Source organism: Solanum stenotomum, chromosome 12, assembly GCF_019186545.1.
Source record: "Solanum stenotomum isolate F172 chromosome 12, ASM1918654v1, whole genome shotgun sequence".
NCBI lineage: Eukaryota > Viridiplantae > Streptophyta > Magnoliopsida > Solanales > Solanaceae > Solanum > Solanum stenotomum.
This window is the reverse complement of record NC_064293.1, coordinates 7,670,382-7,808,334: the sequence shown is the minus strand read 5'-3', so window position 1 is coordinate 7,808,334 and position 137,953 is coordinate 7,670,382. Positions and strand designations below refer to the sequence as shown.

Here is a 137,953-nt window from a genome sequence, read left to right as displayed (position 1 = left end):
TTAGCATGATTTAGTACTTTTAAATTATGATCATCTTCATTATGACTTGTTAATTTGTAATATTTGTTTTACGTGATTTCATTATTATTATTTTTTTGTTGGATATTTTAATGTCATTACTCATATCATATTTTGTATTATTTTCTTAAGAAACACCTTAGATAGTTATATTTTGGTAGGACTAAAGAAATATTGAAGTACAAGTAAATTATGTGTTTGTATGAATACTTTACCGGAAAAACTCGAAAAAACCCGAGGTTGAAAAACTCGAGTTTTATTGGTTTGGATTGGTTTATAAATTTAAAAATCCAACACAAATGGTTTGATTTGATATTTAAAAAACTCGAACCAACCCGATTATATACACCCCTCCTGTCTAGCAAGCAATATCTTCCTAATGACCCAAGTTGCTCATTCATGTCCATTTTATCAGCTTGGCAAATGGGTCTCATTCATGTCCATTTGTCAATCAAACAATGCATCACACGAGTATGATTGACGTGCCTCACACATAATAATTTTTTTTTTCCAAATATCGTGCTTAAAAATGTTATAACAAGTGCAATATTTTATTTTCATTGTGAATGTCACAATATTTTGTTTTCTTCAAATAAAATACAATAACTTTTGAGTTTCATCATAAATTTGATAGATTTAAGGAAAAATAATAGTCTTAATCCTTGATTTTTGGTTTATTTCAATTTTAAACCAATTAAATAAATTGTGCTCTTTTGGCAATTCAACCTAATTGAAGCTAACACTGTTAATTTTTGTTCTTATTTTTTCCATTTTCTAATTGCATCCACATGGGAAAGTATTGTCGACGGAGCTAGCATAATATATGTGGATTCAAATTAACTCAATAATATTATTGTATATTACCTTAAAAATTGTGTAGAAACTCATCATAAACTTTAAATTTAAAATTTGCTTATAAATTTGTTAGGCAAGATCTCTTTGTTGATAGTCCACCCATGTCCCATTCTCATATGCGACTTTGGTTCCTTCTCCTACTCTCAATTTATGATATTTTATGAAAATTCATGTCAAAGTTTGAAGCATTAAGAGAGTTGGGAGAATTTTTCCTCGTTTTTGGTGGGTAGGGGATTCAATACAAAAGGATGTGACTCTAACACAATTAGTTTCTGTTTTAATTTAGGGGAAAAAATAACACAAGTCCCCTTCAAAGACATAATATTGATAATGCTCTTAAAATTGAAATACATTTTGATAATGGATTGCAAAATCTTGGTGGTATTTTCTATTCAATGAATGGAGAGTCCGCTTTAAATCGTACGCCTTGCACCCATCTCTGAATATGTGCTTCAACAGAAATCACACAAGGATGATTAGAACCTTTGGCAAAATGTTCTATGTAACCAACAAATAAAGTACAGTACATAATCTAGGAATTGATAATGTAGTCATTTAGATGTTTCCAAAATGGGGACTATCGGGTAAACACTTGTTAGTATTCTAACCTTCCTTCTCTTTTCAGGACCTATCCGAAAGAGAATTCAGTATAACTTAATTGCAAATATTTGAACTGGTTGTTTGTTGTTCAAACATTCTTGTTTAAAGTGCTTGATCTAATAACACAAGAATCAAAAGTGATATAAGCCAATAATGTAAGAACTAACTATTATTTTCCTTGGATTTTTATCTTTATTGTATTTGAGTTCAAGGGCTCTAAATCTTTATTTTGATCTTTCAAACTTATAAAGAAATATTGTTTGTTGTTTGTAGAGAAATCAAAGTATCTAATCTTCGAGCTCTCTCGCTTCTTATTGTGAATTCTGACGTCTTTTCTGAATTGTGATATATATGTTTATAGTTTTGGAAGATAGAATTTATGATGAGAAAATATCTTTTACCTATTTCTAATTGATTGGAATGCGTCATTTATACAATAACATGTCTTTGTTGGCCCTTTGGTTTGATTTGACAAGCCTTATAATTTGGATGGTGGCATGATTCTATTGATTCATTTATGTGATTTGATCAAGCTACGTCATTTAACAGATGACACATATTTGAGTAGTTTAGAATAACATAACTGTAAACACAAATTAGTGTAAAAAAAGAAAAGAAAAAGTCAAGTAGTGATGGATCCATATAGTAATATCATGTAGCTTTACGAGAATCCAATAACTTTTGTCTAAATCTTTTTCTCTCACCGGATCCATATAGTAATGTAATGTGGCTTTACAAGAATTCAATAACGTAATAAAATTAAATACATGTGTGATGAACAACAAAAAGTCAAAGAAAAAAAGTGCGAGCAAATGAATAGTAAACTTATTTGATTGACGCGATAGATGACATCAAAATCATTACATATAGTTTAAACCTACGAAATAAGTCATTACATCATGGGTAATGCTCCTGCAACATTCATGGATCTCATGAATAGAGTCTCTAAGCAGTATATGAATATGTTTGTTATCAGATTCATTGATGACATTTTGCTCTAGAAACAAGGAAGATCATGTCGTTCATCTCAGAATAATCCTCCAGACTCTCAAAGATTGTGAGTTATTTGTCAATTTTTCAAAGAATGAGTTTTGGCTAGAATTTGTGGCATTCTTAGGCCATATTGTATCTGGTAAAGGTATCCGAGTTGATTCGCAAAAAATAGAGGCAATGAAGAATTGGCCGAGGCCCACATCTCTAACTGACATGAGAAGGTTTTTAGGTTTAGCTGGTTACTATAGAAGGTTTATAGAAGGGTTTTCATTCATTTCATCCCCATTGACTAAGCTGACCCAAAATAAGGCCAAGTTTCAATAGTTTGAGGCTTGTGAGAAAAGCTTTTAGGAATTGAAACTCAATTGACTACTGTTCAGTATTGACCCTACTAGAGGGTACATAAGGTTTTGTTGTATACTGCGATGCGTCTAGAGTTGGACTTGGTTGTGTGCTGATGCAGAATGGTAAGGTTATAGCTTATGCTTCTAGACAACTTAAAATACAGAAGCGAAATTATCTGTCTCACCATCTCGAGTTGGCAGAAGTGGTATTTTCTCTAAAGATATGACATAATTATCTCTATGTCATGCATGCTGATGTGTTCATCGACCATAAGAGTATCAATATGTTTTCAGTCAGAATGAGTTGAATCTTAGACAGAGAAGATGACTCAAACTACTTAAGAACTATGATATGAGTATCCTCTATCACCCTCTTAAGGCTAATGTTGTTGTTGATGCTCTTAGCAGATTATCCACGGGCAGTGCCACTCATGCTGATAGAAGGATTGAAAGAGTTGGCTAAGAAAGTGCTTAGACTTGCATAACTGGGAGTTGACCTTTAGACTCATATGAAGGTGGTGTTCTTGCGCTAAATGGGGAAGAATCATACCTAGTGGTGAACGTAAAGGAAAATCAAGACAAGGTCCCCATTCTACTTCAGTTAAAGGAAAATGTTCATAAGGAGAAAGTGTTGATTTTTGAACATGGGGGAGATGGTGTGTTGAGGTACCAAGGTAGGTTATGTGTTCCAGATATTGACAGTCTCCAAGATAGAATCATGGAAGAAGCCTACAAAGCTAGATATTTGATTCATCCAGGTTCTACCAAAATGTACCATGACTTGACAGAAGTCTATTGATGAAATGACATTAAGATAAATATTACAGACTTTGTTGCTAAGTGTTCGAATTGCCAACAAGACAAAGTTAAGTACCAGAGGCCATGTGACATGGCTCAGAATATAGCTCTTCCAGAGTGGAAATGAGAGATGATTAATATGGACTTTATTACTAACTTACCGTGATTTCGTTGACGACACAATTTAATTTGGGTGATTGTAGATTAGATGACCAAATCAACATATTTCTTACCAGTAATGATAGCTGATTCAGTAGAGGACTTCACCATACTTTACAATTTGTGAGATAGTTCGACTCCATGAAGTCTATTGTCCATTATTTCATATAGGGGTGCTTAGTTCACCGCCCAATTTTATAAGTCGTTTCTAGGTTCAAAGGTAAATCTTAGCACCGCTTTTCACCCTCAGACAGATGGTTCGGTAGAGCGTATGATACAAACTTTAGAGGACATGTTGAGGGGTGTGTAATTGACTTGAGGGAAATTAGGATGATCACTTGTCTCTCATAGAGTTTGTATACAATAAAAAAAATTTACTCTATCATTTAGATGACTACTTATGAGGCTTGGGCGAAGGTGTAGATCTGCAATTGGTTGGTTTGAAGTTGGTGAAGCTAAGTTGATAGGGCCATACTTGGTCCATCAGGCAATGGAGAACGTGAAGACTATTCAAGAGAGGTTGAAAACAACATAGAGTCATCAAAAGTCCTATACTGATATTAGGTGGCGAGATTCAGAGTTCGAAATAAATGATTGGGTTACTTGAAGGTTTCACCCATGAAATGTGTCATGATGTTAGGAAACAAAGGGAAGATCAGTCACCCTTATATTGGTCCCTACTAGATTTTAAAAAGGGTTGGTAATGTAGCTTATGAGTTGGATCTACCACTATAATTAGCGATTCTTCATCCAGTATTTTATATCTCCACTTTTAAGAAATGCTTGGGCGATCCATCACTTATTGTGCCCATAGAGATTATTAGTGTTAAAGAGAGTTTGTCCTACAAAGAGATCTGAGTTCATATTCTTGACGATCAGGTTCGCAGGTTGATGACCAAAGAAGTTGCATCAGTCAAAGTTTTGTGGAGAAATAAGTTTTTTGAAGAGGCTACATGGGAGGCCGAAAAAGATAAGAAATCAAGATACACTCATCTATTCGTCCCTCCAAACATTGATGTTGAAGGTAAGGATTTTTTCCCTATTTCAGATTCAATTTCTATTCATATGTTGAATGCTTCAATTTCCGTATCCATTGATGTATTGTACTCTATGCAGAGTATTCGAGCCAGTTTGCATTTTCTATCTTAGTCATCATTCGAGGATGAATGATCCCAAGAGGGGATATTGTAACACATCATAACTCTACATTTAGAATTCTAATTGTTCGTCATAAGTATATGAGCTTGAACTGGGTGATGTCCTACTTTCTCACATGCTTTAAGGTCCTTTAACAACTGTAACAAAGGTATTAGAAGTAATTTAGGGTCATAAGGGACCTTGATCTTGGGAATATTTATATGCCTAAGAGCCCAATAACACCCATGCTTTAGCCAAGTTTGAGGACAAATTCTTGTGTTAGTGATAGTGTTTGAGTCATGCTATTGCATTATGAGTAACCAATGTGATTAGTACTTGCAGGTTGGGTAATGATAACACTCAAATCACCCTCCAAAACTAATTAAAAGTGTGAGTGGTCATAGTCAGTAAAACCCCAATGAAGAGTCGGGGTTGAATCCCACAGGAAATGGTATATCGTAGAGAATTCCTTATTAAGAAATTTGGACTTTAATTTAGCTCATTTGTAATAGTAAGAACAATTGGGTTAATGATACCACCAACTTAATATAAAGATTTGGTTATCAATTATCACAAATAAACTTAAAATTAAAGAAATCAGGAGTTAACAAGCAATCTAGGGGTGCAAGGATTTGAAATCGATATCACATAGATGTAATTGTGCTGCTTTATAGTGATGAACAATTATAAATAGACTAAGTCATCTTCATTGATGCTAATAATCTTTCGATCTCAAAGTATCTATGCATAGAATATCCTTTTGGTCTTATCTAAATGTCAATCCTAAACAACCCAATACCTTACCCCGACCCATAACCTCTCTTTTAAGCAAGTTACAAACATCAAACCTAAATTGCTAGTATTGAACTAGTTACCCACTCTAATCATTCTCTTTCGAGCATCAACCGGAGATCGAAAGTAGGAATTAAGTTTGCAACATTATCCTTGAGTTAACCCCATGGCAATTAGACCAAATTCATGTATGAACAATCACAAAACAACGCATAACACAATACCCACTATATTGAATCAACACCCAACCCCATTTGAGCACCCCTAGATCTTAGGGTTTTAGCCACCCATCCCAAAAAGTAAAAAAATTATACCGTCCATGAAAGCAGCCATGGGTAACATGAAATCAAGCAATTGAGAATAAACCCACTTTGGATTCAACTTCAATTTTTCAAATTCAAACTCCAAATTGTAAAACCCCAAAAGCTAGAAAAGTGTTCTTCAAAGGTAAAATGTTCTTAGACTCTCTAAAACTCTCAAAAGATAACTTTTTTGAACTATATTTCAAACACCCTAAAAATGATATCAACTAGGCTATTTATACTTTCCCAAAATTCGGCCCAAAATTCACTTTACGACTAACTCAGTAACATTAGTCGGGCTCGCCAAACCTGCTCGGCAGATCGCCCTTCCCTCATCAGCTTGCCTTATGATGCTCTAGGCTTCAGGTGTTTGAACCTCAGTTGGAAAACTCAATTGAGTCAGCCTTTCATGTTCAGTGAATCACCAAGTACCGCCTTGGTTCGCCTTTCAAGCATTAAATCTTTGCTTTGCACACTGTTACTTAGGGTGATGTGCATCGGGATCACCGTTCCCATTCGGCACATCGCCGTCTCTACTAGAGTCCGCTAACCTTCTTTGATAGACACAAGTTCTATGAATTGTCAATTTGGGTGAGGTTGTGCTCAGTTTGAGATCTACCTTTCGTGTTAGGCGATCAACAATGTTTACTTTGCACTTCTTTTTGTATTTTTGGCAATCCTTCAAACATTAGTCCTTTCCTTGTCCATTTGCCTGCATAGTTGCAAATCATCAACATTCTATCAGAGTAGGACAAAATTAGGCATTGGGGATACTAACTATTGAGCTAAATGGACCTTAAATTAGTGTAAATCTACAACTCATCAACACCCCAACTTAAACTTTTGTTTTTTCTCAAGTAAATCAAGAACAAAAAAAGCTCAATAAGGGTGTCTACAATAATACTCAATGAGATCTAACGTGAAAGCACCAAAACAAGACTACTCTCAATAACATGTTACCCTCAATCATGATAAAAAAGCTTTGAATGATGATTAGCTTGTCTCAAAAGAAGCAAGCTCACTTTAACTTCTTGCCTAATGCAAGAAGATGTTTCAACAAATGCATTTAAGTGTCCTCACATCAAGAACGATTTCATGCTCTCACAAAGTAAATCAACAAAGGTATAAGGAATCAATGCAACTCTCACTCTCTCAAAAGAGAAATACATGCAAGTTTTGTCCCATAGGTTTGTCCAATCTAGTTCATGCAAGATCTCAAGGGTCTTTTAGGCTTTTAATGGGGCTGAGGATAAGGTATGATCAATTTGGATTGGTAACTTATACCTTTTCAAAGCATTGTTGCAATTATCATCATCTCTTCTCAAATTCTTTTTCTTCCTTTTCATTTGAGAACTCAAACCTTGACTTGTCACTCAATTTATTTGGGATCCCCTTTTATTTCATTCACTTCTCTTTTTCATTTTCATTTTACCAAAGCATTTTCATCCCAATGATTTTTTATTTTATTTTTATAAGGAGGGTTCCTTCTTTTTGGTAACACTTTTCAAAGTTAGGTCTTATTTCATCTTTCTTTTCCCTTCATTTGGCTTTCATTCTTCCTTATTTTCCACACACCCAACTTAGCCTAAGTTGGCTATTCAAAAAGGATTTTTGGTGAGAAGGTATGGATAATTTGGTTCAAGAGGCTTTCTTTTGGTTGCCAATTAATTAGTTAGGCTCAAGTGGTGCCAAAATGGATTCACACCCTCACAAGGTAGTCACAAAGGATTTATGACAATTTCCTTCTCTCTTTCAATTGTTTCCCAAGATCATGTCTTACATTTACCAATATTCGCACAATTGGACTAACAAGGAAAATTCTAGGACTCCACATGCATGCATTCAAGTAAGACCTCACCACACATGGAACTTCAAAATACACTCATTTAGCACATCCCAAATATATCAAAGGGGTACATGCGATGATCATTGCAAGGCTCACATCAAAACACAACTAGTTAAGAAAGATTCAAATAGATCACTTAAATGTGCAACCACATCGAATTTATTCTCGCAACACCAACACTACGCATCATGCTCATCATGAGTACTATTCAAGAAATCGATATTGAACACAATCGATCCTCAAATTGTTATCAATGAAAACTTCAAGCATTTCACAATTTTAAACTCATGAAGGGTTTCAACATCAAGAGAAAATGAAACAAAACTAAAGAAATAAGATTTAACCCAAAAGATCACTCTAATATCAACAAAAAGTACTTCTACAATTGTTCAAAACTCAAAGTAACAAGAATACAATCAAAAGGGGAATATTGGCGCGAAGGCCCTTACCCCACCAAATTAAAAATGCAATATCCTTAGTGAAAGAAAAAACGAAAGTACGGGGAGGGTGAGATAGAGGGTCCCCCTATAGGATATTCTTGTGGAGCACTCTTATTTGGAGTCTCAAGTGGTGACGCCTCAAGAAGGGCATTAATGTCCGATAATAAAATCACTAAAGGTGGTGGGGAAGGCTCAACCGGGGCATCAATGCCCATCTCAGCAGTAGGAGGTAAGGTGGGGTCTGGAGTGACTCATCTAGAACTAACTTCAGAAGTCTCTTGAAGAGATATATTAAGGGCTTTTTGTAAAATGACCTCCTCAATCTCCTGTAGCTCAGTCACTGTCTCCATCATCCCCTGCTCATCAGCATGAAGGTCCTCTTCATACGTTTCCTCAGTCAGATCATCCTCAACCCTCTCACTCTTATCAACATCAATAGACTCATCATGCATAACAATCTCAGGCTGCTTACAAGAAGGAGGCTCAATACTCGACATCTTGGCATAGAACCATGTGCATCTAGAAGGGAAACCTCACTCCAAAGCATGGAGATTTCCATCGACTGTAACTAGACCACCTCCGCCCTCAGAGTAGCAATCTCATCTTACATGGCTTCTAGTGTGCCATAGCTATCCCCGGTCTTCTCCCAACCCTCTAACCTAGTTGTATGATCATTCAATCTCATGCTGTGACTCTCAATGGTCCCCTTACACTTAAACACCTGATCTATCGAAGGAGCCAAGACCTTCTTAATGGACTGGTCAATAATTTAGGGCATGTCCGTCTCAACCCGAGCAGCTCAAACATCTACTGACCGGGAAAGGCTGCCATCTGGTAAATCATGGACTGCATAAAGGGGGAAGGGGGACGGGAAATAAGAGAGGGTAGGGGCCTCACATCAAACACAACAGTAGTAATGAGAGGCACATATACATAAATAGAAGGGCCGACAGGGAATGAAGGTGTAGAAATACCTACCTACTCCACAGAAGGAGAAAGTGTGCTAGCCTCTACTACCAAAGTAGTGGGGTCAACAACGAGCACAAAATCAGGTGGTTGTGGCTTCATTCGAGCCTCCTTATCCCGTAAACACTCCACCATAATCTGTCTGATTTCGCTGGATGATGCAGGTGTGACCCTCACATTTGTAGATACCCGGAAAGGGACTTCTGCCCTCTCGTAGAGCTGCATGATCAGTACTGGAAATGGGAGCGATGTCTAATCCTACCTTGCCCTCATTAATATATCGTCGGCAATAATAACACCTACATGTATGTGCTTCATATCAATGATGGTACCTACTAAGACCGCCTTGTCATGGCGAATGATGAACTCGTACTGTGACATCATCAAGTTGTTACTGGTGAATCCAAACCAATATCTTGCTACCACGTTCAAGTCATTCTTCTCGATCTGGGCACTATCAGCCATCTAGGAAGGAGAAGAGTAAGAAATCAATGGAGCTATCCAACCCTTCAAAAAGTCTAAGTCATGGTGCATACAAAGTGAATACAAGTCTGACTCAAACGCTGGCATCCGCAGTGCAGTATTAATAACTCCGGCGTCACACCATACCTTCTTGCTTCTTAGCTCTACTTCTTCAAGTTGTTTCTAGACTGTTCCCTTTTGCTTTTTGGAGAGGGCTTGAGCATATGCTACATAGATATCCCTCACTTAAGAAGGGATGCAGGGGTTCCTAGGCTTGGTGAATCCTTTGAACTTATGGAACTGTATGGTATCCTAAATAGTTGGGTAGTCACTCACTACTCCATTATGGAGAGTTGTCTCTCCTCAAGTATCGTTCTTTCTCTAACAACTTTGAGTTTTTCCAAGGTTCTTAGAGTGATAACCAAAAGGACTCTAGAAGCTGATGCCTGTGTAGATGAAGGTTGCACCAACTTTGATCTTATCTCCGTCCTTTTTCACACTACCCCTTGTCTAGGTTGTACCCTTTTTGGGTAGATGATTGGGGAGGGGTAGTATGTTGACGATGGGGAGCTTCGAAGGCTTATTTATAGATAATTCCTGAAGACTCATTTCCATGATCATACATTTAACCCTATAAAACAGTGATTTGATAACTAGTTGATGTCCATTAAAGAATATAGTATGCATGAATTCAAAGTAGGCTACGACCCTTAAATTTCTTAAGTCATTGTTTTAACTCTAACTTGAAATTGAATCATATTAGCTAATTTAGTTTATTTTGAATAATTGATAATTTAGAATCATTCATCAACCTTTCTGGGAACACTTTCTTTAAATTATAATTATTAGGAAAGTTAAATATCATCTAATCTTAAGTCTCCATGGGTTGACAACCGGCTCTTTAAAATAGCTATTTTATTACTTGCACGACCATGTACACTTGCGTGTGTATTTGGATGTAACAGGTTTTTGGCGCCGCTGCAATGGAATTAGGAATTAAGAATTATTTGATTTATCTAGTTTCTATGTTTAATGTTCAAGTTTTGATGACTTGATCTTAGTTATTGGCTATTGCAAGATTGCTTTTGGACGGCAAGCTGGAAGGTGAAATGGAGTTTGTAGAGCCACTCGTTGAACCGGAAAGATTTGTTCACTACTACAGAAGGCAAGTACTACTAACTTACCCTGTCCCTCTAGTTGTGGGGGGGGGGGGGTGAACTAGCATCACCTGTAGTTGGAGGTGAACCAGTTGTTCCTGTAGCAATGACAAAGATGTCAGTCCATGACATGACAATCCCACGCACAACTAATGTCACTTCGAGTATTCAGAAACTACCTACTGGTGGTAGGTTTGAATTGAAGCAGAACATGGTGTAACTATTACATACTAATGGACAGTTTACTAGCTTACCTCATGAGGACCCACAAGTAAACATTCAGAAATTCCTCAAAATCAGTGGCATGTACACTCCAAATAGAGTATCCCCTGATTATGTGAGACTCACCTTATTTCCTTTCTTTCTATTAGGGGAAGCAAGAAGATGGTTTAAATTGGAGCCAGCGAACTCTATTACTTCATGGGATGATCTTGCCTGAAATTTTTTAATACAATTTTTTCCATTTAGGAAAATAGACAAGCTTAGGAGAGAGATACTGAGTTTTAAGCAGAAAGGAGGAGAGAATCTATACCAGGAATGATATAGATTCAAATTATTGTTGTTAACTTGTCCACACCATCATCAAGTAAATGAAGTTTTGGTCCACACCTTCATTGGGGGTTTGGAACCAAACACAAAAAATTTGCTTGATTTAGTTGCAGGAGGACAAACTTTAGAGAAGGCTTATGCTGAATTGTTCACTATACTGAATAGAATCTCACAGGAAATCCTGAGTGGAATGGAGGAGGCGCGATTTATGTGGTGTAGAAGGCTACTGGAATGTTAAAAGTAGATGCAATTACAACTTTAACTTCACAAATTGTTGTGATGCATAACATGATGAACATCGATTTTTGAAATCTGGCCCCTTCCCGCGTAACCATCCTAATTTTTTTGAGTGGAAATTAAAATCAGGCACAGGGCCAAAATCAATATCAACCACAAGGTAATGGGCAAAATTATCAATAGCAGAGTCAAAGAGATAATCAAAATGGCCAACAAAGAAACATGAGAACTAAGGAGATGTTGAAGAAAATCATGGTTGAGCAGGCTAGAGCAAATGCGAACATGGATAAGGTAGCTACAGATTTGAGAAATAATTGATTGGCAACACAAAATCTAGAGAAACAGTTTGAGCAATTTGCTAGTGCGCTCAAACACCCTAAGGGGGTTTGCCAGGTAATATTGATCCTATTCGGAGTCAGGTAAATGCGGTGGGTACTCCAAAGAAGAGAAACAATGAAACCTCAATAGGGGGAAAAGAAGAATAGTGAGAGTGGACAGGGTAGACATGAAGAAATAGTGTTAAAGACAATGAAACTACCTCCACCATTTCCTCAAAAGTTCAAAAAGTAGAGTAAGGATGAATGCTTTGGTAGGTTTCTTTCTCTTCTCAAACAATTTCACATTAATCTGCCTCTTGTTGATATTTTGTAGAGAAGAGGGCTCCGTAGTAGAGTCGTGTCGCGAAGTAGTCCAAGAAATTTTATTTTGTTGGGAATTAATTCTCAAAGCAAGCCAAAGGACTGCGTAATGTGTTTAGGTTTAGGTCCTTTTTTATTTTGACAGGAATTACTTTTCTCGTAAAAAATTAAAGGACTGCGTATGGAAGTCGAGTCGTGCAGATGGACCAGGTATTTTCTTTTGCTAGGAGTTACTTTTTTAGCGTGAAATAGAAGACTCCGTAAGGGATCCGCGTTGCACCATGAGGGTAAGATTTTCAATTTTCATTAAATAGACGGGTTTTACCCGTCTACCTTTCAAAATTACTCGACCCACTCTGTCTTTTAACCCCTCCCCCCCAAATCACCCAAAACCCTCGTTCTTCTTTAATCCCTCACTCGATTCACCCTTTTCATTCTACCATAACATTTTTCCAACACTAAATCTGTAATGTGTAGGTGCTTTACCTACCAATTCTTGAGAAGACCTACTTCCTTCAGCATCCCAGGTATGTTTTAAATTCTTCTTCCCTCTAAATTTTATCTATTTGGACGAATTGGATGAGATCCACTATGTGGGTTATTGTTGGTTTGAATTTATGCGTGCAATGAGTAGTGTTTGGTCGTTATATACTCGTGGGATTGAGATTTCGCATCATTTACTATGTCGCATGCTTAAATGCAATTATTTCTTAACCATGATGTGGGAGTGTTAGGGTGTTGTTGAGCACGTTGTCTGTATTTTGAGAATGGTCATTGAAAGTGGTTAGACGTGTGTATGCGCCCACACATAACATTTTATGTGTAGAGAATTGAGTGGGTATGCCTCGCTACTCAAATTCTTTAGTAGAAACAATGTGTGGGCATGATTGTGGGTATAAAAAATATTACCATGTGTTATGTGTCTCTTGTCAAAAATAACGCTAGGGAAGTCTGAGTACCATCATGTTTAGCGTGGGTAGTACACATGAGTAAGTGTGGTGTGGTTGATGAGTCCGAGATTTGAACTCATTTTTGGGCTTTGTTTATATAGATTTAATGTCCTCAAATGCTTAATTTATGCCAATAATTGATGTTAAATCCTTGATTTCCAAGAATATGAATTGAGGAACAAAGCAAAGACACTAACATGAAAAAAAGAACAAAACAGGCTGAAGAAATGAAGATGGACAAGCCTAAGGATCGCCAAGAGAACTCAGCGTGTCACCGAGTAGCTCATCAGACCGCCTAAAGTTCCAGTGTGCTAAGCTCTGAAGGAAATAACCAAGTTGACGGATCGCCCCATGATTCTGCGAAGCCAAGATAGATTGCCCAAAGTTACAGACCTTGAGGATGCTGAATGCTAAGGCAAAAGGACGATGGAAGAGACCAAAGGGCAGCTCGCCGAGTGGTTCGTCGAGCCCGACTTACTTCGCCAAATGGGCTTTCGTAGCTTATTTTTGGTGACTATAAATACATTTCTGAACATTTAGTTTAGTATCATCAGACATTATCAATAATCTTTTGACATTATTCTTAATCTTTCGACAATTTTTCTCTAGAGTTTTCTTTAGCTTTGAAGGATTGAAGAAATTCACTTTTGAGAAATTGAAAGTGGGTCTTTGAGATTCATCAAATTGGAGCATTCTAAGAACGAAACCACAATACCTAGTTGATGGATAATCAATTTGGTAATTGTTTTTACCTTTTTATAATGTCTAGCTAAAACCCCAATTCTAAGGGTGTGATAATGTGATTATGGGCTAATTTAGTTTATGGGTATTGCTAATTGTTAGTTTTAATGCTATTTAAAAGTGAGTTTAATTATTAATTGTGGTTTAATTTAATAATTGTAGTTGCAAATGCAGTTCTACTTTGGTATTCTTGACTTGCTTGAGAGAGAGGTTTTAGAACTAAGGTTTTTGATTGATGGTTTGTGGGTATTGGGTTGATCTGGGTTTAGCTTGAGATTCTAAACCCAATCCCACACATTTATCTCAAAAGAGTGAATGGATTAAGGTGTGGGCTGCTCTTAATTTTCATGCTTGTTGATGTTCGAGAGAAATCACCTGATTGGGGGGTAATTGTTTGAGAGAAAATTACCTCCCTTATAGTCCAGCCTTCTCACTAATATCTATCTATTTACTAATAGTTGCAATTACCCATATGTCTATATTTGTCTATAATCGATCACATCTCAAGAACCCATCTCATTATTGTTATTTTCTAGTGTTTGTGACTGTTGTAATTGATAACTAAATCCAAAACCCCCCATCTGACATTCGTGTCACCCCTTTTACTTGGTTATGTTTTTAATCGATAATTTCTATTCCTATGGCTGATTAGACCACATTGAATCTGAAACATGTACCGCTCCCTGTGGGATTTCACCCCAACTCATTTAGTTAGGTTTTATACTGATTTACGTTCGTTGAACACCTAGAATTGGATGAGGTGTGCTTGAAACGTTAAGTCAAAATGGCGCCGCTGCCGGGGAGTGGTGTTGTTTGAAATTCTTTTGGTGAAATTGAATTGTATTCTTATTATTCATAGTTGAATCTACTTACTTTTAGTTTTGGGTTTGTGTTACTTGTGTTAAAACAAAGGAAATGGGCGTAAATGGTAGAAATGCTATCTAAATGAGCCACCCTCCTTCGAAGATAATGATTATTAGGGTTAACATCATAGATTTCAAGCACTTGAAGGGTGAGACAATCCATGAAACGTGACTATGGTTTAAGAAACTATTGTTGTTGTGCCCAACTCATGGAATCCCAGATAATATGTTGTTGGAATGTTTCTATAGGGGTCTTGATTCTGTTAATAGAGGATCGAATGATCAATTTTCTCTGAGTGGTATAGTGTGGCAATCATATGCAACAACATCCCTACTCTTCGGTTGCATGACTAAGATCAACAAGGATCCAGCTAGGGACCAGAACTTGGCCAAAATAATGTCCCAGCTAAATATATCGAGGAATTTGAAGTGTTGCACAAAAACAAAGTAGACTTCCTAGCAACTCAAAGAGGAAGTCAATGTGCAAACCACTCAAGTCCAGGTGGTAACCACTAATGGAATATAGAGGGGAAATAACATAGGTACGTTCCCCACATGAGCGCCAAAAGCCTAGGAATAATGAGGGTGGTCAAATAGAAGATATACTCTTACGTATTCTCAACAAAGTCGAAGGATACGACAGAGTGTTGAAAGAGATAAAAAAGAATGTCTCAACCCTCAATTGGATGGTGATCTCTCATTCCATCTCGATTATGCAACTGGAGACCCAATTGGGTTAGATTTCATCCCATATCAATCCAAAACACAAAGAGGGTTGCCTAGTGACACTATGGCAAACCCCAATAATGAAGCTTTAATGGGTACTTGCGTCGTGCCACGACATTAACTAAGGCTCTTCTTGGGAGGCAACCCAAGTTTTTAATGCTTTGTGTTTGTTTTTGAATAATGGGTGTTGATTGTGCAGGAGGAAAAGTGGATTGTGTTTGAAAAATGCAGGTTGGCGAGCCAAGAGTCCAGTCGGCGACTTGCCAAAGAGGTCATCGATCCCGACTTGGACCGCCGTTGGACTCATAAAAATCACAAGTGGAGTCTGTAAAACTCAGTGTGCCCATGGATGAGTCGGCGACTCATCGAACAAGTCGGTGAGCCTGACTTTGTCCATCGTTTAGACTCCCAAATCAACTGAATGTCCTGTAAAACTCGGCGAGGTAAGTTACCACTCGGCGCATCGTTGAGTGGTTCAATGAGGACGACTAATACCGCCGAATGGGTCGTGAACTGAAAGGTCTTAAAAGGCCAAAGGTTTAAAATTTCAAAATCTTTCATATGCTCTCATTTCTAACCCCGTACACTAACACCTGTACTTCATATTTCCCGTATTTTTGTTCATGTGCTTGTTTTTGCTCTTGATCTCATTCTCGGAGTTGTATTTCATCGCCGCGTAGTGTTTCAAACTCTAATTTTGGCATAAAGGTTGGTTTTCCGAACCCCAAACTCTTGAATAGCGATTAAATTCGAATGCACTTGTTTGAATCTTGTTGTTGTGTTCTGGGTCTGTACCGAAATTGTAGTGTTGTGCTAGTTTGCCTATCGTAGTTTCGTAATTGTGCTTAATTGCCTAAATTGTTGATTTCCCAAGTTTTGTTCTTTAAAATTGATCATAATTTGTTGGGTCTATTGGGTGAAGTCTAAGTAACCCCAATTGTGCTAAATGACGTACTTTGCCTAATTATGGAGTGTTTTACGTTATTCTTAATGGCAAAAGTCATCAAATGAACAATTTTTGCCAAATCGAGGGAAGTTTGAGTACCCCGATGCATGGGTCTAGTGGGTCTGAGTGTAATTGAATAAGTGTATTGTTTGATTTTGTTTTCGGGGGTTGCGGGTTTAAATTTGGGAAACGGGGTTGAAATTTGGCATGCTGGGCAATTCAGCGAGCTAGGTCGAGCTCGCCAAACCGTTGGCGATTCGCTAACATCCCCCTTGATCGCCCTTAATTTTGTGTTTTGACTGAGTTGGAGTTTGTAACTTTCAGCGGGAAGCTTGAGTTCGCCGAGTTTACTTGACGACTTACCGAAAGTTTCCCTTGATCACCTTTTCTGTGCCCCTAACCCCTAAATCACACTGTAACTTTCGGCGGCTAGTCTAACCTCGCCAAGTGGTATCGGCGAATGGCCGAAGGGCCTTGCACTTCGCCGACCAACTATTTTTTGGGAAAGTTTCAAGCTAGTTCTTTTGGCGAACCCGATTTGGCTCGCCAAAGAGACTCGGCAACTCGTCGATTGGTTCGACGAGTTTTTCTGCAACCTATATTTTGTATTTTTCTAAAATTGTTTCTAATTTTTTTCGATTGTTTAGAAGATATGGCTAGGACCAACTTGGACGAGAGTGCTACACCGCCCTGCAAACGAGCACGGGGCATCGTCCATAATGAGGGAGTTGCTGCTCCTTCCAAAAAGGGAAAACAAGCACCTCCAAAAGGAGGCAAGGGAAAGGGCAAAACTCTCGTATCTGATAGACCGTATCACAACTCCGGCAGTAATGGGGACTCTTTCCATTCTCAGGCCTCATTCTCTGAGCCTGAGGATGACCAGCCACTACAAACCCGATGAACTGAGATCCGATCCCGGGCTCGTCAAAATCTGTCTAGGATCCCAAAGTCTACCCCTCATGCTGATGACAAAGTGCCAGCTCTGGCACAGACGGTGGTTCCAGCTACACCAATTCACGATCCTCCTCCCTGGCTACTCAATAGGCTAAAGGCCGACGGACTGAGGACCTTTCTCGAGGAAAAGAGATTCTCCACGGATGGTGTAGTGGATAGGTACTCTAATGTGTAGGACACTCTTTNCCCCCTCCCAAATCACCCAAAACCCTCGTTCTTCTTTAATCCCTCACCCGATTCACCTTTTTCATTCTACCATAACATTTTTCCAACACTAAATCTGTAATGTATAGGTGCTTTACCTACCAATTCTTGAGAAGACCTACTTCCTTCAGCATCCCAGGTATGTTTTGAATTTTTCTTCCCTCTAAATTTTATCTATTTGGACGAATTGGATGAGATCCACTATGTGGGTTACTGTTGGTTTGAATTTATGCGTTCAATGAGTAGTGTTTGGTCGTTATATACTCGTGGGATTGAGATTTCGTATCATTTACTATGTCGCATGCTTAACTGCAATTATTTCTTAACCATGATGTGGGTAGTGTTAGGGTGTTGTTGAGCCCGTTGTCTGTATTTTGAGAGTGGTCATTGCAAGTGGTTAGACGTGTGTATGCGCCCACACATAACATTTTATGTATAGAGAATTGAGTGGGTATGCCTCGCTACTCAAATTCTTCAGTAGAAACAATGTGTGGGCATGATTGTGGGTATAAAAAATATTACCATGTTTTATGTGTCTCTTGTCAAAAATAACGCTAGGGAAGTCTGAGTGCAATCATGTTTAGCGTGGGTAGTACACACGAGTAAGTGTGGCGTGGTTGATGAGTTCAAGATTTGAACTCATTTTTGGGCTTTGTTTATATAGATTTAGTGTCCTCAAATGCTTAATTTGTGCCAATAATTGATGTTAAATCCTTGATTTCCAGGAATATGAATTGAGGAATAAAGCAAAGACACTAACAGGAAAAAAGGAACAAAACAGGCTGAAGAAATGAAGATGGACGAGCCTAAGGATCGCCAAGAGCACTTAGCGTGTCACCGAGTGGCTCATCAGACCGCCTAAATTTCCAGTGTGCTAAGCTCTGAAGGAAATAACCAAGTCGGCGGATCGCCGAGTGATTCTGCGAAGCCAAGATAGATCGCCCAAAGTTACAGACCTTGAGGATGCTGAATGCCAAGGCGAAAGGACGATGGAAGAGACCAAAGGGCAGCTCGCCGAGTGGTTCGTCGAGCCCGACTTACTTCGCCAAATGGGCTTTTGTAGCTTATTTTCGGTGACTATAAATACGTTTTGGAACATTTAGTTTAGTATCATCAGACATTATCAATAATCTTTTGACATTATTCTTAATCTTTAGACAGTTTTTCTCTAGAGTTTTCTTTAACTTTGAAGGATTGAAGAAATTCACTTTTGAGAAATTGAAAGTGGGTCTTTGAGATTCATCAAATTGGAGCATTCTAAGGACGAAATCACTCTTACCCAGTTGATGGATAATCAATTTGGTAATTGTTTTTACCTTTTTATAATGTCTAGCTAAAACCCAATTCTTGGGGTATGATCATGTGATTATGGCCTAATTTAGTTTATGGGTACTGCTAATTGTTAGTTTTAATGCTATTTAAAAGTGAGTTTAATCATTAATTGTGGTTTAATTTAAGAATTGTAGTTGCAAATGCAGTTCTACTTTTGTGTTCTTGACTTGCTTGAGAGAGAGGTTTTAGAACTAAGGTTTTTGATTGATAGTTTGTGGATATTGGGTTGATCTGGGTTTAGCTTGAGAGAGTAAATCCTAAACCCAATCCCACACATTTATCTCAAAAGAGTGACTGGATTAAGGTGTGGGCTCCTATTAATTTTCATGCTTGTTGATGTTCAAAAGAAATCACCTGATTCGGGGGTAATTGTTTGAGAGAAAATTACCTCCCTTATAGTCCAGCCTTCTCACTAATATCTAGCTATTTACTAATAGTTGCAATTACCCATATGTCTATATTTGTCTATAATCGATCACATCCCAAGAACCCATCTCATTATTGTTTTTTCTAGTGTTTGTGACTGTTGTAATTGATAACTAAAGCCAAAACCCCCCATCTGACATTCGTGTCACCCCTTTTACTTGGTTATGTTTTTAATCGATAATTTCTATTCCTATGGCTGATTAGACCACATTCATACTTCCTAATTGAATTTGAAACATGTACCGCTCCCTGTGGGATTTCACCCCAACTCATTTAGTTAGGTTTTATACTGATTTACGTTCGTTGAACACCTAGAATTGGATGAGGTGTGCTTGAAACGTTAAGTCAAAATGGTGCCGCTGCCGGGGAGTGGTGTTGTTTGAAATTCTTTTGGTGAAATTGAATTGTATTCTTATTATTCATAGTTGAATCTACTTACTTTTAGTTTTGGGTTTGTGTTACTTGTGTTAGAACAAATGAAATAGGAGCAAATGGTAGAAATGCTATCCAAATGAGCCACCCTCCTTCGAAAATAATGATTCTTAGGGTTAACATCCTAGATTTCAAGCACTTGGAGGGTGAGCCAATCCATGAAACGTGACTAATGTTTAAGAAACTATTGTTGTTGTGCCCAACTCATGGAATCCCTGATAATATGTTGTTGGAATGTTTCTATAGGGGTCTTGATTCTGTTAATAGAGGATTGGATGATCAATTTTCTCCGAGTGGTATAGTGTGGCAATCATATGCAACAACATCCCTACTAATCTGTTGCATGACCAAGATCAACAAGGATCCAGCTAGGGACCAGAACATGGCCAAAATAATGTCCCAGCTAGATATCTTGGCCAAATATATCGAGGAATTTGAAGTGTTGCACTAAAACGAAGTAGACTTCCTAGCAACTCAAATAGGAAGTCAATGTGCAAACCACTCAAGTCCAGGTGGTAACCAATGATGGAATATAGAGGGGAAAGAACATAGGTACTTTCCCCACATGAGCGCCAAAAGCCTAAGAATAATGAGGGTGGTCAAATAGAAGATATACTCTTACGTATTCTCAACAAAGTCGAAGGATACGACAGAGTGTTGAAAGAGATAAAAAAGAATGTCTCAACCCTTAATCGGATGGTGATCTCTCATTCCATCTCGATTATGCAACTAGAGATCCAATTGGGTTAGATTTCATCCCATATCAATCCAAAACACAAAGAGGGGTTGCCTAGTGACACTATGGCAAACCCCAATACTTAAGCTTTAATGGGTACTTGTGTCGTGCCACGACGTTAACTAAGACGCTTCTTAGGAGGCAACCCAAGTTTTTAATGCTTTGTGTTTGTTTTTGAATAATGGGTGTTGATTGTGCAGGAGGAAAAATGGATTGTGTTTGAAAAATGTAGGTTAGCGAGCCAAAAGTCCAGTCGGTGACTTGCCGAAGAGGTCGGCAATCCCGACTTGGACCGTCGTTGGACTTATAAAAATCACAGGTGAGAGTCTGTAAAACTCAGTGTGCCCATGGATGAGTCGGCGACTTATCAAACAGGTCGGCAAGCCTGACTTTGTCGATCGTTTGGACTCCCAAATCAACTGAAGGTCCTGTAAAACTCGATGAGGTAAGTTACCACTCGGCGCATCGCTGAGTGGTTCAGTGAGGACGACTAATACCGCCGAATAGGTCGTGAACTGAAAGGTCTTAAAAGGCCAAAGGTTTAAAATTTTCAAAATCTTTCATATTCTCTCATTTCTAACCCCGTACACTCACACCCGCACTTCATATTTCCCGTATTTTTGTTCATGTACTTGTTTTTGCTCTTGATCTCATTCTCGGAGTTGTATTTCATTGCCGCCTAGTGTTTCAAACTCTAATTTTGGCATAAAGGTTGGTTTTCCGAACCCCAAACTCTTGAATAACGATTGAATTTGAATGCACTTGTTTGAATCTTGTTGTTGTGTTCTGGGCCTGTACTGAAATTGTAGTGTTGTGCTAGTTTGCCTATCGTAGTTTTGTAATTGTGCTTAATTGCCTAAATTGTTGATTTCCCAAGTTTCGTGCTTTAAAATTGATCATAATTTGTTGGGTTGTGGTAAATGTTTGTTAGGTCTAATTGGGTAAAGTCTAAGTAACCCCAATTGTGCTAAATGACGTACTTTGCCTAATTATGGAGCGTTTTACATCATTCTTAATGACAAAAGTCATCAAATGAACAATTTTTGCTAAATCGGGGGAAGTTTGAGTACCCCGGTGCATGAGTCTAGTGGGCCTGAGCGTAATTGAATAAGTGTGTTGTTTGATTTTGTTTTCGAGGGCTGCGGGTTTGAATTTGGGAAACGGGGTTGAAATTTGGCATGTTGGGCAATTCAGCGAGCTGGGTCGAGCTCGCCGAACCGTTCGGCGGTTCACTAACATCCTCCTTGATCGCCCTTAATTTTGTGTTTTGACTGAGTTGGAGTCTGTAACTTTCAGCGGGAAGTTTGAGTTTACCGAGTTTACTCGACGACTTACAAAAAGTTTCCATTGATCGCCCTTTCTGTGCCCCTAACCCCTAAAACACACTATAACTTTTGGCGGGCTAGTCTGACCTCGCCAAGTGGTATCGGCGAATGGCCGAAGGGCCCTGCACTTCGCTGACCAACTATTTTCTAGGAAAGTTTCAAGCCAGTTCTTTCGACAAACCCGATCTGGTTCGCCAAAGAGACTCGGCGACTCGTCGATTGGTTCGACGAGTTTTTCTGCAACCTATATTTTGTATTTTTTTATTTCTAACTTTTTTTGATTGTTTAGAAGATATGGATAGGACCAACTTGGACAAGAGTGCTACATCGCCCTACAAACGAGCACGGGGCATCATCAATAATGAGGGAGTTGCTGCTCCTTCCAAAAAGGGAAAACAAACACCTCCAAAAGAAGGCAAGGGAAAGGGCAAAACTCCCGTATCTGATAGACCGTATCACAACTCTGGCAGTGATGGAAACTCTTTCTATTCTCAGGCCTTATTCTCTGAGCCTGAGGATGACCAGCCACTACAAACCTGATGAACTGAGATCTGATCCCGAGCTCGTCAAAATCTGTCTAGGATCCCAAAGTCTACCCCTCCTGCTGAAGACAAAGTGCCAGCTCCGGCACAGACGGTGGTTCCAACAACACCAGTTCACGATCCTCCTCCCTGGCTACTCAATAGGCTAAAGGCCGAGGGACTGAGGACCACTCTTGAGGAAAAGAGATTGTCCACGGATGGTGTAGTGGATAGGTACTCTAATGTGTGGGACACTCTTCGATTCCACAGGTTTGAGCAGTTTACCAGTCCCTATGGCCCCTATATTCCTACATGGGTCCGGGAGTTTTACACGGTATACGATAACCTGGTACCAAAGGGAAAGAAGAAGGCCAGTGCCTTTAGACCGGTAGAGTCCGTCATGGTCCGGGGGAAAGTAGTGAGATGCAGCGGCGATTATATCAATGTTGTGTTTGACAGAGGGTCAGGTTTTGACTACCCGAGTTTGGCTACCACTGTGACATCCCTGGATGACCTAAAGGGCTAGCTTGATCCTCTCATTTCTGACACCACCCCGAGGTGGATTAAGGCAGGAGCTCTTATTGAGAAGAAGGATTCAAACATCACTACCCGGTATTGGTTCGGGTTCATTAGCCGCTCCATCATGCCTTCACAAAATGAGTTCATCCTCCGCCACCCAAAGACGGCTTGTCTCGGATCAATCATAGTCCGGAAGAGCATCGACTTGGGGCTAATCATAGAGCATGAGATGGCCATGAGGGCCAAGCAGCGCCAAACATCCCTGCCATTCCCCGTACTTATTACAGAGCTGTGTCGGCGGGTTGGAGTTCCTCGTGATGAGAAGACGGACATTGAGGTCACACCTATATCCTTCACAGACATTCGGTGTATAAAGGCCGAGTACACATGGGATGAGGTAGATAAGAGGAGAGCGGCTCCGGTGGATACATTCCCGAAGGTTGATGTTGAGTCCATACCTTCAGAGGCATTTTTGCCTACTCCGGCCTTCGAGCCTTCAGGTACATCTGCTACCACTCCTTCCCAGGCCCCTAGTCCTTCTGCAGCTTCCCATCCTACTAGGATTACTCAGGCCATGCTCCTTAAAATGGGGCACTTAGCCTATTCTGCCGATGTACGGGCTTCTTGGCTAGAGGCCGAGGTTCCTTGGATGATTGAGCGAGCCATCTTAGCTACTTTGACACCCTTCTAGACATCTATTTATGTTCTCATAACGAGAGTAAAGAATTGTGAGATTCGATAAGGGGTTACTTTTGAGGTGACGACTTTAAAAGCCGAGGTTTCAGATTTGAGGAAGAATGTGGACTATCTGAAGTCCACAGACTTCATTTCTCTCTTTGAGTCAGCTGAGGCTCAGGATGTCCCGGCTAGTTCTGAGATGCCTCCGACTACCACCGGAGATGTTCCTATGGATGATGTGACAAATGATGAGTCAGAGGCAGAGACAGGTGAGAAGAAACTTGATGCTCATGAGGCGACCATCTATGACGACCTGCCTGATTTAGAGGAGACGATTGTATAGTTAGTCATTCAGACATCGCTGACAGACACGTCCATGGCAGGCTTTAGTAGAGCTAGTGTTGCTGTTACACCGGGAACAAATGTCCAAGATCAGAGTGTGACCCCGGGCATTGATGCCTCGACAGATGGAGCGATTGTGTAGACATGATTCTTCTTTGCCTCCCTCTCTGTCGTTTTTATTGACTTTTGATTATTTTTGTTGCATTTGAGGACAATTGCTTTTCTTTTGTGGGTGGGGTGAGGTATTTCCATACCTACCTCTTGTGACTACATTTTGTATATATATATTGGGTTTTGTGTTTTAATTGTGTTTTGATTCTATCTTGTGGATGTTTGAGCTTGTAGCTCCTTCTTTTTGAATGAAAATGGTTTCTAACCAATTCTGAAAATTTTGCCACCTCTTGTGTGTTTGATTGTGGCTGTTCTTGTGCAAATTTGAGTATAGGTTATGATCAATACCGATGACTTGAATAGTGCTCTTAATCAAACAAAAATAAATGTACGACTACGATAAGGACAAATTAAGTTGCATAGATAATGTGTGAACTTTTTGCATTTCGTTGTGACTAGCCGATTATCGAATGAGTCTCTTGTGATGAGCATTGCACACTAGCGAAAGTGTGGAGTCTCATTTGATATTGGTGCCAATGCCTTGTGTGATGAGGGTACTTTGAACCTTGTGTGATGACACCTAAAATTTGCCCCGTTGGTCCGGTTGACTAAGTGATGCAAGCACTTGAAATGATCTTAGGTAACACTTTTGATGAGTGAAACAATTTGACAATATACCCTTTTGTGGCCAACCTTGTGAGGTGTGTGAACCTTCCTTGAGCCTCCTTTGAACCTTATCCTTTTCTTGGAAGATACTTGAGCAATTATGACCCCTCTTTATCCATTCACCCATAACTCTCATAAAGTGTGATTTGTTTGAATAGCTAACTTAGGCCAAAAGCCTAAGTTGGGGGTGTGGTGAAAAGAGAAGGTAAATCAAGAAGTGTGAAAAATCCCATTTGATCCATGGTTTTAAAAAAGATGGAACCCCTCCATATTAAAAAAAAAAAGAAAGAAAGAAAGCAAAAGAAAAAAGAATGAAAAAGTTGTGAAATAAGTGATGAAAATTACAAAAAGAAATGGGGTATTCGGTAGTCCATACGAAAGTGAATAATGGGGTGAATTTTGAGCATGATAAAAATGTTGAAGTAAAGGAAGAAAGCGATGTTCAAACCATATTTCATGAGGGTAGCAACCACTGAGCCTAAATGACCATACCTTTACACTCAGCCCCGTTACAAGCCTTGGAAAGACCTTTTTTATCTTGAGTGAGGTGAAACGAGTGTTGATTGGAAAATAAGGGCAAACCTATGGGTGAAGTCATACATGTGTTCAACTTTGTGAGTGTGAGAGTCGTATGTGATTCCAGAACTATAAATTGGTGAAGAATTATGTGTAAATATGGAATCATCTTTGTTGTGAGGGCATTTGAGTACCTTTGTTGAGCTTGAACTTGCATTTGAAGCAAGTATTGTGAACTTGAGCATCTTTGATAATAGTAAGTCACAACTTGAAACTTTGAGTGCATAATTGATCCTTGCATGAGTAAGTTGAGTCTTGTTGTGTGCATTCATGATTGAGTCTTATGTAGCACTGTTTGAGACATCCTTTTTTATCTGCTGAACTTGATTTTTACTTGAGGACAAACAAAAGTTTAAGTTGGGGGTGTTGATGAGTCTGAGATTTGGACTCATTTAGGGCTTTGTTTATATAGATTTAATGTCCTCAAATGGTTAATTTGTGCCAATAATTAATGTTAAATCCTTGATTTTCAGGAATATGGATTGAGGAACAAAGCAAGGAAACTAACATGCAAAAAGGAACAAAACAAGCTGAAGAAATGAAGATGTGCAAGCTTGAGGATCGCCAAGAGCACTCGACGTGTCATCGAGTGGCTCATCAAATTGCCTAAAGTTCCAGTGTGCCAAGCTCTGAAGGAAAGAACCAAGTTGGCGACAAAAATGAGCAGTCGACGGATCGCTGAGTGATTTTGCGAAGCCAAGATAGATCGCCCAAAGTTACAAACTTTGAGGATTTGAGTGTCAAGGCGAATGGGCAGTTAGCCGAGTGGTTCGGTGAGTCCGACCTACTTCGCCAAATGGGCTTTCGTAGCTTATTTTCGGTGACTATAAATATGTTTTTGAACATTTAGTTTAGTATCATCAGACATTATCAATAATCTTTTGATATTATTCTTAATCTTTAGATAGTTTTTCTCTAGAGTTTTCTTTAGCTTTGGAGGATTGAAAAACATCAGTTTTGAGAATTGGAAGTTGGGTCTTTGAGATTCATCAAATTGGAGCATTGTAAGGACGAAATCACTCTTACCCAGTTGATGGATAATCAATTTGGTAATTGTTTTTACTTTTTTATATTGTCTAGCTAAAACCCCAATTCTTGGGGTGTGATCATGTGATTATGGGCTGATATAGTTTATGGGTATTGCTAATTGTTAGTTTTAATGCTATTTAAAAGTGAGTTTAATCATTAATTGTGGTTTAATTTAAGAATTGTAGTTGCAAATGCAGTTTTACTTTTGTGTTCTTGACTTGCTCGAGAGAGAGGTTTTAGAACTAAGGTTTTTGATTGATGTTCTGTGGGTATTGGGTTGATCTAGGTTTAGCTTGAGAGAGTAAATTCTAAACCCAATCCCACACATTCATCTCAAAAGAGTGAATGGATTTAGGTGTAGGCTGCTCTCAATTTGCATGCTTGTTGATGTTCGAGATAAATCACTTGATTCGAGGTAATTGTTCGAGAGAAAATTACCACCCTTATAGTCCAACCTACTCACTAATATCTATCTATTTACTAATAGTTGCAATTACCCTTATGTCTATATTTGTCTATAATCGATCACATCCCAAGAACCTGTCTCATTATTGTTAATTCCTAGTGTTTGTGACGGTTGTAGTTGATAACTAAAGTCAAAACCCCCCATCTGACATTCGTGTCACCCTTTTACTTGGTTATGTTTTTAATCGATAATTTCTATTACTATGGCTGATTAGACCATATTCATACTTCCTAATTGAATCTGAAACACGTACCGCTCCTTGTGGGATTCGACCACAACTCATTTAGTTGGGTTTTATACTGATTTAAGATCATTGAACACCTAGAATTGGATGAGGTGTGCTTGAAACGTTAAATCAATGGTCCTCTCACCGACCATACCTCTTGATTTTCATATGTATTTTTGTGGGTTGAGCTGGGATTGTGTGCTGTTGTTTTTGTAGGTTAACATGTCGAGAACCCAACTCCCAAGTAAAAAGGTATCTTTGAGCCACTGAAAGAAAGTTTAGAGTAGGGGGAATGTCCTTCCCACACTAGTACTCCCTCGTGGGCAAACACATCGTTTTGGCTTGAAGGCAATAGTCAAAGAGGGGAAAACATGGTGGAAGAAGCACACGAAAGGTAGATACTTCTCAGATGTATGCATTGAGCATGACAATATAGTCAGGGACTTTTCTCGAATCATGTAGAGGATTTAAGAATTCTACAGGGAGTTTATTTTTGCTGAGCCATCAGAGTGCAACTTGCACGTGGTCCATTAGTTTTATTTAAATTGGGTGAGTAAGTCATGATCTCATTTTGTGAAGTTGAAAGGGGTTTTGTTACTCTCATACCAGCGGTCTTGGACGACATTTTGGGAACGACTGACACTGATCCTTTGGTGTTGACTGGCCTGAACATCCGCCCACCTTACTAGGCCATTTGACACACTCTATGTGGGCCCAAGTATATAGTGCGCTAGACAAAACACAATTCAAAGAGGTTTCATCAGTCACATCCGTATGCTCATATGACTATAGAATCTTGAGTGTGGTTGAAGATTGTGATGAACTGCTTGATCCTGAGGTTGTATTAAATAGACATCACTTATGAAAGAGTGTGTTAAGGTTATGTCCTTATGACAAGCACCAAGTAGACATTGGTGCGGTGCTCCAATCTACTATGAGGAAGGCTCGTGTGCATCGAGGTCGTAGGTATGCTTTAGGGAGGGGTCTTATAACCCATTTGTGTCGAACTGCAGGTGTTCCTGAGGAGTTTGTCACGACCTAAAGTAGACCCTAGGCGTAGCATGACGTATACAACACCGAGAGGCCCTACACATGCCACTTAGCATACATCAACAAGATAATAGAAGTAAGAAGTTCAAGAGATAGAATTTCATACAAAAGAGTATTACTGAAGCGGAAGTCTAAACATAAGTGTCAAAGTCATCTATTACACCAAGGAAGTGATTGGGACTTAATCACATACAAATTTTGAAATGGAAATGACATAAAAACAATAAAAGAGTCTCGGTCCTTGAAGTATGAGGACTCACCAATCTTCAATGCCTATGAGGGATCACTAGCCACAATTATGGGGAATATTACCGCCTGACCCTACATTAATGAAACAATGTAGGCACAAGTATGCATTAGTACATAGAATGTACCAAGTATGATAGCAATGCATAAGAGTTATGAAATAATGCTAAAAGGACTTTATATGACATGCAATGACCAATCTAAATCATAAAGTACCATGTTAGAAAACAGAAGTCATAATCATGGTCAATGAACGCTAATTATATTATAAAAATACTTATAAGATACTTTAGAAAGTAACCTTTGTTCATAATTGTGGGAAGTTTGCTTTTAACCGACATAGACCATGTGACCTATAACACGTAATCCGTTGTCTATCCCACACTGAAAAAAGATGTCCTTACCTACCAAGGTAAGTACCATAAACTTGAGCTAAAGTGGATCAACTAGCTAATGTCTATCTAAGACAAACCTATGGGGTCACGTTGTTATGGGACATTGGTAATCATCGCTTATCCACTCGATGCTAAGCATAAATCCCATGAAATAGTCATTAATCATATTCATTTTATTATTCATATAAGGGTACAATTAAGTAGTCAATCCAAGCTAGAATATAGCTCCCTGATCTTGATTCACTTAGGTGAGAAAACCTTTCAACTTAATGAATCCTTTTTGTGATAAACCCTTTCACAATCATGTTTTGAGTAGTATGTGAGAAATTCTTTCACAACAACAACAACAATACCATCAATGCTTTAATCTAAAAGCAACCTTAAATCATCCATATAATTTCATAAAGAAACATGCATATCTTAATGAATTCATATTTCATAGTTCATAAGTTTCATCATATGATCATAGTCTAGAAATCATGGATTATGCATGGGTTCATGTGAATTCAACTTAAAAACATGTAATTACTTCAATTCATGCATAAAAAAGATAGAAAATAATCAATTAGATCATAATTGAAAAGAACCCATGAAGATTGAATAAAACCCTAACTACAATTGGAGAATCTCACTTGTAAAAATTGGAGAATTTAGGAACCCTATGTAGAAAAGGACTCCATAGGTGAATACTATCATACATTGATGTTAAAAACCTATAAGAATTTGAGGATTGGATACTTGTAGTTGAACCCTAGTTCTTCTTCTTCTTTCTTGATCTTGAGAAAATTTGGGAGGATGACTTAGGTTAGTTTTAGGGAAATTGAAGAATGAGTTGAAAAATGGTTAATTTGGGGATTAAAATCGTTATAGGGTTTAGGTAGAAGGTAAAACGACATAGTATTGGGTTAAATAATTAGGAAAAGACCCAAAAGCTCCTATAAAATAACTTTGAACCCGTCTATGGTCCGTAGAAGGCCGTAAGTCCTTTTACGGACCATACTGGTTAACCGTAGATAGGTTACTGGGACTTCAAATGTTAATCAACTTTGACGGAACCCTATGTATGACTCTTAGGTCTTTATACAAACCGTACATGCTAACCGTATAAACCAACTTTAAGCTTTTTAAATTCATTAAATTTTGGGATCACCTACGAGACCTATCTACGACTCGTACATGAAATGACAAGTTGTCCTGGTGAACCGTAAAAAGGATACTTGAACTTGTTTTGAAAAAAAATATTTTCCCACTTCCAACGATTGCCATCTACGACCTGTTGACATAGATACCAGCCCAAAAACTATATTTTTCTCTTCTTTCTGAATCCGAGGTATTACAGAGAGCACCAGTCTTTGCTGTCCCCGTGGATGCTACAAAGACTAAAGAGCCCAACACTGATTAGGGTCTTACCCTCACTACCGCGGAGAGGTACCAATGCGATGAGATGATCATGGCACACATGTATGGCCGGAAATGCTACAAAATAATAATGGATAAAAAGCCTCGACTCAGGAGTAGCTTATAGAGGAGGAAAACAAGTATCCATTGAATGCGCATGCATAAGCGGTACTTGGTATCGGACCCGAGTTCTTTGAGCCTATGGATGATGATGTGCTCATAGATGAATATAGACTTTGTACTAGCTCCAATATGGACTCTGACTCCGATACAAAGGATGTGGACCCACTTCAGACAGTGGAGGAGGCAAATGGTGTTGATTTCATGGAGGAATGATCAAAGATTTATTCACCTTACCTTTGTATTGGTAAGTCCAATGTTTTGTACCACTGAGGGCAGTGCTTGTTTTTAAGTGTGGGTTAGGGTGTATGTCCATCTCTGATGCATATAGTAGCTGATGAATTGTAATTGTTTGTTTTATTTGTTTTCGGTTTAGGTTCCTTGGAGTTTGTTTTCGGATCTTTGACAAAGGATAGTCCCTTTGAACCGTACAAAATACAAAAAGATTTTCTTCTTAAGATTGAGTCAATCGTCACACTTGAGTCGCATTGCCCTATAATAGATGGATGATGACCGTCTTAAAGGTAATTTTTGTCATTGAGTCTGTAAATATGGTGTTTGTGCTAAAGTTGAAAATTTGGGAGGAAATTTTTGTATGAAAGCATGTGGGTGAATATGTATGGATGCCTTTGAACTCTTGTGTTTGACTTGAAACTGCAACTTAAGCTTAATTTGAACTTTTGCTTTATTGTTGGGCTTTATGAGAAAGCTTACCTGAATTGAACTTCTGCCATGTGTGGTGAGACATTGTGTATTCCATGTTTTGCATCTTAGTCTAGAACTTGCCATGCATGTTATTGAAGTAAAATCAAAAGTATTGCTTAGTTTAAGAGATGATAATAGGCCTCCTTTGATTTTTTTCAGAATTTTAGCCTTATCAAATATAATATAACTAGTAGCCCCTTTGAGCCTATAGCCTTTTGTTGGTAGCCTCAATTTTACATGAACTATTTTATTGAATCACTAGTTGTTTGCACTATGCTTTCCTAAGCATTGTATAATAGACTCATTGGAATTGATAGAATTGAAAGTCAATAGATGGTTTAGTGATAAAAAGGTGACCACTGATAGCTGCAAGGTGATGAAAAAGCCTTCATTGAAAGAATGAGCCTTTATATATGAAACAAAAAAATAAAGCAAGCGTAATAAAGATTCTTGGGGTATTCTTGAAATGATGTGAGTTACTTGTGACATGATTGTTAAGGAGAAAGCTGAAAATAAAGAGAAAGAAATAAAGAGGCGAGGAAGTCTAAAACGTACATAATGTTTAGGGAAGTGTGAGTCACTATTATATAGTTTTCCTATCCGTCCCCTAGCTTACATTACAACCCGTGAAAGTCATAATTGATTATTTTCAAGGCATGCTTAATTAGTGGAGATATACACAATGGGCAAGCCAATGGTTCTAGGTGCATACATGTGAACTATTCTTTGTGAATGTGAGAGTTTCTCTTTGATACAAAGTCCATACTTTATACCAGATCTTGTAAGTTGAGTGTTTGCACTAATTCTTCTTGTGAGGGAACTTGTTTGATGAAGGATAAGTGACATATGATGGCTTGCATGAAGTAATGTTTGAGTTGCTAAAAGTTGTTGAGTCAATACTAGAAGTCATGTGGTGTCTATATTGGGGCCAAGGCCAAATGTGTATGCAGACATGCTTATTGTGGATTGATAAAAAGATTCCTGAATGTAAAAAAGTTGAAGCAAAAAAATGCCATCTATAGTGAATCTAGATCTAGGGGGTAGGCATGTGAATCTTTCAAGGACGAACAAAGCTCTGAGTGTGGGGTGGTGATCTTGGGCATATTCATATGCCTAGGAGCCAAATAACACCAATGCTTTAGCCAAGTTTCAGGACAAATTCTTGTGTTGGTGATAGTTTTTAAGTCATGCTATTACATTATGAGTAATCAATGTGAATAGTACTTATAGGTTGGGTAACAAGAGAAAAAGGGCACAAAAGTGGCAGTATGGTCCAAGCACAAAAGCATAAATGATAAAGTGTTAAAGGATAAAAGGAACTTCAAAGGGAGAAAACTATGTTTTTTATCCTCTCCACGTTGCGGAGAGGGAATTAAATATTTTTCACATTGATGATGTTGAGGCAAAAGATTGTGTATCCTCTCTGCATCACGGAGATGAGGAGTTCAAGAAAAGAAGAATTCACGAAACATTGGCGTGTCGTGGACCTGAGTCTAATTTTCTGCCAACTTTTCCCAAATTATATATAGACTCAGATTTATTATTTTAATTATTCTTTCTCTGGCTTTTGGAGAAAGATGACTTGGAGAACTATTTTTTCTATTTTAGGGTTGATTCCAACTGTTTACATCTATCAATTTCTCTTATGTTTATTGAATACTTGAAGATTGAGAATCACATTATGAGTAGCTAAATTCCCTTGTTCTGGGAATGTATCTACATGATGATTGTATATTATTGAATTTTATAGATTGAAATCAGTTAAGACATGATTTACTCTTTGGTTCTAAATTTAGTATTTCCTGACGGACAACCATTGAAATAAACTTATTATTGGAATTGAACTCAGGAGAGAAATATGAGGATAAAACGTATGACAAAAGGAGCATGATCTTCTCTAAAATTAGAGTTGATTTGTATCTAGTATAGGAATATACCTAAAGACCTTTCTTGGTTGATACACATTATGAAAACATATTGCTCGGTAATCAGTTTAGTTTATCCCCACTCATGATGTAGATAGACTGCCAATTACAGTAGGCAATTAGAGGTCGGGAGACCATGATCATACATTTAACCCTATAAATTGATGATTTAATAACTAGTTGACGTCCATTAAAGAATATGATATACATGAATTCAAAGTAGGCCGCATCCCTGAAATTTCCTAAGTAATTGTTGCAACTCCAACTTGAAATTGAATTATATTAGATAATTTAGTTTATTTTGAATAATCAATAATTTAGAGTCATTCATCAACCTATTCATCAACCTTTATGGGAACACTTGCTTTAAATTATAGTTATTGGAAAAATCAAATATAATCTAATCTTAAGTCTCTGTTGGTATCACGACCCAGAGGTACACCCTAGATGTAACATGGCGTACTCGACCCCAAAGGGGTCCCTAAAAGCCACCTAGCATATCATAACATAAGATAATAGAAAAATGCGAAAATTTAAAACATTTCTCCATACAATCGAAGTCTTTCATAAAAACAAGCGGAAGGCTATAACTCCTTGTCTCAAACCATCTAATGCAACTTTGAATAACTGTTGCGACATAGCCCATACAATAGTCTAACACATAAAAATAAAGACATAAAGGAAAGGTGATCAATCCTCGATGCTATGAGGACCCACCAATTCTTCAACTTTTTGCACTTATAGAGACCTATCCTCAAGAATGGAACTCAAAATCGCCGAACCCTACATTTGATGAGAATATAGGCAAGAGTATGCGTTAGTACAAAATGTACTAAATATGATGGCTAGTATAATACCATAAGAGCATAACACAAGGATTAGTCAACATATATAAGTCATATGCCATAATCATAAGAGTTACTTCATGAAACATAAACAATAAGCATAAGAGAGAATAACATAGTCATAAGCATAGTCTCCAACATAGGCATCATATAAGCATTAGTTAACCCTTAGTCCTTCATATCATAATAGGAACATCTCATAAGTAGCTTCAAGTCATACTTTTGCAATGCATGGATAAGACCCATAATCTCACCCATACTAAGTAAAGCTTATTGAGTAACCATAGTTCATAATTCATATTCTTATTGTAGGAATTTGTCTTAACCGACATAGACCATGTGAGCTTAACATGGAATTCGGTGTCTACCCCACACCGAAAAACGATTGCTCTACTTGCCTAAGGTAGAACCATACTCTTAGCTTAGGCTGATCTGTTAACTAAGTAACCTATGAGGGCACGTAGTTTATGGGATAAGGAGATTGCTACTAGAAACTCGACCTCTACTATCATGAGGGCTTTCATCCCACGAGATTGCTCCTAGGAACCCGACCTCTACTAACGTGAGAGATCCCATCTCAAGAGACTGCTACTAGAAACCCGGCCTCCACTAACGTGAGGGCTTCCATCTCATATCAATATCAACTCGGTGCTAAGCATAATTCCCATTGAGTTCATAGTAAGTCTTGACTTAAGTTCATATTTATGGAAGAATGTCTTGACACTCAATCCAACTTAACTCATACTAAAGCCCATAGATTCAATAGGGGAGACTAGTCTTCCAACCTTAGAATCACTACATGTGACAAACCTTTCACATCATATCATATTCATGCATAAGTGTGTATATGAGAATAACCTTTCAACAACATAACAACTAGATCATGAGAATATTCACTTTACTCTCAAAGTGTTTCTAAATCATGTACTAAACTTCATAAAACATGCATAATATCATATCTTTCCCTTTTAAGGTCAAAGCTCATATCAAATCCACACATCTAGAATGACTACATTAGACATGGATATAATCATAATTCAAGTAATTTTATTACTACAAACATAATCTCATACTTCACCTCCTTGAGGTTCAAAGCTCACTTTCAATCATCACCCTAGGGTTCAAGCACTAGACATGGATATCGTCCTAACTCATGTGATTCTATTACTTTATGCATTCAAACAGTCATGAGCTAGATTAGGTAGGTAAAGTCTTTGCACAACAATTTTATCTAATAGTCTACCATTATCATGCAAGGTTTACTCTTAAATCCTTAAAATACATAATTCATCACATTGGCTTTACTCTCAAAACCCTACTGATCAACATTCATGACTACAAGTCTTACACTCAAAGCTTTTACTTTTTAAAATCATCATTCATACCTAGAATTCAAGGCATTCGAATCACATACTTCATTTTAAAGCAATTCTAGTCATAAATCATCATAAAGGTTCAACTTCAAGCTTTACTAGTCATGATCCATCATATATACTATAATCTAATTCAATTCATGTCTACTTGCTTTTATTCTTGAACAGTTACTATAGACATCATCAATTCTTGAAGATCATCTCTAAGTCTTCAATTTCCCTTTTTAAGGCACAAACCCACATTACTTCAATTTCATCAATTAAACTAGGGTTAGCCATGGAAAACATATAATATCATCATAATAGCATGATTCAATACTAAATTAATCACCAACAAGTACTATCCACTCAATTGGAATCATACTCAGCTCAACCCACAATATTGGAAGGAACCCTAATTTGAATTGGAGATTTCATCTTCACAATTGGGGGAAATCTAAGGGGATCCATAGATGAAAAAATCCATGGATGAATAAGCTATCATACCTTGATTATAAAGCCCTCAAAATGCTTGCAATAATGGAGGAATTTACCCTAACTGGCTTCTCCTGTTGTTGTTGTTCTTTTTCTTCTTCTTCTTCTTTCTAGAGAGAGAATTTCTTGGAGGGAATTGGGTTCTTTTGGGTAAATTGAAGTAATGATTTGGAATCCCTTAATTAATGGTGTAATACATTTATACAAATGGTCTAATTACTAATAAAATCACACCACTTTATAACTATTTAATTCTAGAAACTTCCCTAATCCTCCAATTAAACCGCCTAAGGACAAGGCTGCCTCACCCATGAGACCCCGAACCACGGGCCATTGGTGGACCCACGGACCGTGTTGGTCCTCCGTGGGTGGAGTGCTGCAGCTCCACTTTTAGGGTCTTGACCCATGACCCCATCCACGAGGTGTGGATCTCCCTACGGGGTGTGGGTCCCCTTCGTGGGTGGGCTGTCTTTTTGGCAGATTTTAGGTGGTTTCTAGGGTCCTCCTCAAGGACCCTTGGTTGGTCCTTGGGGAGTCGTACCTTGAAGTTTAACCCCTAAACCTTTCACTCTAAATACGGGAGGTCATTTCTACAGCTCTAACCCTTACGTAAAGCTCTAGAACTCTTATGTACGGCTCTAGTCTAACTTACTAGTTTTTCGGGTGTTACAATATCTCCCCCTTGGGATCATTCGTCCTCAAATGACGATCTAAACACTTCTTAAAGGAAACAACTTAACACTAGCAGCGCATCATGAATGCAACTCATCTAAATGCACATAAACAAGAGAGGAAAACTTCAACTCCAAACTCAAGCATACTCAATGCAACACAAGGGAGTATGAACTACATCTAACAACCCAAAATGCATGAAATTCCTTATCTACTCATATTCAAGGAGGATCTACCATCTCCTAGCTAAAACATGCTCAACATACACTCATGGAGCCTATATGCAATTTAATCTCAAAAATCATTTATTCAAGGTGGAACCTTTCAACTCCAAACTAAGGCATGCTCATATATTCATCTCATGAAGTCAAATAGGCAACTCATACTCAATGCACTACAACATGAGGAAATAATCATGCAAACTCATTTTTTTCTTTTAAAACACAAGTGTTCATGAACATGCACATCATAAGGAAATCATGGAAACATCTATAACACATGAGTTCACATAAAAGACAAATCAAAAGGAGCTTATCATCTCAAGATCTTAATGCTAAAGGAGGAATAAAAGGAAAAATGATGAGGATATCGAGACTTCTCATTGGCCCTAGGCCTCCCGAGTAGCACCCTCACCTAAAACCCTAACTAAAAGACCACTCCTTAGCACTTGCATGGAAGCAACTTCCTTACTCTTCAATTTCTTAACTTGCCGGTCCAAGATCCTTACCAGCATTTCTAAATTAGAGGAATTCTCCTTATCTCCCAACTCTTCTTAAGGAATTTATGAACGTCGGATCTCCAACACCCTTTTATATCCTAAAGACATGGAAAATCGGACGCATCGGTGCCGCTCAGTAAGCAACTCTAGTTCACAAGCACTCTTACCAACTCCACTCAAGATCTCATATGAGCCTGCAAAATTGGGACTAAACTCCCTAAACTCAATACATCTATCAAGGTGAGAATTTCAAGCCAACCCAAACCATGAACATCAAGAACACTCAACGTCCTTGATATCTAAGCACATCATCTCCCCCTTGGGAGTAAGCCTATACAGACTTTTCTAAGCCCCTTACTTTCAATTCTAAGGTCGGAACAAGTTATCAGTAAACTTTCACATCCTTTACGCAAGATGATTCTAAACCATGGTGAACTACACTACTACTCTTTTTAGAGGAGCCTACTCACTCAACACATCTAGGAATTACTTACACACCCTATTCATCACATCTTTCACCCTACTCAAAACTCAAAATAGCCAAGTAGGGTTCTACCATCAATATCATAAAATAACAATGAAGCCCATCCATACCAAAGACAACTTCAAAGTCTAACTTATCAAGTCAAAAAAGACAAGCAATATCGGAATCTAATAAAGCATAAAACAGATACCAGAACCATTAGGAGGAACTTGCTTACCCTCTACTCTCATAGGCTTTGCCTTTGGACAATCCCTCATTTTGTGACCACTCTCATCACGATTAGAGACACCCCTTTGCCGGCCAAACATCTACCCTCATGTCTCTTTCAATTCTACTAAGGTTGGATCAAGCCAATTCTAAACCATTACAACCCATATCATCACCTTTTGTGGGATCTACTAATCAATCGTATCTAGGTATTATCTAAACACCCTACTCAAAATGACCATACTTTAGATCAATCTAAAAGATAACTAACTCTTTGAAGTTGGTCAACACTTAAACATATCTTCCTCACCTTAGCTAGGTGGTACATGTAACCCTCAAGTCAAGTTTAAGACAAAACATAATCCAAACATATGTCGTAGACTTTCCCCTCTTCCACTCTCGGATAGGCTCATTTGGGAACTAATAATTTGACTATACGGGTTCTATAATCACATAGGAGCATGACAATAATACTACCAATCCATCTTAAGGATGACATTTAATCCTAGCATATCAAGTTCTATCTAGTCACAAAGACATAATTGGAATCACAACCAACCTTTTCTCCCTCGCTCCGTATAGCATGAGCCCTTCGAGTAGTCACATCCCAAAGACCATCGGATAAGGAATAGGAGAGAAATCGAATAGAGTTAAACTCTATGACACGACTTAGAGAATGAAGAAGTGGGATTTCCTAAGCATCCAATAGCCTCTTATTCATAAATATGGCGCACTTCACATTTATGAACAAAACTCTACTAGACATGGTTTGAGACATCCTAGAACCCTTCTAAACCTTGTGCTCTAATTACCAAGTTTATCACGACCCAGGGGTACACCCTAGATGTAATATGGCGTACTCGACCCCGAAAGGGTCTCATACAAGCCACTTAGCATATCATAACATAAGATAATAGAAAAGTGCAGAAATTTAAAACATTTTTCCATACAATCGAAGTCTTTCATAAAAACAAGTAGAAGTCTATAACTCTTTGTCACAAACCATCTAATACAACTTTGAATAACTCTTGGGACATAGCCCATACAATAGTCTAACACATAAAAATAAAGACATAAAGGGAAGGTGAACAATCCTCGATGCTATGAGGACTCACCAAGTCTTCAACTCCTTGCACTTCTAGAGACCTATCCTCAAGAATGGCACTAAAAATCACCGAACCTTACATTTGATAAGAATGTAGGAAAGAGTATGCATTAGTACAATATGTACTAAATATGATGGCTAGTATAATACCATAAGAGCATAACACAAGGGTTAGTTAACATAAGTCATATGTTATAATCATAAGAGATACTTTATGAAATAAACAATAATCATAAGAGAGAATAACATAGTCATAAGCATAGTCTCCGACATAGGCATCATATAAGCATTAGTTAACCCTTAGTCCTTCATATCATAATAGGAACATCTCATAAGTAGATTCAAGTCATACGTTTGCAATGCATGGATAAGACCCCATAATCTCACCCATACTAAGTAAAGCTTCTTGAGTAACCATAGTTCATAATTCATATTCTTATTGTGGGAAATAGCCTAAACCGACATAGACCATGTGAGCTTAAAATGTAATTCGGTGTCTACCCCACACCAAAAAGGGGTTGTTCTACTTGCCTAAGGTAGAACCATACTCTTAGCTTAGGTTGATCCATTAGCTAAGTAACCTACGAGGGCACATAGTTTATGGGATAATGGGATTGCTACTAGAAACCCGCCCTCTAGTATCGTGAGGGATTCCATACCATGAGATTGCTCTTAGGAACCCGACATCTACTAACGTGAGGGATCCCATCTCAAGAGACTACTACTAGAAACCCGGCCTCCACTAATGTGAGGGCTTCCATCTCATATCAATATCAACTCAGTGCTAAGCATAATTCCCATTGAGTTCATATTAAGTCTTGACTTAAGTTCATATTTATAGAAGAATGTCTTGATACTCAATCCGACATAACTCATACTAAAGCTCATAAATTCAATAGAGGAGACTAGTCTTCCAACCTTAGAATCACTACATGTGACAAACCTTTCACATCATATCATATTCATGCATAAGTGTGTATATGAGAATAACTTTTCAACAACACAACAACTAGATCATGGGCATATTCACTTTATTCTCAAAGTGTTTCTAAAGCATGTACTAGACTTCATAAAACATGCATAATATCATATATTTCCCTTTTAAGGTCAAAGCTCATATCAAATCCACACATCTAGAATGACTACATTAGACATGGATATAATCATAATTCAAGTAGTTCAACTACTACAAGCATAATCTCATACTTCACCTCCTTGAGGTTCAAAGCCCACTTTCAATCATCACCCTAGGGTTCAAGCACTAGACATAGATATCGTACTAACTCATGTGATTCTATCACTTTATGCATACAAACATTCATGAGGTATATTAGGTAGGTAAAGTCTTTCCACAACAATTCTATCTAATAGTCTACCATTATCATGCAAGGTTCACTCTTAATGCCTTAACATACATAATTCATCACATTAGCTTTACTCTTAAAACCCTAGTGATCAACATTCATGACTACAAGCCTTACACTCAAAGCTTTTACTTCTTACAATCATCAGTCATACCTAGACTTCAAGGCATTCTAATCATATACTTTGTTTTTAAGCAATTCTAGTCATAAATCATCATAAGGGTTCAACTTCAAGCTTTACTAGTCATGATCCATCATATATACAATAATCTAATTCAATTCATGTCTACTTGCTTTTATTCTTGAACAACTACTATAGACATCATCAATTTTAGAAGATCATCTCTAAGTCTTCAATTTCCCTTTTTAAGGCACAAACCCACATTACTTCTATTTCATCAATTATACTAGGGTTAGCCATGGAAAACATATAATATCATCATAGCAGCATGATTCAATACTAAATCAATTATAAACAAGTACTATCCACTCAATTGGAATCATACTCAACTTAACCCACAATATTGGAAGGAACCCTAACTTGAATTGGGGATTTCATCTTCACAATTGGTGGAAATCTAAGGGGATCCATGGATGGAAGAATCTATGGATGAATAAGCTATCATACATTGATTATAAAGCCCTTAAAATGCTTGCAATAATGGAGGAATTTGTGCTAACTTGCTTATCTTCTTCTTCTTCTTCTTTTTCTTAGAGAGAGAATTTCTTGGAGGGAATTGGGTTCTTTTGGGTGAATTGAAATAATGATTTGGAATCCCTTAATTAATGGTCTAATAGCTTTATATAGGTGGTCTAATTACTAATAAAATGACACCACTTTATAACTAATTAATTCTAGAAACTTCCCTAACCCTCCAACTTAAATTGCCTAAGGACAAGATTGCCTTACCCACGAGACCCCGATCCACAGGCCGTTGGTAGACCCATGGGCCGTGCTGGTCCTCTGTGGGTGGAGTCCTGCAGTTCAACTTTTGGGGTCTTGACCCACTATCCCATCCATAAGGCGTGGATCCTCCTACTGGGCATGGGTCCCAAATCGTACGTGGGCTGTGTTTTTGGTAGATTTTAGGTGGTTTCTAGGGTCCTCCTTAAGGACCCTTGGTTGGTCCTTGGGGAGTCGTACCTTGACGTTTAACCCCTAATCCCTTCACTCCAAATACGGGAGGTCATTTCTACAACTCTAACCCTCACGTAAAACTCTAGAACCCTTACGTAAGGCTCTAGTCTAACTTAATAGTTTTTCGGGTGTTACAATTGGTACGACGTACGGTTCTTAAAAAGAGCTACTTTATTACTTGCATGATCACGTACTTGCATNATCATAATTCAAGTAATTTTATTACTACAAGCATAATCTCATACTTCACCTCCTTGAGGTTCAAAGCTCACTTTCAATCATCACCCTAGGGTTCAAGCACTAGACATGGATATCGTCCTAACTCATGTGATTCTATCACTTTATGCATTCAAACATTCATGAGGTAGATTAGGTAGGTAAAGTCTTTCCACAACAATTCTATCTAATAGTCTACCATTATCCTGCAAGGTTCACTCTTAAATACTTAAAATACATAATTCATCACATTGGCTTTACTCTCAAAACCCTAGTGATCAACATTCATGACTACAAGTCTTACACTCAAAGCTTTTACTTCTTAAAATCATCATTCATACCTAGAATTCAAGGCATTTCACATACTTTATTTTTAAGCAATTCTAGTCATAAATCATCATAAAGGTTCAACTTCAAGCTTTACTAGTCATGATCAATCATATATACTATAATCTAATTCAATTCATGTCTACTTGCTTTTATTCTTGAACAAGTACTATAGACATCATCAATTTTAGAAGATCATCTCTAAGTCTTCAATTTCCCCTTTTAAGGCACAAACCCACATTACTTCAATTTCATCAATTAAACTAGGATTAGCCATGGAAAACATATAATATCATCATAATAGCATGATTCAATTCTAAATTAATCATCAACAAGTACTATCTACTCAAGTGGAATCATACTCAGCTCAACCCACAATATTGGAATGAACCCTAATTTGAATTGGAGATTTCATCTTCACAGTTGGAGGAAATCTAAGGGGATCCATGGATGGAAGAATCCATGGATGAATAAGCTATCATACCTTCATTATAAATCCCTCAAAATGCTTGCAATAATGGAGGAATTTACCCTAACTTGCTTCTCTTGTTGTTGTTGTTGTTCTTCTTCTTCTTCTTTCTAGAGAGAGAAGGTGAACAATCCTCGATGCTACTCAAGTGGAATCATACTCAGCTCAACCCACAATATTGGAAGGAACCCTAACTTGAATTAGGGATTTCATCTTCACAATTGGTAGAAATCTAAGGGGATCCATGGATGGAAGAGTCCATGGATGAATAAGTTATCATACCTTGATTATAAAGCGCTCAAAATGCTTGCAATAATGGAGGAATTTGCCTTAACTTACTTCTCTTCTTCTTAGAGAGAGAATTTCTTGGAGGGAATTGGGTTCTTTTGGGTGAATTGAAATAATGATTTGGAATCCCTTAATTAATGGTCTAATAGCTTTATATAAGTGGTCTAATTACTAATAAAACGACACCACTTTATAACTAATTAATTCTAGAAACTTCCCTAACCCTCTAACTTAAACTGCCTAAGGACAAGATTGCCTTACCCACGAGACCCCGACCACAGGCCGTTGGTGGACCCATGGGCCGTGCTGGTCCTTCGTGGGTGGAGTCCTGCAGTTCCACTTTTGGGGTCTTGACCCACTACCCCATTCACAAGGCGTGGATCCTCCTACTAGGCGTGGGTCCCCAATCGTGGGTGGGCTGTGTTTTTGGTAGATTTTAGATGGTTTCTAGGGTCCTCCTCAAGGACCCTTGGTTGGTCCTTGGGGAGTCGTACCTTGACGTTTAACCCCTAATCCCTTCACTCCAAATACGGGAGGTCATTTCTACAACTCTAACCCTCACGTAAAACTCTAGAACCCTTACGTAAGGCTCTAGTCTAACTTAATAGTTTTTCGGGTGTTACAATTGGTACGACGTACGGTTCTTAAAAAGAGCTACTTTATTACTTGCATGATCACGTACTTGCATGTGCATTTGGACGTAACAGACCTCTAACACTAAGCTAAGTTCAAAACCATTCTCCCGATTAAGTTGTTTGCATTAGTTCAAGTAAGGGTTAACTTCAAACAACTATATCTTTCAACAGATTAGTAACTATATGACCTATAACCTATCAAGTTAAAGCTTTACAACTATCTTTCCAATGTCAATGACCTCTTAACAATCTGAATCTTGAGCAAAGAGTTATTACATTTTACGTCAAATTAGTTGTGCGCTTTGCGTGGCCCACAACATGGGCGCTCTGCATAGCCCGTAGCATGGGCGCACTGCACCAAGCTAAATGTCTTGCAGCCTCATTATTTTTGAATTGGTAGTATGCTTTACATGGGCGCACCACACCAAGACAATTTTCCAGCAACCTCAATATTTTCAAAAATTGGTCATGTGCTCCACACGACCCATAGCATGTGCGTACTATGCCAAGCTAATTTTTGAGGGTTTAAATTTTTAAGATGCTCTAGTTATTAATTTAAGTCGGTGGGTCATAATAAAATTCATCTTGAATGAACTAAGGTTTATTTTCTCTCAAATTTTCTCCTCTCCTTCATCTACAACACCAAGCGAAAACAATAATTCATCCTAAAGTTCAAGAATGGACTTTAGAGGTTCCTCTTCAAAGTTAGAGTTTAAATTAGAGTGATTCAAGGTATATAAGGCTACTCATAGTGATGGACTAAGTTCATCATCACACCCTTCATCTAAAATTCAATCAGTAAGAATCAAATCTAGTGTTTCTACCCAAGTTTTCATGAATTTTAAATTGATCTCTATTTAGTTAAGAATTATTGAAAGCTTTTGCAATTACTTTCGTGTATTGACTATTGAATTGAAGTAAGTTCAAGTATTTTAAGTTTCCATTTGAGAAGAGTTTTAAGAAGCACTATGTGTATAAAATATATTATTTTCACAATAAAAATATGACTTTTTTAAGAAAGCATAATCAGTTTGAGGAAGCAGTTTCAGCCAGTTAAAAGTAAGGATCAGTATTCCTTAAAGAAGTACTTTTGAGTATTAACTCAACAAAAATATTATTATGAGCATTAATGCACACATTTTGGGAGTAGTACTGAACACCAATTTAGGTATGAGTTAAAATAACTCAAACCCCATAAACTACTCGCTAACATAATAGGATCATGCCATTGGTTCAAATGACGCCTCACCCAGCCTTGATAAGGGCTTAGAGATGGATCCATAAGTTCATTTTTTTTGTCCAATATTCTGGCAAGGTATATGATGACCTTGGAAATATGGCTAGACATTGTATCATCACGAGGCTCATAATGATAGTTGTTAGTTAGAGAAACTCCCCAAGAAAAATAAAATATTATTTTAGAAATTGATACGCATTACTTTACTCAGACACAAAGCTTTACTTATCTTACTACTTTGCATATTTTACTTTCAATCAAGTTATTTTCAGTATTCTTTCAACTCTTATAATATTTCATTCAGATTTATTGCAAATCATATATTTCATGTACTGATGTCTTTCAACATTGTATCATTTTATAATGCAGATTCAGGTGATCAGGATCATCAATATGCGCTCCATTGAGATCATTACCTCGTCAACCTTTGGTGAGACCTACTTTCTTTTGGGGGACTCAATTCATTATATTGATTGGTAGCAGTAGTCAGTTAGTTCTTTTGAGATAGTTGTGGGTTTTGTTCCGGCACCTACTTTCAGTGTAGTAGAGACTTCATGGAAAAAGGTAGAAAGTCAGTTCAGTATTTCCTTCAAGATGTGTTGAAAATTTTCATTATCTATATTTAGTATTTTCAGACAGAGCATGAAATTTTTCTAAGAGTTTTTTTTTGAATGCTCATCATTGAAGTTCCACATGTATGTGTTTAGTCTTCTGCTAAGTAGTCAGTTAGACCTAGGGTTCACTTGGGATCATCAATGATTTTTGAGTGCCAACCACGCATAGAGTATAGACCTAGAGTGTGACAATAACTCATTGAGGGTCTAGAAGAAGGAGGAGTGAAGCAGCCTACACCGGTAGCAGCTAGAACTCATTCCTCATTCCCATCGAGGTAAAAGAAAAAGAAAGAACATATGGCATTTTCAAAATTCTTTGATCTATTAAATAGAATAAACATTAGCATACATCTTAGTGATATGTTATAGGGCATTCCCCAATATGCAAGGTATCTAAAAAATATAGTGTCCAACAATAGAAGGCAAACAAAGTATACGATACTAGTTATGATAGAACAATGCTCATCTTGGATCCAAAAATAGATTGCCAAAAAAGCCATAGGACCTAGAAAGTTTCCCTATTGAAATTTCCATTAGAAAACAGGTAATAGCCAAAACACTTTGTACTGTGGGAGATAATATAATCTGATTCTCTCATCACTGTTTAAGAAGATAGGGTTGAAAAGTGCCAAACCAACTAGCTACTATTATGTTACAATACGAGTCATGATTTCACTACTCATTTAACCTATTTTCGATTTGAAAGTGATGTCCTTAATGAAAATTAGTATAATTTCTAATGAATTTTTCTTGTATTTCAGATTTCAATGTCACATATGCATGTAAGCATAAAAAAGAATGAAAAGAGGGTAAAAAAGGAAAGAAACTATCAAAGTCAAAAAGCTCCATCACCTAAGGAGTTTGGCGCATTGCCAAACTACCGGAGGTTTGCCAAAATTAATAGTTACACCCACTCCTATTCATCAAGATTGGTGATATCAATGTCCACTTGGCGCATCACGAATTGTTTGGCGAAGAAACAATCCATTGCCTAATTTTAATGTCGTCTGAAAGAAAAGGCAAAAGCACGCAAAACGACAAAGTGAAAGATGAGTTTCGCGCATCATCAGATTCTTTCGCTAGCCCGATCTAGATTGACAAAGTGGCATTGATGAAAGTTTTGTAAATATTTTACCTCGTATATAAATAAAATTTTGTAACGAGAAATAGATACTTTTAAGATTTTAGAACTTTCTCCAAAGGTTTTGGGAATTAAGGAGAACTTATGGAAGAAATGCTTAATCTTGGAGGAGAATTCTTATGTTTTTTACATTTGGAGTGTGAAGTCCTTCCTAGACAACTGAATTCAGGCTATTATAACTGAATAACTTGGTAATATTACTTTTTCTTTAGTTATGTCAAGCTAATACCTCATTTTTTGGGGTGAGCACAATATGAATGATTAATTTGGGATTGGATATTAATTAATTATTTCTTCAATATTAATTTGAATTGGGTTAAGCTACTTTCTTAATGATTTCATCTATGATTAGAGGTTGAAAACTCTAATTACTATAGATTTCTTATGTTGCTCGCAAGAGATTATAAGAGTGAGAAGATTTAGTTGACGTTACACAATTTTACTCATGTAATAATAGATCAAGAAATAGTTTGTTTAAATCAAACTAATAGATTGTTGTGTATTGATTAAACATTGGGTTTGAGAAAGTTCATGTGATATTTTTAATCTAGCTTACCTAATATTTTTCAACTAAATTATGCAAAATTAATTATCCAATTACTTGATTATAATCCATGCTAGCACATCCCTAGGAACCTTAAATACTTGCATAAAATACCAATTTTGTTAAGTTGCATTCAATCGAATAAAATAAGCATTAAATTTTTATAATACAATGTTCACATTTAAAACCCTCCATTTACTTTTATGCAATTTTATCAATGTGCGAATCACTAGAGATTTGAACACAATATAGAGTGAATTGTATTTGTCCATTCTTTGTGGGATCAATCTCAACTTCTAGATTGATTAAATATTGCATACAATCACCTACATATTATTTTGTGAAGAATAGTTGTGTTATATAAATGACATCGTTTCTGGGGAATGGTGAATGGAATTCTCGTATTAAAGTATTATAATTCACTCATCATTTGCCATTGTTTATCTTTACTTTGTTTGCTATTTGTATGTCTGATATAGGTGAAAACATGAGTGTTCATGGTAGCAAAACTACTAATTATGAAAAGCAGTTCATCGATGAAGATTATTTGGGAGAGGTGGGATGTGCTAGTGCTATTTTCCTACCCTCTATGGTAGGTAATGTCATCTTCTATGTGACAAACACCATGTTACATTTGCCTCAAATGAAGGGCCTCATCGGTGGGAAAGCTCATAAGGATGCACACAATCACCTCAAAAACTTTATTGATGTGTGTAGTCTATTCAATATTGCCGACATAACTTAAAAGTCTATTTGAATGAGGTTGTTTCCTTTTTTCCCTTATTTGGAGAAGCTACTACTTGGTTGTGAGAAATAACGAAAGGATTTGTCACTTCTTGGATCGAGCTCATAAAAGCTTTTCTAGATAGGTTCTTTCCATCCACTCAGATGCTTCAACTTCGAGACGAGATCACTAACTTCCATCAAAATGTGGTGAACCTCTTCATAAATGACGACTTCAATTAAAAAGATTTTGCTTCAACCGTTCTCTTGACCTATTGAACAAAGTAGTTGCGGATAATCTTGTAGATGGTTCTAACATAAGGCAAACTTTGGTAATTTCCATTGCTTTTCTTTATAGAATGACCAGAACGAATCGAGTTTGACATACTCAAGAGGCTGAGGTGGAAAAGAGTGTTACCTCATTCTCCCTGAGTACCAAGGAAAAAAGGTTCAAAGATGAAGAATGAGATACAAATATGATAAAAATGATGACTCAAATAAAACTCGTGACTAAGCATGTCATGGGTGTGGATTCTAAAAGTGTTAATGATGTGGTTACAAATGGGAATTGAGTCTATGAAGATGATGATTTTGACAATATGTATAATGAAGAGGTTAAGTTTTTGGAAAATCAACCCGGGAGTTCTCTAAAGGAAAGACGAGAATCAAGATTGGAATAAGGATAGAAATAGTGAGTGGAGAAACAAAGAAAGAGATGGAACTTGGAGGGACCCTAATAGAGAATGGTGTATTGCAATAATGGTTAGCGGGATAGAGAAAATGAGATGAATCATTATGCGCTTCCCTATGATCGACCTAAGCCTAAAGATTCCAATGCTGACCTTAAGAGTTATCGAACGAAGATATGCTTTCCCAAATTCTTAATAAGGTTGAAAGCTCAGACGAAATCTTAAAGAAATGAAGAGTGAGTTCTCTTCTTTCAACCAAACGACACTTCCCATTCTATTTCCATTAAACAACTTGAGTTTAAAATGAACCAATTTTTTCTCTATTTAAATTCAAGACAAAAGATAGGTCTTCTAAGTGATAGCGTGATGAATATGAAAAATAAAAATACCCATTACATGACTATTGTTGCAAGGAGTGGCAAAATGGTTGGGAGAGAGGTAAAAAAAGATGAGACGCTTGGGATTGATGACAAGAAAAAAATTCAAAGTTGAGGAGTCTGATTCCGATGGGGTGAAAATATATGGATCGGTATTGGTCAATGATGAAATTGATAGATATGTGTCTTTGAATGTTGAAGGGGGTGAAAGTGGAAAGAATGATGAAATTCCACCCGTTTCTTGGCCTATATAAAAAATTCTCCCCACCTTTCCCTCAAAAGTTGAAAAAGAAGGATGAAGATTTCAAGTTCAAGAAATTCCTCTTTATGTTCAAAAGTCTCTCAGTGAAATTCCATAGGAACTATGATTTTCTTATTTCGTAAGATTGTATAAGAATTAAGAAACTAAGGTTTGTATTGATCATAAAACAACTTACAACCTCATCAAAGAACAAAAAGAAAGATAGAAAAGGGAGATTCCAAACTCCTATTACAAAATAGCTAACTAAAAGAAAATAACATAACTCATAGCATAACCCTAATGAGATAGTTCATCCTCTATATATAGGCATCTTTAGTGCACATGCTCATTCTTTTAACCTGGGTCCCAAATGTAATTTGAAAGTATATCAATTGGGTCCTGCATCGTGGCTAGATTCGTAACATTACTCTATCCCTAAAAAAGAACCTTGTCCTCAAGGTTCAAGTAAAATAGCACAAAGATCATATTATTTTCATTGTTGTCTCTATCCATGTTAGCATCCCAAATGAAGTCCTGTCCAGAAACTCCAATTACCAAGGCAATATCTCTGTGCATTTGATCTACCAACCAGATGAGCCAGTTTGCCTCAAGGGCAGCCAAATTGTGAAGAATAACAACATTGACATCTTGAATAACTAAGCATGCATTTCCCATCTCCAAAGAGTTACAATCACAACCCTTTTTGTTGTCACCAATGCAGGTAGAATAGATCATGTCATCCTTAGGTCCTTTCCAATAAAATATGAGATTTAGTCTATAACATAATGCTCCAGATGTGTCACAATATTGTGTATAACCATCACCAAAAAATATTAGTTCCAGCAGTATTGGGAATTCACGTATGCTACACCAAAAAGTATCTTGACATGCAAAAACACTAGCATATTTGGGAAAATACCATATTACGGAATAGGGAGGGAGATGATTCTGTTTGATTGCTTGGGTAGCTCCCTTGAAGTGTGTGAAAAATGCCCACTGATTCTCACACTTACTGCAACACTCAACATCACTATTGGCCCAAAATTCATACTCCACTTGTGCATCCGGTCTGTTGATTGAAACCTGAGACATTTAATCCAGCAGGTAATGTGACAGATCTCGACATTAAAACATCCAAGAGTAATTGATTCTATGATAATAAGGAAGAAATCAAACTCATCACTTGGAAATAAAGAGGATTTGTTGTTGCCGACAGGTGGCATAATAGTAGAACTCTCCTCATTAAACCTTGTTCCAAATTCAAGAGAATGCCAAGCTAAATCCAAGGCTAACATACATGGNTTAGTGCACAGGCTCATTCTTTTAACCTGGGTCCCAAATGTAATTTGAAAGTATATCAATTGGGTCCTGCATCGTGGCTAGATTCGTAACATTACTTTATCCCTAAAAAAGAACCTTGCCCTCAAGGTTCGAGTAAAATAGCACAAAGATCATATTGTTTTCATTGCTGTCTCTATCCATGTTAGCATCCCAAATGAAGTCCTGTCCAGAAACTCCAATTACCAAGGCAATACCTCTGTGCATTTGATCTACCAACCAGATGAGCCAGTTTGCCTCAAGGGCAGCCAAATTGTGAAGAATAACAACATTGACATCTTGAATAACTAAGCATGCATTCCCCATCTCCAAAGAGTTACAATCACAACCCTTTTTGTTATCACCAATGCAGGTAGAATAGATCATGTCATCCTTAGGTCCTTTCCAATAAAATCTGAGATTTAGTCTATAACATAATGCTTCAGATGTGTCACAATATTATGTATAACCATCACAAAAAAACATTAGTTCCAGCAGTATTGGGAATTCACGTATGCTACACCAAAAAGTATCTTGACATGCAAAAACACTAGCATATTTGGGAAAATACCATATTATGGAATAGGGAGGGAGATGATTCTGTTTGATTGCTTGGGTAGCTCCCTTGAAGTGTGTGAAAAATGCCCACTGATTCTCACACTTACTGCAACACTCAACATCACTGTTGGCCCAAAATTCATACTCCACACGTGCATCCAGTCTGTTGATTGAAACCTGAGACATTTAAACCAGCAAGTAATGGGACGAATCTCGACATTAAAACATCCAAGAGCAATTGGTTCTATGATAATAAGGAAGAAATCAAACTCATCACTTGGAAATAAAGAGGATTTGTTGTTGCCGACAGGTGGCATAATAGTAGAACTCTCCTCATTAAACCTTGTTCCAAATTCAAGAGAATGCCAAGCTAAATCCAAGGCTAACATACATGGTAGTACCAATTTAGCTTCTGTAGAAAATAATGAAAGTTCACTTTCAATCATGGACAAGGTCCAACTATCATTTTCACAAGTATGCACTGTAAAATCGATAGTTATGAGTGCCCGTGTTACTGCTGCAACAATATCATACGCATTTAGTACACCGAAGAACCTTCTGTGGTGGTTCGCCCAACGAAATAGGACATACACGCCAATTACAATATCGTGAACAATTAGGTCCAAAGAAAAGCTACACTACCAGGTTACCTGCAGATTATCACACCAAATCATAACCAACTCTTCAAACACGGCAACGAGCTTCATAAACATGCCATATTTACTTATCATCTTAGAAGACTCTACCATGCAAGATGTGAGCCTAGAAGTTGAACTATAAGATGATTTGGAAACTTCAATTCTTCTTTAAAAAAAGAGCAAATCAAATGACTAACAAGTGTGTCCAGCAAAGGAGCTTGTCCAATTAGATTCAGTTGGATGAACTCGGGTGTCTTGTGTGAGACACTCATTGAAAAATTCCTATTAAGCTCAACTTGTACCATAGCATACGCTACAACAAAAAGTTCTGTGAAGGCATTATCGTGTGCATCTGATGATATGTGTGAAATAAAAGCCATGACTTTAGACTTGTGAATACAGTGATATGCTAATGTGGAATGGTCATAAGCTCTTAATATAGAGAAAGTCAGATTGAAAGCCTCTTCAAACTCTAATGTAAAATGAAGAGACTTGTCTGCAATAGCCGCAACCTGATTCACTCCAAACTTCATTGTTGGTATCGCATGAAACGCATGAAATGAGAGACACCGATGAAGACTGCTATCTAACGTAAGGGTGACACCTTTGAACATTGATGGTATAAAATAAGAAGCAATTATCGAATTCCCTGTTGTTAATCTCATCAAGTAAAATTGGCAATGCATACCAATTGCCTTTCCTTGGGAATTTTCAGCGAACACCTTGGAATAGTGGCATGTTTGGGACATACTATCAAAAAATTGTTGAGAGGATCGATTCCATACGTAAGGATATCTTTCTAATATGGTAGAAAACTTGTGAGGCATCTTGGCCACATAAGACAGGGAATCACATAGTTGCCCAATATCAACCCAAGCATCCACAACACTACCAAAGGGTAAAATATCAAGTAATGGTTCAAGCTCAAAATGGAGATATGAGCATGTTTTCTTATGACAACAACAAGTATGAAGTACTTGACCAAGAGGAAGCTTCTCACTTGAAGGTTCAAATTTGTTGAGTTGTCTGGTGACATAGGGCAGAGAAAAAGAGTTGAAATTGGTGAATAAGCATGAGCAATGGTTAATAGAATTGGATGCATATTTAGATAGTCTCCCATCTGTAGAAACATGGACATTTAACTGAATATTCCCTAAGATTGGGGTAAAATCCTCTAGCACAAACTCTTGATCGTTAGCAACCATAGTCTTTTGAACCGCACTCACTTTGCCTTCAAATTTAGCTTGTATATCGTACACCTCCTCTGATATTTCATCTTCTAGATCAGAGTGACCCTCCGAGCTAAAGGTTGTTGCATTAGATTGTTCATCGACAAACACCTCGTGGTTGGTTTGTTGGGAACATACATCTAACATGTGGGCTTCGATAGTCGCGACATAGCCTTCCATAGACATAATGACCCATTAGCTGAGCTAAATGGTGAATCCTCTGCTAGTGACATTTCATCGAACACTTGTTCCACATTTGAGTTTCCAACTTTGGAAGTAGATTCAATTGCATAATAAGTAGGTAAAATATTCAAATCAGCAAATGAAACAACTTGGGTCATTGGTGTAACCATAGGTGCATACCTATCATAGTCAAAATGGGTATGAGAAGGATCAACAAAATACCTTGATGTAGTAATGGTTGTGTTCTGAAATCGCAACACCACTTGCTCTTTAAAATGCTTCCAATCAACTAATTGATTATTGCGATACATCCAATGAAACCATTCAAGGGCATCACCATCGAAATAGTAGGAGACATAGTGTAATTTGTGGGCATCCGAGATGGCAAGAGAATCAAAATAGAGCTCCGCTAATAAAACCCAACCCACTGCATTGTAGCCGTTGAATCGACCCAACTCCACTGGAGACGGCTGAGAATGCATTAAAGCAACATGAGAGTGCAGAGCTTGAGGAAATTTCTGATTAGACTCTGTAAGAGAATGAAAACTAGAGACTGATGAAGTGAAACCCATTATTGAATATGAGAGAGCTGAGAGTTCGTTGTCCACCATAGTAGATAGTAGATAGTAGATGGATTCAATGAAAACACCAATGTAACAAACTAAGGTTTGTATTGATCATAAAACAACTTACAAGCTCATCAAAGAACAAAAAGAAAGATAGAAAAGGGAGATTCCAGACTCCTATTACAAAATAACTAACTAAAAGAAAATGACATAACTCATAGTGTAACCCCTAATGAGATAGTTCATCCTCTATATATAGGCATCTTTAGTGCACAATCTCATTTCTTTAACCCGGGTCCCAAATGTAATTTGAAAGTATATCAATTGGGTCCTGCATTGTGGCTAGATTCGTGGCAATTTTTGATAATTTTTATTACTTATAGAGAAAGAATATAACTTAAGTAATTTAAACAAGAGGCCAATCTTATTCATTTATTTATTTTCATAAATCCCCAAGCTTCTTTCATAAGATAGTGTTGACCATAAGAAAGGAGACAGAAAATTATTGATTGATAAATAAATATAACCGTTATAACATATGAAGACATGTGAATAAATCCAACAGCATAAAAACGAAAAAAAAAACAGAATTTGATTTTTCCATATGCACTCTTTTATTAAAAAAGTATTAGGAAATTTTATAGGTTCATATGCACACAACCCAAGAAAGTTGCTTCTTCAGCTAATTAAATGCACTTCTCTCTCTCTTCAGCATAAAGAAGCCAACAAACTCTCATTTGCTTTGTACCCTTATCTTAGCTTTACACAATTCTTGTTTATTTCTTATTGGGGGTACTTGAAGAAGCAAATGGGTGGACTTTTGACCTGTTGAAAATGGAGGGGTCTGTCAGCTTCAGATTCTTAGTGGGGGCAATTTTTTTGGGGATTTTTGTGGGTTGTGGCTGGTCTATAGAGAATGCTGCTGATTCAGCTACTGCAGTGTATATTGTGACCCTGAAAAAAGCTCATTTTAATGAAGAACTCAACTTGAAGAATCAATACCACTCCAGAAATGGTGGGTCCCAGAGAGTTAATAGATTTGACAAACCAAGGTATTATTTTTAACTGGATATGTAGTGTCATGTTAAGAATTCATACAACTATTTTGGGATTGAAGCGTAGTAGTTGTTACATTCATAAATCTCCTCAATAGTTCAATGTTGCTCTAGATGAATGGTTTTTTTTTTTTTTGTTTAGCCCACTTTCGTTTGTTTAATTTCTGCTACAGTATTATTTTAGTTGTAACTTGGGCATGTGTAAAGTTGAAATCTTTTAGTGGTTTTGAAGTTCCACTTGTCTTCTAGCATTTCTAATTATTCAAGTGTTTGGAATTGTAGATTGTAGTGTGTTAAAAAGAGGGAAACTTATCTGATTGTGTTTATGTATTTTAGTGTTTTGACTGATTGAGAATGAGAAGCAGTGCATTATTATGTAAGGACTCTCATGGAATGAAGCTTAATTAATTACATGAGAACTTTACTCTTTTAGTGGCTAGATTCTTGGAGCTGTGTAACCCACTATCCAGAAGTCACTTTAATAAGAAAGTTTTAGATTTGTCTAACTATCACACTCTGGGCTATTCGTATTACATTGTCATATCAGATTCTTGCATTAGACAATTAGAGTTTTTGTTCCTCTCTGTCTTGTTTTTAGCGTATCTATTTGAAAGTGAGAAGTTAACTTCTTCAGTCGTATTACTGATAACTGTTTTCGGAATCAGCAATATTTCACATATAGATTGCATGAATGGTTCCTACGTTTCTCAAATGCACGATTCCTTATTGAGGAGGATGTTAAGAGGAGAAAAGTATCTAAAAGTATACAGCTACCACTACTTGATTAATGGATTTGCTGTGCTTGTAACACCCCAGCAGGTATGGAGAAATTAGAATTTTCTTTAACATGCCATACATAGTTAAGTCATTACATAGTCTTTTGTGACTTTTGATCATGGTCATATCTTATGTGAACATGTATTTGATCAATTTGAAGGCATTCAAGCTTGCAAGGAGGAGAGAGGTGTCAAATATTGTTTTGGATTTCTCAGTTAAGACTGCAACCACACATACACCACAATTTCTAGGTCTACCTCGTGGGGCATGGGCTCAAGAAGGTGGATATGAAACTGCTGGGGTAGGCATTGTAATTGGTTTCATTGACACTGGAATTGATCCTACACACCCCAGCTTCAATGATAAGTCACCTGAGCAAACATATCCTGTTCCTGAGCACTTTTCTGGCATTTGTGAGGTCACCCTGGATTTTCCATCCGGATCTTGCAACAGCAAACTTGTTGGTGCCCGTCATTTTGCAGCATCTGCTATAACCAGGGGAATATTTAATGCAACTAAGGACTTTGCTTCTCCTTTTGATGGTGATGGTCATGGAACGTAAGTGTTCTCTATCATATGGACATTCCACTGCAGCTCTTTTGTAGGCTTATTTGGTATTCACAATGTGCACGCTGAATGTAAGAGCTCTTGATCATAATCAATATGTTTCTTCATTTCTTCTGAAGTATAAAATTTGGCGATCCACCTCCTTTATATATGAATTTTGGTCATCTAACATTCCTTTTAAGAGTAAGACTTGAAAATAGTGAAGGAGTTCCAAACAAGTTGGGGTTGTCTATATGAATCCTCACTGACCATGTTTCTCCATTTAAATTCATCTCTGCACTACTTTATCAGTTTAAAAGGAGGAAATTTTATAGGCCTACCCTAGACTAACACTTTTTGATCAAGACCTCTCTGATGCCTCATTTAGGATATGTAAAATTCTGATTTTGTTGGTCGTAATGGATCATTCATGGAATTATCAAGAGTTGAGCATCTCCATGAAACTCTATGAATGTGGTGCAGTTGCACAATTGGGAAGATGCTATAGCTACATTGTATGTTTCACTTGATTAAACAATCATCATTGTCTCCGAGTATTCATGTTTCACAGTGATTCATCTATACTTTTATAGCTTTCTTCTGTTTTGCTTGCTAATCCAAGTATTAACTCTCTAAAGTTTCAGTTCTCCTCTTGAGGTGGTTGCTTCATGTCACTTAGATTCCAACCATAATTCGAGTATCCATTCCATTCTGAATCATAATGGTAACCATATGAATCAACCTGCCTGTATGTACGAGAAGCATAGTAAGATTGTTCAGATTATGAACTATAGAAACATAAGTTACCTTCTTGGTTTATCATGAATGAGGTGATTGCCACCACAATAGTCACATGTTCTGATCCTTTGAAAATGCTCTGCTATCAGCTCTTAGTTGTTTTTCTGGATTCTCCTGTACTTCATCTTTAAAGCACTTGGGGTGAGTTCAAATTCAGGGATAATTTCTTCAAGTCTCCTTCTCTACCATTTGTCAGGTACTAAGGATGAAATCTCGAAAATATGAAAGAAAAAATTATATACAACTCTCAAAGTTGCAACAACAACAATTAGCAAATAGATATTGCCCAATCCCCCGGAAAAGGCCCCAAAATCTGACGAGCCCAAGATCTGTGTATAAAAACTAAAGCTCATGCTTGTTAAAGATAGTATTGATAATGTCAATCCCATGAGAGGATTGAGTTTCTAATATGCTAATTAGTATTGATTGATTACTTTTTGAGAAATCTGATTTGTAAAATTAATAATGACGGGAGAAATAGCCACAACTCAATTGAGTTGAGTCAAGAATCCACCTATGGAATAACTAGCAATTATAATACCTATCATCAACCCTTGTTGAAGTATGAATTTTTTTTTTGATAACCGAGAAATCCATTTGTGACCCGCCCTTTGGACCAATCACAGCCTTCTAAACTCGATGGATAATGGGCTCGCCCCTCTACCCTTCTCCACTTAAATACCGGGCTTCGCTTTGCATGGTGTGGGGATTGAACCTGCAACCTAAGCCACAAATCCTCCACCTTTTGCCACTTGAGCTAGGCCTTGGGGGCTTGTTGAAGTATGAATGTTTCTCGCGAATACATTCAATCCCTCTAATCTTTTCTAAAGATGCGAAGGTTGTATTTAAAGGCTCTGCATAGATAGAAATATATAGTCTTCTTTCAAATATCTATGCGGCAATTCTAAGGTTAAAATACTAATCCCTTCTTGCGAATAGAATCAATATTCAACAAGACTATCCTAAACCCAATCAAAGCAATAGAGAAATTGATATATCTCTTGTGATTATTATATCAATGAACTCCTCAAGGAATCAATTAAACACATGAGATAAAAGGTAAATTAGTCACTAATAAAACCACATGTTTCATCAAAACTCAACTATGAGAATGTCACTCCATAATGGAGTAAAAACAATCATTGAAAAATTAAGAGTCATCATGCTCATAACAAAAGATTAGGAGAAGAAGGTGGTTTAGAAGAAACTCTAAATCTCTTTAATCCTCCTTGAAATTCTTAAGTTCTCTTTTTTTCTCTCCCAACAGCTGCGCCTGTCTTTTGGTGTCTCCTCCCCTTTTTTCATACTCTCTAAAGTCCCTATATATTTCCATCTCAACCCTAGTAACTAAAAAGTTGAAAGTTTGAACTCAGGGTCGTGCAGTCACAGTGACCAAAACTCCACCACTGCGACAGTCGGGGCTTTTTTGTGCCCAATTCTTCATTTCATGCATCTCTTTTGCTTGAGTCTTGTGTATTTTCTCCTTCCTTTTTTTGTGAAGTAATCAAACGGCGTGCACCCGGTGGACTCACTCCTTTGCAAATTATATGAAAATTGTGCCATGTCCAGGAGTCTGGCCCAATCCTTTTGATGTGCACTGACATAGTGCCTTAAGTAGCACTCCAATAGGGCGTTGACGCGTTCGGTCTGCGGGTGGAAACTTGTGGAGAAATGAAGTTTTGTGCCAAGTATCTCGAACAACTCCCTCCAAAAGTTTCCAGTAAATCGGGGGTCTCGATCGCTAATGATGTGTCTTGGCAGCCCCCAATATTTCACCACGTTCTTGAAGAACAGTTGAGCGGCCTCCTTTGTGGTGCATCCGGCTGTGGCGGGTATGAAGGTAGCATATTTTGAGAACCTGTCCACCACAACCATGATAGTTCCATACCCGTCGGACTTAGGTATGGAAGTGATGAAGTCCATAGTCACGCTTTCCCATGGACGTTTTGCTACGAGTAGTGGCTCCAATAGTCCTCCCGGATGCCTTTGTTCTACCTTGTCTTGTTGGCACACAAGACAAGTCTGCACATAGCACTCGATATCGTCCTGCATGCTTGGCCAGAAATAGATAGCCTCAATCAGCGCCCTCGTTCGTCGCTGCCCTGGATGCCCGGCCCACGGTGTGTCGTGGCTTTCCTTAATTATCCGCCGCCTGATAGACCCGAACTTCGGTACGTAGACCCTTCGATCGGATGTGAATAAAAGGCCATCCTCCACCCAAAAGCGCTTAGTCTTGCCTTGGGCGGCTAACTCCATTAGCTTTTTGGCCTCAGGATCATGTTGTATGCCATCTTTAATTGCATCTTGAATATAACAATGGACTGTCGTGATGGCAGCAAGTTCGGCCTTCCTACTTAGCGCATCGGCCACAACGTTACCTCTTCCTGGCTTATACTCCAAAACGTAGTCAAACTCGGCTAGAAAATCCTGCCACCTAGCTTGTTTCGAGGTGATCTTCTTCTGCGACTGAAAGTAGCTAGTGGCCACATTGTCCGTCTTAACCACAAACTTGGAGCCTAGCAAGTAGTGTCTCCACTTGCGCAGGCAATGTACGATGGCCGTCATTTCTTTCTTCTGCACTGTATAGCGCCGTTCGGTCTCGTTCAATTTGCGGCTCTCGAATGCTATTGAGTGTCTCTCCTGCATTAAGACTCCCTCAATGGCAAAGTCTGAAGCATCCATATGTACTTCGAAGGTCTTTGAAAAGTCGGGCAGCGTCAAGACCAGCTTTTCTGTCACTGTGGCCTTGAGACCTTCGAAGGCTTGCTGGCATTCCATGCTCCAAACCCATGGCTTATTTTTCTTTAACAACTCGGTCAGTGAAGCGGCCTTTGCGGAGTAGTCACTTATGAACCTGCGATAATAATTTGCAAGTCCAAGGAATGATCGTAGCTCGGTCACTTTAGTGGGCACCTCCCACTCCTGGATCTCCCGAATTTTGGTCTCGTCCATCCGTAGTTTGCCCTGGCTGATGATATGGCCCAAAAAGTGCACCTCATGTTGGGCAAACTCGCACTTCTCCCACTTGATGTAAAGTTGGTTCTCTCGCAAGACTTGGAAGACTTTTCTCAGATGCTCTACATGTTCCTCCAAGGTGTTGCTATAGATGACTATGTCATCTAAGTAGACCACCATGAACTGATCCAAGTAGGGATGAAAGATCTTGTTCATTAGCGTGCAAAATGTAGCGGGTGCGTTGGTTAAGCCGAAGGGCATCACCAACCACTCGTAAGCTCTGTATCTTGTCACACATGCTGTCTTCGGTTCATCCCACTTCGTGATACGCACTTGGTAGTAGCCTTTTCAGAGATACACGTTGGTGAAGTATTTGGCCTGCCCAAGCCTGTCAAACAAATCTGCAATGAGCGGGATAGGGTACTTGTTCTTAATAGTTACCTTATTGAGCGCCCGATAGTCGATGTATAAACATAAGGATCCATCCTTCTTCTGGAACAGTACCGGTACGCCATAAGGTGCCTTGGATGGACGGATGTGACCGGCCTCGAGGAGCTCCTTCAACTGCTTCCTTAGCTCCTCTAGTTCAAGTGGAGCCATGCGATAAGGTGCATGCGCGGGTGGCTTGGCTCCAACCTCCAACTCTATCCTGTGATCTACCTTGCGCCTCAGAGGTAGAGTCTTCGGCAGCTCGTCTGGCATCATGTCCTTGTTCTCTTCAAGGACCTTCTCTATAATCGGTGGCAAGGTCTCCTTAGCACCATTGTCTTCTCCCAAACTTGCAATGGTAGCTAGGAACATCGGTTCTCCTTTCTTCAGGCCCTTCACGATCTGCATGGCCGACAAGAGGGCATGTCCTTCCTTCTTCGGTACCTTGACTAGAGGTACCATGCACGACCCTTCCCGCTCCATGACCATGAGTCGTTGGAGGTAGGGGTCAATCATCGTATGGCAGCGCTGGAAGAAGTCCTGCCCAAGAATAATGTCAAAGATATCTATAGGAGCGACAGTAAAGTTTGTCTTACCTTGCCAATTTCCCAACGTGATGCTCACTCCTTGCGCGACCTCGCACACGGGAGTCAGTGGGGCATTAACTGTCTTGAGGCGGGTGTTGCTTGGAACATAGTTCAGCCCTAACCTCTCTGCCGCCATCTTGGTCATAATGTTTGCTTCTGCCCCGGTGTCCACCATGGCACGAGCTGTACGTCCATTAATGGAGATGTCTACATACTGTGTGCTGAAGTGTCCTGGCTTCTCTGTCTGCTTGGCTATCGCCCCGCATAGTCCAACCATGCCCAATTGCGTCGTGCCCGCGTCTTGCCCTTGCTCTTGTGCGTCCTTCTCCTTCCGTTCGCGTAGGATGGCACCAAGGTTCTTCATCTCTGGGCACCTGGCATAGCCGTGTAGTCCTCCGCATATGTAGCAACCATCTCTCTTAGTGGTCTGCGCCTTCTTCTCCGTGTAATTTTGGCGCACGAACCGTCTGTTGTCCGGCTTGTGGGAGTCGTGCTGCTTGGGGTGCGCCTGCTGCTCCTTGTCTCGGCCACGATCTCCCCCACTTTTGGCATGACTGCTCCTTGCATCCTTGCCCTTTGCCTTGTCATGCCGATCATGCTTAAAGTCTGTCAAGGATTCTGCTTACGTGATGGCCTCGTCTATGGTCTTGACCTGTCGCCGCTCCAGCTCCGTCTTGGGCAGGACTTCTTCCAGCGCTGCCATACGATGATTGACCCCTACCTCCAACGGCTCATGGTCATGAAGCGGGAAGGGTCATAGGGTCATGCATGGTACCTCTAGTCAAGGTACCAAAGAAGGAAGGACATGCCCTCTAGTCGGCCATGCAGATCGTTAAGGGCCTGAAGAAAGGAGAACCGACGTTCCTAGCTACCATTGCAGGTTTGGGAGAAGACAATGGTGCTAAGGAGACCTTGCCACCGATTATAGAGAAGGTCCTTGAAGAGAACAAGGACGTGATGCCGGACGAGCTGCCGAAGACTCTACCTCCGAGGCGCGAGGTAGATCACAGGATAGAGTTGGAGGTTGGAGCCAAGCCACCCGCGCATGCACCTTATCACATGGCTCCACCTGAACTAGAGGAGCTAAGGAAGCAGTTGAAGGAGCTCCTCGAGGCCGGTCACATCCGTCCATCCAAGGCACCTTATGACCCATCGGTTCTTTTCCAGAAGAAGAAGGATGGATCCTTACGTTTATGCATCGACTATCGGGCACTTAATAAGGTAACTATTAAGAACAAGTACCCTATCCCGCTCATTGCAGATTTGTTTGACAGGCTTGGGCAAGCCAAATACTTCACCAAGGTGGATCTCCGAAAAGGCTACTACCAAGTGCATATCGCGAAGGGGGATGAACCGAAGACAGCATGTGTGACGAGGTACGGAGCTTACGAGAGTGGTTGGTGATGCCTTTGGGCTTAACGCACCCGCTACATTTTGCACGCTAATGAACAAGATCTTTCATCCCTACTTGGATCAGTTCGTGGTGGTCTACTACTATAGCAACACCTTGGAGGAACATGTGGGGCATCTGAGAAAAGTCTTGCGAGAGAACCAGCTTTACATCAAGCGGGAGAAGTGCGAATTTGCCTAACATGAGGTGCATTTCTTGGCCCATATCATCAGCCAGGGCAAACTACAGATGGACGAGGCTAAAATCCGGGCGATCCAGGAGTGGGAGGTGCCCACTAAAGTGACTGAGCTACGATCATTCCTTGGACTTGCGAATTATTATAGCAGGTTCATAAGTGGCTACTCCACAAAGGCCGCTCCACTGACAGAGTTGTTAAAGAAAAATAAGCCGTGGGTTTGGAGCATGGAGTGCCAGCAAGCCTTCGAAGGTCTCAAGGACGCAGTGACAGAAGAGTCGGTCTTGACGCTGCCTGACTTTTCGAAGTACATACGGATGCTTCAGACTTTGCCATAGGGGGAGTCTTAATGTGGGAGAGACACCCAATAGCATTCGAGAGCCGCAAATTGAACGAGACCGAACGGCGCTATACAATGCAGGAGAAAGAAATGACGGCCATCGTACATTGCCTGCGCACGTGGAGACACTACTTGCTAGGCTCCAAGTTCGTGGTTAAGACGGACAACGTGGCCACTAGCTAATTTCAGTTGCAGAAGAAGATCACTCAAGTGTAAAGCAATCTTCCAAAGCAATATAAAAGTCTTCTTCCAAAAACTCTCTTTGATCTTTCTTAGCATTCTCTTAGCGATCTTAGCATAAAGAGCTTTCTTGAGCTTATAAGATCTTGAAAGATAGTGAGTAAGTTGTTAAGAGCCGCACGGAGCTTTAGTAAGACTCTAAGTCCGTGACAACGTGGTATCACGGAACAAGATCTTTCAACCCTACTTGGATCAGTTCGTGGTGGTCTACTTAGATGACATAGTCATCTATAGCAACACCTTGGAGGAACATGTGGGGCATCTGAGAAAAATCTTCCAAGTCTTGCGAGAAACCAGCTTTACATCAAGCGGGAGAAGTGCGAGTTTGCCCAACATGAGGTGCACTTCTTGGGCCATATCATCAGCCAGGGCAAACTACGGATGGACGGGGCTAAAATCCGGGCGATCCAGGAGTGGGAGGTGCCCACTAAAGTGATCGAGCTACGATCATTCCTTGGACTTGCGAATTATTATCGTAGGTTCATAAGTGGCTNCATCAGCCAGGGCAAACTACGGATGGACGAGGCTAAAATTCGGGCGATCCAGGAGTGGGAGGTGCCCACTAAAGTGACCGAGCTACGATCATTCCTTGGACTTGCAAATTATTATCGCAAGTTCATAAGTGGCTACTCCGCAAAGGCCGCTCCACTGACCGAGTTGTTAAAGAAAAATAAGCCGTGGGTTTGGAGCATGGAGTGCCAGCAAGCCTTCGAAGGTCTCAAGGCCGCAGTGACAGAAGAGCCAGTCTTGACGCTGATCGAATTTTCAAAGACTTTCGAAGTACATACGGATGCTTCAGACTTTGCCATTGGGGGAGTCTTAATGCAGGAGAGACACCCAATAGCATTCGAGAGCTGCAAATTGAACGAGACCGAACGGCGCTATACAGTGCAGGAGAAAGAAATGACGGCCATCGTACATTGCATGCGCACGTGGAGACACTACTTGCTAGGCTCCAAGTTTGTGGTTAAGACGGACAACGTGGCCACTAGCTACTTTCAGTCGCAGAAAAAGATCACCCCGAAACAAGCTAGGTGGCAAGATTTTCTAGCCGAGTTTGACTACATTTTGGAGTATAAGCCAGGAAGAGGTAACGTTGTGGCCGATGCGCTAAGTAGGAAGGCCGAACTTGCTGCCATCACGACAGTCCATTGTGATATTCAAGATGCAATCAAAGATGGCATGCAGCATGATCTCGAGGCCAAGAAGCTGATGGAGTTAGCCGCCCAAGGCAAGACTAAGCGCTTTTGGGTGGAGGATGGCCTTTTACTCACATCCGGTTGAAGGGTCTACGTACCGAAGTTCGGGTCTATCAGGCGGTGGATAATTAAGGAAAGCCACGACACACCGTGGGCCGGGCATCCAGGGCAGCGACGAACGAGGGCGCTGATTGAGGCTATCGTGTCATGTCCCGCCACTATCCGAGCCAAATTTTGCAGCCAAGTAGGCGTGGAGGTTTCTAGAGTTAAAGAGAGAACTCTAGAATGCCTTAGATATTTCAAGAAGGCCTTGGAGAATTCTAGACTATGTAGAATTCTCTAGAAAGGGGGCAATGTGTAAATTCCTTAGGGACTTCTCATGTAAATATTAATTGTACTTTAGTCCTTAGGAAGTAGTATAAATAGAGGTGCCAACCATTTGCAAGGCATCACTCAAGTGTAAAGCAATACAAAAGCCTTCTTCCAAAAACTCTCTTTGATCTTTCTAAGCCTTTCTTAGCATTCTCTTAGGGATCTTAGCATAAAGAGCTTTCTTGAGTTAGGGAGCTAACAAAATCCCAAAAATTATCCATACTAACAGGGGAGAGAAGGTGCCAATATGGGAGTTGATATTCCATCAAAGCAGCTGCAGTTACCGTCTTTCCAAATGCTCCAAAATTTTACTTTTGGGATCATCCTCCAGGTACTTTTGATAGTGTTGTCAACTGTCCGACATATCCTGCTAGCATAAGTATCTTTGATGGAGAGGGGAATAACCCATTGGAGGCCTAACAACAAGAAGAAGAAATGTCATATGCCAATTGTAATGGGGCAGTGCAAAAAAAAGATGGTTGACACTTTCATTGTTTTTTTTTACACGAAAAACATTTGTTGATGAGCATGATGCCCTTCCTAAGGTTGTCTTGTGTTAAACATGTCTTGGATGCAAAACAGGAGACCTTTGTGTATTTCCTCCTTACCTCCTTCATTGCATATCTTTCATCAAAACAACCAAATATGTGAGGGATTACATCATATACTACTTAAAACTCTTCAAACATGAGAAAAGACATAAATACACTTGAATCATTGTCCTCAAGCAAAAAGGACTGCCATAAAACAGCAACAGGACATAAAATCAGTTAAGAGCTTTCTTTTTCAGCAAAATTGACTTAGATCAACCAAGAGAATTAAACACCCTTTTTTTTTTGCTCATACTCGTGTATTGACAAAATGAAATTCTTGTGTCCCTTGAATCCCAATATGCCTCACCTAACTGACCACCCCAAATTAACAAAAAGATACCAAGCCAACAAGCTTGAATCCCAATATGCCTCTCCAAACGGACTACCCCCAAATTAACAAAAAGATACCAAGCCAACAAGGGAGAAACAAATGGGCATGTTCAAGAACAATGACACTCACAATGATCAAAGAAATTCTTGCACCACATAGAAGAGTACCAAAAGCTTTCTTATCTTGTCACTATCCACTAATGAGTTCTCAAGTAAAGATCAGGTAGAATTTTTTCATTTGGTAGTAATGTAGACTAAAGGATGAATATGGTAATATTGGGTAAGAGTGACTAATTTTCCTTTGGCACGATCATTACTCAGCACTTAAGCTCACAACAATATTTTTTTTTCTTTTCACACTAAATCCCATACATGAAACTATGTTCTCATTTTGCTCAAGTAAGCCAAGGGTTCCAAAACACACACAGAAAAGAGAAAAATAATGAAAAGAAAAGAAAGGACCTTGTTTGATTTGAACCTTCTTGATATCATCAATTTGTTTTCTTTACTCCAAACTTAAGATACTGAAAATAGCATCTAAAACCATGTGGCTTGAATTTCTTATTAAACAGGCATACAGCTTCTATTGCGGCAGGAAACCATGGAGTCCCCGTTATTGTAGCTGGACATGACTTTGGAAATGCTAGTGGAATGGCTCCTCATTCACAGTAAGAAATTGAATTTTAATTTTCTGTTCACATTTGATTTACTGATATCAACCTGCAAGGTGATACTCTACATGCAGAAGAGATTCCAGCGATGTAACTATCATCAGTTCATCACTAGTAGTTTAGTGTATCACAGTATTGCAATCAACTTATGTGTTAGTTCTTGTTCATCTTTTCTATAAGCCCTTTGTCTTGTGAATCTTGCAATGACTTCTAACCAAGCGCTTTCTCAATGCAAAAGATTTTGATGACTTAACTTTACAAAAAGGTTCTTTTGTAACAAAATGATCCTGATCATCAGGAGTTCACCAAACATTACAATTAGCACACCTGTTCTCTGATAAGTGAAGTGATGAAAGTCTGAATCCATTGTTGAGGGGAGGGGGATCCGGGAGCACTGGGAAGTGTTTGAGTTCTAAGCACTTGGGGAAATTACTAGAAATCTACTTTAATGATCGACCTTCTCAACTTCCCCAAGTGGTCATAACTCAAGCCTCCAGTGTTTCCTTTTATCAAAATACAGAGATTGAGATGAGTATTAATTTCCTTACCTTGTTTCTTTCTCGCTAAAAGTAGTATTAGAGCAGATTCTGATTACATGCCGATATTTCTAGCATTGCAGTTTACAAGGCATTATACAAGAGTTTTGGTGGCTTTGCTGCAGATGTCGTTGCTGCCATAGACCAGGTAAGTTTCATTTTTGGCTAGAGAGTGGAGAACTTTTAAAGGAAAAGAATAAAGAGAAAAGGATGCATGTCCTGGTTTTGACTTTTGGATAAAGAGAGGAATGGAGAAAGATATATTGCAGATGTAGGGAAGTCTCTCATCAAGTTTCTATAACATAAAATAGTGGTATACTAGTTTAGATTTGATTTTGTCAGAAGGTGAAAAATGTTTCATCTGTTAGTTATAAAAGAAAAAGTTTCATCTTTTTTTGACATAAAAGAGAAAGATTCAAATACCAAAATGGGTCTAATTTTTGGTACAGAATAGAATGGGAAGCAGGCCATTTTTTTATGGATGGAGGGCATATTCATTTGTCCTTCATGCTTAAGAATCATTTACTGCTAATTCACAGAGGCAAAAGAGAAAAAAGAATAAATATTAATTCCTCAGTGTTGATACTTGTCTTGTCTGTTACAATTATAGGCAGCCCAGGATGGCGTGGATATAATCAATTTATCAATCACGCCAAACAGGCGTCCTCCTGGTTTGGCGACTTTCTTTAATCCGATAGACATGGCCTTGTTATCAGCAGTAAAAGCTGGCATTTTTGTGGTACAAGCAGCTGGCAATACTGGACCATCACCTAAGAGTGTTGCATCGTTCAGCCCATGGATCTTCAGTGTTGGTGCTTCAACCCATGACAGGGTTTACAGCAACTCTATATTGCTGGGGAACAACATCACCATAGCTGGAGTTGGACTAGCACGTAAGTCTTCCTTGGTGATTGCTGCATTTAATTCTATTTTGAGAATATTAATGGAGCATGATTCTTCCCACAAATATCTATTATTTTAATCATTCCCTCTCACTTAGTCTTAAATTGTCTGTTAGAAGAAGTTAACGAGTAGAACTGAAATTATGTAATTCTTTGAAGAGAAGTGGGGCAATAATCAGATTTCACTACCTAACTTATTCCGCTCTGCACTAAGTTAAGTAATTTTCTGTTGGAACTTCTAATGATAATTTATGCAACTTCTAGGTTAGTTGTTGTTTCTCTCTCTTTCTAGAGAGAGAAATTGCAATTCCTTGCGAGTTCAAAAAGAATGAGTAATAGATGATCATCGTATGGAGAGTCACAACTCTTGGATATGGTTGGATCAGTTATTAGGTAAGTTAGTACCGATCCAAAGCTTAGGTGATAGAGGTGTTACAAGGAAGGTAGATGTCGACCCTTACTTACGAGTATTCAAATCAGCCCTTTCACTTTTGGTGTCGTTCTATATGTTCTGATATCTTATACGTAAAAGAATGCATTTGAGGGATGAGGATAGTCTTCAATCACCAGATTTTTCAAGTGAATTCATATATTTTTTGTGACTTAAAATCAGCCCTTTGGGCAAATTGCAACTTTTGAAACTCGGGGATGATGTGCCTGTCCTATACCTTTCTCCAGTTAAATACTGGGCTTAGTTCACTAGAGCTCGAACTTTTGACCTAAGTCCCAAGTCCCTCAACCTCAACCCCTTGGGGCTTTCTCTCTCAAGTGAATATTAAGGTGTTTCTAAATAAGTTTGACTAAGTTCACTTGGCATAGAGCTCACACTTTTGACCTAAGTCACAAGTCCCTCAACCTCAACCCTTTGGGGCTTTCTCAAGTGAATATTAAGGTGATTCTAAATAAGTTTGATATATTTTTGGATTAAACATGATCCATTACCTTTTGATTAAAAAGTTAGGCTTAGACTTAAAGTATGTACAGGTCATGTGCCACATTAGATAAACTACTATATCCACGGTAAAGTGTGTCACTAGCATTGAGGCATAATGTCACGAACTTAGACTTCAATTAACTCTCCGTGTGACACTTGACAACTTACGATTATTTCACGATCTTGTAAGCTCAAGTAAGTCCTTTTCAAACTTAGATCGCTAAGAGAATGAAGAAAGACACGAGAGTTTTTAAAGAAGGCTTTTGTATTGCTTTGGAAGATTGCTTACACTTGCTTGGTTGAGTTACAAATGAATGCCCCTCTATTTATACTACACACCTAGGGGCTAAAGTGCAAATAAAAATTGCTATACAAGTCCCTACATATTTACAAATTGGTCCCTCTTCTAGAATTCTCTACAAGGCTAGAGAATTCTCAAGCCTTCCAAGAACTCTTCTAGGGTATTCTAGAGCCTTTTCCAAACCTTTCCAAGATTCTAGATTCTTCCCCCCCTTAATTTTATGCCTTACTTGTATGGCAAATGGGTGGGTCATGACAGTAAGTTCTTCATGCTTTCTTCTAATCTTTTCTCTCACATGGTATCAAAGCATGCAAAACTTTTTGAATTCAAGTCTTGTCGCCACCTATCAACAAATATTTTCATGTACTTAACCCAAGAAAAATAATTAGACCCACACATCAGTGTGATCAAACTAAAATAAGTACACAAAAGTGCAATTTCTAACAATTCAAGCTAGATAAGGTAGTTTACTTAATTTAATATGAATCTTCTCCCAGACGTTACTATAGTGAATAGTGATTGCACCGCCAGGAACTAGAGTTATTTTTCAACAAAGATCCGATGCCATGTTATATTAAGTGAACCACCTCAAATACAAGTTGAATTGTTAAAGATGATATATGCTTATTATAGACCCAAAAATGCTCCAATATCACATTAAATGGTGTGAACCGTCTCATCTAAAAGTTTAAATTGCTAGAGAGGAAGCATGTTTATTTATTTTAGGTCTATAAGCAGAGAGAAATTAAAAGGTGAACAATCTTTCATTTGCGGGAAACAGACGCCATTTTAGGACTACCTAAAAAGAAAAGGAGAGCTATGTTTTCCAGACAAATGAAGTTTAATCCCTTGTCATGTATTGGTAATACCAAAAAGTTATCAAAATCAGCGGTGAATGCGAAATGATATTACAGGATTGCCTTTAAAGTTGAGGAAGCTGATGCCCTTGAAACTTGTTATAGAAAGTGAAGCCTATAGAAATTTACTCTTGGAGATGGTCTACTTGATAATTTCAACAACATAAATTCTATGCTGTTATTCTTTCTATAGTTTTTTTTTGCAGATTTCGGAAGCTGAGAAGCATCCTGTAATATCTCCCAAAAAAATGTTTGCCTAAGCTAGATGCCTGAGATATTTTCCCTGACACATCCATACATGCATACCTAAGCTAGACGCCTGAGATTTTCCCTGACACATCCATAAATGCATACCTAAGCTAGATGCCTGAGATTTTCACTGGTATGCCCATAAATAATGCATACCTAATCAGGCATGTACTTTGTGGAAAATTTATGCACTAGTGCCATTAGATTTTTTGTATTGTAAAAGTCTTTTTTTGGTTTGGTGCGGGTGGTTATTGAGCATAAGTCTGTTAGTATCAGTCGATACAATCACTGAAATGCTGCAACTTTATTTCCAGTTTCTCTTTGAATACAATGATGCAGCACTTTAAGTTGTTGGTGCCGTACTGTACCCTTAACCAATTAAACTTCTTTACTACCTTTTCAGGAGTTCCCTGTAATTTGGAGTCTGTTAGTTTGTAATACTTTTGGAAGGGGGGCTACTTTGATGTAGTATACATGTGGATAAATAGAAGAAAAAGTTACCATTCTAAAAAAAAAATTGTTTTTGTTTACAGCTGGAACAGATAATATGTACATGCTGGTTTCTGCAATTCATGCTTTGAATGACGCAGCTGCTAAAGATATGTATGTTAGTGAATGCCAAGATGCCAGTAAGTTCAATCATACGCTCGTTCAAGGGAATCTCTTGATTTGTAGCTACTCCATCCGGTTTGTGCTTGGGCTTTCCACCATCAAACAGGCCTCAGAAACAGCTATGAACCTTAGTGCAGCTGGAGTTGTATTTGCCATGGATCCTTTTGTTATCAGCTATCAACTTAATCCGGTTCCAATGAGATTGCCTGGAATTATAATTCCTTCTCCAGATGATTCGAAGGTGAGTTTGGATGTAAAAATGCTTTTAGTATCTGTGCAGATCAACATGGACAGTTGTGCATTTAAGTGCACACGAAGTGAGATAAGAATCGTAAAAACATGTAAATTCTTTTGTTACAAGTTTACTCATTCTGTGACTGTTGGTATGTATGCACAACAGTTCTCGTCTTTGATTTTGATTTGGGGATTTTAATTAATTTGGCAGATTTTACTTCAGTACTACAATTCTTCTCTTGAGAAAGATGAAACTACAAGGAAAATCGTCAAGTTTGGGGCTGTTGCCTGCATTTTGGGGGGAATAAAACCAAATTTCAGTTTGTCTGCTCCGAAGGTTATGTATTATTCTGCAAGGGGACCAGATCCAGAAGACAATTCTGTTGATAATGCAGACATATTGAAACCCAACCTAGTTGCTCCAGGAAATTCTATATGGGCTGCTTGGAGTTCCCGCGGCGCTGAATCGATTGAATTTCAAGGTAGATGGTCTCAAGAAATAAAAAAGGCTTCCTTATAAAAAGAACTAAAATAGGCTAGCAGGTTACTCAAGAACTATCTGTAGAAGTATGGGGGTTACTCATAAAGCAATATAAATGCCATGAAAAATTATTTACTGACCCAAGTACTTCCTATTATTTAGGTGAAAACTTTGCAATGATGTCTGGTACAAGCATGGCTGCTCCTCATATTGCTGGTTTAGCAGCCTTGATCAAGCAAAAATTTCCAACCTTTACTCCTGCTGCAATTGGATCTGCACTTTCTACAACAGCCTCTCAACATAATAAATATGGGGGCCCAATACTAGCCCAGCGTGCATATGCCAACCCAGATTCGAACCAGTCTCCTGCAACACCTTTTGACATGGGAAGCGGATTTGTGAATGCTACTGCAGCACTGGATCCGGGCCTTATTTTGGATACAAGTAAGCTACTCTTTGCTGTCTAGGAGAGTATTGTTCATTGGCATTTTAGCCCATTATTGACCTCTATTAATTTCAAAATGACAGATGTCGTAATCTCAGGGATGAGAGTAGTTCCTAGAATTGCGGAATGATAAGAATTAAGTAAACGAATTATGTTTGAATTATAGATGCTAAAGTTTTCCAATCAAGGTTTGTCTAGTGTCAATGGCATTCCTAGCCAACAATTTGCCTGGCCTAGTCTTTATCCCACAACTTTGATCTAAAGTAAATACATCTACTGTGGTTCTTGACAAATTACACTCATATTAAGGATCAACATCTCATACCTTGAAGAAGGAAATAAGAGAGTTTAAACAGGAGATTATTTTTAGCATTGCACAAAAGATATCTTATTAAAATACTGTGTCTTGTGTCTCCAGTCTCGTGTACCGAAGGCATATCATATCGTATACCTAAGGGTTCTCAGTTCTGATCTCTATATAAAAAACACAAGCCTAAAAATCCCCTTTTGGGCGTGACTTTCTTCAGCCCTTATGGGCGTGAGTGGGCATTAATCTCAGCTCCTGGACAGAAATTTCAGCCCCTTTCTTGGGCTTCATGTACGCCCCTCCTCTTGTGCTCTATATTGGCCCAATCCTCCTTCTCCTGGACTTGGACTATGAAATATGTATAGCGCTTGGCCACTCCTTGCCATAATTCTTGGACTCTTCTTCCACGATAAACACATTCTTGATATCTCATTGAACCTCACCAACTTTATTTTATAGCGCTTGGCCACTCCTTGCCATAATTTTTGGACTCTTCTTCCACGATAAACACATTCTTCATATCTCATTGAACCTCACCAACTTTATTTTGATGTCCTTGGCTTCCAAAGCTTCATAATAAAGGTATGCTGCCATGGATGCTATCACTTAGTCACTTCCAACCTCTATGTTCTTAGGAAAAGTCCATGATGTTTAGAATGTGTTTTAGGAGGCTGGTGGTTTAGGAGTCAGGAATCTGAAACTGCAGAATGATTGCTTGCTCATGAAATGGTTATGGAGATTAAATGGAAATGATCATGCTCTATGGAAGGAGGTAATCCTGAATAAGTATGGCCAGACAGAGCAATGGTGTACCAATGAAGTATCAACCACCTACGAAACATCGGTATGGAGATCTATAAGGAATCTTTGGCCTAGACTAGTAAAGAATTCATGTTATGAGGTGGGTACTGGGAACAAAATACTATTTGGAAGGACCTATGGATTGGACAAGAAGTTTTAATGCAAGTTTTCCCTGATCTGGCCAATATATGCACTAACCTTGAGGTTACAGTGGCTGATAGCTGGTCCCCACAGGGATGGAACTTCTTCTTCAGGAGGCATCTTAATGACTGGGAAGTAGGCAGGTTGTGGAGCTATTGCAGATGATTGATGGTTTCAAAGGCACTACTGTAGAGGATGACACTTTTAGATGGAAACATGATAGGGATGGCAAGTTCTCTGTAGGTAGAATTTATAGGAAAGAGGTATCCTGGATGCCTGAAAACAACATAGGCCCTTGGAAGCATGTATGGAAAAGTATGGCTCCTACTAAGGTCAAGTGCTTTGCTTGGTTAGTAATCAGGAAAGCTTGCCTCACTCATGAGATCCTGCAGAAAAAGGGATTGCCAATTGTGTCCAGGTGCATGTTATGTAGTGACGCTAGAGAGACAAATAATCATCTGTTCCTCCATTGTAAAGTCACATCTCAGCTTTGGACTATGTTTCTCAGTTTAACAGAGACAAAATGGTCAATGCCAGAGCACACAGCAGACTTGTTAAGTTGCTGGATTAGGAGAGGGGGAAGCAAGACACAGAAGAAGTGGTGGAGAATAATCCCACACTGTATCTGGTGGACTATTTGGAGGGAGAGGAATGGAAGAAACTTTGAAGATAGATTCAACAGCATTCAGAAAATCAAAGAGAGCTGCATAACAACTTTCTACTTTTGGTGTAAAGAACATTGTATAGAAAATGCTGAACAATTAGTAGATCTTTTAGGATTACTGTAATTAGTTTCTCATTCTAGCTTGTTACTACCTTTTTGGAGGTCTCCAGCATACCTTAATGCTGAGGAATACAACATTATCAGTTTCAAAAAAAAAAAAGTTTAGAATGTTTTTTGTATGAAGGAGTATATTTTCCATGGAAAATGTTTCCTAGATGTTTTCTTACTTATTTTATAGTTTTTAGTAAGTAAGCAATTATCTAGCAAAACACTATAGGGGTGGAAGAAGGCCTCAGGAGTGGGAGGGTCAATGGGTAGGGGTTGGTGCCGTTGGGTGGGTATGGAGGATATACAATAAATATAGAGTGTCATTGCCGTCCAAAACACTGCCTACTTCCATTAAGAAAGTCATTTTCCTCATTTTTAAAGAACTTATTTTCCTAGAGAATATTTTTCCAAAATTTTGTCCAACCTAGCATATGAGAAAATAAGAAAATATGTTTTCCTCCATATCCCAAACACATCAATAACATTTCTGTAATTATAAGAATGTTCTCTAGTTGATTGGTTATAAGTCTACCATACCATATTGTAGAGAAAAGAATGCATGTTCGGACATTGAGAAGGAAGGTCAAACCTAATCCGGTGTCAACACTTGATTGATTGGAGCTCCTAACTAGCTTCATCCAAGTTTTCAGTAGGCTAGGAAGCATACGTCTATTAAGTGTTTTGATCTTTATACAAGCATAGGGTGTTAAGAATTGTATAGACGTGTTTACCATAGTTTAAAGTTTCTTGGTACAAAGACTAGGCCAGACAATCTATTGGGAAGGAGTGGCGTTGAGAGCTAGGTTTGGCCAACCATCTTTGGAAAGTTTTGCATCTCTAGTTCAAACTACAATTTGCTTACTTTGTTTATTAGTTCTCATCATACTGCGATTCTCACCCCACATTAGTTCAAATTTGTTGTTCTCTAAGCATAAACTGTTTGATTCATTTGAAGGACTACGTGAGTGATTTGACTTAAATGAGAATTGAGAATAATTCAACGTAGAGTTAGTTAAATCACTAAAAACGTTCAGAAAACAATGACTAATAATTTGGGGGTGGCTAGAATACATGGCACATCATTTTCTGTCAGATGTGGACCTTAAATTCTGATTTGTAGGTTATAACGACTACATGGCGTTCCTCTGTGGCATAAATGGATCAGCTCCCGTTCTTCTGAACTACACTGGTGAGAGCTGCGGAGTATCTACTATGAATGGAGCTGACCTGAACATGCCTTCAATCACAATATCAAAGCTGAACCAATCAAGAAAAGTTCAAAGAATGTTGACCAACATAGCGGGCAATGAAACATATATTGTCGGTTGGGGTGCACCTAATGGGGTTTCTGTTAAGGTTACCCCAAAGCGATTTTTCGTTGCAAGTGGACAGCAGCAGATCTTGAATGTGTTCCTCAATGCTACCATGAACAGTACAACACCAAGCTTTGGAAGAATAGGACTTGTAGGAAACAATGGTCATGTTGTAAACATTCCTTTATCAGTCATAGTGAAAATCTCATACCACTCAACTAACAGCTGATGATACTTCTGATCTTGTAATTTTGTTAGGTATCCATTTTTTTTATTTGCATCAGGCTCTGTAAATGTTTTTGTAATGCAGGTATCTTATTGAGCGATGATAAATAACCATAATTTCATTTCCTCAATCACAATCTCTCCTTTATATTTTTTAAAAAATATTTACTATGCCCAGTCATGTAATATGCTTTTTGTAAAATAATATTAATATTACTCAAACTAAACTTTGAGGGGTTGTTTGGTTTACTTTTTCTATCTACGTATAACTAATTATATATTCTATTGAGTACTAAGATGGGTATAACTAATACATGTTATGGTATTTGCAATACAAAGGGTTTTAATGCATGCATTAGTATGATTAAAGACGCATTTGTCCATAAAAACCTTTTCCACATTCTTTCCTCCATATTGTGGAAGGTACTTTTGGAAACAAATACTCTTTTTTAAAATTATGCAATGTATGTTATTTTTAAGGCAAAATGTTTTGATGGATCCTTGTGTTTGTACTAATTTATATTTTGAATCCTTCTATTTAACCTTTTAGCAACTGAATTTTTAAACTCAATTAAAATGAGATTTTTAAACTCCTTCAACCATGTGTAGCTCACTCTCTCTTACATAAATGACATGTCATATTCATGTTAGATATATTAATACCATGTCATAATTTCATAACTATTTTTTAAAATTAATAACCAAAATTATTTAATAAGAGGTTAAATAATAAAATTTAATTTATTCTTTAATGTAAAAATTAATGCATCTTCTCCCTTATTCCCACCATGAAACAACCAAAATCTACCGAAGAAAGCCGGCAAGACCACATATACTCTCTCCCTCATCTATCTTCATCTCCATTGCACACCCTCAACTATTTTTTTTCCTCCTCCTTCAACCTCCACAATATCAACAATCTAAGCCGCCGCACCACCAGATCTGGCAAGAAAACCTCTTCGTTGCTGTGATCAAATCCTCGCACCCTTACCCACCTTGTTCTCCTCTCCACTGACAGCATCGCCTCTCTCTCTCTCACTCCACTACGAATTAGTGGTCTTCGGCAAACACCGCCAGTGCCACTCTCTTCCTCCGCCGATGAATCAATCAACTCAAGGAAGTGCCTAAGATCTGTTAAATTGATGACAATAGATTGTGGAGAAGAAAGAAAAAAGGGTTGGATAAGGATGAAGATCGCTGAAAAGGAAGTGTAATGGGTGAAGAAGAAGGAGTTTTTTTTAATTATTTTTTTATAATTTTAATATTTTTTAACTCAAAAAAGATATTCACTCACCTTAAGAGGTGTGTAGTTACAAACTTTTGTCAACTTAGTTATTCTAATGCCACATAAACTTAGTCATTGGTTAAATGCGTTTGTTAAATTGTGTTTTATATAGTTTAAGTGTTTAGTCGATAAAAGATTAAGTAAAAGAGTCCATAATACAAACTTGTACAAGTATAGAGGTTCATTAGACCATTTTGCCTATTTTTAATACATCAAATCGAATTCTGCGTAAGAAATAATCTTAGCATAGCTAATACAAAAATAACTAATATGAGCATTACTAATATATCATATTCACCATACCGAACACTCCCTAAGTGTATACATGAAAAAATAAAGTATAAGTTTTGAAGTTTATTTAAGTTTTGATGTTTATTTTATTTATCAGAAGTGCTTTTCAAAGAGGTATTTTTGAAGAATAACAATTTGTATATGATTTGTTAATTTAAAAAACGTTTTTGTCAATATTAAAACACTTTATGCTTAGGTAATGATGTTTCAAAAGAGTGCTTTGGGAAAGAGTTACTTGTTTTAGATTCTAAAAAAACTTCTATTAATATTTAAAAAGATTTTTTTTAAAAAAATGGTTGAACATCTTAACTTTCTAAAATAAGTACTTCAGGATCAAGTGAAATTAGAAAATAGATTATAAACAGTTTTTGATAATTTGACCCAACATGCTATGATCTTTCAATCTTATAGTAGTAAATTTTGGTTTGACAAAGTTGTTTGCTATATTCTTACCCTTTTTTTTTCCTTATTCTCAAAATAAGACGCTTAATTTCTTTTTTTTATGCTCTATATCCGTCGTTTCTTTCTTTTTCCCCTACAAAAATATTTTTAAATTTATATTTTATATTTTATATTTTAAAAAAGAGTATTTCAGTCAATTTCAACAATTTTTATTTACAACCAACAAACTGTAAAAAAAATTAACCATCAAATATTTAATATTAATTTCAACATTTCTATTTAAACATGTAGTTGCTTAAATAATTTCAGCACTTAAAACATAGTTATTTACAACCAACAAACTATAAATTTTTTAAAATAGAATCCATCTTCCATGGCTTTCGCCTTCCATGGTGATGGGGGATTTGGTTTGGAACCTTATTTTGTGTTTATTTAGCAAAACAAATGCGGGGGGAGGGGGGGAGGGGGGATCAAACTTTACAAAAGAATGCAAGAGGGAGAACGTAATGTTAGAGTTTTGTCCTAATTTTTTTACCATATTTAAGTTCTATTTTTTCCTTAAAGGAAAGTAAAACATTATCATAAATGCTTTTACTTTTCTAAAAGGAAAATATATTTCTCTTTCATATTTGGTTATTCTTTCCTTAGAGGAAAAAATTAAAACTCTATAAATTGAAGGTCTCTCTTCTCGTACCAAACGCAATAGCATCCACAATGTAAACGTTTAAAGTTTTATTTATGGGGAGATTATTCCCCAATAGAGTTTATGTTTTTTAATATTTGTTTTCAATATGTAGGTCACTTGACCAAACTATATTAATAATATGTTTTTAGTATGCTTTTATTTTTCATCTGATCTATCAACCATATTATTTGCAATTGTAAGTTTCTGTATGACACCTTAATCACTTTCGAACCAACACGTGAGTCTTCTAATGAAGGACTTAAATGATTTCGGAAATAAATAACAAAAAATGATCATGATGCAGAAAATTCAAGATGTAGCAAATATCGAAGGACTTTTACTTTCTTTGGTCTAGAATTCCTAACATTTTTGTTAGAAAATGAGTCTCAAATTTTTAAAAAGCTATGACTTCTTCAAAAGCACAATGTTGAAAAGAGACAATTAATAGTGAAATTGAATCCATAATGAATAATCATACGTGAGGGTTAATTGATCTTCCTCCAAAAAATAAACACATAGGTTCTAAATGAATTTTCAAAAGGAAAATGAAAGATGATGGCATTATTGACAAATATAAAACAAGACTTGTCGTCAAAAAATTTAGACAATGTGAGGGTCTTGATTACTTTGATACATACTCACATATAATAAGAATTACATTGATTTGAGTGTTAAAAGTGTTAACCTCTGTGTACGATTTTTAAGTTCTCCAAATGAAAGTGAAAACAACCTTCTTAAATGGACATTTAGAGGACGAAATTTATATGGAACAATCTGAATGATTTGTGGTTTCTAAAAATGAAAAAGGTGTGTCGACTTGTTAAATCTTTGTAGAGATTATAACAAGCACCCAAATAATGGCATACAAAATTTGACTATATAATGTTGTCAAATAATTTCAAAATTAATGAGTATGATAACTGTGTTTACATTAAGAGCACTCCAAATCAAGTAGCCGTTATCTATTTATATATATGTGGATGATATGTGAATAATAAGTAACGACATTGCTAACATAAATGCTACTAAGAGTATGTTTGCTAGTAAATTTGATATGGAAGACGTAGGAGTTGTTGATTTGATATTAAGAATTAAGATTCACAAACTTTTCAAGGTCTAGTACTATCTCAATCTCATTATATCCAAATGGTACTTGAAAATTTAAGTATCTGAACTTAAAAATTGCAAAAATATCAATTTATGTGAACCTGCTCTTGCTAAAAATAAAGGTGAAACTCAATTTCAATTGAAATTGCCAAAGTGCTGAAAAGTTTGATGTACATCATGAATTGTACATGACCAAGTATAGCTTGCACTATAAGTAAATTGGGTCAATACACAAGTAATCTCAACCAAAATCATTGAAGGGCAATGACACAAATTTTCAGAGATCATACTCGAAATTTTACTTTGCATTAAAATAAGTATTCAATAATTGTTGAAAAATATAGTGATGAAAATTGAATTACTGAGTCAACTGAAACTAAGTCCGCATGTGCATATTTTTTACCATTAACAAAGGAGCAATGTCTTGGAATCATCCAAGCAAACGTTATCGCCCACTCTACAATGAAGTATGAGTTTATAATTTTAAACAAGATCAATGAAAAGCTAAATGACTCTTAGATTTCTTATAAGACATTTCATTTGATCCAAATCAATGACTTTTAAATACATACATTACGATAGTCAATCAACAATAAAATGGATTGTGACTGTTATGTATAATGGTAAGTTTTGTCACATATGACGAAGAAACAATACCGTTAAATAACTACTCTCTAATGAAATTATCATAATTCACTATGTAAAGTTAAAATATAATGTCTCATATCCACTTATAAAAGTCCTAACTAAAGAGTTTGTTGAAAGAACAACGAAGAAATAAGACTATGAGTGAAAACAAATCATCATGACAATAACTCTATCTAGAAGACTGAAGATCTCACGATCTAGATTCAAGGAGATCAAAAAAGCCATTGATAACGATTCAACATTGAAAAAATAAATTTTATGATCCTTTCTCGTAATGAGACAATGTTCAGTAACAAAGATAAGACATTACAATTTTTTTAATAATTTCTAAATTTGATATAGACTATATCAAATGGTGTATCTACGGATAACACATTTAGAAATCACCTATGTAAGTGTGAAGTGTAAGATGCTTCAAGGAGAATCACGTAAGGCCAGTTCTCTACGCACTTATGAACCAAAAAGTGTTCATTAATGAAACAAACAAAATAATGAGAATTAAATGTAGTTAAAGGATTGATTGTGTGACTTATGTTGTTTAGGTATACACTAAAACTCGACGGTTCAAAGATATCAAATATATCTATTGGTATATCCAATATATGTTCACTACGAAAAGTTCAAAGAAAAACTTATCCAGATGCAATTTATCCTTACTTTCGAATCACACAATTTTTTTGATGCATATGTTTACATGAAACAACCATTTCACATTCATGTGAGGGATTATTCAGTTTGTTTTCTTTAAATATTGAGCTTTAAAGATAAAATGTGAATTGAGAAATGTGGGGGAACTAAGTGAAGGGAAATGAAAAGTCATTTCTCCTTCATTGGTAGAATAGAAGATTTTTTTTTTCCATATACTAAGAAATACTTCCTTTAACTCTTAAAGGGTAAAGAAGAGAGTACCCTCTCGTGCCGTCGTTTTTCAACTCATCTCTGTTTGTGGTTCCGACTTTGACAAGTGATTGATTGATAATATTTTAGATAAAATTGAGTTTGCGCCTATCCACCTCAAATGTTGGCTATAAATAGTGAGATTTTTCCTGAGTTCCTGCATTGAAATTCTACATTTGCATACATTTTCTTAGAAACAAAAATTTGAGTCGAAGTGTGATTTGAAAACTGACTCTTAGAGTTCGTTGAAGGTATTGTCGTTTGAGGTACCGGTACATCAATATCATGTATATTCATTTTATTTTGGTAGAAAATAATCCACAACTTTAAATACACTAAGGGGGTTAAATTCCTTAAGGACACATGGTGAATTCTATGATCTCCAATATTTATTTAATACGTTTAGTATTTCTATCTTTCTAGTTTATATTATTCTTCTCATATTCTAGTTTAACATACTAACCATCAGTTCTCACATATGGTTATATAATCATAACAAAAATGTTATAATTAAATATCATATTTATTAAATTGAACACATTTGATTTCAACTAAAGATTATTTATGATAATCAACAATAATTTAACTAATTTCAACTTATGACAATCAACAAGTTAACTAATTCCAACTTAACTTTCCTTCATAAGTGCTTTCTCTTTTCTTTTATTTTCTTTTATTTTTAAATAAAGATCTTAACTTTCAGTAAAATGTCAAGTATGTCTGCAAAGAATGCTTAAAACAAAGATATAAATTTTTACGAATTATCGACTAAATAAAAATAAAATAGTATTCATACATTTTATCAAAGAATAATCAATTAAGTCTAAAGAAATTACTAAAAAATGTTCCTTTGGTGCATTTGGGTTACCTCTTGAAAAGGAAATTATGTTTTTTTAATCGATTGATCGCATGAAATAAATTTTTTTTTTTATTACTTACTAATTGTAATGCTTATCAATATCAGGGCACGTTTTGGTAAAAATATTTCAAAAATATTTTCTTTTAAAAAACAAACACCTTGAAATTGTAAAAAATGTAGGAAAAATAAGTCGCATGAATTTCTTCTCTTTCACAACCTGCCCCAAATCCTTGCCCCACTTACCCCCTACCCCATCACAACCTTTTTTTTTTTTTTTTAACATTCTGCATTTTATTCATCGTAACTCAAAAGTNTCGCATGAATTTCTTCTCTCTCACAACCTGCCCCAAATCCTTGCCCCACTTACCCCCTACCCATCACAACCTTTTTTTTTTTTTAACATTCTGCATTTTATTCATCTTAACTCAAAAGTACAATGATCTGAGGGAGATACAAAAAGTAGCTTACTTCTCCCTAATTTGAAAGGATTTAAACTCCTATTTGAGATGAAGAAAATGCAAAAGATGATTGAAACCTTGGTCATAACCAAATGACACCAAGTTTTCAAATCTAACAATCTGTCAAAAGGCAGATTCTAAACGAAACTCCACCTCAAGGCAGGTCCCAGATGATCTCTATCTTCTTTTTTCTGATAGTTCTGAAGTTAGCCATATTCCATCTATCCATAGTCATAAGGCCCTTAATTCTTCTAGGAAGCTCAGCAAAAGTTGTAAACATAGTGCTCTGTTGATTAGTATGGCATAGCGATGCCAATTTGTCAGCAACCTTGTTGGCCTCTCTGTAACAGTATCGCAAAATATAACATGTATTCTCCATGTGGGCTTTTAGTTCCTCCACTTCTTTCTGCATCTTCCATGGGGTAGAGTTTTGATCGTTGACACAATTTACTAGTAATTTTGAGTCACTTTCTGCCTAGATAAATNCTCTATTGATTAGTATGGCATAGCGATGCCAGTTTGTCAGCAACCTTGTTGGCCTCTTTGTAACAGTGTCGCAAAATATAACATGTATTCTCCATGTGGGCTTTTAGTTCCTCCACTTCTTTCTGCATCTTTCATGGGGTAGAGTTTTGATCATTGACGTAATTTACTAGTAATTTTGAGTCACTTTCTACCTAGATAAATAGTATCGTATATATATAAATGTTTTAGGATTAAATTTTTTACTTGTATTTGTCAAACACAAGGAAATAAGTAAGAAATCACTTATTTTCTTAGAAAATGCTTTCATAAAAAATATTTTATTTCCTATCGAACACACATTCCATCTTTAATATCTCCTATGAAAGTCTAGAAACTTCGATCACGTTTAAAAAGTAACTTTAAAAGCAGTTCGATTCATAGTTTATATCATCTTTCGCCGGTTAAGGCAAATTGCAAGATGATTTTAGTTTGCATTCTTCGATAGTATCAAAATGTTATTAATGTTGTAAAGCAAATATGGATGCCACGTGGGCCCAACCTATTAGAAGACTTACATCACTCGTAATGGTGTGTAAAATAAATGTGGATGCCATGTGGAACTTACTCATTAGGAGAATACCATCACTTGACCAATTAGATGGCCAAGTTATACATTTGTACATAGCATTTTGGCTATAAATAGCCTCTACATTTTATGAAGAACGATATACATAATGCAATACGTTACTCTCTATTTCTTTGCTTGTTCTTCCTTTTACTTTAATTTGTTAATCTTAGTTTGCTAAGTAGTTATTTTATAACACGTTATCAGCACGAGTCTCTGTCAGTTCAAGTAAAGACTTTAAAAGCTTCGAAGGTATAAATTTTCCTTTCTTAAATAATTTCATATTTTTCTAAACTTGAATTTATTGGTTTAGACATATCGGGAAAAGACTATCTATCATGGGTACTAGATGCAGAAATTCATCTTGATAGACACCATCCAAGAAAAAAATCAAGCATCGAATCAAAATCGTGCCAAGGCAATGATATTTCTCCGTCATCACCTTGATGAGGGTTTTAAAATGGAATATCTCACTATTAAAGATCCTTTGGTGTTGTGGAATAATTTAAAAGATAGATATGACCACCTGAAATTGGTCGTCCTTCCACAAGCACATTATGACTGGATCCATTTGAGACTTCAAGATTTTAAATCTATCAGTGAGTATAACTCTTCCATGTTTAAAATCATCTCACAATTAAAATTATGCGGAGAAAATATCATTGACCATGATATGCTGGAGAAAACATTTTCCACTTTTCCTGCCTCGAGTATGCTTCTGCAGCAACAATACTAAGAAATGAAATTTAAAAAGTATTTAGAATTAATTTCACATCTCCTTGTTGCTGAACAACATAATGACTTACTGATGAAAAATCATGAAAGTCAACCTACTTGTTCTATGTCATTTCCTGAAGTGAATACGGTAAATTTTCACCAATCTAAGCGTGGAAAAGGTCGTGGCCCTAGTCGTGGTAGTGGTTGAGGAAGAAATTTCAATCATGGTGATCGTCTTGCACTAAATAATAACCTTCACCACTAGCAGTGTAAAAAGAAGGATGAAAAGCATGAAGTGGTGCAGAAGAAAAATTCAGACAACAAATATTAACGATGTGGTGGAAAAGGGCATTGGTCACATACCTGTCGTACACCGAGGCACTTGGTTGAGCTATATCAAGCTTCCCTGAAGGAGGTGAAAAATAACGTAGAAGCAAACTTTATCTGTGAAGATAATATTGAACCCATGCATCTAGATGTAGCGGATTTCTTTGAGAATCCCGAAGGAAAAATAGATCACCTGATAGGTGATGGATCTGTAATAATGTAAATATATTTCATTTCTGTCCTTTGTATGAACTAGTATGAATATGTTTTCCTAGTCTTGTAAATAAATAAAAGATTGTGTAATATTATTTTTTTTATTAATAATATTATAATGTTTACTTCGTTTACATCTTTTATCTTGAAGAGTATATGAATACCCCTCAAATTTTGTTTGGATCAATGATCAATCATGAAGATTGATAGTAGAACAACGCATGCCATATTCAAAGATGAGAAATGCTTTTCTTACTTGCTTAGAAGGAAAGCAAATGTTACTACAATTTCTGGTAATTCGAACTTAATAAAAGGCTCCGAAAGTGCTATTATATTTCTTCCTAAGGGGACAAAACTTGTTATAGAAGATGCATTGTTCTCTTCTAAATCCCCAAGAAACCTGTTAAGATTTAGAGATATTCGCCGAAATGAATATCATGTTGAGACAATAAATGAAATGAATATTGAATACCTTGGTATTACCAAGATTGTCTCAGACCAAAAATATGTGTTGGAGAAATTATCAACTTTATCTTCTAGCTTATATTATGCAAAAATAAGTACAATTGAAGCACACTCTATCGTAAACCAGAAGTTTACTGACTTAAAAATTTTTGTGCTTTGGCATGACCGAATATGTCATCCTGGATCAATAATAATGAGACGAATCATTGAAAATTTAAATGGACATCCGTTGAAGAACATGAAGATTCTTACAAATGATGAATTTTCATGTGCTGCTTGTTGTCAAGGAAAATTGATTACTAGGCCATCACCAATGAAGGTTAACATCGAATCCCCTCAATTTTTAGAACGTATACATGGGGATATATGTGGACCTATTCACCCATCTAGTGGGTTGTTTAGGTATTTTATGGTCCTAATATATGTATCTTTAAGATGGTCTCATGTGTGCCTCTTATCATCTCCCAACCTGGAATTTGCAAAATTATTGTCACAAATGATACGATTAAGAGTGCAATTTCCAGATTATCCCATTAAGGCAATTCGCCTTGATAATGATGGAGAATTCACATTGATTATTTTTTATCAATATGGATAAAAGTTGAACATCATGTAGCTCATGTGCATACTCAGAATGGCCTTGCTGAGTCATTTATTAAGCGCTTACAATTGATAGCAAGACTTTTACTTATGAAAACTAAGTTGCCCACTATTCTTTGGGATCATGCTATCTTACATGCAACATCACGTGTTCGTCTCAGACCGACTCATTATAATAAATACTCTCTGTCACAATTGATATTTGGTCATGAACCAAATATTGCTCATCTACGGATTTTTGGATGTGTTGTATATGTGCCAGTAGCACCACCTCAGCGCACTAAGATGGGCCCCCAAAGAAGGTTAGGTATATATGTTGGGTTTGATTCACCCTCCATAATTCGCTACCTTGAGCCATTGACATGAGATTTATTCATTGCAAGATTTGCAGATTGCCGATTTGATGAAATAACTTTTCCGCAATTAGGAGGATAGAAAAAGGAAAAGGAACTTAAAAATAAAATTACATGGAAAGTTTCATCATTATCTCATTTTGATCCACGTTCCCCTATGTGTGAGCAAGAGGTCCAGAAGATCATCCATTTGCAAAANGGTTTGATTCACCCTCCATAATTCGCTACTTTGAGCCATTGACATGAGATTTATTCATTGCAAGATTTGCAGATTGTCGATTTGATGAAATAACTTTTCCGCTATTAGGAGGATAGAAAAAGGAAAAGGAACTTAAAAATAAAATTACATGGAAAGTTTCATCATTATCTCATTTTGATCCACGTTCCCCTATGTGTGAGCAAGAGGTCCAGAAGATCATCCATTTGCAAAACATAGCAAATCAAATGTCAGACGCATTTACTGATTTGAAAAGGATAACAAAGTCACATATTCCTGCAGTGAATGTGCCTATCCGGATTGACATCCCAAAAGGACCATCTACAAGTGTCATGGCTTCTGAATCACAAACACGCCTAAAGCGTGGTAGACCATTGGGTTCAAAAAACAAAAATCCTAGAAAAAGAAGCGCGAAAAATAATAAAGATGACACTATAAAAGAGTCTCATGAAGAAGTTCAAGATCTGATTAATCCTGATATTATTAAAGAAATCAGTGAACCCGAGACTTAAGTGAATAAAGAACTTTCAACAAGTTCTACAGGTGATGGGATAAGTTTAGATCGATCAAAATTATAGTGGATAATGTTTTCGCATATAATGTTGCACTTAACATTATGCAAGACAGTGAGGATCTTGAACCTTTATCTATCGAAGAATGTCGACAAAGACATGATTGGCCAAAATGGCAAGAGAAAATTCAATCAGAATTGAATTCACTTGCTAAACGTGAGGTTTTTGGACCAGTAGTCCAAACACCTAGTGATGTTAAATCAGTTGGCAATAAATGGATCTTTGTACGAAAAAGAAATGAGAGAACTGAAATTGTAAGATACAAGGCACGCCTCGTTGCACAAGGATTCTCTCAACGACTCGATGTCAACTATGAAGAAACATATTCACCGGTTATGGATGCAATAACTTTTCGGTATCTCATCGGTTTAGCTGTACATGAAAATCTTAAAATACATCTAATGGATGTGGTTACAGCTTATCTTTACAGTTCACTTGATAATGAAATTTATTTGAAAATTCTGGAATGACTTAAAATACCTGAAGCATATAGTTCAAAATCTCGGGAAATGTGTTCAATCAGATTACAAAAGTCATTATACGGCTTAAAACAATCAGGGCGCATGTGGCATAATTGCCTTAGGAGTACTTGATAAAACAAGATTATATAAATGATGTCATTTGTCCTTGTATTTTTATTAAGAAAACAACATCGGGATTTGTTATTCTTGTTGTTTATGTTGATGACATCAATCTCATTGGAACTCCAGAAGAGGTTCAAAAGGCAATTGAATATATAAAGAAAGAATTTGAGATGAAAGATCTTGGAAAGACAAACCTTTGTCTTGGTCTACACATTGAACATTTAGCAGACGGGGTCTTCATCCATCAATCTTCTTATACTGAGAAAATTTTGAAATGATTTTACATGGACAAAGCACATCCATTAAATACTCCAACGGTTGTTCGATCACTTGAAGTGAGTAAAGATCTGTTCCGACCTCAGGAAGAGAGTGAGGAACCTCTTGGTCCTGAAGTACCTTATCTTAGTGCAATTGGTGCACTTATGTATCTTGTTAATGCTACGAGACCTGACATAGCATTTTCTGTTAATTTGTTAGCAAGATATAGTTCTTCCCCTACACGAAGGCATTGGAACGAAGTAAAACATATATTGCGATATCTAAAAGGGACCAGTGAAATGGATTTGTTTTATACTAACAAATATAGTGCAGATCTTGTTGGTCATGCAGATGCAGGTTATTTATCTGACCCACATAAAGCTCGATCTCAAACAGGCTATCTGTTTACATACGGAGGTACTGCTATATCATGGCGATCTACGAAGCAGTCCATTGTCGCTACTTCTTCAAATCATGCTGAGATAATAGCTATTCACGAAGCAAGTAGAGAATGTGTATGGTTGAGATGATACATTTCATCAAAGAAAGATGTGGTTTGAAGTGTGATGTCAAAATACCCACAGTCATCTTTGAAGACAATGATGCATGCATAACTCAATTAAGAGGAGGCTTCATAAAAGGAGATAGAACGAAGCATATTTCACCGAAATTATTCTTTACACATTATCTCCAGAAGAATGGTGATATTGATGTACAACAAATCCGTTCAAGTGATAATCCAGCAGATTTATTCACCAAATTTTTACTAGCCTCAACTCTTGAAAAAATGGTACACAAGATTGGAATGCGAAGACTCAACCATTTGAATTGTTGTTTTTATCAAGGGGAGTAAAATACGCATTGTACCTTTTTTCCTTGGTCTAGATTTTGTCCCACGGGGTTTTCCTAAAAAGGTTTTTAATAATGTGTATTATGTATGTCTATGTATATTTTTGTTCCTTCAACTTTTCTTTTACATGGACATCCAAGGGGAGGATTGTAAAACAAATATGAATGCCACGTGGGCCCAAACTATTAGAAGACTTTCATCACTTGTAATGGTGTGTAAAACAAATGTGCATGCCATGTGGAACTTACTCATTAGGAGAATATCATCACTTGACCTATTAGATGGCCAAGTTATACATTTGTACATAGCATTTTGGCTATAAATAGCCTCTACATTTTATGAAGAAAGATATACATACTGCAATACATTACTCTCTATTTTTTTGCTTGTTCTTCCTTTTACTTTAATTTGTTAATCTTAGTTTTCTAAGTAGTTATTTTATAACAATTAATACATTCTTATTTGACAAAGAAAATTCCAACCACAATTATAATGTCTGAAAATTTTAAATACAAAAATTGAAAGAAGCACACCAATCAAAATCGAAAAGGAAAGCAAAAGTCATACTTTGCGACTCTGCATTACCCTATATTTCTTAGAGGAAGGATCCTTGGTGTTGATATTCTGGCATAAATGGTAGATCTCTATATGTGAATAATTGAAGTCAACAACAAAAAGACTTCAGTTTTGACTATTAATGTTGTGACTATTACGTTGAGGTTTGTAGGCATCCCTTTTGTGAAGAAAAAAAAAACAATAGCAATACTTGTCATGTATACATATATTAACAAACGCAATCAAATCTCGTGACATACATGAATAAAAAATCCATGACATAAAATATCTAGTACTAATACTTTTTAAAAAAATGTTCAGTGAAAATCTAATAATCAAACTTAAGTAGCTAGGTTTATGAGAATATACAACTTCCATATATCACAAGGTATTTGAAAACTTATCAACTTAATAGGATATGAACTACTTGTGTACTACATATGGTAAGAGCAGAGAAGGATATCTTGCAGAAATAATGGCTCCTTTTTAAAAAAGGTTATTGTTGTGACTATTATGAAAAGTCACTTTAAAAATGTATTTAAAAAAAATTAATTGATTTATTTTAAGGTGAAAGAACACATCCATTCGGTTAGGGGTTGTTTATGTGCATTTTTAGAAATAAATAGGATAATTAAATTTATAAGAACATTTTAGTAGACTTTTAAATTTAGAAGTTCTTGCTTTTAAAATAATACATACATAGATAGATAATATTGATATTATTTTATAAAATCATACCTTATATGACTTGACATACACATGCACACATTTGTTGAGAAACTAGTATGTGTGGTTTACCAACACCAACAAAAAATTAAATATACATATGCTTCCTAGAACAAGTTAGTTTTAAAAGAAAATGCACATATATCACTACTTAAAAATTTGAACCCTTCAAATGACACAAGGATAATTTGTAGAGGTTTTGTTTTAATTATATTAATTTCATTTTATAGAATTATATATATTACATGACTCAATATACACGCGATGAAAGATTAAAGAAGGAAATGTTTGTTATAGGATACAGAAGAGAAAGTTCAAATATCTTTCGAGTTTGAGGAAAGTAGTTGAGAGTAAATCCAGACTCAACCTTTAATTACCCGCGGATTATCTCCATCTAGGAAACAAGTGAATTTCTTGCTAAAAAGTGAGGAAATGTTTGAAGGAAAATGTTTCTCTAAAATATTTTATTGGAAACAAGTGAATCTTTTACTTATTTTTTAATGTTTGATAAGTAAAAAAAATAAATATCTTAAAAACATTTATATATAAGTCGGCAAAATATAAGAAGGGTGGGATGGGGTGGGGAGTGGTAATTAGGGGACAAGGATGGGATGGGTTGGGGAGTGGGGATTAGAGGATGGAGAGAGACGAGGGTTGAAGAGGCTGGGTGGGTGGAGGGAAAGGAAATAGTGAACTTAAATAACTTATGAAACTTGTTTCTTAGTTTCATCATGGAAGTCATTATCCTCAATTTTAAAGAGATTGTTTTCCTAGAGAATATTTTGACCGACCAAACACACCCGAGAATCGTACGAGACAATCCCACAATCACTGAATTTTAGCTTTTTGTAACTCAACAATCGTTTTTTTGAAAGAATGAAACTAGTACATTATTAATTTCTCGTCTGTCACTGCAAAGTTAAACTTACTTTCCAATAACAAATTTTCAGATGCTTAGGACTTACTTTGTGATCTATTCTCAATGTCACACACAGCATGAGGTGTTTACTGGCAATGCGATCAATTACTATGGAAAGAGTGAATGAATGACATCTCTTTACATGTATCTCAACAAGTGTGAGCGAGCAACCTCAAAACCAAGACGAAATGTTACAAAACTATTCCACCAGCTCGAAAAGTTCTATTGAGAAAACGCAAACCGAACTTTTCAAGGTGGAGTCATATTGCTAGCATTTTCAAGAGACGGGGACGGAGTAAATGTGTTAAGCCAACTCCAAGTCTATTCTTTACAATACAAAACTAAAATAACCTGTGCTCATCAAAGGTGGGAATAATTAGAAGAAAAATAAGCAGCTGAGAGGAAGGGTACAAAAACAGTTCTTAAGACCATTGATATTTGATACAGAAGAAGATATGCTCAAATTAAGCAAGGAACTGATACATACAATTATTTTCACTAGTATACACTACAACTGCACTATATAAATATTATTATTCAGCTTCCACTCTCTGCTGATGTCTTTTTTCTTTTCTCTAAAATCTAGGGAAGAAACAAAAAAATAATCTAATGTCCAGGCTAAAAGAATACAATCATCCAAAAAATATCAAACATCTGACAGATCACAAACTGTGTATGATAGCTCCAAATTTGCTGTCAAAGATTCTTGCTCCCTCAAAACTCAATTCAACTGTGGTATTAAGACATCCAGTAAGAAGACTACCCATCTGGGAGCATTGTGGATTGATGTATAGAGCAAATAAGAGAATTATCCAACAATAATTATCTGAAAGGAATTCTAGACAAAATGCTGATAGCAGTAATTGACACAACTTAAGAAAATCCAACAATTTGACAACAGAAAATAAAACTAAACTATTCTGAATCAGTTAGCAAAGAAACTCACACTAGATATTAAGATGAAACAAAATTAAATATACGCTTGTGCAAGTGTAAATTAATGAACTTCTGCAGTTCACTTCTTCCATAATTGTTATAAACTCGGGGACATCTTCCATATCTCTAAACAAGCTTTAATCTCATCAAACATACTCTCCCCTGTTAGTTACTTAGACACAATTATACAATCCAGCTAATCATGGCGCAGTATGAGTTGAATGTAACTGATTAGATGAGCAAAGGCATTTTCGTTAATGGAGCAACAGGAGATGCAATTCATGCACAAACTAAAGGAGTTTCGAATGCAGTTTATCCCTAATAATTTTTTGATCTTTGCTTCATTTATAGTGTCCCTTACTATTTATTCACACACATGAAGGATCCAGTAACACAAGATTTTACCTCAAGTTAATTGTACAGCGTCGATGTGTAGTCTTCAGGTGTCCTCGGATTGCTCCCATCACACCTATCCAATGTTTGCAAGAACAGCCTAGTTTACAAGGAACCTATTGACTAGCTTCTGCATCAAAATTTTGTTCCAGAAACTCATCAAGCTGCCCCCAATTGGGAGGATTGGATTTACTATCAGAAGGTAATGATCTGATACATCCAAGAAGATGCTGAACATCACGATATGCTCTGTTTGAAGAAAAAACAAATCATAGGAGGTAAAAAGTGAGGGAATAAATAAAAAACTCCTACAGAAAGGAAGTAAAAGTTAGAAATTTCAACTTATATATAAAAATTATGTTACCTTGATCACAATTTTTTAAAGAATTTCATCATTCAAAGAACATTGAATAGTACTAATTATTAAATTGTCTCGTATGAGTAAAATTTCTGATTATATAGACGGTACCTTTGTCGAGCTTGTTGACTGCTAATATCCAATCGTGAGAATGCCTCTGAAATTTGTGAGTGAAAGATGATAACCACTTGCCTGCAAGGATCACATTCTTAGGACTATCTGATGGAAGCAAGGACTATTTCTAAGACATACTTACACATAGTATCTTGCACTGATTATTAGTAATGATAATTAGTACAAATATATTTGGTCTTGAATACATAAAGTCATGTTTGGAAGTAAGGGTGAAGAGAGAGAGAACACTTCTTCCAGTTTGCAAAGCCAACATCCAACGTATAAATTAGTTAACCAGTAAATATAACAAGGAAAGTAGCAATGGAAATCCATACTTAAGACCATCTCCAACCCCACTCTATTTTACTCTCCATTCTCTATATTTGGAGAGTAAAATAGAGAATTGGGTCTCCAACTTTGGAGAACTACTATTCACCTCTCTATTTCACTTTTTCATTATTTTAATATTATTTCTACTATTTAAAACTAACATATTATTTTTCATATAAGGCTATTAATTAAATTTCTAATATTCGTAATTCTTTTTAAATATAATATAACATTTTAAAAAATGTATATTATTTAGTATATATTACTTTCATCCCGGATTAACAATATTTTAAATATATTTTTTTCAATTTTCGTCACTTTAAGAGATAATTTGATATTATTATTGATTTTCACCACAAAATTTAAATGATAAAATGAAAATTTTAATTGAAAAATACAATACATGACATAATAATTTAAATATAAGATAACAATACAATACACAACATAATGATTTTAAAAATCACAACAATAATTTAGTAATCCGGTAGGTCGTTTTCAGATTTAACAATATTCGGAAAAAAGATAGTGTATGATCTAGAGAATTGTTGGTGCAAGAAATCCGTGCCCCCTGACTCCACTCCCCCTCCCCCCCCTTCCAAAAAAAGGCTAATCTTTTGCCAAAGTTTCGAATCCTCACCTGAAAATAGCTTGAACATCAACCTCATGCAGAGTTCGACATAACACACGTTGGAGAAGGCCAACCTCCTATAAACAAATGAAGAAAGTAAAATCAGTTTAAGGGAGCTTTCTGATAATAAACTTAAACAAAGAGAAACTAAGGAAACAACGAAAACAGAAGTAACAAGCATGTAAGAGCTAAACAGAGAAAGTAAGACGGTGAAAACTCACTAGCAAGATTACAGAAACATTAAGAGACAACTCAAGCAAGAAGGACAACAAAGACAGCCATAAATCATTCTAACAATACATCAGATAGAACTATTTCAAGAATGAATCAAAAAACTCGGCTAATCTAGTTAGAGGGTGAATATTCAAAGAGGTGATAGAACTTGTTAGTCATTACTCATTAATATATCAACTCAATATGGGTGATGTTCTGACTCACGGATTGGTCCAACCACATTCCAATGTGGAAGTTAGTAATCAATCTTCAATAGTTTCCCTTCTTCAACACAACTTTTCTTCTCACACCACCTTTGCACCAATACATTTCATGTTGATAAGCTAGGACATTGTCAATCACAGAAATACCCACAAAAGGGTTGGTGTAGAGGAGATGGACTTCAGGCAAATAAGGTTTGCAAAATTATATCCAAGTTGTTGGCGGCACGAATCAAGAGGGTGATGAATGTTTGCAGATATACAAATGACTTTAATCAAAGGAAAGTAACTAACAGACAGTCCATATTGCTGATGAATACCTAACAGTAGAATAAGATAAGGAATACAGGGATAATGTGCAGACTTTTTTGACATAGAGAAAGCACTTGACCAAGTAAAATAGTCATGGCTTTCACAGTTTGGTTAAAAATTGATTCACCATGAACCAAACCAAACCAAACCGATTAAGTAAACTGATTTTTATCTGGTTTGGATTTACGTTTTAAAAAACCGATAATATTTGATTTTATTAAAAACAAACCAAATAAAAACCGAACCGATAAATTATATACACAAATTTTATAGTTGTATATATACAATATAATATTTTTTGTATTTTATGAAAATTTTATTTATCTCTAGTAGGCAAATGAACTTTACACTTTCAGCTCATTTGTTTTTTTTAAAATCAGGAATCCAATCTCATGTATTCAACGAAACAACCATGATATATATATATATATCAATTCCTCCATGGTCTAAGAAAATTATAGCCACTACAATGAAAGGTTAATAACGGATTATAAGTTGGAAAATTATTTTCTAATGAAAAAATAAAAGAGAAATATCATTATATTTCTTAAAAATCGAAAAAAATTGAAAAAATCGACAACAACCAAACTGATGGATATGAATTTTATTTGGGTTGGTTTGAATAATTGAAAACCGACTAAATTGGTTTTATCCCAAAACTGACCCATGAACACCTGTAGTCATATCTACTCACATCAGTAAAAGATGAGCCAGGGAAAAGTGGATTGGGTGGAGTGGATGTTGAGACGGGCAACATTTAAAATTTGAACTTAACAAACCCATGTGCCATGCACATGACCAGTCTTTTGTCGAATTTCCATGCCTTAAACACTTTAGAATATTTTCAGCATCATTCCAACACTTAGAATTATTTCAGCTTCCGTCAATGTCATCGTCACTGTCGCACCATGCCCATAAGGTGCCAAGCGCCTGTCCTTGCCCACTGCATCCAAGGCTGCCTTGCCACCACTCTAGCACCTTGCTGTCCACCAACACTTAGTCACCACATCCATGTACATTATTTTCACAGATCATGCTAAGGCCAATGCACAAGTCTTGCTGACATCTATCTTTGAGAATGAGGGTCTAACAAACCACCCCCACTAGTTGAACTTGACGCCCTCATCGAATTTCTTGTCAAACTACCACGGATCCTTGCTTTTCTCCTTAATTGCATCTTCCTTAGCTTTTCCCTTCCGTTGCACTAAGAATTCCTCTTATTGTTTCCAACAACCCATGATCAAGTATTTTCATCTTTGCCTCAAACTACGTAGGCACCGAAGGAGGAACCCTCTTTGACATGTTTCTGTCTGGATCATCAACATCTTTAAAACACGGTTTCAGATAGCTTACATGGAAGGTGGGATGAATTTTCAATCTTTCTAGAAACTTCACCTACCCTTTCAAATGATCTATCATACCTTGGAATAAGCCCACTATGTCGCTTCTTGTTCACAATCTGCTTCCTGATTTGGGGAGTGAGCTTAAGCAACACTTTGTCTCCGACATTGAACTCAACAGCACGTCTATGTTGATCAACATACTTCTTCATACATTTTTGTGCTTTCCTCAAACTGTCTTGGGCCTCAACGAGCATCTCATGCCTATCCTTTGCATACCGGTAAGCAGCTGCATATATCATTTCTGCGTTGCAACGTCAAGGGGTGTCTTGCGCTGCATGCCTAGAACAATTTCCAATGGACTCTTCTCTGATGCTGAAGACTTGCGTAGATTATAGCAAACCTGTGTCATATCTAACAAGTCTACCGAGTTCCACTCTAACATATGTAACAACTCGGCAGAGTTGTTAGTTATGACGCAGTTTTGCTATAATCTACACACGTCTTCAAAAATAGAGCAAAGTCCATTTGAACTTGTTCTAGGCATGCAGCCCATGACACCCCTTCATGTTGCAACGCAAAAGAGTCATCGTATATGTCCAGCTGCTTACCGATGTGCAAAGGACAAGCATGAGTGCTTGTTGAGGTGCAAGGCAATTTGAGGAAAGCAAAGAAACACATGAACAAGTATGCTGATCAGCATAGACGTGCAATTGAGTTCAATGTCAGAGACAAAGTGTTGCTTAAGCTCACTCCCCAAATCTGAAAGCAGATTGTGAACGAGAAGAGACATGGAGGGATGATTCCAAAGTATGACGGAGCATTTGAAGTAGTTAAAAGGGTAGGTGAAGTTGCTGGACAGATTGAAAATTCATCCCACCTTCCATGTAAGCTATCTAAAACGTACTTTGAAGATGTTGATGATCCAGACAGAAGCAGGTCAAGGACGGCTCCTCCTTCGGTGCCAACGTAGTTTGAGGTAAAGATTGAGGAAATACTAGATCACCAGATTGTCGGAAACAGTAAGAGGAATACAAAGACAAAATTCTTAGTGCGGTTGACGGGCAAAGCTAAGGAAGATGCAATTTGGGAGAAAAGTAAGGATATGTGGCAATTTGACAAGCAAGTTGACGACTACGTCAAAACAGCCTCGACGAGGGTGTCGAGTTCAACTAGTGAAGATGGTTTGTTAAACCCTCTGTCTCAAAGATAGATGTTGGCAAGGCATGTCAAGGCTTGCGCATTGGTCTTGGCATGAACTATGGAAATAATGTACATGCCTGTGGCGACTAAGTGTTGGTGGACAGCAAAGTTCCAAGGTGCTTGAGTGTTGGCAAGGCAGCCTTGGGCACAATAGGCAAGGGCGGGAGCATGGCACCTGATGAGCATGCGTGTGATAGTGGCATCATCTAGGAAAGGCAGTGGTGTTGGCTTGACGACGGCAAGGCATTGGAGTTGGCTTTACGATGATGGCATGGCATAGGCAAAAGCTGAAAAAATTTCTAACGTTGGAAGGATGCTGAAAATATTCTAATTGCTAAAGGCATGGAAATTCAGCTAACGCAAAAGCTGCCCATGTGCGTGGCACATAGGGTCATTAAGTTCGAGTTTTAATTGTTTTCCAAATGTTAGGATAATCAGTTTGTACTTATTTTTATTTGGATAGAATTCTATTTAAGTCATGTGCCTGGCATGCTGCCAGTTGTAACTGTTTGCAACTGCCTGTCTGCAGATTTTAGCAGAATGATTTGAAGGCAGTAGAGAGGGTGTTCTATGTCTTAGCAAAATGTGTGACCATTTCCTTTTTGTATCTGAGAGATTAAGAAAAGGTTAGGACTTTTTGTGTCTGTTGTGTTCTTATTGTTCATATGTTGCCTACGAAACAGTCTAAGTACTTAGACGTGTGTGAGTGTGTCACTGAAGTTTTGCAGTGTGTGCAGGATTGCTAAGAAGTGGTGACGACGAAAAAAATCACCACTGTGAAGCTTTCTGTAATTATTAATGGTGCACCATAAGGCTTATTTCCTACTTTTAAGGGATTAAGACAGTCTCGTATCTCCTTTCTTATCCATCTTGGCTAATGCAAGGGCCTAGTTCGATGCTCAAACAAAGCAATGTCTTTACAATGAATTAAGGGCTCCAGAGATGGGACATCAAGCTACAATAGAGTGTAAGTCTCTCATATACAATTGCAGATGATCCACTTATTTAATACGAAGTTGAGGAGTCACAAGTGAAGTATCTAAAGGTGCTTTTAATCTTATTTGAAGCAGTAGTTGGACTGAAGATTAACCTGGAAAGAGCTTCGTGTTCCCTGTAAATATAGTGCAAGATGTACATAGGCTGGGTAATATCTTGGGTTGTCAGACTGATAAACTACCTATGGAATACCTAGGTAGGTCATTAGGGGATATATTCAAGTTAAAACTAGCGTGGAAAACTCTCTCCCGATCTACCTCATGTCTTCTTTTTTCCAGTGCCAGTTTGCCTGAAGAAGAAATTGGACAGGATAAGGTGAAATTCTTTGTGGGAAGGTAACAAGGAAGGCCTTTCACTTGATAGTGGGATACAGTGTTGAAGCAAGAAATTCCAGAAAAAGTGCTTATTTCTAAAAAATAAGTTTCAGCACTTTAAAAAGTGCTTTTAAAGTACATTTTAAAAGCTACTTTTTTTTCAGACAATCCGAACGGGCTCTAATTGTAATGTGCCCATACGTTAATTTTGCCTATGAGGCAAGAATCCAGGACATTTCAGAAGTTACAGACAACGAAGATAATACGTTTCCTATTGGGCAGGAGGTTCAGTTGCAGCGACTTATAAACAATTGAGAAGCACATGCAACTTTTTTCTATGAGGCAAAACTCATGGAAATTGAGCAGGTTCACTGTATTGAAATGTCCCCAATTTCTGTCTCATAGGCAAAACTAATAAATGCCCACAAGTTATGCCCGATGGGCTACACGGGTTATTTTTCTTAAATTTATTAAGCAGGGCCAAAATTTTCAAGATCACCCTATGGAGGTCACTCTTGCAAATTCCCCCTATTGAAGTGGTCGTGGTGATATGGCAAAAAAGTGAGGATCTTATCAAGAAAGAAGATTTCTGAAAATGGGAAACAAAGTTTCTATTCACCGGTCCTATTAATACTTCCCATGGTGTTGGTATATTATGCAAACATATTAGCAGCCTATGGCATATTTTTTGAAGTAACAGTATAATCATGTTGGGGAATGGAAAAGGACAAGGTTTTGGCATGATACTTCAATTGTATATACACCCCTTGTGCTGATCTTCATAGTTTCACCTCCAATACTAAAAAGTTTGTCTCCAATTCCTGGAACGGAAATAGCTGGAGATTATCATTTAGAAAAAAATTGTTTTGATCATGAGGTACCTCAAATGGGTTTTTACTGATGGAACACTCGGAAAAAGTGTCACTACATAAAGGGGTACTTGAGAGTACCACCTGGATTAGGCATAAGAATGGGCATTTCTCTGTTATTCTAGAGAAGTGGTAATTGGTTGGCCATACAAGCAACTGTGGAAGTCCAAGGCTCCTCTTAGCATGCTTAACTCAAAGCAATTTCAGTGAAAACGATTGGCATTATTCAGTAGATGTTTTATGTGCAACAACACAGAGGAAAGCAGCAACCGTGTTCTTTTTTGGCATTGTGCAGTGACAAGGAAGATCTGGTACTTAATTTTTCACTTGTTCCACATAGGTTTATCATGCCTTACTCAGTCAAGGAACTTTTCAGTTAAGAGTGTTGGGGGATTAAGGACATCTTCGAGAAAGGTTTGAAATACAGCACCTGCTTGCGTTTGTTTGATATTGTGGAGGGAAAGGAATGCAAGATGTTTTGAAGGGAAGGCAGATGTTTTTACAAAAGATCAATTTTAGATGCTTATGGATTTTGGTTTTTTGGTACGATCTACAGGATGTCAAAGATGAATACAGCATGCAACAATTCATAGATTCTCTACACGGATAGGAACTTTGTACAAAAGGTGTCTTTTTTTGTTTTTATTTTTGTTTTGGGGAAACTCTAATCCCGTAATTACCTTAGCACATTCTAAGTTGATCATGTTTATTATTAATAGACCATTACATATCTGTTTATTAAACTTGCAAAACCTTTAATTTCTATTGATTTCAAAAACATCTCTAAAATGATGAAACCTTATATATCTTGTATTTGCAAAAAGCAAATGCGAAATCATTGAGAAATGATAACAAATGGGTAAGCCCACCCTAACTTTCTCTTTCACAATTGACAACATTTCTTAATTTAAAAAAAGTTGGGAAAATGGGGAAACTGGGGTAAGAACGCAGTGAGACCTATAACAAACAAACTTCTACCTTTGTGATTGAACGAGCAAACTGGCTTGGCTGTGAGTCAGTATCTTCCTGCCTATTCAAACTTTCAACAATCTGTGGCAAACTCCGAAGGTGTACCAGCAATCTTTCTCGCATTATCTGTACCAACTTCGAATGTATTTCATCACGATGAACTTTGTAGTCCTAATTCCAGAGAGAGATTAGGGTCAAGGATGTCCAGCCAAAATCTTGGATTATGATGCTTTAAAAGTACAATGATCTCAGCATAGAAAAATATTTGACTGGGACACACTAAAACATAATAACAGTTGATTTTCTATTGAGAATGAGCAAGAAAAACAAATAAATGTGAATAGATACAAGGAATAGTGTGGGATAGGTATAGCTTGATATGGTACATACTTGCATAACTAGCGGTAACATTAAAAAAGAAGCCCTTTGTTCTTTGTTTTCTTCCACACAATATCGTACTCACATATAGTACAATTAAAAGGGTACCATCTCTCTTTTAGAAGTAAAAAAATAATATACTAACAGGCATCAAGGTGGTCCAAACTTAACAAGCGAAGAAAGGATAAAAGCCTTGAAGTTACACTCCCTCCCTATCCCAACCTCACCCTCCCAAAAAGAAGAAAAAGAGAATCTACATCAAGTTTACAGAAAAATGAAAAATACCCAAGGAACTTTCACAAATGAAAATGGAACCTCATTAAAAATCTTGAAGGCTGGTGAAGAAACAGAAAATATTCATTCTTCAAGTGCTACTCTACTAGGATGGAAGGAATATGCTGGAATAAATATAAGCAAAATTTCTTCCTTACCTGTGCTACTCGATCAACCTCCAGCATTAGCAATCCCTTGTGTGTTTCAGGCACTCTCAGAAACAGTATTCTCTTGATTTCTTTCAACACACAAAATGTCCAAAATAGAAACAGGTTACACAATAGGTAACAAAGAAATTTTTAAAAGTTCTTTAAGCATGAAAAATACTTCTACACAGTTCCTATGCAGTTAAGGGAGAGCATACGTTATTACACAACCATATCATATTTCAAACATTAGTAATAAGAATCATTACTCAAGATGATTTCTAACATCTGCCGTCAACAAATTGAGTTAGACGAATTTGATCCTCCTCTCCTTTTCAGATAAAATGAAATACTTTTGTCTCTTGGGTGTCCCTTACCAATTTATCTTGGGAATCAGGAAGAAGAGACAACTCTAATATTGAGAAAAGAAACCCTTTATGGCCTAAAGAAAGTAACATATAAAGTAATCACATGTAATTAGGAGGAGTCCTCCTAAGCCTAGTATTTTTCTAATCTTTCTTAGACTAAGTCAAGATAACTAGACTAGGTCTGCACAAAACTGTAAAGGGTAGAGTACACTCAATCATTACTTAATTTTGAAGAGGTAAGGCACCATGTCCCCCTCCATATGTATATGCCTTTTGGATTTTAATTTATGGATAGGGGTCTATGCCTGATTTCTGCTCAATGCAGTACTAAGTAGTCTAATTTTTTTAACATGGTGGTATTTTGGCCAATTGTTTGTACCTTGACTAATTCCACTAGGTACCTGCTACCTCCAACCAACACAGATACTGGGCAACTCTACCCACCATGGCTTGGACAGATGGAAAGTAATCACCTAGTATTTTTGTCTTCACTGGGACTTGAACCTGGGACCTCATGAATCGGCCCCACTAAGTAAGTAATCTAATTAGAAAGAATGAGAAAATTATATGTAGCACTAAAGAACCTAATGAAAAAAGGGTGAAAAAAGAGATGTAGCACTTAATAGTCTAATGAAGAAAGGCTGAATAACTGGAGAAAATGAGCATGGTCAACAGAGTTTCAGGTTTGTAATCACTATGCATATGGGACAGAGAGATGAAGGGAAAATAAAATGGCTGATGAGATAGGTGAGATTCTGCAATTAAAGACACAGGTTCAAGTCGGAAATCAACAATTTTTGACATGATTGTGGTAAACCAGGAGTTCTCAATAAGAATAAGGAATTATACAACTATTAAGATTTGATGGAACTTGCTGCTTTCAGAATTACCAACTGACAGAGGTGATCATGAGTAATGCAAAAACACCCAAGGCAGGATGCATTCACTGATGAAAATAGATTAACTCTACCGAAAACCTGAATGGTTGGTTCCTCAGAATACTTATTCAGACACTCAAGTTGAAAGATGTCAATACATGATTTTTAGTATGATGGGCAATGGACTTCCCACTGTTAATGATTTCAACTATACACTGACAGAGGTAGAAAGATAACAATGTAAATAAACAGCATACTTTCCCGTTTAAATTCCAACCACCATTCAGGTAGAAACTTTACACAAATGGTAATGGCATGTTATTACCATTGGAACAATGTCTGAGCACATTGATATATCTTAAACCAAAGATCAACAATGAATACAATAGTAGACAAGGAACTAGACAAAAGCCAGAACCACCAGTGAAAAGCTTCGTCATCATTGCCTACCTGGAATTATAGTGTATGTGAAACCGATGACTTGGCTTGTCAAAGCCAAGTGCTTAGAAGTAATAGACTTCAAACCTGACACCTGCAATTTTTTCTCTAATTAACAACACCAATACTGCATATACAAGATAGAAACTACAAAATGTTTAGTCCAAGTTACAGGCAAACTATAGAAAAGCTGAAAGCTTCTATTGGTTGATAATGATTCAGTAGAATATCTGAAAAAATAAAACATCAATATAATACTTTTTCTTGCATATTCGTGATCTTAAAAACCACCAAAAACAAGTCGCAGACCAGAAATATGTGCTCACTAACATACACCCCAGATCCTTCAAGTGGGATACAACAACAATCAGAAGTCAATAGTCAATGTGGTGAAATGGCAAGATAATAGCCTTTTTTTATTGCAAGAAAACATCTTTTGAAAGGAGTAGCAGTTGATTATTGAAATGAAATCATGATGCACAAAAATAATTTTGAGTCAAGTTGCAAAAGATTGAAAGAGCTTTGATGGTGTACCCATCTCCTACAAATTGGCATAAAAAAGGAAAGGAAAAACATGACCATGTCAGCTATGGAGTAAAGAGAATAGAGATCTATGATTATCATATTGTGAGCAGTCCAATTTTTTAGGCAGTGTGTATTTTTATTTTTATTTTGATGACAAGGGAAACCCGCAGCCGCTACCCTTTGGGTGCGCACAGGATAAAACCCCCGCTCCTATGCAATAGCTCGATAACCACATAGGAGAGGTAACCCGCACTAGGCAAGCCTGGTGCGACGAGCTCGACCCAGAAGGCAAACCCCTTGCTTTCGCTGGCAAGGGGTTTCGAACTTGAGACCTCCAACATGGAAGTCCCAAGCTCAATCCACATGCCTCAGGAATATAAAAGATCATGTCATCAATTTCCACCAAGAGACCAGAAGGATCGAAATTACTGCAATACACAGAGATACGCAGAGAAGTCATCAATCATAAGATGGAAGCCTGAACAAGTCAGAAGAATTATTACCAAGTGGCGGCTATCAATTCAAGACTACCAAAAAGTTCAAATCAGCTAGCCAGGTCATTGAAGTGCACATGATAATAGATAAGGCAAGCTCAACATTCTTGTAACGTTACTTATCTGGATGATTTGGTGAATCAGTGCAGAAATGGCAAATGGAGAGGAGTACGCATGCGAGTAAATGGTTATTGGAGACTTTATGTGGGGTTTTATGCTACTGATATGAATGGAATGCACTTCCTAGAGGTGTAATGGAAGTCCTTGGGTAGTATGCGGGGACTTCAATGTGTGTAGGGTTCCCCACAGAGAAGAGGAACTGACAAAGAAGGTCTTCTGCCACGGTAGAATTCTCAGATACCATTGAAGACTTGGAGCTTTTTGATTTTCCACTTGAAGGAGGAGCACATACATGGTTCAGGGGAGATTTGAACACTGCTGCAACAAGGATTGATAGAATTATATTCACATCTGAGTAGAGTGAACAATTCAGTAAAGTGAAGCAGATTGCTCTACAAAGACTGACGTCAGACCATGTGCCTATAGCCTTATACTGTGGACCATGGGGACCTGAACAAATCTTATTTCAAATTCAAATATTGGTGGCTAAACACAGAGAGATTTATAGACAAAATCAGTTCTTGGTGGAATTCTTTTGCATATTCAGGGAAACCAGACTACATTTTAGCATGCAAATTAAAAGCCTAGGGAAAGAAGTTGCAACCCTACCCTCTATATAAACAAAAGAAGTTGTTTTGACACATGAAAACCTAAGGAAGAGGAACATTATCTTAAGTCACACACTGATGTTTGTGTGGAGAGGCAGCTAAGACAGTTGGACACTTGTTCCTGCATTGCAGAATCACTGACCAGCTATGTAAGATTTTCATCAATCTCAGCGGCATATAATGGACAATGCCTAGCAAGATTGTTGACACTCTATCTAGTTGGGAAGAAGCTCAGAAGGGAGCTAAAAGCAGGAGCTACTGGAGAACCATCCCAACCTGTATATAGTGGACCATCTGGAAGGAGAGGAATGCTAGGTTTTTCAAGACAGGAGTAGAACAATACAGAAAATTAAAATAGCTTGTTCCCAGATATTCATCACCTGAACCAACAACAAGAGTCAACTCTTTATGAAGTTTGGTCAGAACATGGATGGAACCTTACCTACAGAAGACTGATGCAAGACTGGGAGGTGGAAAGATTGGCTGAATTTTATGGAACACTTGATCAGTTCTTAGGATTCAAGGAAGGAGAAGACACTCTTAAATGGAAATGTCATAATAAAGGTTTATTAATTGTTAGTTCTGCATATAGAAATATGAATCAGATGGGATCCCAAGTTAACTTTCTGCCTTGGAAGCTTATATGGAAGGTTAAAATACCATACAAAGTGGTAGTTTTTACTTGGTTGGTGGTGAAAGAGGCTGTACTTACACAAGAGAATCTTATGAAGAGGGGAATACAAATGTGCCCAAGATGCTGTTTTTGTGAGTAGGTTGCAGAGACAATTAATCATCTGTTCTTACATTGTAAAGTGGTTGGCCAGCTGTGGAATTTGTTTACTAGCTTCAGAGGTATAAGTTGGACTGTTCCAGGGAGAACAGGACAGGCTCTAGAAAGCTGGAATACGGAGGGCAGTGGCAGCACAGACAAGAGTAGATAGAAAATTGTCCCAGCTGTTATTTGGTGGACCATATGGAAAGAAAGGAATTCTAGGAATTTTGATAACAAGAGCAGCCCTCTGCACAAGATTAAAATGAACTGTATTATCACTTTTTGCTATTGGTGTAGTTCAGAGTATATAGATGACCCTATGGCTATTGTAGACATTCTAGGGTCCTTATAAAGGGGAAAGGAGGATCTAGGGATAGTTCTCTTTTTTCTTCTTTTCTTTTCTTTATCTTTTGTTTATGCCTGACACACATGTGTGGAGGGAGGATATGATGTAAATTTTTGGATACCAACTTTGAGCTGATGATTGATATACAAATGTTACCTTTAACAAAAAAAAAAACAGATTGTATATTGCTTTTGTGTTTTAGGTGTACAAAGAACTATCCTATAGAAAGTTAACGATTTCAAAAAAAAAAACTATCCTATAGATGCAGAAGATATCCTAGAAGTGTTAAGAGTCATGCTAGAATTATGAGCTCTTTGTTTTATTGCTATACTCTCTCCTGTTAAAGGGGTTTAGCACTACCCAAGTGCTGGTTTACAATACAAATGTTATCTATTCTAACAAAAAAAAATTGGCCTCCTAGTCACTTTTTTTTTTTTAGAAAGTTAACTGGTATTATAAACATAGAAGTACACCAATAGTGAACTCCTGTAGCAATTACATCAAAAGTATAGAGGGTTTACCAAAAAGANTAGTCACTTTTTTTTTTTGAGAAAGTTAACTAGTATTATAAACATAGAAGTACACCAATAGTGAACTCCTGTAGTAATTACATCAAAAGTATAGAGGGTTTACCAAAAAGAAACTAAGCACCTATCTCCCTCATAAACTATCTAAGAATAGGGTGATGTCCCCCGGATCCTTGGGAATAGAATGGATACACCAAAGGTAAAAGGTCACTAAACAATTCATTTTAATGCTTTGGAAAGGGATGCTCTTGTTCTCAAAACATCTCTGATTTCTCTCACTCCATATTGTCCACCAGATGCAGGCAGGGACAATCTTCCATCTCTCCTTGTGTCCTGACTGATTTCCATCTCTATTCCAACATGCTAGGACTTCTACAGTATTTCTAGGCATGGTCCATATGATACCTCTCAGGTTAATGAAATACTTCCATAGTTTCTCAGTCACTTTACAATGCAAAAAAAGATGGTTTATTGTCTGTCTCAGGTTCACAAAAAAAAACATCTGGAGCATAAGTCCTTTCCTCTTTTCATTAAGTTATCCTGAGCAGAACAGATTGTCTTGCAACAAGCCATTTGAAGTAAGCCACCTTATGTGGTATCTTCCCTTTCCAGATCATCTTCCAAGGCCACAACTCCTTGGTTTTAGTTGAAATGTCTAGTAATTTGTAGGCTGATTTCACCTTGAACTTGACATCTTTCTCCAGCTTCCATGTCAATTTGTCTTCCTCACAAGTGAGGTTCTTGGCTTGTTCCAAGGTATTATAGAACCGAGTCATTCTCTCCACTTCCCAGTCATTGAGGAACCTTCTAAAAATCAGGTTCCATCCTTGTTCATTTCTGACTTCTACAATTGTAGCCATTTTCTGCTGATTGAGAATATAAATGTCTGGGAACTGTTGTCTCAAAGGTGTTTGTCCTATCCATATATCATTCCAGAACAAGGTTTTCCTCCCATTTCCCACATTAATCACAGAGTTGCTCCAAATTCCTGGCCACTAATTGCTAATAGTTCTCCATAGACCCACACCATAAGGAGTATTAACCTCCTTAGTAGTCCATGATCCTTCCTATCCATATCTTGCAAAGATAGTGTCCTTCCATAAGCTCTGATCATCTGTTGCTACTTGCTAGTCTCCAGAGCCATTTTAGCAGAAGGCTCTTATTGTGGGCTTTCAAATTATTAATTCCCAGACCTCCCTCTTTTTTGTTGGAAATAACAGCATCCCACTTAACCAAGTGAAATTTCTTAACCCCTTCCCCATTAACTTGCCAAATAAAATTTCTTCTGATTGTGTCCAGCCTCTGAATGATCTTCCCAGGCATAGGAAAAAGGGACATCATATAGGTTGGCATGGCATCAAGAACACTGTTGATAAGTGTGATTCTACCACCCGCGAATAAGTATTGACTTTTCCAGTTAACCAACTTCCTTTCACATTTTTCTACCACAGAGTTCCAGATGCTCAAAGATTTACTCTTAGCTCCCAAAGGCATGCCAAGATAAGTGGTGGGAAGTCCCCTATCTTGCCACCTAAAATGTTTGCCAGGAGGCTAATCTGTGGTACTTCATTCACAGGATAAATAAAGCTCTTTCCCCAATTGATATGGAGTCCAGATATTGCTTCAAACAAAATGAAAATAACCCTTAACTGTTCAGTTGTTCACTTTCTGCATCACAAAATACTAATGTGTCATCAGCATATTGTAGGTGGGAGATAGACACTCCCAGTGAATCCCCCTGACTCACTTTGAAGCTAATTCCTAAAATATCTTATAAAGAAAATCAACTAAGCAATCTACTATTGTGATGATAAAGTAAATGATTTTATTAATGGTGGAAAAACCCCTGCATCAAAACCTGTATCCAAGTCATACACCAAGAATATCAGAACCTACACAAACATATGTTTCTCAAATAAAGATACTCAATCTTTTAGACAAATAAAACCTTATTGCTGCACCTACATGAAACTAGAAATAAAAGATTTCTTTAATTGTACAAAATCATTTTCAACCCTTCAAACATTCTCCTATTTTTCTCCTTCCATACTACCCACATAACACCTACAAGGGCTAAAGACCGTTATTATACATGTAATAGGCATTGCATAAGCCCAAGGTACTTGAAATGCCAGTCAAAACATATAAATATAAGATGTTTTGATGGGATAGCTCAACATATACATAGATAAAAGATATTTGTTTGCAGCAATTAGCATTTTGGTGAAAACCCAAAGATGTATATGCAATAGATAGTCTGATAAAATTTTAAAATTCCCATGGGCTTAGCCTTAGTACATCAATTTTGTCTATAAGTGCCTCTCTTTATGTTGCTTTATTACAATAATGGAACATTTACTTTGCCTATCAAAAATAGTATAAATCAACCAATCAACTATCCTCACTCCCAAACTACATGCACTAGTCTGTTCAGGCCCATTTTATCCTAAAAGGAAACACAATCAATGAATAGGATAGGAAGTAGAAGGGATGATGGGTTTGTGGATTGCATCCAAATTCCTTGGTATATCCAAGGAATGATCCATAAGGTACACATTGTTGATTTAGATAGCAAGAGTATACCTGCATGGCTCCAGCTCCAAGTACAAGTTGACAAGTTCTCGTATTGAAAAACTTCAAGATGTCAACAACACGGTGAACTACTTCTGATGATAGGCCAGTTAAACTATTATTCATGTCAATATATTCTGACAACATCTTCACCAAAATCAAGCCACTGAAAAGCAACATTATGATGTTATTTTTGCAGGTTCCAGCCTTGAGAAGAAAAATGAAACCATGCTAAATGACCAGGAAACAGTAGCAATAAGGGGAAGGAGGTAATATTAAGTACCAGGCAGCATTAAGGATCCATTTGGTAGGCAGTATTAATTAGAATAGTCCATGGATTAAAATTTAGTCCATCAAATACATCGTTTGGTTACTTTATTTAACTTAATCCATGGATTAGTACACCATATGAGGTCTTATTTTATGCCTAGAAAATGGAGGGATAACTAATCCAAGGTTTAACAATATAAGACCCCTAAATGACTAAACTATCCCCAAGGTTTATATTCGAATGGTTATAAATTTCTTTTATAATTTGATGTCCTTTTTATTTATATTGGAATGGTTATATATGTTCTTTTTAATTCTCCAAATCCGTTTAGTGTAATTTGATGATTTTACTACAATAAAATTGTCCCTTTTTTGGGTTTTTTTATTCAAAGTAGTTCGCCGATTGACCACTTGAACTATTTGTTTTTTATTTTTTTTAATAAGCATCCGGTATTTGAACAATATAAGTACCCTTAAATCTATGTTAAGTCTAAGATATATTTGACCAACAAAAAAATAGAAATACACCGTGCCATCTAGGATCTCCATAGTGGTACATCACACCTAAAAATTAACTAACAATATATATATATATTAGTATTTAACTTGACTAGTTAAATGAAATAGAAAATCCTACAAAAAAAAAATATTGTCCGGCGGTTATCTACATTGACCCAATTACAAGAAATAGAAAATCTCATAATAAAGGGTATAATATGAAAGAATTTTTTTGTAGAGTTTTAACTCAAACACAAGATTAAGTGGGAAGGAATGAACCAAACGCTTGATAAAAAATAATCCATGTATTACTAATCCCTGCATTACTAATCCATGTGTACATCCTTGCGTTATCAATGTTTGTACCAAACAACCCCCAAGTATTTAAGAACCAAGGGCCAAGGAGAGAAACGTTTGAGAGAGAAAATTATGACAAAGAAATGAAAACTGGAAAAAAAACCTGCAAGTTAACTCAAAAGAACAGATGAATTTATCTGAATAAGAAAGAATCACTGACCAGTTTACCATGTGATACGCAACACCCCCAAACGATAGCATTCTAGGAGATGATCTTCCGCGTTCTCTTGATTTCGTGTCATTACTCTGAATTAAAATAATCTCAAATCAGTACTGCCCTGAGCTTATCAGCTTAATTGTGAAAAACTAACCTGTGCTGTATTATCTGGATGTGTTTTAGTAGAATCAGTCTGCTCTGTATTATGTGATATATTTAGGAGCCCAGCATCCACCATTGAAGGATCACTGCAGTTTCGAACCACTTCAGTTTTGCTTGTTGCGGTGTCAGCAGAATCATCATCAGCATGTCCACTGGTCTCTGACTTGGAAGAGAACAGTGATGTGACAATAGTCTGGAACTCATCGGGGACATCAATCTCAGCCCAATTTTCTTGGTCAAGTATAGCCTTCAACTTTGCCATCTGAATTAACCAACAAAAACAATTAATAATCCAGCTGGAAAAGGAACAAACTCGAGATTCATAAATTCAGCTGGAAAAGGAACAAACTCGAGATTCATGTTGGAAATCAACAAAGGCCTTGGCCTGTGATTGTATGGTTCCACGGATACTATACCCCAACCTTCCACCAATCTGCTTATATTTGAATAACAGAGAATTATAAGCATAGACACACAAATTAAAATTAGTGAAGGATATACTTCATAGAAAGACAGTTTTACTTTCTCAGTGGCGGTAATAAATTCCTGAGTGATGTTATATATGTTTAGGAACTCCTGCAACCTCAACTTAGAGTGAAGAGGAGCACGGACTCCAAGGATCTTTGCCCATCTTCCATGAGCAGCATCACAAGCTGCAAATACAGCTTCTGTATTCTCTCTCAATATATCAGCTCTATCAAAGAAATATAGATGTATAAGTATCCAGCAAATCTATCGTTGCAATTTAAGCAGTCTTCCAAAATAAGACACCAATTTAAAGCACAGAATAAAATAGTTATCCCATTTTAGTGTGCCAAGCAGACTTTGCTAACAAAAAAATAAGCATGTTTCTAAAGTAGTCACATTACTAGCAGGTTTATACTCGAGATGAACCAAGGTCAAGCGCTGTTAGAATTCGAATAAGAATAGGAATAGGAATAGGAATCCTAGTTGGAAAAGGAATCTAATGTAGTGTCGATAAATAGGGTCGTTATGTAACAATTTAGATACACAATTCGATAATATTCTCTTCTATATTTCTCACATGATATTAGATCATTGATGAGAAACTTCAAGTCACCGTGTCAAATTCCGGCTACGGTTAGGGCGGTTCTCACACATGCTATGTACTAGCTCGGCTCGTAAAATAATCAAACAACACATAATGGACGAGTTTGACCTAGGTTGACACGGTCCACATAAGTGCTAGTGGAGAAACATCCCACATCATGAGTTGTTCTCTTCCTTCCCCTAAAAGTCCAGCTAACAAGACTTCTTTAACTGTACTTGGCATTACCCATTGAAGACCAAACCAACACAGTATTTCCCGCCAAAAAACCAGATGCTCTCCAGCAATGTAGAAGGAGATGATTAGTGTCTACCGAACTATTGCACATGAAGCGCCAACTCACACAAGTACTCCTCCTATTCCTCAAATTATCCACCATCAATATTACCCCTCTAGCAGCTAACCAAGAGAAAAGGCACACCTTTCATTGTATCCTCCTATTCCTCATACTATCCACCATCAATATTACCCCTCTTGTAGCTAACCAAGAGAAAAGGCACACCTTTCTTTGTACCCTAGGGATCCACACTTAGAAGTATGAAAATGAACCCTCCCTATCCAAAAGATTCTCACAAAAGGACTTAACAGAGAAGATATTATTCCCCATCCCCATCTTCATACATCATGGCTATCCAATGTGATACTTTGTTAGTTAAGTAACTCATTTTTTTTTTGAGATAAAGGTAACTGTGTATTCACAAAAGGCTCATCATCAAACAAATGATGAGCATAGGTCACTTACAATCTCATCAAAGCATATCAAACTACCCTATGGGAGATTACAAATTACCTATAAAGTCAGCAAAAAGTCCTATATCCCCTATCATATCTTGTTTACACCAAATGCCAATGAACTTCTCCACCTTGAAGCCTTTGTATATTGTTGTACCGACATCTCCTTTTGGCATGAAATCCTCAACATATTAGATAAAGTAATACTCAAAGAATTGTTCCCGCACCACCTGTGTCTCCAAAAACTTACCCACTCCCATCTCCTACACTGAAGATGTATTCCCATAAACTCGTCCCACCCCTTTAAGATTTCCTTCTAAAGCCCACGCCCACAAGGAAGAGTGATATTTTTAGTCCTCCTTCTAAGACTCTGTATTTCTCGGCAATCACCCCCTCCATAGAGCGCTCTCCTGTATCCAAATCTTCATAACCATTTTTCCAATAGCGCCTTGATGAAAACCTTTAAATCTTCATCCCAAGTCCACCCCAACACTTGAGTGTCGTGACAGTCTCAAAATTATACCTGGTGAAACTTTTCCTCCCTACTTGAGAATCCTATAGATAGTCCCTCTAAGAATGTTTCAACTTCTTTGTAACGCTAACAGAAGCATGCATCCAAGACATACATAAAGTATGTAGGAATTCTCGAAAGTTTACATAGCGTGGGTCTCTTTTCAACCCTCTTAAAAACCGGGTTCCAAGTTGTTCCTTGTTAGATGCTCCTAGTGGGTGACCAAGATGAGTAGTAGGAAGTTCTCTCACCCTACAGTTTGACTTTGACACTTGTGCTAAGATCTCAATGTTCACCATCTCACCAACTTGGATTATTTTCACATTTCCTGAGATCAATCTTTAAGCCCGACACCACCTGGAACCATGTCAATACTTTCTGAAATACTCCACATGAGTCCTGTCAACATCACAAATCACTAAAGTGTCGTCAGCTAATAAAGATGAACCCCTTACTGTACCTTGCCCCCATCCGATGTAAAGATGAACCCCCCTCAAGGTAACCTCTCATCACAGCTCTATCCATATCCTACTCATTGCTTCCATAACTAGTATGAACAACTTAGGTGATAGCAAATAGCAGAACTCCCTGCCTCACACCTCTCAAACTACTGAGAAAACCACATGAGTTGCAATTCTGAGAACCTAACTATTGAAATACAAAAACTTATCCACATCCCCCATCTTGTCCCAAAGCCCATCTTCAGCATAATGAAATCAAGAAACTCCCAGTTGACGTGATCATAGGCTTTCTCAAGATCAAATTTGCACAAAATCCATAGTTCCCCTTGCTTTCTTCTCAAATCAACCACTTCATTTGTCACCAAAGTTGCATCTAGGATTTGTCTTTCTTTCACAAAAGCATTTTGTGAAATAGATACTACAATTGATCTTTAGCCAAAAGGCCGAATTTTATTTTTATTTTTTATTTTTTTCCTTCTCAAAAAAAAAAATAGATACTGTCACATTTAAGCCCCCAATTTGATGTGATCAAAGGCTTTCTTTTTCTTTGAAAATGATATGATCAAAGGCTTTCTGAAGATCCAATTTGCACAAAATCTTCAGTTTCCTTGCTTTCTTCTCAAATCAACCACTTCATTTGTCACCAAAGCTACATCTAGGATTTGTCTTTCTTTCACAAAAGCATTCTGTGAAGTAGATACTGTCACATTTAAACCTTTTTAGTTTATTGGAAAGCACCTTAGATATACTCTTATAACTACTTTCTACCAAGCTACTCAACTTAGTAAGATAAGCTGAAAATCAATAAAAATCACATCAAAAAGAAAATTTCAAGCTTAATGTTCAAAAATAATTATAAAATTCAATAAAATATAGTATATCCGCATAATTAGTTTGTTATTGCTACACCCAAGTAGCATTATAAGGTTAAGCTCCATTTCTTATTCATGATTGATTTTAAGAGCTAAATAATCACTCGAGTTAATACAAGTGAATTTGAAATTTGTTTTGCAAACAACTGACTCATTTTTTTCAATAAATGTTGTTCGGGCCAGCTTGCCCGCATCTTAACTAATTACATGGGCTACTTTCCACCAGCACAGGTACCAAATAACCTTGTCTACCAAGCTTGTACAGATAAAAAGAAATTGCGCTAGTGTTTTTGGCTTTGTTGGAATTTGAATTTGAGACCTCATAGTTTTCAACCCACTTCATTGACCCAGGGTCACACCCTTGGGTGAAAAAAACTCGACTCATTCAATGCCCTAAATACTAGTAATAGAACCAAATCAAATAAAATCTTTTTTTATGACAAGGGAAACCCGCAGCAACTACCCTTTGGGTGCGAACAGGGTAAAACCCCCGTTCCTATGCAATAGCTCGCAAACCACATAGGAGAGGTAACCCGCACTAGGCAAGCCCAGTTAGACGAGCTCGGCCCACCCTTGCTTTCGCTGGCAAGGGGTTTTGAACTTGAGACCTCCAACATAGAAGTCCCAAGCCCAAACCACTGGGCCATCCTGAAGGGTAGATCAAATAAAATCTTTTGTAGTCCGGATTGGAACATTCCCAACAGAAACCAGCTAAATAAGGAAAGAACAAATAAAAAAGGAAGAAAAAAAAAGAACTGCCAAGAAAATTTCAGCAGCCAGTTAACATGCTTTCCAGATGAGGTATGTGCTTCCACCAACATAGAATGCTAGGAACAAAGTATGAGAACAACTTTGGAAAAAGAAATACGGTATATTTCCTTCCTATCTTAAATGACATGGTTCACTAGACTATAGGTTAAATGAAGTAACTTAGAGTAAAATTAAACCGATAAGAGTGGAAGGATCATTGAAGTTGAAGCTGATTAGTCATTGTAATAACATTACATCTTTGTTTAAATGAATTTGAATTTCTGCAATCAGTAGATGGATCAAGTAATCTTTTTAAATAAAATGGATATGGTATCCTTACTTGTATATATGTGTCAACCATTTGGATGTCCTTAAAGGAAAAATCTGTCATACAGATACGAAATGGGTAATTGTGGTCTTGGTTTATCAGGCAAAAGTTCAGTTTAGTCCTCATGAAGGCCGACTACACACATTAAACCTTTTATTGATAGAAATGTGTTGTTGTTGACCTCCACTACAAATGTAATGGATTCTTAATGATTGGACTGGACTATGTGATTGCCAAGAGCAATTTTAAGGAAATTTTTATTTCTTTTTACTCAAACTTTTTTTGGAGAGAATACACTATATTGTTATGATATTTGAAATTCTGTCTTTCTTAAACTATAAAACAAAACCCACCAAAATAACCTGCACTAGCATAACACAAGGATGATGTATGGTTTAGAAGCGAAAAATCCACTAATTTATTAATTCTTTTGGAGACCAAAAGGCACATTAAATTAATTTGGAGTTACATATGCCACTGGGATATTATGAGAACCAATTTTGAAATTTTTCAATGACAGAATGACCAAATGTGTAATTATCTATCAAATAAATGTATATGAAATTATGAATACCCACAGTTTGAAGGACATATTTTCAACAAGCAAATACACAACAAGAAGTTGCTTTTCCCTCACTACAGGTTACGAAAATAAAAACATAATAGCACAAACATCTAAGAATAACAGCAAATGAATGTACATAAACCTGAAATTTCTCGACAAATTTGACATGGTTGTTGCATCATTTCCCTTCTCCTGAATTGAAAAAACCCTGGAAAAGTTGCTTGGGGGAGAAAATTGTGAAAAGGTGGTGATCTGACCATCACTTTCACTAGCAGTTTCTGCAGCTGCTGCTCCAAGTGCAATTGCAGCAGCAACTGAGTCAGCAGCATAATGATCATCAAGATGGCAGATAATCCACTCAATTGTTTTTTTAACTTCAGAAGCCTGGACTAAGTGCGCCTGCATTCACTAAAAGAAAAATATCAAGTTACATCATACCAAAATTAAATAACAAAAAGAAAGAAAAAAAGGGCAAAAACTAGATTGGTAAAGCAATCTAGTTTGGGAGTAAGGGTATAATTACCAATTCGTAAACACCAACCAAAGAATCCCCTGCAAAGTTAGGGTCCTTAGGTTGGGTGTACAACAGCTTTAAGAGAAAATATCTTTGAAATGAAATGTTTTACAGGAACAACTATCTTAATCATTTAGGTCTTTAGTTCAAATTCAAGCTATAGTAAATTTTGGCAGCTATGATGGTAGTGAAGAGGTAGTGAGGGGTGAGGTGATAGTGGTACCTGACAAAAAGAGTACAGAATAGTTGGTTGGACTATGATGAAGTGAGTCATTGTCGAAAAGACTTCTACTTATAGATGGCACTAGTTGTTTCTTTCAAGACATTTTCAAGATAACTACACACCTTAAATGGGATCATATTCAAGCCCCAAGAAATGAGGTTGTGAGAAGAAAACTCAGAAAGTTAAATTGTAACAACTTTAAAACATCATAATCAAGACTAGACGCAATAAGATATGCAATTGGCCTATAAAGCAGAGAAATGCTAACTCACACAGTTCAACTTATCCAGAAATCAATATAAGCAACCACCAAATCAACTAATTATTAAGAGTCTGAACCAGATGAGGATCTCAGGTACTTATCATTGGTTAGAACAAATTAACAACTCAAGCATTGATCCAAAGGATCTAGGGATCTTATTAACATTGCAATAGAATCCTTTTAGGAATATATATTGCATGAAAATGAACTTTATATGCTTGATTGGTGGGTTTGTTCCACAATAACTAAAGGAGTTCTTCATATGTCAAAAAGTGTAAAAAGAAAAGCAACATCACCTGATTCAAGCACAAATCGAAATAAACAGAGAAAGGTATGGCAAGTACACATTACCTGCACTATCATGAAAATTGCCTTTAAAAGTTGAACAAAACTTTCTGGTGCCAGGCTTCTCAATCTACTGGCAAGAGATGAGCTCCCACCTAAGTCAGAAGATACATGAAATCAAAAACCAAAGCATCAATTCCCCCTTCCCCTAACTGTGCAGACCAAAATGAATCAGCCTCCTTAGCACCATTTGATTTCTAATTAAAAGAAAAAGGAAATAAACCCTTTTCCTATTGAAAATCTATGTTGCTCGAATACTCCAAAATTGCCATAAGACCATGTCGGGTCCTTCACAAAAAAGTGCATTTTTGGAGGATCTTACACGGGTGGGACGCATCTTTAGAGGATCCGCACAATATAGTTGAAAAAATTTACTTTTCTATCAAGCTCTTCTCGTCAAAGTCAAGTAGCTGTGATATATTAAGTTGTTAACCCACCATCTGTATCAGCTACTCGCTCTCCTGCAACAAAATCTGAATCTGAAGGTTGAGCAACCAGAACACGAAGCAGCTCTTCAACTGCTGTTTTAATGGCTGTTTTCATGTCAGCTGTAAGAGTGTCACGATATATTCTCAACACAGCAGGGAGTTTTGCCTGGAATTTATAAAATTCAAACATGAAAATGCTCGTACAAAAATTTCTGTGTAAAACTCCAAATGCTCAAAAAACATTCACGAAAATAGATCAATAAGTTATTTATTATTTGATGAAGTAAGAAATTCCTATTATGGCATCAAGAGGATGCAGAATTACCGAAGATATAAGTTAGCTCCAAAACGCACTAGTTAAAGTTCCAGGGAGCTAACAAAATCCAAAAAGTGTTCAGGGGAATTTACAGGGGAGAGCTTGCACCAACTATAGAGTAGAATACATTTAGACTTGAGTACTGAAATTTGAAGTTGATAAACCATTAAAATATCTGCTGTTCCTTTCTTTCCATACTACACAGAAAATGCGTGCTGGAATTGTATTCCAGATTTTCTTGATGGGTTTACCAGCTATCCTTGAGCACCAGACCTCCACTGCTTCTTTAGGAAAATAGATCCATAAATTATACCCATTAAAGAAGACCAGAGTATAATATTTTCTAGTTCACATATAATGAAACTTGATGGCTCTCATGATAATGAGCCTAGTTGATGATAAGTAATCATACACACACACAAAGACAGGGAGAAAACTATGGAACGAATGGGGACGAAAGGTTTACATAGCCTCTATCCACTATATCATCCTAGGCAGTTTTCAGCCCCTTCCTTCTTATGCCAACCTATAAAATTAATCTTCACTTATACTCGTCGAACTAATAAACCCACCCCCATCTTTTAGTCTAGCAGTTGTACATTGTTGCATGCTCCATTTAAAACAGTTATATTTTCACAACAAAAGATTAAGAGTTTGGCAGATTCCAACTTTAATCTCCATCTATCCAGCGGCTTTCACCGTTTCTAATATCCTCTATGTTATTCTTTATGTTCAGAGCTCCTTCGCATCTGATTCCTACCTTTTACCTTATGACCTACATAACTCGATACTTCACCTAACATGCTAGAGTAACAATTTAACACTTCTCAATATGATATGATCCAGATTTCTACACACATTTTTGCTTCATCAAAATTACCCGAGATTCTAAGGGAGTATAAATTGAAGTGGCATGTGTGAGTCGTCGGAAGACACTGAACAATGACCTGGTCACCTAGATCATGATATGACATTGAATAGTCTCCACCTCGAGGAAATTGAGATCAACCCAAAACTTCAATAACACAGATAAGCAATGATGCCACAGATTAACCAGAGAGAAAACTCACAGTTCTAAGTAATCCAATAACAAATGGAAGAAGCCGGTCACGGAAATTTGAGGTTTCTTCTTCATCCAATTTAGCCTGCAATATTTCAAAATCAATTTAGTTTGATCTGTTGCAAGTTGCCTAAGGCACAGCAGTGGAGAGCATTGCTATAGTAGGCATTAATACCACAACTTTCTTATCGACCGATATATTGAAATTCAGGATGATATAAAGAGGACACATGTAAACCCTCCGCTCCCATCTACCCCCACTTATTTGGATTATTGAAAAACAGAAAATATATAAACTACAATTAGAATCAAGCATGTAGCACGTTTTGAACAGCCGCTGTGTAGGATTCCTTCATCTTCCGACTAGAGTTTTATAAAGAGTCAAAACACCTGTTCTTTATGCAAACTACTGGGTACTGTATCTTTTACAAAAGTGAGACAAGCTTTCCAGTCTAACATACAGAACGAAAATAATCTGCAGCAATAACATCAAAATACAAAATACACTTGGCCCTTACTTCATGGCCTTCTCCATTAATTGCAATGGTTGCCCGTGCTTTAAATTTTGATGTAATTGCCGCATCCATGTTGCCAGTTTCTTGTATGGTTATACGCAAAAATTCTGCTGAAAGAATGCTACAAGATTGAATCTGGTAAGTGACAATTCTAAAGAATGCTATATTGTACCTTTTTTACAAGGAAAAGTATGCCAAAAGGTGATTCAAGGGAATACTAGCATAATAGATCCGCTCGCCAAGTGCTTGGGAAAATAAGAAATAAAGAAGCAGTAGGTACAACTTTCAATTCTGAGTAGAAACAGATGGGCAAATTAATTATGCAAAGGATGGTTATGTCCTGAACTTAGTTTATTTGTTGGATAAACTATTGAATCCTATCTTGGAAGCACAAGCATCTCAATAAGAACATATCAAGAGATAAATGCACCAAATTTTACAACGGAAGATGCAACTTTTCTTAGAAAAATTGCAAAAACCATAATAAAATGAAGTCAGCAAATCCAAGAAACTGATTAAAAATCTAACTTGAATAGACTAACCTATTGATAGAATCGATTGAAGTAGTTAATTCATCACGAAGGTGTCGAAAGCAATGTAAACCAGCCAGTTCATCTCCATCCTATCAAGAAGTAAATCATTTGACAGTTAGAACATCTTCCATCATAAGCATTTGCAATGTTCAAAATCCATAGATAAATTTTAGTGATAGTTACCAATATATACTATTAGACCATCTAGTTTACCGAACATGGCCGAAGTATACACTACATATACACTCGGTTGTATAATGTGTGTATATGTACGTAAATTATATGTATGTGGGTGAATACGGATGTATATTATATGTAGAGGTATGTATATTAGTATAAAGTATACACTACCTATACACTGTGAACATAATTTGTAAACTAGATGGTGGCTCAAAGGTATTGGGCTGTAATTTTCTCTAATTTTTTATGTAATTTAGCATTTTAAGCCAATAATAAAAATCAAAGCATTATAAACTGAACGGATTTCCGAAGTTTGATGTATTGCTGCTTCGAAAGGATAGAAAGAGATTGAGAGAGAGAGAAAAGGTACAACCTCAATGAAATCCAAGAAGAATCTAGAGTGACATAGTCAATATATAGAAAAGGCTAAGAATGGAATTGAACACGAATTCACATACCAATAAATGTTGCAAGTCATCTGTAACATCTAAAGCTCCAGCACAATCTGCAGATGCAACTAGCTGTATAAAATAGCTGTTAGATAAATACCATGAAGTTGAAAATATCACTTCCAATAGCTTAAGGATAAGTCTGAACACAGATGAAGAGCTAACTCGGATTAATATTGAGAAAGGTAACAGTGTATTCATCAACCCAAAGGTTGTGCTGAAATCCATAATTACATATCCAGAAGTACAACCTGTCCTTGTTCTTCATACAAGGATTCAAAATACTGTAATAAAAAGGCAAATCACACACCAAAACATGAAAATCAGAATAGAAGAATACTTGGTAGTAATCACTCCTTTGTTATGATGTCAATAGACAAATGGAGTAGCATCCCAAATTTCTCATGCCAAAAAACATTAAAATTACAAAAAAGCAAAGATTCAAATGGCTGTCACATGGTGACCTGGTAAAAGATGACCACTGCTTGTCCATGCAAGCATGAAAACATAAGGGAAAATATCTTAAAATTTTGAATGATACGAGGAGTGAGATACAGATAAAATCTTCAACCTCGCACTACACCATCCAAATGGAATACCTATAGTGAATTTTCACTTGGCTTAAGAAAACCCTCTTCTCGTAATTGATATAAGGAGTCAAACTAGTGGCGTGTTGAGGCACGTCGGGTTCCCGTACGCTCTTCCTGCAGGCCCAAACTAAAGAATTCAGGATTTATATATGTTTCAGGCATGTGAGAGATAAAATGATAACCCTGTTCCAACATTTCCCTCTTCATGCAGGTCTCCTGAGTTCTTTTTACCTTTTATTCAAGACCCAACACACAGACGTTTAGTTGGCCAATAGAACCTCCTCAGTTAACCGCTCAAGGAACAAACATAGCAATCGGTTTTTTCCACTTTGAATACATTAGAATCTTTTTAAGACCTGAATGTCTCCATATCCCAGTGAACATCCTGCTTCCTTCGCAGAACCACGGTTCTCATTCTTCTACTAAGCTGTACCTAAATCCAATGTTCTGTGTATACGATATTCACCTTTCCTTCACACGTTCTTTCCTTCCTTTGCAAACGTTCGTTTACACAAACCAAAAAGTGAAAAGAGGGAACAACACCTATTTGCAGCTACTTATGAACTAATCTCAGGAAGTACAATACAACTCCATGTTTGATATACAATACATCAGCACTTTTCAACAGAAGTCCAAAAGTTCCAAAATAATCTAGCTATCAAAGCATCACACAAATAAGATATATGTTTGCTCCTTTGTTTCATTGCCTTTTGGAGTGATGTGGATTGGTCATAAACCTTAGAAGATTGTATTCCCTCAAATATACCTTCTGAATCAACAACAGGGAGCAATAATACTGGAAGTCAGAGATAATCAAGGATCAAATCTCAACTTTACGAGAATGTTCAATGACTGGGAAATGGAAAGGTTGATAGCCTTCTAACATAACATTGAACAGTTCAAGGAATTTTCTACCAAGGTAGCGAGATTAGTGGCTGAAGGACAAGTAGGGGAGATTCTCAGTCAAATCTGCCTATAGATGCAACAGCAAAACAAGTCCTCAAGCTGGTTCCTGCCCTTGGAAGATGATCTGGAAAGTTAAGACACCTTACAAGGTGGCATGTTTTCTCTGGTTGATGGCCAGGCAAGCTGTATTAACACAAGACAAACTGATTTTTTTTTTGTGAATCTGAAGCTGAGACCATATTCAACTTTTCTTACACTGTAAAGTGACAGAACAAGTTTGGCAGTTCTACATCAAGTTGAGAGGGCTCAGACTGACCATGCCAAGGAACATCAGAAGTTCTGGCTTGCTGGAACAGACATGGTAATTTGTCAGGACACAGAGAGACATGGAAGATTGTCCCAGCTTGTATCTGGTGGTCAATATGGAAGGAGAGAAACCAGAGATGTTATGAAGATAAGAGTAACACTTTCCAGAAACTGAAAATGAATTGTTTAGTGTTTTATCTATTTTTGGTGTATTCATGAATTTCCCAAAGAGACAGAGAACATTTCTAGCATCTTAGGTTGTTCAAGAGGTTAGGTGGTAGGTTTTGCTTCCTTTAGCTACTACTTGTAACTAATACTGAAAGTACACCTCTGGTGTAGCTTCCGTTGTTGATAATAGAGATGTTAACTTCTCAACCAAAAAAAAAAAAAACACGACGCTAAGGGGTCGTTTGGTAGAAAAAGTGATAATGCAGGGATTAGCAATGTAGGGATTAGTAATGCAGGGATTTTTCTTTTTTTTTGAAACTGGTAACATTTGTATTTCATTTAGTACTTAGGTAGTACTGAAAAACCATATTTACAAAAGCAGAAAGGAAGTATAATCTATCCAAAAACTGAACCAAATCTAAATGGATCCTAAAACATCTACGATTGACTCAGTTTCATTGGAGTAGACATTTGTACACCAAAAGCAAAACAACAAAATACACTTAAGCTTTACTTCCTGCAGGTTGTTGTTCCTATTCTCAAAACATCTCTCGTTTCTCTCCCTCCATATAGTCCACCAAATACTAGCAGGGATCATCCTCCATCTTTCTCTGTTTGTAGCCCCAACTCCAGCCATCTCCCAACTGAATAGAGTCTCATCAATCTTGCTAGGCATACACCAAGATATGCCTCTGAGATTAAGGAAAATCTGCCACAGCTGCTCAGTAAAGTTGCAATGTAAGAAGAGATGTCTCACTGTCTCATTAGCCTTACCACATAAGGAACATCTGTTGCATAGAGAGATTCCTCTCTTGGCCACATTATCCAATGTCAAAAGTGCTTCATTGGCTAGTAGCCATGTAAAGCATGCCACTTTGTGTGGCACTTTGATCCTCCAGATTTGCTTCCAATGCCATTTGAAGTCTTGAATGCCACCAGGACTTATCTGTTTTTATCATGTGTTTGGTTCATTATTTCCAACCTAATCTTGTGTGTGGTTTAAGACTCTACATGAAGCTTATTTCCAATTATACCCTTGAATTATCATGTGATTTTTTATTTTATGTATAGCATTTTGACATATTTTCATGTTCATTCCGTTGGTGAGCTTCAGTGCATTCCATTGGCAAATATTACTCATCACATAATCCTATCCCCTCAAATATGACTGTTTCGAGAAACGAATTGTTATAGAGGGATCTGGGAATTAAATAACCATACAAGATAAGTGCAATGAGCAAATGCAGAAGGCCAGACAACTCAGGCTCGCTTAAATTAGTTGAATTATTGGTATTGTCAAAAGGTTGCAGATACCACCATTTTGGCATGTCGAATTTTATATTTAATTCAAAACCAATGGAACTAATACATGATATCAAGAGAAGGAGGCTAAAAAAAGAGGAGGCTGGAAAACAATTCACATGGTCCATCTTGTGTTTCTTTACCAATTCTGAAGTGTGTATAAAGAAATTGAGGGGCAGTTCAGTCATTTTGTTGCCTTATCCAAGGCTTATTAAACATGGTATTAGTAATCCCTAGGTATCCTTGGTATTAGATAAGACCACATATGGAGTATTAAGTTATCCATGTATTAGGTGGGTTTGAGTTGAAATGTGCTACCAAACATTGTATTGGATGGATTAAATTTTAATCCAAGGACTATTTTAATTAATACATCCTACCAAACGACTCCTAAGAGACAAGTATTGTCTCTTCCAAGCCAAGTAGCCAACAACTTCCTCTCGCATTTTTTCCATTCCCTTCCAGATTGCAATAGAGCTTGCCTTAAGCACCCAAAGGAAGGCCAAGGTATGTAGTAGGAAGAGAACTGATGCCACACAACCTAAAATATCAGCAAGGAACTGAAGATTAGGACCTCGTTTATAGGGAAGAGATGACTCTGTTAGAAGTTCACATGCAGCCCAGAAACCAACTCAAAAACCGACAGTATAATTCTTAAATAGAGCACTTGATCAGTCATAGCATCACAAGATAAGAGCATCATCTGCAATAAAATGTGATATTTCCAGGGAAGTAGAGCTCCGATGATTTGCTGCAAAGCCTTTAATCCATCACAAATCAGCAGCGTTTTAACATCGAATTCAGTCCCTCCATAACTGGAGGAATAAGAGGGGGGGTTCGACCGTGGAGATCATCAACTGTAGAAATCATCTTTTATACATAGGTCCCCTAAAAAATGGGGAGGCCTTGGAATTAAAGATTTAAAGGTCTTTAATAAAGCTTTATTGGGCAAATGGCTTTGGAGGTTTGGGGTGGAGGTACAAGCTTAGCGGATGGGGGTGATAGTTGATAAATATGGCATTGCGGAAGAGTGGTGGAGAACTAGAGAGATCATTTTGCCTTTTGGTTGTGGCTTGTAGAGAAATATCATAAAGGGATAGGATTATTTTTTGAAAAATATCTCATTCAAGGTCAAAGAGAATAATATTGGGGATAGGGCTCGTGTAGGGACATTTTAGGGTTTGTTTGGAAAACCTAGGTAATTGAAATTGGTGTAATTACTAGGGTAGTGATTACACAGCCTAGTAATTACACAATATAGTAATTACGACAACCTGTTTGTTTGCCATAATGTAATAACAAGTGTAATGTTTGGTTTCACAAGGGCAATTATACAAATTAAATTTATAAAATAAAATTTAATATTTGACAAATAGGTGCCTTTATAAATGATATTAAACTAGGTATTTAAGTTACATATTGTCTCTTGAAAATATGTTATTTAATAAATATATATTTTTCAAATTAAATTTAATAGATTTATAAAACTAAAAAGTAAACATTTTGAAAGAACATCATAGATTGCATGATGTTTGACAAAAAGATCAATGTTATAAATATAATTTCATAAAATTATTCAAATGTTTGACCAAAAAAATAATCTATCAATTCTAACTGAAAAATGAATGGCATGTAATGTGAAATAGCACGTCCATACTACTAAAGGAAATAAATTGGAACTCAAAATAAACCATAAATTCAAAAAAAAAATATTAACATATTACTCTTATTTCAAATTCCAACATAACATAAAATAAGAGTATTATGGAGCTTTATGGAAGAAAATCTGATTCTAAAAGTGGGAAGCGGCAACAGCTTAAAATTTTGGAGAGATGGTTGGATTAATCAGACCCCTTTGAGTGAATCATTTCCGGACCTCTTCTCCATTTGCAGCAATCCTGATGCCAAGGTATGTGATTGCTGGTACACAAGGATGGAACTTATCCTTCAGAAGACTTTTGAATGATTGGGAAATAGAGAGAGTGGCCTCATTACTGGAAAAATTGGGGGGTACTAGCCTTGACGCAAATGCAACAGACAGGGTTATCTGGAAACACAACAAGGAGGGCAAGTTCACAGTTAACTGTGCCTATAAGGTAGGGAGACATGGAAGATCTAGAAGTGCTCAATATCAAAGGAAGAATATTTGGAGAGGTTTAATTCCCACAAAAGTGCAAAGTTTCACCTGGTTAGTAATCAGAAAAGCATGCCTATCCCAAGGAGTCCTTCAGAAGAAAGGAAGGACACTAGTACCAAGATGTTTTCTATGTAATCTAACTGGGGAAACAAAGAGTCACCTATGCCTACATTGTAAGTTCACAGCACAGCTGTAGGAACTTTTTCTCAACATCACCAGTCAAAGTTGGGTCGTACCAGAGCACAGCTAATCTATTCAGTTGTTGGAGCAGAAGAGGGGGAAGCAAGACTCAAAAGAAATGGTGGGAATTGATACCATCATGTATATGGTGGTCTGTGTGGAGAGAAAGGAATGGAAGGAATGGAAGATGTTTTGAAGATAGATCCAATTCCATTCACAAAGGAAAATGGAATTGCTTAGTATCTTTACTTTTTTGGTGTAAACAATTATGTATAGTGGATGTAGATCAAATTGTAGAGTTGATAGGAAATTTGTAAAACATGCTCTCTTTACTCTTCTGTAGAACTTCTTGTGTTAAGCATGCTCTCTTTATCACTAACCAAGTGATAGCAATAACAAAACAATCTCTTCTTGAGATAATATGATCGAGAATTTTGTGGCAAGATTTTCAATTGTACCATGCTCCATCTTGGATGCAGTGGACTAGTAGATTCATTTACGAGTTGTACATGTTGTTAGGAGTGTTCTCGGTTTGGTTAAATACTGATCCAAACGTAAACCGAACCAAACCAATTAAATAAACCAAATTTTATTTTGGTTTGACTTAGTTTTAATTTTTTTTTTAAAACGATAGTATTTGATTTGGTAAGACTTTATTAAAAACGACCCGAAGAAAAAGCCGAACCAAAGCAATAAATTATATACATAAAGTTTATAATTAAATATATTAATTTTTATAAATAATGTTAATACTTTATATATTGTTTCATGAAATGTTATTTATTTCTCAATGGCTAATGAACTTTACACCCTAAGCTTCTAATGTTATTTATTTCTCAAGGCCATGTTCTATCCATCTAGTCCCAAAGCCTTTTCTCCTTCACAACTTCTAATGGTTTTCTAGACCTCTTCCACAGAGAAAAGGCATTGTAGCACTCAATGTCCTCTTCAGATATGCTGGAACAATCTGAGTAGTAGGTTGGGCTCCACTTCTCATACTCCATGTACAAATTGTTGTAAAAAGTGACGATTTCCCTTTGATCTCCTCCTGGTCTTCCACCAGTTCCCCAAACTTTTGGGTTCTCAATTTATTGTATCTTCTATAAGCATTTGCAATCTTGTGAAAGAACTTTATATTTTTATCACCAGCCTTTATCCACAAGAATTTGGATCTTTGCCTCCATGAAATTTCCTCCAGCTTTGCCAATTCTTGCAATTCCAACATAGTAGATATCTAAAAACAATCTATTTAATTCTATATCACTATCTCCTCCCAAAAACTTGTCGGGAGAAGTTTACACTTGACCCATTCAAGTCTTTACTCCTCTCTCTCAATCATGTTGGTATACACTTTTTCTTCCTTATCCTCATCCCTAACTTTGGGTGTAAGCCATGTAGAGATTAACCTCGGGTCTTTCATCTTTACTTCTCTTCCATGGAAGACCCACCCAAAAACAAGAAACAAGTTACATTTTTAATCCCCTAATTATAATCCAAAAAAAATGTCCTGAGGCTTTGGTTTAGTAGTAAGAAAACAGCACGTGATATGTGGATTAGGGCACATTTATGGATTCGATCCCTATTGCGTGCTAGTATTTAAGTTGGGAGGAAGGTAGAGTGGTGAGGTCATACTCCTCGAAATTTCAAACCTTTGCGCCAACTAAAGACGGGCAGAAGTCACAGGGGATTTCTCCAATATCAAAACAATTATAATCTTATATGCATCTATGTTTGGCATCTCCACCAAAAGCTTTAATATTACTGAAGTTAATGTTAACAGGACACTAAGAAAGTTCCATGTATTCTTCCATTTGATTGTCACTTTGCTTTAGTGTGTCATAGGGTCAATTTCTAAGTGCAAGATTGTATTTTTAAGAGGTTTTCTCTTTGCTCGCCTTTTTATTGTAACTAGTTTGTTCTTACCTTTCTTTCATGGAAGACCTCTACTCACTTTTATCATTTTTTATATCAGGGCCTCTTCTCACTCTTTTAATTTTTAACAGGGCCTCTTTCTCACTCTTTTATTTTTTATCACGGCCTCTACTCACTCTTTCATTTCTAACCTTAAGTTGAACTACCAGGACCTACCCAATCACCATTGAGATTCAAGTTGCCACAAAGAAAAAAACAAGATTTCTAAAAGATAAAGAGTTTTATTGTCATAATTTTATAACCTATCCTTAAGCTACACCTAAGAAGAAATTGTCAATCCTCTGTTTTCATACATCTATCATAAATCTATTTTTTCAAAAACTGTCAACTAGAGAGTACATTTCACTAACACTATTCTAACAACATCATAAAAGAGGGTTTCCTCCAATACCTTCAACTTCTGGACCGTGTTATATATGAGGAGCTACATAAGTACAACTTCTTTCTTCTATCAAAGAAGATCATAAAAACTGTTTATCCACTATCATTTTCACATAGTCTCCATGAAACTTCTCCGACTTCATCTATTCTCTAGATAACAGTTAGTGGCATTATCCATAATGTAAGCATAAGTGCAGATTGTTGGCAGAATTAAGAAACAGATATAGAACTAAAGATGTTCCGGAACCAAACATACCAAATTGAGAGTTGACAAAGCTTGATTAACGTATATAATGAGCTTCAGCTTGTTCTGAAGAGCAACCAAATCACTCCTCTTTACATTCAGCTCCTGCAACTTTCTTGCAGGCCCCACCAAATTAGTATCCAGTAGCCTTATTGTCTCTTTCAATTCCCTGATCCTCTTACACCCTTCAACTATCTTTGAATTCAGATCCTCCAGTTGCCCTTGTGCCTCAAAAAACGAGCTTGAACGCAAAGAGATCTCCCTCACCAAATGCAGCTCCACTACATCCAAATACTGTGACAACTTTTCTTGCATAACCAAATTCTCAGCCGTAGTCCTAAATGGGCAGGCAGCTTTAAATGTGGCACCATCCTCTAACTGAAAATCTTCTTTGAAGTACAAAGAGGGCACTTCTCGAAGACATGCGACAAGGGCATTTTCACCATTTTGATCGTCGAGGAGGCTGGATTTACTGTGCTGTTGGATATCGTGAAAACGAGCAAAAGGGTCGGAAAAGGATGTAATGTAAGGGAGAAAATCGGTTCTGGCTATATCAGATCCGGGTTTTGGAAGTGGGTTTAGGGGGGTGAATTCAGGAACGACGGGAAGGGATGAGGAATTTGATGACCACCACCATCCATCTGATTTTCCAGCATGTGGGTTGTTAAGAATTGATGCTAAGCTTTGGTTATGGCTATTAGCATCGGATACTGATTTCGACAAATATGGTTTCTTGCTATTTTCGTACCTTCCCGATGATGGGGAAGGCTTTGAATCCATCTTTTTCAGCTATGGGTGTGATCTATACAAGACTGTGTGTAGATCTGAAGAGTAATAACTGTTGATTGTGAAGAATTGCGTTACCGTTTTTGGATCAAATGCATGGAGTGAGAGCGAAAAAGAGCTGGCTGAATGAATGAATGCTTAGGCGGATCTGCACTCTGCAAATGGAAGGAGCCAGTCAGTGCCAGTGGGCGGGTAAGGAGGGGAAATGACTAGTATAGTTGCAAGTAGGACCTCAATCGTTTGATTTTGGACCAGCAGGTTGAAGACTATGGTTAAAAAAAGGATCCAGTTAGTTTGGGGAAAACAGAGTACCTTGTGTGTTTGGGACCAAGGAAAATTTCCAATTTTTGATATTTGGTTGTTGTTAAATGTTTTCCAAATTAACTTGTTTACCTCAAATTTAATGAAAGTGACTTGCCTCCAAAATATACGAAAACTTTTTTTTCAAACTTACACCTCAACTTTCCATCCTAATTCAAGTCTCGAGTATCGATTCCCGATACTAATCCGAGATTCAACTCATGATTCTTGATTTGGAGTCCAACTCCCGACCTCAACTCGAGACCCAACTCCTAGGTCCCAGGTCAGATCCCATTTTGGATGTAGAGTCCTGAGTCAGAAATCGGGGTCAGATTTCGGGTAGGGTGTCGGGGTTGGGTCCCAAATCAGGTGTCAGGATGGGGGTTCGTGTCAAGTGTTGAAGTTGGGTTTCATATTGAGAATCGAGGTTGAGTCCCAAGTCAAATGTTGAATTCGGGTTTGGGTCCCAAATCGATCGATGAGGTCGAGTGTCGGAATCAGATCATGGTTCAAAAGTCGGGTGTCATAATTAGGTCCCACTTTGAAACTTATGTCCTAAATCGGGAGTTGGGGTCGATCTCGATTTAAAAGTCGAGTCATAAGTCGGATCCTAGGTCAGGAGTCGAGACCGGGTCTCGTGTCGGATACTGGGGTCGGGGTCAGGTGTCAGGATTAGATCTTTATTTCAAAGTTGGGTTCAGGGTCTGATATCGTGGTTGGGTCTTGGGTCAGGTCCTAGTCGGGAGTTGTGTTCGGATCTCGTGTCAGATGTCGGGGTTGTGTGTCGGGGCCAAATCATATCCTTATTCGAAAGTCAGGTCCAGGATCAGATGTCGAGGTTGGGTCTCAGGTTGGAAGTCAGAAATCACGAGTCGGGGTCGGGTCTTGGTTTAGAAGTCGGGTCCAGTTCGAGTGTAGGGCGTCGGGTGTCCGATCTCATATCGGGATCGGGTGTTGCGTTCAAGTTCCGAGTTGGATGTCAGGATGGAGTCTCGGATCAATCATTAGTGTCAGATGTCAGAGTCAGAGTCAGGATCGGGAGTCGAGGATCAATTCTCGATCGGGAGTTGGGGTCAAATGTCGAGTTCTGGTGTCGTTGTCAGATCCCGGTTTGGAAGTCGGGTCCTGATCTAATTCAAGGTCGAATCTCGGATAAGAAGTCGGGTCGGGCCTGTGTCGGGAGTCATTTGGGTCCTAGATCGGGAGTTGGTGTTGGGTCATGGGTCGAGAGTTGGGATCAGGTCCTCGATCAATTCTCAGGGTCAGATTTTGGGTCGATCGTCAGGGTAGTGTCGAAGTTGGATCATGGATCGATTATCAGGGTTGATTTTCGGGTCAGAAACTATTTTCCTAAAAAGTATTTTCTAGTCTCTAGCTTTAAATAAAAGATATCTTCTCAAGAAAAAAAAACCATTCACTATGCAAACACTAGAAAATATTTGTCACTCACCACTTGTTAGAAATCAACTTGTTTTCCAAGAAAACATTTTCTAGGATAACATTTTCATTCATACCAAACACAACTAGATGTCTCTCTTTTTCTTTTGAGACAATTTTCACTAGTTATCAATTTGCATCATCGGCTTATAAAATAGAAAAGGGGCCAAAAATATCCATCTACCTTCATTTATTGGTAACTTTGTCTTTCGTTATATTATAAAGTCAAATATACCTCTATCATTATTAAAGTATTAAAAATACCTCTTAATTGGATGGATTCCCCCAAATGACCTGATTTCACCTAAAATTACCTAATTTGCCTAGTCTTCTCTTTTCACTCACCTAAACTAACTAAACTTGTAAGAAATTAGACTCATAACTGAAGTGAAGAAATTTGACTTAATTTAACCTTCAAACAATACCCAGCAAATAAGAAAAATCCAGGTGGATAATATGCCCTTAGTGTATCATATCGGTATTCTTCATACGATTAATCAGCAGTTAAACTTTATTTTAGCTTTAAACAACAATCTCCCACAAGTTAAAATAGTATTGGGCCTATAACACCATGGAAATTAGTAAGCTTAAAATCCTTCTTTTATGTTTTAGACTTTTGTATGGGCTGCGTCCCAAAGTTTTAGTTTCAATGGTTATAGATGGTTTGAGAAAAAGTGTAGACTTCCGCTTGTTTTTATAAAAGACTTCGATTGTATGGTTAAAGTTTTTAAATTTTCGCACCGTTTTCCTATTATCTTATGTTATGATATGCTAAGAGGCTTTTCGGAGTCTTGTACACCGTGTCACATCTAGGGGGTACTCCTGGGTCATGACAGGGTCGTGAATAAACTATTTAGTCCACCAAATTTCTTTTCCAGGGATTCCATAGATTGTGATCAAAATTTTCATTTAAAAAAATACCTCTTAATTGGATGGATTCCCCAAATCAACCTTAATTACCTGATTTTACTTAAAATCATCTGATTTACTTGGTCGCCTCTTTTAAATCGATCCACGAAACTAATTAAACCCACAAGAACTAAAATCCATAACCTCCAAACAACATCCAACAATTGAGGAAAAATTAGGTGAATAATATGTCTTTGTTGTAGCATGTCGATCTTCTTAGTACAGTTAATTAGAAGTTGAACTTGATTTTAACTTTAAACAACAATCGCTCACAAGTTAAAACAATATTAGACTGTGAATGACATATTCAGTCCACTAAATTTCTTTTTCAGAGATTCAATGTTGGTGATTGAGATTTTCATTTCAAAATGATTCAACCAAAGAAAACCTCTAATATATAGTGCAAACAACAAACCCAACTCAGATTTACAACACCCTAGTCACCGATCTTTTGAGTACATATTTTTTTCAACAATAAATTTGAAAACTTTGTTTCAAGCTTCAAGCTCCTTTAGTGTAGCTTTTCAGCTCAAATCTTCAAACTCAAGTATCTCAAAGTGTTCATTCACTAATTTTTGCTTTGAGCTTAAGCTTNAAATTGAATCATGATTGGCGCGTGGGTGAACTAACCCAACGCTATGTGATCTCATATACCTTTTAGGGATCACCCCGACGAAATCCACAAGCTAAACTCGACAATCTTTGACGAATCTTGCTTCTCCTCTTCTTTTCTCTTTTCTCCAAGCCCTAGCGTATTTTGGTAAAAGCGTAAGCTGATCTAATTTTGATTAAACCCTAACTTAATTACCAAAAACGAAATAAAATAATTGGGCAAGGAAAAGACCAAACTACCCTTTCAAAATCCGGATTGGACTTTCCTTATTCCAACAATCCAACTTCCAAAGGGTACAACTCACTCATACGAACTCAAAATCGCACAAACTCAGCGGCGTTGGAAAGATAATTCCAAGAGTTTTCCTAACATATCTGGAAGTACCTCTAAATCATCATTATCTAGAAGTTATGGTCGTTTGAAGTTGACCAAAAACTCACTTTTTCCTAACTTAACAAAATTTCCAGATTTTCATTCATTCCAAAAAATGACTATTTCCAATTATTAGTTTCTTCCTAGTTACTTCAAATTGCGAGATGTTATAGTAGATCAAGAAGAGAAGTTATGGTGTGTCATCATAGCATTTGAGGGCTTGACCACCATGTCCTTTAAATTCTTCTTTTATGTTTTAGACTTTTGTATGGGCTGCGTCCCAAAGTTTTAGTTTCAATGGTTATAGATGGTTTGAGACAAAGTGTAGACTTCCGCTTGTTTTTATAAAAGACTTCGATTGTATGGTTAAAGTTTTTAAATTTTCGCACCGTTTTCCTATTATCTTATGTTATGATATGCTAAGAGTCTTTTCGGAGTCTTGTACACCGTGTCACATCTAGGGGGTACTCCTGGGTCATGACAGGGTTGTGAATAAACTATTTAGTCCACCAAATTTCTTTTCCAGGGATTCCATAGATTATGATCAAAATTTTCATTTAAAAAATATCTCTTAATTGGATGGATTCCCCAAATCAACCTTAATTACCTGATTTTACTTAAAATCATCTGATTTACTTGGTCGCCTCTTTTAAATCGATCCACGAAACTAATTAAACCCACAAGAACTAAAATCCATAACCTCCAAACAACATCCAACAATTGAGGAAAAATTAGGTGAATAATATGTCTTTGTTGTAGCATGTCGATCTTCTTAGTACAGTTAATTAGAAGTTGAACTTGATTTTAACTTTAAACAACAATCGCTCACAAGTTAAAACAATATTATTCAGTCCACTAAATTTCTTTTTCAGAGATTCAATGTTGGTGATTGAGATTTTCATTTCAAAATGATTCAACCAAAGAAAACCTCTAATATATAGTGCAAACAACAAACCCAACTCAGATTTACAACACCCTAGTCACCAATCTTTTGAGTACATATTTTTTTCAACAATAAATTTGAAAACTTTGTTTCAAGCTTCAAGCTCCTTTAGTGTAGCTTTTCAGCTCAAATCTTCAAACTCAAGTATCTCAAAGTGTTCATTCACTAATTTTTGCTTTGAGCTTAAGCTTGAATCATCTTCAACAATGAACCCAAAGCCTGCATATTTGTACTGCTCAAGAACTCGATAGTGAAAAGTTCGAACCTTTGAAGCAATAATAATGGCCTGACTAGATACAACCCACATTAAACTTCTCAAAATAGTAACTAAGCCAAATGTTAACCTCAAATTGTAGCTAAATTGTCACAACCCGAAATCAAGCCATGATAGTGCCTACCATAAACTCCCGAGTAGGTAAGCAAAAAGTCAATTAGTACAAGTGATGAAACACTAAAAGATAAAACTACGCGGAAGTAATAATAAGAAAAAGGAGGGGTTCATAGCATAGATATGTATATAAGATACAAAATATATAGAAAGGCCCCCAAAGTGATCAAGCAAAACAAAACTATACATAAGAACCAAAACCGCAGACCTAGTGTCACCAATACAAAGCATCTAAGTACAAAAAGGGACTATATACATCAATTTTTCCTAATCAAAATACAAAATACATAGACAATACAAAAAGAGAAAAAATAGTAAAACTCTTGATGCTAAGAGCTCACCACGATCCAACAGTGTCGACCTACAAAAATCTGGAATCAACGGGGGTAGCTCGTTCGAGGAGCTACATCAGAAAAGATATGCAAACGTGTAATATGAGTACCAAAACATGAGGTACTCAGTAGGCATCATAGGTCGTCCGAGCTCAGATAGAAATTATATAAATAAAAATGGCTCAATAGTGCTAAAACTATGCTTCAACAACTAACTAGAGACATACAAGCCACTACATACAGTGAAGATAATAAAAATAATGAACATTCGTCACCCAAAACAAGTAAATCATAATCAGAGATATAATGCCTAAGCTTACGGCCTAAGCATTTTATCTTCCAATTTAAGGCCTAAGCTTGACTTTAATTAACATTCTGAGTAAATGAGCTCGGATGATAATTCCGTCAGCGCGGTTAGCTCCTGAATGTTGAGTTTGGTTCATTTGGATCCCGAAGCTTACGAGATAATTTTGAGCCCCATTGTGGATTTTGGCTTAAAATAGAGTTGGGTGTGGAACCCATATTCTATCAAGAAGACCTTGTACGAAAGTTATGACTGCTCCGTTGAGTCCAAAATGTTGAATTTGGTAAGGTTGATTTTGCATGCATAGGGTTCCAAACGAATTCGGATGCTTCATTGGAGATGTCAAACTTGCAAAAAACCAGCTAATATGCATCAGCTTTTGCCAGCCAATTTTTATCTTTATGTTCGCGAGCCCCTAACCACGATCATGGAGGTCAATTGACCTAAGGACCGCATTCGCGAAGCCCTGGCGCAATCGCGGAGGTCTGGTTTGCTCCTAGTTGCATTAGTAGGGCCTTCACCGTGTTTGCGAGGCTTACGTTCACAAGGCCTTTTGCGGCGTTCGCGAGGCTCACATTTGTGGAGGCCTTCCATGTTCACGAAGAAGCGTGATGACTGGTCTATTTAAAGATAAGTCGTGAACCAGCCTTGGTCCAAAGCTTCAAGTGGCGATTATTGGTTGATTCTTATCGAAATTTGGTGATTCAAAGTCCCACGCATCTATAATTGTCGAGGCTACGTGGTGGAGTGATCAGGTTGTATCGAGAAATATTTGTTTAAGGTGATTTTCACGTTAAAGTTGTTGCCTCATCTCTTTTGATTGTTTAATTGGAAATTCTTTGCATGATTGTTATTTCCTTTGTTTTAGGCCTCGAACTATGTTCAATTTTGGAAAACAAGTTTGAGACGTAGTTTAGGAATTCTTGACGGTGTCAGTTCCGTAAATTCAGGCGCGAGTCCCATAATTCTCGTTTGACTCTAAAATTGGTTCATTTTCGTTTTATGTGTTTTAGTGTCTAAACAATCGTACTAACGGTGTGATCTTTTTTTAAAAAAAAAGGTCTGAACTATTTATTATTAAACAAAAACAATACAAAAGTCCATATCAAGATCTGAACCCAAAATAAAACAACAAGAAGGCAAAAAAAGTTAAAAGGGAAGTGAACAGAGACACTCTATACAAGAAGCTTTTATCCACCAAATTTCAATGGATTCCATCTTCATCATCTCCAATCAATCCAAGTTATTGGCAACCAATAAAACCAGTGAAGTCTCAACGTGAGATCTCTCAACCAAAAGAAACTACTAATAAGGAGAAATAAGTTAGAAGTTGATCGAATTTCACCTAGACATTCAAAGCTCTCACGAACGTCATGAATTGGTATCAAAGAAGACTTCTTCAGCTCCATTTTATCTCCATTTCTAATCAATTGTACTGTAAGATTTCTCTTAAAACTAATTCAAATCTGTTGACGAAGCTTCAAAAACTTACCATTTAATCTTTTCCTCAACAAGTTGAACCTCAAGGAGGTTGATACCACAGCTAAAGGTCCAGATCTAGAGGTTCGTCTCTTAGACTCCTACCATTTTGTACATTTCAACTCTATCACTAGCTATCTGTGATTGTGGTATTATTCAATACCTTGATTATTTGTGTGTTGTTGTGGTGTCCATCAATTTGTAATTCCTGTTTTGGCATCTAGTAAATCGAAGGTTAGGATTTTTTGCTCTTTTCCATGTTTATGATAACTTTACCTTGATGTCGGACATCTAAAATCGAATTAAATTGCTTTGACATTATACCTGCAAAACAAAAAGTAAGGTTAACAAAATTATCCGTCAAGGAATTCCTTTCTCTTAGCGTATGTTTCATCTCTACCAACTGGTTTTCCATTAGCCTCTTGGTCTTTAAAATCCTCAAAGAAATAGCCCACGGTACTTCCAAAATCCCATCAAGGATCCTGGTAAGAGTCAATGAATCAGTCTCCAAAATCAAAGGAAGCAACTGATTATTGATGCAATATTACAAACCCATTAACAAAGCTTTGACTTCTGCTTCCAAAATAGGTTTATCCCTAGTCATTCTGTATTCAGAAAAAATCTACTCCCCTTCACAATCTCTAATACAAAAAGCATTAGAACTAGGTCCAGGATTTCCTTTTGTTGACCTATCTGAGTTATATTTGTACACCCTTGTTGGGAAATTTCCAATAAACAACTTTGCATTTTAAGATGGGTGTGTTACCTTCAAGCAATTGCACTATCTTTGGCCATCCCTTAGGCAATTCTCTCAACCATGGAAATAAATAGGAAACATATCGAAATAAATTTCTATTTACCTCCAAATGCATAGCATTAATAGATTTTTTACCTCCATGAGCAATGCTATTTCTTCTTTTTCAAATCTCCCAAATAATAAAAGCAAGAACAACTTTAACAATAGACTTCAATTTATTTGCACAATCAGCTTCCCACCATTTCTTAATTGTTTGTTGCAACTGCATAAATGGACCTTAAATGCCTACATCATTTGCATAACTCACCCATAGAAATTGAGTTGTTGGACATGATATGAATAGATGTTCTACAATCTCTTGTACATTAGCATTACAACAACAACTATGAACCTCATCTACCATGCATATTTTGATAAGAATTTCTCTCATTGATGGCCTTTGTTTCCATAGCCTCCAAAAGAGAAAGCTGACTTTGAAAGGAACCCCTTTGAGCCATATGTTTTTTAAATCATCTTGCACCTCTTGCCTCCGCCTTATCGGTTCTCAGAGAAATTCCTTGAGTTGTTTTGCATCCACCAGGTTTTATCCCAATCTCCAGTCCCTTCTATCGCCGGGACCTCCTGAGTTAAGTGATGACAAACCTCTTCAGTTAATTCAACTGTAGCAACTCTTCATTCCAGCCCCCTTGTGTCATCAAGGATTTCACCTCCTCCAAATGATCATGGTTATCAACCCCAATAGGTAAATAATAATGAAGAGCACCAAGTTTAGTCCAGTTGTCGAACAAGATACTTGAATGACCACATCTTGGTTCCCACTGATGTGAGGCAAAAAATACATATTTTTAATCATTATTTACCTCACATCTATTATTTATATATGTCCTTTTTTAGCATAAATTTTATGGATTGTGCTAAATAGTGTATTTTATTTGTAGGAATAAATTGGTGTAAAGTTGAAGAAGTTTAAAGCTAAAACGAATTTAAAATAGAAGATTGAAAAAGAAAATCAAGCAGACAACTTAATAAAATAAATTGAATATTATAATATACATTCAAACGTACAAAGAAAAGAAATTAAAGAAGTTTGAAGTTCACCTGCAAGCCTGCCATGTGTCACAATATAAAACAAGGAGTTATGCACAAATTCTTGAAGGCGGCGGAGAAAGGAGATTAAAGAAGTTTGAAGTTTACCTTCCAGCCTGCCACGTGTCACAATATGAAACAAGGAGCTGTGCACAAATTCTTGAAGGCGGTGGACAAAGCACACTTCAAATAGAATTCAATTCCGTTTGGGTTTTGGTTTCCCAACTTGTTTTGGACTCAATTATTTTATTTAGGATTTTCTACCTTTATAAATGATCCATAGAAATAATTATTTAGAGATCATCAATCATAGGGCATCTAAGTATAAAATTGTCAATACTTTTTAGTGTTCTTTTCTTCTTTCTTTTCTTAGAGATTAGTGGCTAAACGCCCTTGTTCTGGGGCTGTAGCTACGGATTGATTGTTGAATATTGAAGGTTTTTTGAATTAATTATTAGTTATCGTTTTAAGTTACTTTTATATTCTTATTTTAGTATTTCATGCTTGATCACCATAGAAATAAATCTCTTTTCTATTCTTAAAATCGAGAGAGGATAAGGTAGATAGAGCAAAGAATATAAAAAGTTTGATCTTCCATTAAGTTGATTTGTGTTTAGGAGTGACGCCTGGACGAATAATGTCACGACCCGAGCCTACACCCTGGACGTGGCCGGCATTCGAAGACCATTGTTGGTCCCCAAGCGAACCCTCATCCTGGCTGACTACAAGCGGAAAACTAATTCAAGCATACAAAGCTTAAAAACTGAAATAAAAGTTCATAAAACTTAAATACAAACTTTAAGTCCAAAGAAAACTCTGTATAATAAAATATATACAACTCGCCATAAAAAGGCAACTTTAATCTTTAAAACATTTAATAAAATAAATGATACAGACTTCTCAACTATACTGATTATCTATGTAGCCTCTAACTGATAAAGATGAAAGTCGGGACAAGACCC

The 137,953-nt window shown here is 37.1% G+C and overlaps 3 protein-coding genes across 4 annotated transcripts; 2 read left to right on the top strand and 1 right to left on the bottom strand.

The window, feature by feature from the left end:
* The first annotated feature begins 53,917 nt into the window (after positions 1-53,917).
* On the top strand, positions 53,918-75,054 carry LOC125848803 (subtilisin-like protease SBT2.2). Of its 2 annotated transcripts, none has more exons than XM_049528743.1 (10): positions 53,918-54,325; positions 55,011-55,147; positions 55,266-55,663; positions 65,653-65,748; positions 66,363-66,435; positions 66,898-67,180; positions 70,064-70,383; positions 70,588-70,858; positions 71,020-71,301; positions 74,444-75,054. In XM_049528743.1, exons 1-10 carry the CDS (start codon positions 54,286-54,288, stop codon positions 74,863-74,865), a joined length of 2,322 nt encoding a protein of 773 aa, XP_049384700.1. In that variant the 5' UTR covers positions 53,918-54,285; the 3' UTR covers positions 74,866-75,054. The 2 variants fall into 2 exon arrangements, with proteins under 2 accessions (XP_049384700.1, XP_049384699.1); XM_049528742.1 differs by having other exon boundaries at positions 54,994-55,147.
* An 11,861-nt stretch (positions 75,055-86,915) lies between these two features.
* LOC125847026 (secreted RxLR effector protein 161-like) lies at positions 86,916-87,419 on the top strand. Its single transcript, XM_049526734.1, has one exon. It carries the CDS (start codon positions 86,916-86,918, stop codon positions 87,417-87,419), a length of 504 nt encoding a protein of 167 aa, XP_049382691.1.
* A 2,916-nt stretch (positions 87,420-90,335) lies between these two features.
* LOC125846649 (vacuolar protein sorting-associated protein 54, chloroplastic-like) lies at positions 90,336-128,285 on the bottom strand. Its single transcript, XM_049526208.1, has 20 exons — positions 127,298-128,285; positions 119,149-119,211; positions 118,520-118,599; positions 117,981-118,098; positions 117,473-117,547; positions 116,096-116,252; positions 115,665-115,753; positions 114,457-114,713; positions 109,549-109,720; positions 109,376-109,459; positions 109,019-109,288; positions 108,868-108,953; positions 107,595-107,748; positions 101,632-101,713; positions 99,948-100,027; positions 99,148-99,309; positions 92,711-92,778; positions 91,738-91,818; positions 91,281-91,517; positions 90,336-90,669 (listed from the first exon to the last, which is right to left on the bottom strand). The coding sequence occupies exons 1-19, from the start codon at positions 128,063-128,065 to the stop codon at positions 91,385-91,387; spliced, it is 2,979 nt and encodes a 992-aa protein (XP_049382165.1). The 5' UTR covers positions 128,066-128,285; the 3' UTR covers positions 90,336-90,669; positions 91,281-91,384.
* Between the last annotated feature and the right edge of the window lie 9,668 nt (positions 128,286-137,953).

Excerpts from the sequence above, each read along its gene's own strand:
- LOC125848803 (XM_049528742.1), top strand. The coding sequence starts at position 54,108 with ATGGAGGGGTCTGTCAGCTTCAGATTCTTAGTGGGGGCAATTTTTTTG. Across the intron at positions 55,148-55,265 it reads TGCTTGTAACACCCCAGCAG|GCATTCAAGCTTGCAAGGAG; the intron begins GTATGGAGAAAT and ends ATCAATTTGAAG. Across the intron at positions 71,302-74,443 it reads GGGCCTTATTTTGGATACAA|GTTATAACGACTACATGGCG; the intron begins GTAAGCTACTCT and ends TCTGATTTGTAG.
- LOC125847026 (XM_049526734.1), top strand. The coding sequence starts at position 86,916 with ATGGACAAAGCACATCCATTAAATACTCCAACGGTTGTTCGATCACTT.
- LOC125846649 (XM_049526208.1), bottom strand. The coding sequence starts at position 128,065 with ATGGATTCAAAGCCTTCCCCATCATCGGGAAGGTACGAAAATAGCAAG. Across the intron at positions 115,754-116,095 it reads GCGAGTAGCTGATACAGATG|GTGGGAGCTCATCTCTTGCC; the intron begins GTGGGTTAACAA and ends CTTCTGACTTAG. Across the intron at positions 91,518-91,737 it reads AGTCAACAAGCTCGACAAAG|AGCATATCGTGATGTTCAGC; the intron begins GTACCGTCTATA and ends TTCTTCAAACAG.